The 144,179-nt window shown below is 44.5% G+C and overlaps 2 protein-coding genes across 5 annotated transcripts; one reads left to right on the forward strand and one right to left on the reverse strand.

The window, feature by feature from the left end:
* Positions 1 to 31,875: 31,875 nt before the first annotated feature.
* Positions 31,876 to 103,771, forward strand: CNNM1 (cyclin and CBS domain divalent metal cation transport mediator 1). 3 transcript variants are annotated; one of them, XM_073685003.1, is made up of 12 exons: positions 31,876 to 33,330; positions 48,547 to 48,690; positions 63,213 to 63,350; positions 66,924 to 67,093; positions 67,177 to 67,276; positions 69,054 to 69,101; positions 73,785 to 73,847; positions 76,378 to 76,541; positions 78,263 to 78,446; positions 80,158 to 80,268; positions 92,233 to 92,349; positions 93,518 to 103,771. In XM_073685003.1, exons 1-12 carry the CDS (start codon positions 31,944 to 31,946, stop codon positions 93,592 to 93,594), a joined length of 2,703 nt encoding a protein of 900 aa, XP_073541104.1. In that variant the 5' UTR covers positions 31,876 to 31,943; the 3' UTR covers positions 93,595 to 103,771. The 3 variants fall into 3 exon arrangements, with proteins under 3 accessions (XP_073541104.1, XP_073541103.1, XP_073541105.1); XM_073685002.1 differs by having other exon boundaries at positions 31,878 to 33,330; positions 63,210 to 63,350; XM_073685004.1 differs by lacking the exon at positions 73,785 to 73,847 and having other exon boundaries at positions 31,878 to 33,330; positions 63,210 to 63,350.
* Positions 103,772 to 105,497: 1,726 nt separating this feature from the next.
* GOT1 (glutamic-oxaloacetic transaminase 1) lies at positions 105,498 to 119,956 on the reverse strand. 2 transcript variants are annotated; one of them, XM_073685005.1, is made up of 9 exons: positions 119,734 to 119,956; positions 116,548 to 116,729; positions 115,584 to 115,707; positions 114,617 to 114,729; positions 113,862 to 113,966; positions 108,456 to 108,606; positions 107,535 to 107,700; positions 107,141 to 107,283; positions 105,498 to 106,942 (listed from the first exon to the last, which is right to left on the reverse strand). In XM_073685005.1, the coding sequence occupies exons 1-9, from the start codon at positions 119,849 to 119,851 to the stop codon at positions 106,803 to 106,805; spliced, it is 1,242 nt and encodes a 413-aa protein (XP_073541106.1). In that variant the 5' UTR covers positions 119,852 to 119,956; the 3' UTR covers positions 105,498 to 106,802. The 2 variants fall into 2 exon arrangements, with proteins under 2 accessions (XP_073541106.1, XP_073541107.1); XM_073685006.1 differs by lacking the exon at positions 119,734 to 119,956 and adding an exon at positions 119,554 to 119,590.
* Positions 119,957 to 144,179: the final 24,223 nt, after the last annotated feature.

Below are 144,179 nucleotides of genomic sequence, written 5' to 3' on the forward strand. Positions count from 1 at the left end.
CCGTACACCAAAGCAGTGGTTTTCCCCCACATATGGGGTATCGGCGTACTCAGGAGAAATTGCACAACAAATTTCATGGTGCAATTTCTCCGGTTATCCTTATGATAATGCAAAATTAGGGAATGAAAAACATTTTTTTGTGGGAAAAATGTGAAAATTTTATTTTTACGGCTCAATATTATAAACTTCTGTGAAGCACCTGGGGGTGCAAGGTGCTCACCACACATCTAGATAAGTTCCCTAAGGGGTTTAGTTTCCAAAATGGTGGCACATGTGGGGGGTTTCCACTGTTTAGGCACATTAGTGGCTCCCCAAATGCGACAAGGCGTCTGCTAATTATTCAAACAAATTTTACATTCAAAAAGTCAAATGGCGCTCCTTCCCTTCCGAACCCTGCCGTGCGCCCAAACAGTGGTTTGCCTCCACATATGGGGTATCGGCGTGTTCAGGAGAAATTGCACAACAAATTTCATGGTGCAATTTATCCTATTACCCTTATGATAATGCAAAATTAAGGGATGAAAAACGTTTTTGTGGGAAAAATGTGAAAATTTTATTTTTACAGCTCAATATTATAAACTTCTGTGAAGTACCTTGGGGTTCAAGGTGCTCACTACACATCTAGATAAGTTCCCTAAGGGGTCTAGTTTCCAAAATGGTGTCACTTGTGGGGGGTTTCCACTGTTTAGGCATATCAGGGTCTCTCCAAACGCAACATGGCGTCTGCTAATTATTCAAACAAATTTTACATTCAAAAAGTCTAATGGCGCTCCTTCCCTTCCGAACCCTGCAATGCGCCCAAACAGTGGTTTTCCATCACATATGGGGTATCAGCGCGCTCATGAGAAATTGCACTACAAATTGTTTATTCCATTTTTTCCTGTTACCCTTGTGAAAATAAAAAAATTGGGTCTAAAGTAACATTTTTGTGAAAAAAAGTTAAATGTTCATTGTTTTGTTCCACGTTCCAAAAATTCCTGTGAAGCACCTGAAGGGTTAATAAACTTCTTGAATGTGGTTTTGAGCACCTTGAGGAGTGCAGTTTTTAGAATGGTGTCACTTTTGGGTACTTTTCTGTCATAAAGGCCCCTCAAAGTCACTTCAAATAAGATGTGGTCCCTAAAAAAATGTTTTTGTAAATTTTGTTGGAAAAATGAGAAATCGCTGGTCAACTTTTAACCCTTATAGCTTCCTAACCAGAAAAAAATTTTGGTTCCAAAATTGTGCTGATGTAAAGTAGACATGTGGGAAATGTTATTTATTAACTATTTTGTGTGACATATCTCTCTGATTTAAGGGCATGAAAATTCAAAGTTTGAAAATTGCAAAATTTTCAAAATTTTCGCCAAATTTCCTATTTTTTCACAAATGAACGCAAGTGATATCGATGAAATTTTACCACAATCATGAAGTACAATATGTCACGAAAAAACAATCTCAGAATCAGGGGAATCCGTTGAAGCGTTCCAGAGTAATTACTTCATAAAGTGACAGTGGTCAGAATTGAAAAATTGGCCCGGTCACGAAGGCAAAAACAGGCTCTGGCGCGAAGTGGTTAACACAATTAATGGGCAGCAATAGATATAGATATTCAGTCCCTGACATTTAATGTGCCAAATTAGAGAGTTCTTATAGAATTTAAGGGATTCTAGGTGTATTTCATAAATGTGTCCAAATCCTGGTTAAGCACAATGCTGCATGTTCTTATTAATCCATTATTGCACAGGATTGTGAACAATAAAATATTCATTGAAATCAATAATCACATTATAAATAAAAAGATGCAGTGAGGATAGGGACAATTAGTGTGGATAGTGATTTAGATTATGTCCATCTGACAAGGCCATAAAACATGGGCAGGAAAGTGTGGCCATGGCGAAACAAGCAAAGAAACATTTTTGCTATGAGCGCAATTTTCTTTCTTTAGACCTTCAGCAATCATACATTTGTAACAGAATAGGATATTAAGCAATGACTGCTGGGAATCCAAGCCCTGTCAAAAATCCTGAGTACGAGGTGAAGTTTCTGTGTGAATGGAGTGTTAGTGCGCTTGTGCGACCTCTGCTCCACTGACTGTCTCCTGGAGTAGTGGTCATGTATACTACTGCTCCGTCCACCCAGGGGATGCCTATTCCTGGGATTGTTGGGGGTTTCAGTGCTTAGACCCTGAGCAATCATACATTTATTACCTATTTTGTGAATAGGGAGGAAATGTATTTAGTGGGATAATCCCTTTAAAGAGAACCAGTCACCAGACCAAAAGTGGCAAGTTTTTGCTCTTATTAATTTCCCAAGTATTCCCTTTTATGTTTTTTTTTCTTTTTTTTTTTAAACCTGCTATACATTTCCAGAGATATGAGCTTTTTTTTTAATCTAGCATTAATATTTATGATCTTTACAAGAGGGTGTGGCTCACAGGGTAATTGTGCAGAGTGGCCTAAAGACATTCCTGTGAATAACGCCCCTTTGGTAAAGACCATAAAAAAATTGTATACTGGACGCTCTAAATAAAAAGGTCAATATGTCTGGAACTGTATGTACAGATTTATAAAAATAAACCAAAAAAATACATACTAAGGGGAGCAGTGAGAATAAAACAAGAGCAAAAACTGCTCGCTTTGACCTGGTGACAGGTCTTCATTAAAGGGAATCTGTCAGCAGTTTTTTTTGCTATATAATCTGACAGCAGCATGATGTAGGGGCAGAGATCCTGATTTCAGAGATGTACCTCTTAGTTTACTGGGTGCAACAGTTATGATTCAATCACAGATTTCTCTGCTGTAGATGTAGCAGAGCTCAGAATGCTGAACCCTGTATAACTCCGCCCACACCACTGATTGGCCACTTTCTATATACATTGTATAGTGACACAGAGCTGCTAATCAGTGATGGGGGAGTAGTTGGACCAGGAAGCACCAGACACCTAGTCCTGAAGTGATAATCTCCTGCTTATAAAACGCTGATTTTATTGAAACCGCAAAACACAGCCTAGTAAGTGACATATCGCTGGAATCAGGGTCACTGTCCCTACAACATGCTGCTCTCAGATTACATAGCAAAACCTACTGTCAGATTCCTTTTAAGGCGAACAAAGACTAACATTAGCCTGCATATATAACATTCCTGCCTACATTGATAATGAAGATTAATATTCAATATCCTTGCGCCAATGTATTCCAAAGCATTTTACTAACATACAGTACAGACCAAAAGTTTGGACACATCTTCTCATTTAAAGATTTTTCTGTATTTTCATGATTATGAAAATTGTACATTCACACTGAAGGCATCAAAACTATGAATTAACACATGTGGAATTATATACTTAACAAAAAAGTGTGAAACAACTGAAAATATGTCTTATATTCTAGGTTCTTCAAAGTAGCCACCTTTGGCTTTGATGACTGCTTTGCAAACTCTTGGCATTCTCTTGATGAGCTTCAAGAGGTAGTCACCGGAAATGGTTTTCACTTCACAGGTGTGCCCTGTCAGGTTTAATAAGTGGGATTTATTGCCTTACAAATGGGGTTGGGACCATCAGTTGTGTTGTGCAGAAGTTTTGATGCCTTCAGTGTGAATGTACAATTTTCATAGTCATGAAAATACAGAAAAATCTTTAAATGAGAAGGTGTGTCCAAACTTTTGGTCTGTACTGTACATGCTGCCAACAGTAATAAAATATATATGCAGTAAGAAACAGGCAAAAACAAATCTATATGATGTCGTCTATGCTTACCAACTTCAAAAACGCCTCATCGTTGAAGAGAGGGCTCCGTTTTATGCCGTACACTGATTTATGGAGCAGACAGACGGCTGTGTAACATGGACGATTGCATCGCAATGCTTGGACTGGCCGGTGGCTCTCCTGACCCGAGCGTGACAGCCTGTATATCTATCCAGCTGGCAGGAGAGCTGCCAGCCAGTCCGAGCATTGCGATGCGATCGTCGTTCGTGTTATACGGCCGTCTGACACTGACATCTTTCATGAAATGGATGTGAAGACGTAAGCAACAACCTTTAAAATGCCATAGAAAGCATTATTTGACATCAGTCCTGGATAGTAGTGTTAGTACATGACTTGATAAACTTAGTTTTATCTCCTCTCATCTTGCATCTGAATTCCACATCTTAGGCCTGCGCTCGCACACATCTGATGATAACTTCATACAGTATATATTTTATCGGCATTCTTTTTAAGACTCCCATTGAAGTTGTGCGTATGATGTTTCATGCTTACATTCTGTCTGTTTTCCATCAATACTCACGCCAATCAAAAGATCTGTTTGACCTCATTGTAGGTAGATTTAATTAAAGTCGACACTGCAGATGACGTGTCAAAGTAAAAATAATGTTTTAGGAAAACACTAGATGATGGGATTTTTACAATAAAATAATTTTAAAAGAGAAAAAAAACTCTAAAAGGGATAGTTTCATTTAGAAAACACTTATTTAAAGAGCCTATTAAAGACTTCTGAGTGAAAGGGAACCTGAAAGCTGATACATGCTGCCCGATTCATAGGCAGCATGTATCAGGCACTGGCTGTATAAGTTCAGCCATGTACAGTATGTTTGACTGTGAAACACTGCTGCGTTTCAGGAAAAAACATACTGTGCTGGCGTGATCGTCGCTGGGTGTCAGGTGATTCTCACAGCTGACACCCGGTACTATGTGCCAAGAGCGGTGCCGCACCGCTCCCAGCACATTAACCCCAGAAATGCTGCAATCGAAGTCGATCGCAGCATTCCAGGAGTAAGGGGAGGTAAGAGCACCCCTCCCGCGCTGTGTCTGCTGGATCCGGGTCGTTGCCATGGTGACCCAAAGTCGTCATGACGACATCCGGGTCACAAGGCATCAGGGAGTTACTTTGATCATGCGCAGTGCACGATCAAAGTAACTTGCGCCTGTGCAGCACTGACAGGTTGTATAGCATAGAGATGCTATACAACCGTGCGTCCAATTATATAGTCCATGCTCATCATTGATGGACAATTCCAATCAAATATTTCTTGGTTAATTTGTCCATTGTCATGGATTTCCGTGGACAATGCCACGAATTTCAAAGGTATTCCATATGTTTCAGATTGCAGGAATTTCACTTGTTAAAGAGACACAGCGCCATCCATAATTATAGTCCATGCATGTCATTGGTAGATGGTTCCAAACTAATGTTTCTTGATTCCAATTGTCCATCGTCATGGATCTCCACAGAAGGCCCCACAAACACCATCCCCTTCGAAAAAAGGAACCAGCCAAATCACCAGACTCCACCCCAAGTGGCCAGGGCAATAAATAAGTAGTGGATGTGAGTAAGTCTTTAATCTATGATATAAAAGCACAAATCAATTAGTAATACATAATAGTTTACAAAGAGGACTACTCATCCTTTACAGTACCCATGATACCCAAATATGAAAAATAAGGGGGAGAGGAGGAAGGAGGCGAGGGGGACAAAGAGAGGGAGATTGGACCTGAAATACATTTAAAAGCTGGTTACAACATAATACTCGGCTGCCCTATAAATGGCCTTACAGACATCAGAAAAATTAGTCAGGGTTGAAATAAGGGGGTTAAAAAGGTATTGAAATACCATATTAGATAAAAACATTAAAAAGCCACCCAGAAAAAACATGAAGCCTACCAATTTGAAAAAATGGGGGAGAAATATAAATGGGTTACAAAAAAGAACCAAAACCAAAAGCAGTTGTTTACGGTCTATTTAATAGAATGGGGTAATGCAGACATTTTTTCTTTCTAAATATAAGCACTTAGCACTTTATGATAATAGATTTAAGTGTCAGACTCCCCACTCTTTAATTTAATTATATTTGACTGAGTATTGCACAATTTGCACTTTGCGTTTGCACTTTGTCAAATTTGTTTACATTTGTCTATAATACTGGTTTAAATATAGATTATGTGAACAAGGTGGTTTAGTCTTTTGCTATACAATTATGATGAATGTGATGTGACCAAGCTATATATTGCATCTCTCTTTCCTGGATGTCCCCTGTCATTTTTATATATTTTTTTGTTTTTTGTTTTTTTTAATATGAATAATGAATAAAAATATGAACTTTTAATTGAAACTAGAGTCTCTGTCATCCGATGGGTTTGAAATGAATAACCGCATGGGAATAAGTGTTTAGTGATATTTTCACAGTGTCCAGTGTTGCTAAGAATTTTCTTGGACTTGGTGAATAATTATGTTTGCTGTTTTCAAACAGATTGGTCCATTCAAAATATTTAAAATGGATATAAAAGCCAGGATTAATGTCTGGCAAACTAAGGCTTCAGATCTAGTTAAACAGGGAACATCCAGTGTTGTCCATGAAACCTCCACGAACAATAACGAATTAATCCACCAGTACAGGACTGCTTTATACAAAAAAACAAAAGTATGGCGGAATAAAATATCCTTAGAGAATTATTACACCAAAAGAATCATCCCACATGGCTTACGTATACAAGTGTACCCATCTTTTGATTTAAAAGACGAGACTCTGAGTAATAAATGGATTAAGGAAGCAACCTCATGCTCGCTGTACTTCATCCAGATTGTCATTGAAACAAATACTAAAACCCTTGGTGACTTGGATGATGAGTTGGAGGTATTGGAGAAAATGATTCTTAAGGAGATTACAGGGGAAAATTTTGAAAAACTTATGACTGATATAAATAAAGATGTCGACAAATGGGAAGGGGACATCAGTCAGACAAAATTTAAGAAATACCAACGAAATCTAACTGATTTTGAGAACAATAAAATATTTCGCTGACAGATTAAAAAACATAAAAACGTCACCAATGTCTTCAATCAAGGTCAGTCTTCAAAAAGTCCCTATCAATCACAGACTGATTAATTTTCATCCTCTAGTGATATTGATAGCTGGTGCACCAGCAGTAGGGGCTTTCTCATGGATAAGGGCAAAAAACAGGAACGAATATTTCCGGACATGTTTGCTAAGGCTGCTGGAACCAAAAAGGGAGAGGACCGCTTATGGGTAATTAATCTGTCTTCACATGTTCTATCTGAAATTCAGCTTAGAGTTCTTCAAAGAGGTTTGACGTCTTCTCCATCTTCATATTTAGACACGTTCTCAGCGGTGAGAGATGTACATCTCCTTGCCAGAAAACTAGTTCTTAAAAAATTGCATAACAAGGCCGACCATCAGAGTATGTTTTCCACCATGGAAGAAAGGGAAGCACTTCAGATTTTGGAATCATTGGACGATGAAAATCAACTTTCAAAGGTTGGTAATATTCCTTCGAACCTTTTTTACAAATCCAAAAAGTTCCCCCCTCTAAGTACATGCCCAGCGGTCGATGTCTTCACTAAACTAGTTACCAATGACATTCAATCTCTTCAAAGCTGTCCCCCCTGGAAATCAAATATCAATAAACAGGAGAGAGCAGCCATTAAAGAACTACAATTCCTCTCCGACGTGGTATACAAACCAGCAGATAAGGGGGGAAACCTGGTGGTGTGGCCCACCCATTTATATGAAAAACAAGCCCATAAGCTTCTAAATATACCGTCTTGCTATAAAAAACTGGCATAGAATCCGACCCCTACCTTCCACAATGAATTGATTTCCATCTTGGAGAAGGCTTTAGAGAAGGGCATTATTACCAAAAAAATGTTGGACACAATTAATAATTTTCACCCAAAACTTCCCACATTGTAACTTATTCCAAAGCTCCACAAAAACCCAACTGACCACCCCGATAGACCCATTGTTTCAGGCAATGGGGGATTATGTGAGGTAATTTCCGACGTCATTGATTATTTTTTGAAACCTATCGTATCCACCCTACCATCTTTTATCCAGAATACCAATGCCACTCTCCAAAGATTAAACCACCTCTATATTCCAGACCAAGCCATCATGGTAACGGCAGACGTAGAAGCCTTGTATACTTGTATAAAACATGAAGATGGCTTGAGAGCGGCATCTTGGTATCTGAGATCTACTGATTTGGATTCAGAGCTAGTTGACTTAATATTGATCCTCCTAGAATATGTCCTCAAGCATAATGTATTTATTTTTTCATAAAAAAAATTATTTACAGTTACAGGGCACAGCGATGGAGGCCTCGTGTGCCCCCTCCTATGCCAATTTATTTTTAGGAGCTAGGGAGAGGGACATATTCCAGGGGGAATCAATTCCTGGCATCGATCTGGTACAGGGGTGGATGTGATATATGGATGACGTATGGTTTATGTGGGAGGGGTCAGTGGGGGATTTGGACATTTTGATGAAAGCTCTCAACAATAATAATCTCAATATTAAATTGACGTATCACCATGGTAGAGAGCTAGACTTCTTGGATCTTAAAATTCACATTTCTGATGAAAGACGTGTCATTACGGACATATATCGCAAGTCTACGGCCACTAACTCACTGCTACATGCAGAATTGTCTCATTTGCCCTCCACCATAAGGGGAATCCCTATTGGCCAGTTTCTTAGGGCCAAGCAAATTTGCACAGAAGAACAGGCTTTTGAACAACAAGCCACTAATCTCGCTCAAAGCTTTTTGGATAGGGGTTACAGTCGAAGACAAATTAGGCGCGGGTATATGCGAGCCAAAAAAGCATCCAAAGAACAGGTTATTCATAATGCGCCCAGGAAGATTGATGCAAATAATGATAAAGTGGTACGGTTTATATCAAAGTATAATAACCAATGAGACGAATTGACATCAATTATCAATAAAAATTGGAAAGTTTTGTTTATGGACCCTGTTTTGTCCAAAATTCTCCCTTCAGCCCCATCAATGGTGGCAAAGAGATGTAGAAATCTGAAAGACATATTAGTACACAGTTACTATGATCCAACTGCCAACAACAATGAACTGTCTACCATTCCACATTCTTTCCTTGTGGCCACTGTAAGGCTTGCTGGAATCTTGTGAAAGCCAAAACATTTGTCAACCATGATGGCACCAGAACTTTCCAGATACGTAAACATCTTAATTGCAGCTGCAAGGGAGTAATCTACTGTGCTGAATGTCCCTGCCGGAAACTCTACGTTGGCCTAACCATGAGAGAATTCAAAATACGGGTAAGGGAGCATGTGAGGGACATCGAAAAAGCAGCTGGCATTGATGACCCCACATTGCTTAAAACTATTCCGCGTCATTGTACCACAATTGTTCCCCTAAAGGCCTCAAGGCATTCGCTATAGATCATATAGACCTAGGACTAAGGGGTGGGGATCTTGGGAAAGCCTTAGATTAGTTAGAAAGTCATTGGATTTTTCGATTGGGTACCTTGAATCCACAGGGTTTAAATGAAGCTACGGGTTTCAGTTTTTTTTTGTAACCCATTTATATTTCTCCCCCATTTTTCAGAATTGGTACGTTTCATGTTTTTTATGAGTGGCTTTTTGTTTCAACTTTGTGTTTATTAAAGATTTTTCATAAAAAAGACATTGTCATTCATTTTGCAAATAAATGAGGTACAGAGTCAGAGTGGAGAGACAATGATATGGAAAATAAACAGTAACAGTAAAAGGAGTAAATATATAACTCTAGAGTTCTCTCTTCGATCTTGAAGTGAAACGTAGGATGTAAACAGAGCTCCACATGGCATGGTGAACATTCCTCACAGGTACACAATATCTGTCATTGTTACAGGTTAGTGAGAACATAGCAATGAATTTCCAAACATAGAAGGGTTATAGACGGAAACGTTCTCTAAACAGGTCCCATAATCCCCATATTTTTTCGAAACCATCTCCAGTGTTGTGAAGGTTTGCAGTCATTTTTTCCATAAGGTGGATGTCGCTTATTCTAGTGTAAAGGTCAGAAATCGTGAGAAAAAATGGGTTTTTGCCATAATAACGGGATCAAACATTTAGCAGCCGTCAGTAAGTGCAGTAATAATTTACTTTTTGATTTTTCTAGTCCTCTAGGGGGAAGATTCAGCATATATATATGTGGGTCTAGGGGTATATAAACCCCAAGGACGTCACTTAGCAACTGTTCAACTTTTTCCCAATAGCTTAGTATCCCTGGACATGACCAGTATATGTGGAAAAGGGATGTCCCATTGGCACCACATCTCCAGCAAATATCTGGGATGGTAAGATTAATTTTGTGAAGTAGTTCTGGAGTGTGATACCAGTGCATCAGGATCTTTATCTGGTTTTCTTTATAAAGGGTGTTGGCAGAGGATTTGTAGGCCCGAGACCAAATCATTTGCCATTGTTGGATAGTTAGCGTAAGGCCTAGCCAGCTTTCCCATCTGGACATGTAGGAGTGTTGGACATTAAGTAATGGGGTCGGGGTTTGCAAAATAGAATATATGTCTGAGATTAGTCCTTTGGTCGATGGGACGCCGGCGCATAACTGCTCAAATCTAGATGGGGTGAGGGATTCAGGTGGGCCAAAATTAGATCTGAAATAGTGGATTATCTGCTGGTATGAGTAGAATAAGGTTCGTGGTAGTTTGTATTTATCAGCCAGATCAGTAAAAGGTTTAAATTTCCTGGTCAGAGGGTCCACCAGATCCTTAAAACAAAAAAGACCTGCATTTGCCAAGGTGGCAACCATTCCTGCTGAGAAGAGATATGGTAGATGCGGATTATACAGGAATGGGGTCATGAAGGATGAATGGGTCGCTAGCTGAAATTTCATCCTCGAGGACCTCCAAATCTCCCTGGTGAATGCCATAGGGCCTAAAAGTGCTGTTGTGGGTATGTCATTAGGTGGACCCCATATCAGGGACGCCGGGTGGTAGAGGGCCAACCACAGCTTTTCAATTTCCATCCATTTATTGTAGGCGAGAAGTTTTGACCAGGAGGGGATATGGCGCAAGTGGGTCGCGTAGTAGTATTTAACAATATCAGGGCAATTTAATCCTCCTTGCGATTTAGGGGCACATAGTACCGATCTAGGAATACGGTGGCGGCCAGAATTCCAAATAAATCTTAATATCATGGATTGGATTGTTTTAAGCGTACCCATCGGTATTTTAACTGGGATAGTTTCAAATAGGTCTAAGAATCTGGGCAATATAGACATTTTAATTGAGGCTATTTTTCCCAGGAATGAGATTGGTAAAGAGGACCATGGTTTAAGACGTCTCTTGGTATCTCTAATTAATGGGAGGAAATTTGCCCTGAACATTTCTCCATATCTAGGGGTGATACATATACCCAATTATTTAATGGAGGACAAACCCCAGGCAAATCTATATGATTGCTTTAAACCGAAAGAAATTGACAAAGTCCTATGATTTTAGAATATAAATTCAATACAAAAACGAACCAGAAAAAGTAATAATGTACTAATAATCTCTAGGGGTTCTTAATAGTTATTCAGGTTGAATAAAACAACATCAAATGACTCCAATCAGAGAAGAACTGTGGGAACAGTTTCATTATATATGCAACAAATTTTATTAAAGATACATATAAACGGAGTATCTATAAAAGGTGAGACAGAGTAAATTGCTAAAATTATTCAAGAAAAGTTGTACATATAAAGACCATGAGAGCACATAGTATCTCCAACCCTAAACACTATGGTAGTTGCACGAGCAGCAAAGAGCATGTGCTCACTCAGGAGTAGGTAAACATTAAGCAGAGTTGTGCATGTAGATAATACGCAATCGTATATAAAAGCCTGATGAATAGATAAAGCATTATAGGCATTATGTGTACAAAGCTATACCTGAAGACATGCTGGTGTGTGCTATGGCGGGTGGGACATCCAAGGAAGCGCCTCGACGCGCGTTTCTACTTCCGGCTTCGTCAGGAGGCGTATAGAGAGTTAAAAAAGGGGGCACTATTTAAATGAGAGTGTCCGGAACACTGGCGAATCGGCGCATCGCTCGTCATGTTGCTCCTCCCCCGGGGGCGCGGCCGGCCAGCGCGTGCCGGAAACGACGGAAGAGAGGACAACGTCATCGCCTCCGTCATCCCGGCAGTGCGTCTCGCCCGCGGCGTCGCAGGGAACAAGCAGCGCATGTGCGAGATGCGTCTGCGCCGTTGAGATCAGACACCAGGTCTACCCACATGATTACGGACGGAAGTTTTTTAGAAAGTGCTACTGGCTAAAGGTAACTAAGAAAAGGATAGGGGTAAGGATATATAACCTATTTAATCGATCCTCGCCAGAAGGTATGCAAATACCTCATTAATAGTGATTCTTCCAAATTGCCTCCATCCCCAATCGACAGCATACAAGGGGCTGACAGTAATAAGGTCCTTCTGATTATTGATTTAAATATAAGAGGGACATCAGTAAATGGCCACTCTTGCCAAAATTATTACCATACACGTATAAACAAGTAAATATACGACTATCAAAAGTATTAAAGGTATTAAATCTAAGGCTGATAGCCTGATAAAATTCCTCCTAAGGGTACTAGAGAACTCCGCAGGAGGGGCCACATATGTGACCCCTCGTGTCCAAGAGCTATTATCATGCAAGTATTAGTAATTTGTGACCAGGCTATAACGGGGCACATAAGTGGCCCTCTAATCATGGCCATACTATATTTTTTTAAACAGTTTCCATGATCATGTGGTCATTAAATTAATTATTTACATAATCATGTGGCCATTTGTCATAGTTGACACGATCATGTAGTCATTTATCACAGTTTTTCATAAAAGAAGAGGTATACATATGGCTCTCAGCTTGCAAAGATTAATATTGTTCCCTTTTGTGTCCGTAAAGGGGCAAGCTGTGAGTCTATATTGTTTGCCTGCAAGGGGAAAATACCCAGCTAATCGCCTTTTTCCAATTGTAATAATGGTCCACATATTAATATGCCATTTCAATGGTAAATATCATGATGTTTCTTTCTTAATCATAAATGATACTCCGTATTGCAGCGAGCTGTTTTGATGATAGGCATGGTGACAATCCTCCTTAACGGTAGTTGCAGAGTTACAATCCATAGTCCTTTCAGTAAGGGTAGAAAGTGGTGTCGGATCATCAAAAGCCAGTGTCCGATGAAATAGGATATTTGAGTACATCCAAACTAGAGTGTACAAAGAAAATCAATGTAAAAAACAAGCAAGAAAAATAAGTACAAAATAATAAAAAAACAAGTATAGTGTCCACCAGAGTTAAAAGAAAAAAAGATTAAAGAAAAGATTTAAAACTGATGGTCTCATTTAGACCGTTGGGGGATAGCGTATCCAAGGTAATCATCCATTGGGTTTCTTTCTGGAGCAGTTTTTGTTTTACATTCCCCCCTCTGATCCCCATATAAACATGATCAATGCCACAGACAGTCAGTCCCTTTGGATTACAGTTGTGATGTTCAAGAAAATGTCTGGGAATGGTCTTAAGTAAATGCGGTTCGGAACAAACCGCTGCATTTCTTATATCCCAGACATATTCCTGTACTCTTATTTTCAGCACTCTGGTTGTCATGCCGATATAAATACGTTCACAAGGACATTTTGCATAATATATTACCGCTGTTGTATTGCAAGTAATATAGTGAACGATTTTAAAGGTTTTGGTATGATTCACATTGGTAAATGTTTTTGTTCTTACAACATATTTACAGGCTGAACAATCTCCACAAGAAAAACATCCCCTGGGAGGACCCAGACCACCAAAAGGATATTTGTTTTTAGGAGAGACATAATGGCTGTTACAGAGTATGTCTCCTAAGGTACGTGATTTGTGCCAGGTTACAGAGGGGTATTTCGGTAGTTGATACTGTAAATCTTTGTCTGATATTAATATTGACCAATGTTTAGAGAGGATTTTCTGAATCCTATCCCAATTGGCATTGAAAGTGGTGATGAATCTTAAAGGTTGATCACTAGAGGAGGAATTTTTTATTTTATTAGATTTTTTATTCCCTATTAGGAGGGTTTGTCTGTTGGCACTCTTGGCTCGATTGAAGCCATTACGGATATCTTGATAGGCATATCCCCTCCTCAGGAATCTACAGGATAATTCCCTGGCTTGGATATTAAAAGTCCTGTCTTCGGAGCAAATGCGACGAGCCCTTAGGAATTGACCTATAGGGATAGATTTTTTCAGTTTTGGAGGATGCGAAGATTGAAAATGCAGAAGTGAATTAGTGGACGTTTCCTTCCTAAAGATATCAGTGCTGATATTTCCATTAGATGACCTAGTAATGAGCAAGTCTAGGAAGTCAATTTGATGTTGACTATATTTCCATGTGAGCTTAATATTCATATCATTGATATTCAACAAGCTCAAAAAGGAATTAAGTTGCGACGTGGAGCCCTGCCAAATGAAAAATACATCGTCGATATATCTCAACCACGAGACCACGTGTTCATGACCTGGTGTGTCCAGGACCAAGTCCCTCTCCCACATCCCCAGGAAGAGATTGGCATATGAGGGGGCACATGATGCCCCCATTGCCGTTCCCTGGAGCTGTAGGAAGGGGCGGTCCTTGAACACAAAAAAATTGTGTGTTAGAATAAATTACAACAATGACAGAATGAACTAAATCAAATCTGAGTCAAGATTGGTCATGTTGAAAAAGAACCGTGCCGCGTTGATCCCGTGGTTGTGGCATATTGACGTGTACAGGGACTCCACGTCGCAAGTAACAAGCCACATATCATCCTCTAGGATGACCCCATCAAGTCTCCTGAGGACATCAGAGGCGTCCTTCACATATGACGGAAGGGTTTCAACACATTTTTTCAGATAAAAATCAATAAACTGACATGCCGGTTACAAAGACCCCCCCATGCCGGAGACAATGGGTCTCCCTGGTGGGCAGAGGGGGTCATTGTGAACTTTTGGAAGCAAATAAAACGTGGGTACAATAGGGTGTTCGGGCAATAAAGCTTCCCCAATTTTTTGTGGAATGGTAGAGGACATCAGGCCTTCAAAGATTATATCTGTGAGTTCTTGTTGAAATTTTGACATAGGGATTGAATCCAATCTTCTATACCAATCTTTTTTATTCAGTTGTTTAAATGCTTCTGCCTCGTACATGTTTACAGGCCAGATAACCACATTACCTCCCTTGTCTGCCTTTTTCAGGACGATGTCTTTCATATTTTTAAGTTCTCTAAGGGCTGATCTCTGCAAGCAAGAGAGGTTATCTTTGATGTGATTATTGTTCAATTTAGCAAAGTCCTCCTTAACCATTTTCACCAAAATTTCCACCGGCGGACAAGAAGATAAAGGTGGGAATATCTGTGAACGCGAGCACAGGTGTGGGGGAAAGGGAGGATCACTCTGTATAGTACTCTCCGCTGCCAAGGATTCCAGATCCCGAAGTGCCTGGAACTCAGTGGCTGTCGAGAATGATGATAAATCAGGACTAAAGTGCTTCTTGAATAGTAACTTGCGAGCAAATAATTCCAGATCTTTTATCAGAGTGAAGTGATCAGAGCCCATCACCGGTGAGAAGGAGAAACCTTTTTCAAGCACCTCGATTTGTGATTTGGAGAGGTGTTTGTCAGAAAGATTGATTACCTTTAAGGTTTCTTCATTTTCTTGTCCCTGAAAAAGTAGGGATGATTCCTTCCTTTGGTATTTTGTGTTTTGGGGCGTGTGACCATATTTGAAGATATGCGATCTTCTGCCAAGGTTGACCGTTTTCCTAAAAAAAGATCCCCACATTTTTCCTCTGAGGTTGTAGATATATTAGAAGTTGATTGAGAGCGAGTTATAGATTTATGGCGTCTTTGATGCCAACAATATACTCGCTTGGACTGATAGTCCCCCAGATCTCGTTGATATTTTTTGGTCTTATTACTCTGTATCTCTAGTTCCCATTTGGACAGATCTGCTTCCAAAGACTGGTCAAATGATTTATATTCGTCACTTGAAAGTGTGTTCTGTATTTTAATATGTAGCTCTTCAATCTCCTTCTCCACCAATTCAAGAGTTCGCCTGTCTACTCCTATCAATAATTCCAGAAGGGTACTAGAACATTTTGTTAAAGTTTCCTCCCATTTGTTTGTAAAAAATGAGTCCTCAACGTCCAAGGTGGGAAACAGTTGGATACGCAATCCTCTAGGTATTATGCCCTTGGCTAGGTAGTTTTCAAGGGCATAGGCAAGTGAGTCTCTGTTCCGTGATGTTAAGTGGTAGAGCTTCAGTCTTTCCCGAATTTATTTTATATCCAGACAGTTTAGAATAGACATCCAGTGTCTTTTGCAAATTAGGGAGAGATATTAAGGGATTCGTCAGGGACAGCATAACGTCGTCAGCAAAGAGGGTAATTTTAAAGTCTTTGCTCCCAATCCGGATCCCCGTGATGTCTGGGTTAATACGGATCTGGGCTGCCAGGGGTTCAATGCTGAGTACGTAGAGTAAAGGGGAGAGAGGACATCCCTGGCGAGTCCCATTACGTATGGGGAGACGTTGGGAGTGGGCATGAGGCAAACGGACAGTAGCTTCAGGGCAAGAGTAGAGAGCCTTAAGGGTGGTAACAAAGGGCCCCGACAGGCCAAAATGGCGTAGGGTAGAAAACATAAGCGTCCAATCCAGCCTATCGAAGGCCTTCTCTGCGTCTAGGCCTAGAAGTGCCTCGTCATCTCTTCTATCCACCACATCTATCAAGTCCAGAATGCGTCTCGTGTTATCTCCTGCCTGACGGAAACGCACGAAACCCACCTGATCTTTATGAATTAACTGTGGGAGCCAGGTATTCAATCTCTCCGCCAGGATTTTTGTATTAATCTTAAGGTCAGAATTCAAAAGACTGATAGGTCGATAGCTCGAACATTCCATAGGGTCCTTGCCTTCTTTGGGGATTACCGTGATATATGAGTGGAGCATAGCGGCAGGGATTGGACCTCCCTTTAGAAAACTGTTAAATAAAGCAGCCATATGTTGCGAGAGTAGGGACATATAGGTTTTATAATATAAGTACGGGAGACCATCCGGCCCGGGGGTTTTAGAGGTAGGTAGGTTTTTAATTGTTTCTTCAATCTCCTCAGTCGAGACTAATCTATTTAAATCTAACAGTGCGTCAGGGGGGAGTTTAGGGAGACGGCATGAGGTCAAAAAGTCTTCTAAGAAAGCGTCTGCAGGAGGAGAGGAAGGAGGTATAGTAGGGGGTAGGGAATAAAGGGCAGAATAGTAATCGTAGAAAGCACGAGCCATCCCATCAGGGTCGTAGTTTATGAGTCCCTGGGAGTTTCTGATACCATATGGGGCTTTCGTGTACGCTTTTTCCTTTAACTGTCTCATCAAAATAGTATGAGCTTTGTTCCCATATTCATAGTACTTTTGACGGGAGAAGCGTAGGAGCTTTTCCACCTTTCTCAGGGACAGGTCTTTCAATTTAGTTCTGAGGTCTATCACTTCCTTCAGGTCTCTGAGGTTGGGTCGCGCAATGAGTTTGACTTCAGCAGATTTAAGCTTAGCTTCATAGAGAGAGTGTTGCAGTTTAGCATCTTTTCTCAGACGGGAGAATAGCGCTAAGCATTCTCCTCTGAAAACTGCTTTATGCGCTTCCCACAGAGAAGTGAGTGAAGGGGCTGTAGGTGTATTTTCAGCAAAATAATGTAACAGGGAAGTCTTCAGGATGTCATTCGTCATATTATTTGTCAGAAGGGATTCGTTAAGACGCCAGTGTGTAAGTTTCATCCGGGTGGATGAGATCTCAAGATCCATCGTCAGAGAAGCGTGGTCAGACCAAGAGATAGTCCCTATAGTCGCCCGCTTCAGGAATCGTAGCGTCATCACGTTACCAAAAAAATAGTCTATTCGAATATGGGACTGATGAGGGTGAGAGTAAAATGTAAATTGCCTAGCTGTCGTGTTATCTACCCTCCACAAGTCATAGAGTCCATGTTTACGTAGTAATCTCCGGAATTGCAACGAGTCATGTACACTTCTCCGATGTGAGTCAGGGGTGGGTCGAATGTAGAGTCTGTCAGAGTTATCAGAAAAAGCAAGATTAAAATCCCCACCAATAATGTGCATGCAATTCTGGTCAGGATTGAGTTTATTCAGGACAGAGGTGAGGAAGGATATCTGACCGGTATTAGGGGCGTATATATTGCATAAGAGAACCTGGATACCGTCAATGTCTCCCATAAGTATTATGTATCGTCCTAGTGGGTCTAGACAAGTAGTCCGGATCTGGAGTCTATCTGGGGGGGGAGGAGAAAAGGAGCAGGGGGAAGGGAGGAAAGAGGGAAAGGAAATAAAAAGAAGGGGATAATATAAGGGAAATTTATGCAACGCAGGTGACATCCTGTAAGAGAAAGAATTAGATGAGTAAGACCATTACTAAAGTTCCAGTTTTCAGGCGTTTCTGTTCACGTTTCCCGCTCGTCTTTTCCTTGAGGAGACTGACTGACAGGTTGGCTTGAGGGGCGCGGAGAACGTTGGAGTCATCCAGTCCGGTAGATTCGGTGGGTCAAGGTTGAAGCCATTACAGAAAGCAGGCAGATCTTCCGGGTATCAAAGTGTCGCATCCGTGGTGCCCTGTCGTGCCGACAAGCTAAATGGAAAACCCCATTTGTAGGGAATGTTTTTGTCTCGTAATAGATTAAGGAGAGGTTTCAATGCACGGCGACGCTGAAGCGTAATCCAAGACAAATCTTGAAAGAGATCAACCTTGGTTCCCTTGAAGGTAGGCTGTTTGGAGGCATATGCCTTAGCCATTATTTCCTCTTTCAGGCGAAAGTCAGTAATATGACAAATAACGTCTCTCGGGGTTCCTTTGAGATTTTTCGCTTTCAGTGCTCTATGGGCTCTGTCCATAGGTATAGGCTGGTCCAGAGGGCGGCGGAGAATAGAGTTGAAGATTGTTTGGAGGGTACTCACTACATCCTCTTTTCACGGACTTCAGGAATCCCTCTAAGCCTGATGTTATGTCTCCGGCCTCTGTTATCAAGGTCTTCGACATGGCGCTCTAAGTCCCCAATGACTTTTGTCTGCGAGGTCACCATAGATTGCAATTGGCCAATGACCTGTCTTGCAGCGGTGTGATCCTCTTCTAATTGGTGGAATCTGTGGAACAGTTCAGCTACCTCTTTGCGCACTGCTGCGACCTCAGAGCGACAGGCGTTTTTTACTTCTTGAACAAGATTTTGAAAGTCCTTTTTTGTAGGGAGATGTTGAATGAATGCCCACCAATCCCGAGGGGGTTGCATTGGGGTGGAGGAATTAGTGGCTTGGAGAGGGGGTGTAAGATCACAAATATGAACAATGTCTAAGAGGGACTCATGTTGCGAAGTAATAGCCTCAGTGCCAAACCTCTCCGTCCTCAGAAGCATGCCAGTGTTGGGGAGTCAGTTTAGGGACTTTAGGTCCTCTCTGCGGCCTGGGGGGATCCAAGAAAGCCCTCTCCAGCTGATGCAAAGAATGGGCTTCCCCCGACAGACTGGGGGCAGGAGAGGGGAGCAATGGTGGTCCGGGCTCAGATGCTGAGGCACGGGCAATAGCAGTAGTATGGCCAGGAGGATAGCACACTCCCATCCCGGCTCTGCTACTTGAGGCGTCCGATCCAGTCCCAGCAGGGATTTCCCCCAGAGCCTCCCTCGGCCCCCCCATTAGATTCCATGTCCGGGTGGAGATCCATCAGATAGCGGGAGGGGGGAGGGGGTTCCCTTCTCACCTCCGGCGTCTCCATCCACTCGGCATGTGAAGGTGTAGCAGCCGAATCCAGGTCCTCGGAGCGCTGCAGCAGGCTCCGTCCCCGCCAGTCTCTCTGCTCTCCCCCCCGCCGGCTCTATGTTACAAGCGGGAGATCCGAGGAAGAAGGGCGGAGCCACGGCATCCCACGCCATCTTGGTGGACGAGCACAGCGAGGACTCACCATGTCGCCCCTCAGCTTCTGGAGGGCGGCCTACCTCCGGACCAGTCTGCGGGCCGCTCGCCCGGACGCAGCGAGGCTCTCCGATTTCATGGTGACAGGCAGATTGCTATCGGGATCCGGGTGATCTGTCGGCATGTCAGTGCTGCTGTATGGCGGGGACGTTTCCCGGGCCTCCTGTCTAAAGAAGTCATCCAGGGTCAACGGCGTTGGCGCCTCTGGGCCCTTGGGGGTCTTGCGCTGCAGTTTTTTCCCCATGGTAGGCGAAGTGCTAAAATTAAAAGTGCAAATTTAAGTCCTGGGGTATGGAGCTCTCCTCACCCACGTCTTCCCATGTGGACTTCCGGTCACGCCCCCCATTGGTGGCTTTTTAATGTTTTTATCTAATATGGTATTTCAATACCTTTTTAACCCCCCTTTTTTCAACCCTGACTAATTTTTCTGATGTCTGTGAGGCCGTTTATAGGGCAGCCGAGTATTATGTTGTAACCAGCTTTTAAATGTATTTCAGGTCCAATCTCCCTCTCTTTGTCCCCCTCTCCCCCTTCCTCCTCTCCCCTCCTTATTTCTCATATTTGGGTATCATGGGTACTGTAAAAGATGAGTAGTCCTCTTTGTAAACTATTATGTATTACTAATTGATTTGAGCTTTTATATCATAGATTAAAGACTTACTCACATCCACTACTTATTTATTGCCCTGGCCACTTGGGGTGGAGTCTGATTTGGTTGGTTCCTTTTTTCGAAGGGGATGGTGTTTGTGGGGCCTTCTGTGGAGATCCATGACGATGGACAATTGGAATCAAGAAACATTAGTTTGGAACCATCTACCAATGACATGCATGAATTATGGATGGCGCTGTGTCTCTTTAACAAGTGAAATTCCTGCAATCTGAAACATATGGAATACCTTTGAAATTCGTGGCATTGTCCACAGAAATCCATGGCAATGGACAAATTAACCAAGAAATATTTGATTGGAATTGTCCATCAATGATGAGCATGGACTATATAATTGGACGGTGCTGTTTCTTTAACAAGTGAATTATTTATAATATGCGTATTAATATCTGATCTTAGGAGTGAGTTGGGGGGTCCTTTTTGGGAAGAACATGTATTTCGCATATGATGGTCAACACTGGCAGGCTCTTCACCGCACTCTCCGTGATTATGTTGCACAAAATCCTAGCATAATTCATATATTTTTAATTGTTACACTTAGCCCCTCTTTGACTATATGCATATCTCAACACATATTTATATATTTGTCAAGTAATTTTTTATTTTTCATTTTATTTATTTTTTGCTTTTTCACTACACATATATTATTCTTTGTCATTCATATATTTCACCATAACAATACATATTTTCACACATTTCCACACACACACACAATCCTTCTTTTTAATTTTTAATTTTACTTTTATTTCCAATTCTTTTTTACATTTCACCTATAGCAATGGATGCTCCCACAGCATCTATTTTCACTGTATTTTGTGTGGTCTTTTCTTCCTTTTTACTTTTGGTTTCATTCTTTCCTCTCCCTCCTCCCTCCCTTTCCCCTCCAACTTTCCCTTCCCCTCCCACTTTCCTTTGTCATCTTTTAATATGCATGACATGTCCTATAGGTTCATGGTCCATGAAGTGGCGATGGACTTTTGAGTTTGCCCCCCATGTGGTCCGCATGCGTTCCACACATGCATTCCACTGCTTTGCATATAGGCTTTACCCTACGGGTCTGGTTCCTGTATAGGCCCATGGGAGCTGTGCGCACGCACGTGTGACATCACCTACTGACTTCCGAAGATGCGCCACATGTGGACCGCGTGCATTCCACACATGCGTTCCACTGCGCACCACCCGGAAGTCCCTTTTGCAAATAGGTGTATACACGCGCGCGATGCACCATCAAAGCACCTTACGGCTGGCACATAATTAACGGGATAACACCCTATGGACGGCCCCTCGGACGTCTGGCCTATCACTAGACATTTTCTATTTTTCTTACTTTTTTTCTCACACATCGGTTAATGCAATTGGCTAGATGAAGAAGAAGCTTAACAGCGAAACGGCGTAGGGGTTCTGAGAGGTAAATGCTGTTAATATGGTCAGTTTGTGGAAATTTTTAATAGGCATATTGACTATTCCATGGCACTTTGCATATTTATAAGCAGTTGTTTATGGTCTATTTAATGGAATGAGGTAATGCAGACATTTTTTTTCTTTCTAAATATAAGCACTTAGCACTTTATGATAATAGATTTAAGCAGGGGTCGACAAAGTTGTTCAGAATCTAGGAGCCAGCCAAAAAATTTAGGAGCCAGAATTTTTTTTGTTGACAAACTGTACATATAGACCCCCTCACACACGGCGTCTCCCCGGGGAGCACGGCCTTTGTATGTACTTACACAGGTAGCGGGAGATGAGAACGGGCCCCCGGCCACAGCGATCCTTCCCCCCAGGGCCGGCTCCAGGTTTTTCTGGGCCCCGGGCGAAAGAGTCTCAGTGGGCCCTTTTAACACATACACGATTCATGATGCACAGATACGGCGGAGAAATAAATATATATATTTATTACACATGGTCCAGCCTGCCCCCTCATCCTTCACATACGCAGACATATGCGCGCGCACACACGGTACGCAGACATATGCACACACGGTACGCAGACATATGCACGCACACACGGTACGCAGACATATGCGTGCGCACACACGGTACACAGACATATGCGCGCGCGCACATGGTACGCAGACATATGCACGCACACACGGTACGCAGACATATGCGTGCGCACACACGGTACGCAGACATATGCGCGCGCACACACGGTACGCAGACATATGCGTGCGCACACACGGTACGCAGACATATGCGCGCACACACGGTACGCAGACATATGCGCGCGCACACACGGTACGCAGACATATGCGTGCGCACACACGGTACGCAGACATATGCGCGCGCACACACGGTACGCAGACATATGTACACATACAGACATACACATAGATAAAACAGACAAATATATATACACAGTCATATACACTGACATTCACATACATGCACTCACACAGACCCATTACTAATATTTTTAATATGGGGATTGGGGAAGCCTCACTCACCTGTCCCCGGTCCAGTGTCCTGTCCAGCAGCTCCTCGGGTATGGGGCAGTGCAGGGCCCCCGGCGTGTCACAGACTTCATGGCCCTGGAACATCAGAGGGGCCCACTTGCGGTCGGGTCCGGGCCCCTCCCGCCCATCTGTGCAGGACCTCCGCTCCGACGGTGTTTGATTGCCGGCACTCCCCCAGACATGGCCGCGCGCTGTGCGGCTGTGTCTGCTAGTAATGACGCGGCAGGAGCGACACACAAGCACAATTAAAGGTGCAGTGCCGTCGACCCTGCCGTGTCATTACTAGCAGACACAGCCGGACAGCGCGCGGCCATGTCTGGGGGAAGTGCCGGCAATCAAGCAGCGCCTGCGTCCCTGAACAGGTGCCGAGGAAGCGGCCAGGGCCCCGACAGTGAGTGGGCGGGTGGGTGTGTGTGTGGGCCCGGCCCCGACAGTGAGTGGGTGGGTGGGTGTGTGGGCCCGGCCCCGACAGTGAGTGGGCGGGTGGGTGTGTGGGCCCGGCCCCGACAGTGTGTGGGCCCGGCCCCGACAGTGAGTGGGTGGGTGGGTGTGTGGGCCCGGGCCCCGACAGTGAGTGGGCGGCTGGGCCCCTCTGATTTTCCAGGGCCCCGGCACTTGCCCGGGTACGCCGGGTGCTGACGCCGGCCCTGCTTCCCCCGTAACCCAACTCTCCCTGTCCAGTCCCGGAGCATAAGGGGGGCGGAGCAAAGTGGAGAAGGCGGCCTGAGCGATACTGTCCCTGCTTCCTCCGATTGGATGACTCTTGCTTCCTCCGATTGGATGACTCCGTGCAGGAGGTGGGATTGGATTGAGAGTATTTTTTTTTCTTCTCAACTCCTCAACTCCTCAAGCACCAGGCAACATTTTCTAGGCGCCAGACAACATTTTCTAGGCGCCACTGGCGACCAGGCACCTGGGTTTGTCGAGCCCTGGATTTAAGTGTCAGACTCCCCACCCTTTAATTTAATTTAATTATATTTGACTGAGTATTGCACAATTTGCACTTTGCATTTGCACTTTGTCAAATTTGTTTACATTTGTCTATAATACTGGTTTAAATATAGGATTATGTGAACAAGGTGGTTTAGTTTTTTGCTATACAATTATGATGAATGTGATATGACCAAGCTATATATTGCATCTCTCTTTCCTGGATGTCCCCTGTCAGTTTTATATATTTTTTTGTTTTTTTAATATGAATAATGAATAAAAATATTAACTTTTAATTGAAACTAGAGTCTCTGTCATCCGATGGGTTTGAAATGAATAACCGCATGGGAATAAGTGTTTAGTGATATTTTCACAGTGTCTAGTGTTGCTTAGCATTTTCTTGGACTTGGTGAATAATAATGGGTTTTTTGTGTCTAACAACCGTGAAACATGCGGAGTGGGGACTCGAGCACCCGTGATACATGGTGCATACCCGAGTACCCGATGCAAACTCAAGTAGTGAGCACTTGCGCTCAAGACTAATGGCCACTTATTCAATATGATGACCAAATGTTATCAAATTCTGTGTAATACCTCTGGGCTCAAAATGTTCACTATACCCCTTGATAAAATCCTTGAAGGGTCTAGTTTCTAAAATGGAGTCACTTGTGGGGGGTTTCCACTGTTTAGGCGCATAGGGGCTCTCCAAAAGTGACATGGCGTCCGCTCTCGATTCCAGCCAATTTTGCATTCAAAAAGTCACACAGTGCTCTTTCCCTTCTGAACCCTGTTGTTTGCCCAAACAGTGTATTTTCCCCACATATGGGGTATCGGCAAACTCTAGAGAAACTGCACAACAGTTTTTGGGGTCCATTTTCTCCTCTTACCCTTGTCAAAATAAAACATTTGGGGCTAAAGATAATTATTGTGGAAAAAGTTTTTATTTTTTTATTTTCACGGCTCTATGTTATAAACTTCTGTGAAGCACCTTGGGGGTTCAAGGTGCTCACCACACATCTAGATAAGTTCCCTGAGGGGTCTAGTTTCCAAAATTGTGTCACTTGTGGGGGGTGTCCACTGTTTACGCACATCGGGGGCTCCCCAAACACGACATGGTGATAGCTAATTATTCAAGCAAATTTTTCATTCAAAAAGTCAAATGGCGCTCCTTCCCTTGTGAACCCTGCCGTGTGCCCAAACAGTGGTTTCCCACCACATATGAGGTATCGGTGTGCTGAGGAGAAATTTCACAACAAATGTTGGGGTCCATTTTTTCCTGTTACTCCTGCGTAAATAAAAAAAATTTGAATATAAAAAAACATTTTTGTGAAAAAAAGTGAAATGTTCATTTTTTTCTTCCATATTCCAAATATTCTTGTGAAGTACCTGAAGGGCTAATAAACTTCTTGAATGTGGTTTTGAGCACCTTGAGGGGTGAACTTTTTAGAATGGTGTCACTTTTGGGCATTTTCAGTCATAAAGGCCCCTGAAAGTCACTTCAAATGTGATGTGGTCCCTAAAAAAAGTTTCTGTAAATTTTGTTGGAAAAATTAGAAATTGCTGGTCAACTTTTAACCCTTATAACGTCCTAACAAAAAAGAAATTTGGTTCCAAAATTGTGCTGGTGTAAAGTAGACATGTGGGAAATTATATATATATATATATATATACATATATTAATTATTTTGTATGACATTACTCTCTGATTTAAGGGTATGAAAATTAAAATTTTTAAAATTGTGACATTTTCAAAATTTTTGCCAAATTTCCGATTTTTTCACAAATAAATGCAAGTCATATCGAAGAAGTTTTACTACTATCATGAAGTACAATATGTCACGAAAAAAAACATTCTACGCATCAGTGAGATCCGTTGAAGCGTTCCAGAGTTATTACCTCATAAAGTGACAGTGGCCAGAATTGTGAAAATTGGCCTGGTCATTAACGTGCAAACCACCTTCAGGGTTAAAGGGGTAAAAGGGAACCTGTCAAATCCCCCATGCCCTCCAAACCAGCAGCATTCACATACGTATGAGTAAATTCACTGCCTAACCAGCCCTGTATAATGTTATTCAATTAAATCAATGTGTAAAAAAAGCATTTATAATGTTCGCTTTTCCTATGCTAATTAGGGCTTTGACAAGTCGATGGGGTCAAAATGCAAAAAAAAAAAAATGTGGTAAAATTGTATATCCAAAAGTCATTGGAAAAGATGTTAAATGCAGGTATGTATTGCCGTATCATGGAGGGATCTATGAAAAAAAAGACTGCTGTGTAGGCAGAATAGTATAGTGAAATTTTCGCTTCATAGTTCAGTGCTAATGCACTGCAATGGTCCCTAAGGACACTATTAAATACAGTAGAACGTGGGAAAAAAAGTTTATAAAAATACGAATAAAAAAAATCACAGAAGTTCAAATCGCCCCCATTTTGCCCCATTAAAAATAAAAAAATAAAGAAATACATATATTTGCCATCACTGCATTCGTCCAACCTATCAAAATATAAAATAAATTAATCCGATCTGTGAAAGGCGTAATGAGAAAAAAATCAAATCGCCAGAAGTATGGTTTGGCCTAGGCAACATTTCAATAAAATACAATAAGAGGCGATCAAAATATTGTATATACCCCAAAATGGTATCAGTAAAAATGTCAGCTCAGGGCACAAAAACAAAGAACCTCACAGCCTTATATCCCGAAAAATGAAAACGTTAAGGTTCTCGGAAAATGGCGACACAAGCAAATTTTTATTTTTTCTTACACATTTCCAATTTTTTTTTCACCACTTATATAAAATAAACTACATGTTTGGTATCTGCGTACTTGTACTGACCTGGATAATCATATTGCTTGGTCAATTTTACCATACAGTGAACATGGAAAATAAAATACATAAAAAAACCATTGTGGAATTGCATTTTTTTTTTGCTTTCCAGTGCATCACGTGATAAAATCAATGGTGTCATTCAACAGTACAACTCGTCCCTCAAAAAACAAGCCATCATACGGCTATGTGTGATGTTAATATAAAATAAAATCCTTCTTCAAAATGCACAATTACAGCTAAATTCTTCAGGTTCAGCATTAGCTAAGAAAGGGGCACTCTATTTGCTATCTTTTGCTCTGAACTAAACTTAAAGGGGTTGTTTGTATCCTTAGGATAGGTCATCATAATATCTGATCGGAGAGGGTGTGACACCACGCACTACACATTCGCCCCTTATTTGAATATATTCGACACTAGGAACAGCTGATGGTGGGAGTACCGGGGGGCTATCGATATAAAAGTCCCAGAAAAAAACCTGTAAGGTTGAGGAACGCAGGTGTCCTGAAAGCAAACCGTAGTCAGAGTTGCTGTACGGAATTTAATCAATCAGACTACAGTTGACTCACAAATAATAGCTGAATGCAGAGACCCTTATTAGTGAGTCCTCCACTCTCATCAATGTTTTTTCAATAGTATTGGTGATCTGGATATCTAGTACATCTAAATAGAAAACTAAAAGCTCTAACTATACAGAATAGCACTGTCCTTATTATCGAAGTATCTGTAAATATCTTGGAGAAGTCTACCATCTAGTGGTAAGAAGTACTAACTGCGGATAATCTGGTTCACACCCTTATTATTCTGAGGACAACAATGTTTTCAAGAGTATCAGGAAAGGTCCCAGTGAAAATTGATATTATTTTTAACGTATTCTTTACAATATTTTACAAACTCATAATAAATACAAAATAAATACTCCTTATATACAACAGTGATAGGGCATTGGTGGACACAGACAGGTGAGGGCTCCTGTGCAAAAACAATATATGGGCCCTTTTGCAGTCGAAAAGCTCATCAAAATGCATAATTCCACCTGCTTTGGAATTGGTAGTGGCCCCCTTACCTCTTGGGCCCCTGTGCGGCAGCACAGGTTACACCAGTGATATGTTTGCCCCTGAGTTCGGGAGTGCCTAAAAGCTAGCTGTGCCCCCTCCCTGATCCAGCTTCAGGCACTAGATCCGCCTCTTGCTACCGCCAGGTCCATCTGCTCCTCTGCACATTGGGTTGCAGCGGCATACAGCAAAAGGGATGCCGCCTCAGTATTCAGGTAGTTTGTGTCCTCATGATAAATACAGTTCAGCTTTACTTACGTTGCTGACCAGCTCTGCTACTTTTAGCAATTTTAATAAATCAGCTCTGCCACACTACTGACCAGCTCTGCTATATTGACCAATGTGTACAACTCTGCTCTGCAACATCACTGACCATCTCTGCTACATTGCACTGCTTGAAAAAACTCAGCTTTTAAATTGTTGACCAGCACTGATACTCTGAACCACTTTTGCAACTCAGCTCTGCTACACCACTGACAAGTACTGCTCCATTAAATCACACGTACAACTCAGCTCTGCTACACCGCTGACCAGCACTGCTCCATTAATTCACAAGTACAACTCAGCTCTGCTACATCGCTGTTCTGGTTCTTCTACATTGAACTGGAATCCTCATATTTTGTTTTTTTGGTAACAAGCCCTACCAGTGTATTGCAGCCATTGACCAGCTCTTTTTCATGCAGTATGAGCAAGGCCCTAATGATGTGGCTACTGCTTGCCGCTGATGACTACCAGTCAAAAGTCTGTCTATATCCTATTTTAATTTACCATTTTGCGTTTGTGCCAGGAGCAGATGTTGAATGTATTTACAGGTTCCCCCATGCACCTAGTGTATACCTGTTAGCATACCCTGAGCATTTATGCATCAGCATGCTCTTTTTTTACTTTATAAAAAAGCATACCTGTAGACTGTGAGCCATCGCAGGCAGGGTCCTCGCTCCTCCTGTACCAGTCGCCGACTTGTATTGTTCAAATTTATTGTAATTGTTTATGCTATGTATAACTCTATCACATGTAAAGCGCCATGGAATGAATGGCGCTATAATAATAATAAATAATAAGTCATCCTACACAGACTGACAAACATATACCGCACAATAGGAGTCAATGGTCAACATATGCCACTCAAATGCGGAGGCTTCCATGGGAAATACATGTCAGGAAATACTCCCAATGCTCACCTACAACAGAAGCAAAAAAAAACAATCTGCATCGTTCCATGTAGCAGAGTAAATGTAACCCTGACGCGCGCCGCTGTCAGTGAAGAGGTGGTCGGAATTCCCATTTATTTGTAAGGTAATTCTGACCACCTCTCCACTGAAAATAGTGTCTGTCAGGACTCCGATCTCAAGATAGATGCAGGTCCTATCTACTACATGTGGGAACACTTTTCATCATAAATTTGGAGCAAAATTACACTATGGCAACTTTTATTACAGTTCCCAATGTTCCATAAGAACGTGAGAGCAATGTATTTTATGCTCGTTAATTGGTGCACTTCCCAGTGTTAGAAAAGAACATATCACAGGTTAACCAGTTCAAGACTGGGCCGCTTACCCCTCTGTTTCTGACCAGGCACGCTTTCTTTTTGCTTTCGTACATGCAATTTATAAAACTGTAAAAAAAAATCTCTTTAGAATATTTGTGTAATTTTTGCAGATTTTTTTCGTGATACATGCGGCTTCATTTGTATGTCACTTTTATAGTCTCTCTTTTTCTTTTGTTGATATCAGTGGAGAAATAATGGACATAGGGGTCTATTTTTCCCATTTTTTATTTTGACAACCATACAGGACCACTAAAATACATTCAAAGATTTGCTCCCCATTCTGTAACAATTATTTTATATATCATACACATTTTTTTTTACAGGGGAGGCGCTAGCAACAGAGATTTGGTACTTTTTTTTAATTTAATTCATTATTTTCCTTTCCATTTTCTATTTATTTTACATATTGTGCCCTTCATAAGGTCATAAAAAAAACTTCCGTGTGGGATCACTGCAATATTGAGATATTTCTATTTTCATCTTATCTCCCCTGTAACTGGGGCTGGTATATTAGTCCCGGTTACAGGGGAAATGCTGCCTCCTGTAGAGCTGTCTGGTCTCCTACGACACAGTAGCTCCTGTTCCCTTCCTATACACAGCAATCACCTGACCGCTGTATATGGAGGACAAGACGCCTTCGCTGCTTCCTATTACTGTATACACAGCACTTCTTTAGCGATGGAGAAGGCACAGACGTTAATAAGCCATCACTGCCTTCCCAATTCCACTGAGGCCACAGCGCTGCGGCCATTTTACCACATCTCACACACTCATACTGTATGACTAGGCAGACCCATAGCTCTTGTGGCCAGGGAGCTGTAATGGCCACTCTATAGAAACAGAAGTGACTAAAATATGAGGGTTTTTTTACTGCTGACTCTCCTTTGAGGGGACGATGCTCGGTGTGTAAAAAAAACAGCAATTCCTCTAAAGAAATTACATAAGATGGCCGTTGGGTCCCTTAAAAAAAAAAATCAGTGCTCTGATTGGTTGTTTTTTCCACAGCAGGTACATGAATAAGAACTGTGCTCTGATTGGCTGCCAAAGGAAAATGAGGCCCAGTATTTAACCCCCTTAAAGCCTGGGGCATATTAGTACACCCCAGGCCATCACCCCCGGTTCAGTGAGGACTACTGCGGTGATTATTACAGCTGACATGTGCCCGCAACAGCTGCTGGTGGAATCGCGATCCACCCACGGCAGTTAACCAGTTAAATGCCGCCGTCAATCTCTGACAGTGGCATTTAACAACGCTGCGCCGGAAGTGCGTTACTTACCCCACCCATCGGTGACCCTGTCACGCGATCGCGGGTCACTGATGGGTGGGCATGACAACCCTGGGTTTGCAGCAGACCCCCGTGGTTGTCATGTACTGATCGCTATGAGCGCCACCTAGTGGTCGGCGCTCATAGCACAGGAGCATTTCTGCTACATAGAGGCGATCTGCTCATCACCTCTATGTACCAGAGGCGATCGGACAGTTGCTGCTTCTAGTTTCCTATGGAGACTATAGAAGCAAGCAAAAACTGTAAAAAAAAATGTTTTTAAAAATATTTAAAAAATTTAAAAAATATAAAAGTTTAAATCACCCCCCTTTCGCCCCATTCAAAATAAAATTAAAAAAAAACTAAATACACATATTTGGTATCGCCACATTCAGAATCGCCCGATCTATCAATATAAAAAAAGAATTAATCCGATCGGTAAACGGCGTAAGGAGAAAAAAATTCTAAACGCCAATAAAATGCAATAACGGGCGATCAAAACATTGGATCTACCCCAAAATGGTATCAATAAAAACATCAGCTCGGCGCGCAAAAAATAAGCCCTCACCCGGCCTCAGATCCCGAAAAATGGAGACGCTATGGGTCTCGGAAAATAGCACCATTTTTTTTTTTAGCAAAATTTGGATTTTTTTCACCACTTAAATAAAAAGGAACCTATAGATGTTTGGTGTCTACGAACTCGTAATGACCTGGAGAATAATAATAGCAGGTCAGTTTTAGCATTCAGTGAACGTGGTATAAAAAAAAAAACATCTGTGGTATTACACTTTTTTTTGCAATTTAACCACACTTGGAATTTTTTTCCCGTTTTCCAGTACACGATGATAAAAACAGTAATGTAGTTCAAAAGTACAACTCGTCCCGCAAAAAATAAGCCCTCACACGGCCATACTGACCAAAAAATAGAAACGCTATGGCTCTGGGAACAAGGGGAGCAAACAACGAAAATGCAAAAATGGAAAATCCCAGGGTCCTTAAGGGGTTAATAACGGATTTTTTTGTACAGCCTAATAAGATAATGAGTCACTGGACAACATACAAGCTTTATTATGAACACTAAAAAAAAATATTTGCAGTTACCTCAGGTTAAGCTTCCCGCCATTTTTCTAAACTGCTTTGGCTAAATCAGTGATCAGGTGTCACCGTCTGCCAATCATACCACGTCTCTGAAGTCACATGACCTACACTCGCGCTCCCCCGCGCTGGCTTTACTCCTTGTCATCTTCCCGCCTTTTTTTTCAATCCGGCTTTACTTCACACGTAGAGGTGACGTCTCCGCTGAGTGGGCGGAAACGTCAGCGATCACGTGACACATCACTGACCTATCCTAAGGATGCTACGAGTCATGTGACGAGCAGCCGCTTCCCCGCGCAGTCAGCGCCTCCTTCCTCCTGTCAGAGCTGTGAGGAGGGCTCAGCATGGCGGAGGCGGCCGCTCCCGGTGCCGTCCTCCTCTTCCTCATCTCCCTGTCTCCACGGCCCGCGTCTTCCTGGCTGCTCGGTCTCCGACCGGAGGACACGGTGGGCGGCCGTGTGTCCCTGGAGGGAGGCACTCTGAGGGCGGCTGAGGGGACCCGCTTTACCCTGCGCCTCTACTTCCAGCCTCCGCTGTCGGCTCAGCAGCAGCTGCATCACCAGCAGCCGAGCTCCGCGGGTAACGGCTCCGGGCCTCCCCCCAGGCTGGTGTTCATCGAGGAGCCGCGGGCTGGCGGTGACCCGTGCCTGGATGAAGGGGCCTGGGCTTCGGATGTGGAGGTGCTCGGCCCTCTGCAGCCCTCCCCTCACGGAGGCTCGGCCCTGGTGGAAGTCAGGGTCCGGGAGCTGCGGAAGGGGGAGCGGGGGAAGCTCTTCTCGCTCTGCGCATTTGACGGGCGGCGCTGGGAGCACCATGGCGGGGAGCACTTCGTGCTGGAGGTCCGGGAAGCTGCCGAGGCGATGCCGGCCTGGCTGCGGGCGCTGGTGGCGCTGCTGCTGCTCGCCATGTCCGCGCTCTTCAGCGGCCTCCGCCTCAGCCTGCTCTCCCTGGACCCGGTGGAGCTGCGGGTGCTGCAGAACAGCGGCTCCCCGGCGGAGAAGGAGCACGCCCGGCGGGTGCAGTCCGTGCGCGCCCGGGGCTCCTACCTGCTCTGCACCCTGCTGCTCGGCAACGCGCTGGCGAACGCCTCCCTGGCCGGCTGGCTGTGCTCGTCCCTCCCCGCGGAGCCCTGGCTGGCCGTGCTGCTCTGCACCGCCTGCGTCTTTCTGTGCGGAGAGGTGGCTCCCTACTCGGTGTGTTCCCGGCACGGCCTGGCCATCGCCTCCCGCACGCTGTGCCTCACCCGCCTGCTGATGGCGGTCACCTTCCCGCTGTCCTACCCGCTGAGCCGCCTGCTGGATTGGGCGCTGCGCCAGGAGATCAGCACCTTCTACACCCGGGAGAAGCTGCTGGAGATGCTGCGTGCGGCCGATCCCTACAACGACTTGGTGAAGGAGGAGCTGAACATCATCCAGGGCGCCCTGGAGCTCCGCACCAAGGTGGTGGAGGACGTCCTCACCCCGCTGGGAGACTGCTTCATGCTGCGCTCGGACGCCGTGCTGGACTTCAGCACCGTCTCCGAGATCCTGCGCAGCGGATACACCCGCATCCCGGTGTACGAGGGCGACGACCGCGCCAACATCGTGGATATCCTGTTCGTCAAGGATCTTGCCTTCGTGGACCCGGATGACTGCACCTCCCTGCAGACGGTCACCCGCTTCTACCACCGACCCCTGCACTGCGTCTTCAATGACACCCGGCTGGACGCGGTGCTGGAGGAGTTCAAGAAGGGTGAGGGCGGCTACACCCCTGGCCTGTGCGACTCTTTATCACTGACTCCTGTGCCTCTCCCATCCCCGGCCTCCCCCTGTGCCTCTCCCATCCCTGTCTGTGTCCTCCCGGCAGTCATCACCCCCCCAGTGATCCAGCAATGTGCTCATCCTGAAGCATCCCTGTCCCCAGCTTCATCATCCAGCAGCTGTAATCCCTGTCTCAAGCCTGTGTCCTCATCAGTATCATTAAGCAGCAGCCTTCTGTTATAATGCATCAGTAACATTACCATCACCAGTCTGTGCCCCCAATAGTCATCAGTTCCTGCATGCTGTGTTATTATGGACCTAGTATCCCCCACCGACTACCCTTATCAGTACAGTCGCCAGCGTCATTTAGCAGCTATCCTACTGTACTATACATATTGTATCTGTAATTATTAGCCTGTATGGTATCTTCATCATAATATATATCTAGCATCCTCCATCGCCTGCCTGTATTACCACTGCAGTTATCAACTCCTGCGTCATACTGTATTATGTATCCAGTCACACAGAAGAGGGCCCCTGTGAAGGGCAGTATGTGTACCCTTTGGAGTCCATAATGAACCCCTGTATTGGGCACCAAGTTGCCTCTGTATCTAATAATATTAGCTGTTATTTAGCAGCTGTATCCTATGTTACACATCTAGTATCCTGCACAACTAGTTATCAGCATCCTACTGTATTATGTATCTCATGTCCCCTACCAGCTGCCCTTATCTTCACTACAGTCATTCAACAACTGAATCCTAATGTAGTATCCAGTCTGTATCCTAACTACAGACATGGATCAGCCTCTGCATCCTCCCATTACTCCTTCGGCATCAGCAGCCTGTATTCTCCTGACTACTGTTGTGATCTGTATCATTCAGCTACTGCTTTCTGTAATATCACATAACTAGTGTCCTGTTTCCACCAGTCTCTATATTTATTTTATTTTTCTCACTTATATAGCTCCATTAATTTCACAGCGCTTTACAGTCATCAGCATGGCTGACCCCATTGGTGCTCACAATCTAAATTCCCTATTACCGTACTATGTCTTTGGAGCATGGGAGGAAAGCGGAAAATCCAGGGGAAACACATTCAATCTCGGGGAGAGCATACAAACTCCTTGCAGATGTTGTCCTATTGTGGGATTTGAACCCAGGACCCCAGCACTGCAAAGCTGCAGTGCTAACCACTGAGCCACCATGCTGCCCTGCAGCCTACTACAGTATAGTCCTCATCGGTTCCTGTATTTATTTATTGTACTTGCTTATATAACGCCCTTAATTCCACAGCACTTTACAGAAATCATCATCACTGTCCCCAATAGGGCTCACAAAATATATTACTAGTATGTCTGTATCTTCCATGTCTAGTATCCCCCATCACCAGCCTATATACTCACTACAGGTATCGGGGTGGTTCAGTTGCTTCATCTTTCTACTTTACATATCTATTATTACCTTCACTAACTTCACGGTTTCCTGCATCCTATTACATGTTTCACCAAGTATCCTCTATCATAGGTCTGTGCCTTCCTCAGCATCATTCAGTAACTGCATCCTTTTACATTACATGTCTTAAGTATCCTACATCACCAGTCTGTATCCACAATAGTCATTGCTCCTGTATCCTATAGTAAAGTGGTTTGAACGCCTTTGGAAACTTTTTTTTAAGTTTTCATTTAAGAGGACATGTGTTTTGCTCAAAAATTTAGTTAAATACCATGAAAAAATCCCCGAGCTCCCTTGATGATTTTTTTTCTGTTTTCCTCTGTGTTGCTCTGTTGCAGAGATATTCACATTTGTTGCTTTTGGAGCACCGTATGTGAAACCTCTGCTTGTGGGCCAACTGAGCGTTTCTTCAGAGACTTCTTTGGGGCCATGCACTTTCAGCCCTCTCTCCCAGATGCTGTCAATCACAGCTTAGCATTTCATCGATCAGTCTCAGAAATTGCTGAGCTGTAATTTGCCGCATCTGGGAGGGTGGGGTGAAAGTCCTTGCCCCCAGAGAAGCTTTGTAATGTCAGCAGACATCAACCCCAAAGCCATTATCACACTTGCCACCGCATCGGGGCAAGTGGGAAGAGAGGAGGTTAAGCGCCAGAATTGGCCCATCTAATGGATGCGCCATTTCTAGGGTGGCTGAGGGCTAATGTTATTAGTCTGGGAGGGGGCCAATGTCCATGGCCCCTTTCTAGGCTATTAACCCCTTACTGGCCTGGGGCGTATTAGTGCGCCCCAGGCCATCACCCCCGGTTCAGTGAGGGCTCCGGCAATGAGCCCGCACTGAACCGGGCACATGTCAGCCGATTATTACAGCTGACATGTGCCTGCAACAGCTGCGGGTGGAATCGCGATCCACCTGCAGCTGTTAACATGTTAAATGCCGCTGTCAATCTCTGACAGCAGCATTAGCCCCGCCCATCAGTGACCCCGTCACGTGATCGCAGGTCACCGATGGGTGGTCATGACAACCCTGAGTCTGCAACAGACCCCAGTGGTTGTCATGTAAAGATTACTATGAGCGCCACCTAGTGGTCGGCGCTCATAGTACAGGAGCATTTCTGCTACATAGAGGTGATCTGCTCATCACCTCTATGTAGCAGAGGCGATCAGGCAGTTGCTGCTTCTAGTCTCCTATGGAGACTATTGAAGCAAGCAAAAAGTTTAAAATAAATGTTTTTAAAAAAATTAAAAATAAAAGTTTAAATCACCCCCCTTTCGTCCCATTCAAAATAAAATAATAAAAAATAAACCACACATATTTGGTACCGCCGCGTTCAGAATCGCCCGATCTATCAATATAAAAAAAGAATTAATCAGATCGGTAAACGGTGTAACGAGAAAAAAATTCCAAACACCAGAATTACGTTTTTTTTTGGTCGCCGCAACATTGCAATAAAATGCAATAACGGGCGATCAAAACATCGTATCTACCCCAAAATGGTATCAATAAAAACATCAGCCAATCGCGCGAAAAATAAGCCCTCACCTGGCCCCAGATCCCGAAAAATGGAGACGCTACGGGTCTCGGAAAATGGCGCCGTTTTTTTTTTTAAAAAAAAATAGCAAACTTTGGAATTTTTTTTCACCACTTAAATAAAAAAGAACCTATACATGTTTGGCGTCTACGAACTCGTAATGACCTGGAGAATAATAATGGCACGTCATTTTTAGCATCCAGTGAACGTGGAAAAAAAAAAAAAAACAACTGTGGAATTGCATTTTTTTTTGCAATTTCACTACACTTGGAATTTTTTTCCCGTTTTCCAGTACATGATATGGTAAAACTAGTAATGGCGTTTAAAAGTACAACTCGTTCCACAAAAAATAAGCCCTCACATGGCCATATTGACCAAAAAATAAAAACGCTATGGCTCTGGGAACAAGGGGAGCAAAAAACGAAAATCCAAAAACGGAAAATCCCAAGGTCGCGAAGGGGTTAATATCAGCCCGCAGCTGTCTGCTTAGCTTTTGCTGGTTATTAAAAAAAGGGGAAACCCCACGTCATTTTATGGGGGCTCCCCCTTAATAACCAGTAAAGGCTAAGTAGACAGTTGTGAGCTGATATTAATAGCATGGAAAGCTCTATGTTTATTATGCCCTTCCCAGACTATAAACAGCCCTCAGCTGGTTAAGAAAATTAAGGGGGGCCCCACGCCATTTTTTTCTTTAATAGCTAAATGTACAGTAAGCTACACACTGCACTGATGATATATCACATATTTCTATATATCATTCATATATCTATAAAAGATTGTTTTATTAGAAAACTAGCTTGAAATGACAAAGAATTACTGTATGTCAAAGCTGATGTTAAAAACGCATTGCATGTGCATGTCAGCTAGGTGAGGGAAAAACGCCTGACACTCTCCAACTTTTCAGGCTGATAATCTTAGCTACTTTATATATACAGATGTGAGCATACCCTAAGGCTGTAACACAAGTCTAACAGCAGAAAGGATCCATGTGGAAATATTCATAAAGTAATGGCAGTAACTCACAGATCAGAATTTACAATCAATTTGCATCAGTCACGTGTTATCCCAAAGGTAGGACTGTGTCCACATTACTAGTATTCTTAAGGCAGGATACACCAATGCCGCTAGTGGAGCAAAAGCAATGGACAATATAAATCAAATTAGTATACTACCTGATGAATACATTTCTGGCTTTGGCTTTAAAAGCTGCATTTGTGATAACATCCAAATAAACGACCTATAAGGCTGTGTGCCCACTATGCGGTTTTTAAGCGTTTCCGCAGCGGCAATTCCGCTGCAGAAACGCTTAAAAAACACTTGGTAGAAGGTCTGCCATGTTCCCCAACGATAAAACGCATGTGCTGTGCACGTGCTACGGAAATTTCTGATGCAGATTATCATTGCGGAAAAATCTGTGGCACTACCAATTATTTTGCGGAATAGCGGCGTTTTCGCTGCCATTGACTTGCATTGGACCGCATGACATCCGCAACACTACATGTGCACATGCAGATATCATGTGGTTCAATGTGCGGATGGTACCCGGGTTTGGAGAAGAGGAGACTCTCCTCCGGACCCGGGTACCATAGAAAACTAAAAAAAAAGAATAAAATAAAAAATATACATTATACTCACCTTCTGATGGCCCCCTGTGTCCTTATCCGATCCGACCTGGCTTGCCGGCAGCTCGCGATGGTCTAAAAGGACCTGCCATGACGTGATTTAGTCATGTGACGGGTCACACGACTGCTGATGTGGGCGGTCGCATGACCCGTCACTTGACAAAATCACGTCATGGCAGGTCCTTTTAGACCACCGCGAGCTGCCGGCAAGCCAGGTTGGATCGGATAAGGACACTGGGGGCCATCAGAAGGTAAGTATATTTATTTTTTACCATTCTTTTACGGTCACACTATAAAAATCCATGTCGTTTGCATGGATTTATATAGTGTTTCCAAGTGATGCTAAAAGCGCTTGACAACCCGCATGCGGAAGTGGATGTGAAAAAGGCTTCACTTCCGCTTGTCCCTGGCAGGAAAAACGCATGTACAATCCGCATGCGTTTTTTCTGCCAGGGAGATGCAGAAACGCTCAGGAAAAATCCGGAGCATTTCTGCATCGTTGACACATAGCCTAAGGAAGCAGTCAATGTAAAGCTGGTTCTGCACTCCGTGTGCTGTGTTAGTCAAGGATTCTTGAATTGAAGGCATACACACATGGTCAAAATTGTTGGTACCTCTCATTTAATGAAAGAAAAACCCACAATGGTCACAGAAATAACTTGAATCTGACAAAAGTAATAATAAATTAAAAATCTCTGAAAATGAAAGTCAGACATTGCTTTTCAACCCAACTTCCACAGAATTTAAAAAAAAATTAAACTCATGAAATCGGCCTGGACAGAAATGATGGTACCTCTGAAAAATAATGTGACAAATGGGATATGTGTAATCGAGTTGTGTCCACTAATTAGCATCACAGGTGTCTACCATCTTGTAATCAGTCAGTGGGCCTGTATATAGGGCTACAGATACTCACTGTGCTGTTTGGTGACATGGTGTGTACCACACTCAACATGGACCAGAGGAAGCAAAGGAAAGAGTTGTCTCAAGAGATTAGAAAGAAAATTATAGACAAGTATGTTAAAGGTTATAAGACCATGTTCCTGTGACTACAGTTGCACATATTATTCAGAAATTTAAGATCCATGGGACTGTAGCCAACCTCCCTGGACGTGGCCGCAGGAGGAAAATTGATGACAAATCAAAGAGACGGATAATATGTATGGTAACAAAAGAGCCCAGGATAACTTCTAAAGAGATTAATTAAAGGTGAACTTCAAGCTCAAGGAACAGATCGCACCATCCGTCGTTGTTTGATCCAAAGTGGACTTCATGGGAGACGACCAAGGAGAACACCATTGTTGAAAAAAATCATAAAAAAGCCAGACTGGAATTTGCCAAACTACATGTTGACAAGCCACAAAGCTTCTGGGAGAATGTCCTATGGACAGATGAGACAAAAATGGAAGTTTTTGGCAAGGCACATCAGCTCTATGTTCACAGACGGAAAAATGAAGCATATCAAGAAAAGAACACTGTCCCTACTGTGAAACATGAAGGAGGCTCTGTTATGTTCTGGGGCTGCTTTGCTGCATCTGGCACAGGGTGTCTTGAATCTGTGCTGGGTACAATGAAATCTCAAGACTATCAAGGGATTCTAGAGAGAAATGTGCTGCCCAGTGTCAGAAAGCTTGGTCTCAGTCACAGGTCATGGGTCTTGCAACAGGATAATGACCCAAAACACATAGCTAAAAACAGAATGGCTAAGAGGAAAACGTTGGACTATTCTGAAGTAGCCTTCTATGAGCCCTGACCTAAATCCTATTGAGTATCTTTGGAAAGAGCTGAAACATGCCGTCTGGAGAAGACAACCTTCAAACACGAGACAGCTGGAGCAGTTTGCTCATGAGGAGTGGGCCAAAATACCTGTCGAGAGGTGCAGAAGTCTCATTGACAGTTACAGGAATCGTTTGATTGCAGTGATTGCCTCAAAAGGTTGTTCAACAAAATATTACGTTAAGAAGAAGAACCATCATTTCTGTCCAGGCCTATTTCATGAGTTTAATTTTTTTTCAAATTCTGTGGAAGCAGGGTTGAAAAGCAATGTCTGACTTTCATTTGTTCATTTTCATAGATTTTTAATTTATTACTTTTGTCAGATTCAAAGTTATTTCTGTGACCTTTGTGGGTTTTTCTTTAATTAAATGAGGGGTACCAACAATTTTGACCACGTGTGTATATGTAAGATACCCACAATATTCATCTGTCATCACATGTGAGAGATAATAGTAAATGCATCTATAAGAAGCCATTGTGCATGCTTCAAGCTTTATTCTGGAAGTGTCACATTACAAGTAGTTAAATTCCCATCTTCACAGATGGGAATTGTCAGCTATAGCTTGTAAAACAGGCACTTTTGCAATTTACTGCTTTTTAAAACTTGCTGCTTTTTTTGAGATATTACACTTTTTCTTTATTTGCAGCTCGTTGCCAAGTAGATCAACCATCTAGCTTATGTGCACTGGGCTGAAGCAGGCAGGGATTAGGAGATAACAGGTTGCTCCAGTGAACCTGGCAGCTGCAAAACAGCACTTACAAGCTCAATAGAAAGGTTGTAAGCACTGTGCACCTTCTGCTATCCAGCAGCGGTGGTCGGTCTCCAGGGCAACTAACTGTAAACAAAAAAAGTGGTAGTATCTCAAGAACTGATGAAAATTTTAGCAAGCAGTAAATTGCAAAGTTACTTGTATTTACAAGCACTATCGGACAATACCTAAATATGAAAGGAAATATTTTATGAACCCCAGCTCTTTAACCCCCAGGGTGGTTTGCACGTTAATAACCAGGCCAATTTTTACAATTCTGACCACTGTCACTTTATGAGGTAATTACTCTGAAACGCTTCCAATGGATCCCACTGATTCTGAGATTGTTTTGTTGTGACATATTGTACTTCATGATAGTGGTAAAATTTCTTCGATATCACTTGCGTTTATTTGTGAAAAAATTTGAAATTTGGCGAAAATGTTGAAAATTTCACAATTTTCAAAATTTGAATTTTTATTCCGTTAAATCAGAAAGATATGTTACACAAAATAGTTAATAAATAACATTTCCCACATGTCTACACTGTGTGCAGAATTATTAGGCAAGTTGTATTTTAGAGGATTATTTTTATTATTGATCAACAACTATGTTCTCAATCAACCCAAAAGACTCATAAATATCCAAGCTTAATATTTTTGGAAGTTGGAGTGGGCTTTTTTTCGATTTGGCTATCTTAGGAGGATATCTGTTTGTGCAGGTAACTATTACTGTGCAGAATTATTAGGCAACTTAATGAAAACCAAATATAATCCCATCTCACTTGTTTATTTTCACCAGGTAAACCAATATCAGTGCACAAAATTTAGAAATAAACAAACATTTCTGACATACAAAAACAAAAAAAATTAGTGATGAATATAGCCACCTTTCTTTACGATGACACTCAACAGCCTCCATCCATAGATTCTGTCAGCTGCTTGATCTGTTTTTGATCAACATTGCGTGCAGCAGTCACCACAGCCTCCCAGATACTGTTCCGAGATGTGTACTGTTTTCCCTCCCTGTAGATCTCACATTTTATGATGGACCACAGGTTCTCTATGGGGTTCAGATCAGGTGAACAAGGGGGCCATGTCATTATTTTTTCTTCTTTTAGACCTTTACTGGCCAGCCACGCTGTGGAGTAGTTGGATGCATGTGATGGAGCATTGTCCTGCATGAAAATCATGTTTTTCTTGAACAATACCGACTTCTTTCTGTACCACTGCTTGAAGAAGTTGTCTTCCAGAAACTGGCAGTAGGTCTGGGAGTTGAGCTTCACTCCATCCTCAACCCGAAAAGGTCCCACAAGTTCATCTTTGATGATACCAGCCCATACCAGTACCCACCTCCACCTTGCTGGCGTCGGAGTGGAGCTCTCTGCCCTTTACTGATCCAGCCTCTGGCCCATCAAGAGTCACTCTCATTTCATCAGTCCATAAAACCTTTGAAAAATCAGTCTTAAGATACTTCTTGGCCCATTCTTGACGTTTTATCTTATGTTTCTTATTCAAAGGTGGTCGTTTTTCAGCCTTCCTTACCTTGGCCATGTCCCTGAGTATCGCACACCTTGTGCTTTTTGATACTCCAGTAACGTTGCAGCTCTGAAATATGGCAAAACTGGTGGCGAATAGCATCTTGGCAGCTTCACGCTTGATTTTCCTCAATTCATGGGCAGTTATTTTGCGCCTTTTTTGGCCAACACGCTTCTTGCGACCCTGTTGGCTATTTGCCATGAAACGCTTGATTGTTCAGTGATCACGCTTCAAAAGTTTGTAAATTTCAAGACTGCTGCATCCCTCTGCAAGACATCTCACAATTTTGGACTTTTCAGAGCCCGTCAAATCTCTCTTCTGACCCATTTTGCCAAAGGAAAGGAAGTTGCCTAATACTTAAGCACACCTTATATAGGGTGTTGATGTCATTAGTCAACACCCCTCCTCATTACAGAGATGCACATCACCAGATTTACTTAATTGGTAGTTGGTTCTCAAACCTATGCAGCTTGGAGTAGGACAACATGTATAAAAAGTATCATGTGATCAAAATACTCATTTGCCTAATAATTCTGCACGCGGTGTACTTTACATCAGCACAATTTTGGAACGAACATTTTTTTTTATTAGTGCGCTATAAGGGTTAAATGTTGATCAGCGATTTCTCATTTTTCCAACAAAATTTACAAAACCATTTTTTTAGGGACCACATCACATTTGAAGTGGCTTTGAGGGGCCTTTATGACAGAAAATACCCAAAAGTGACACCATTCTAAAAACTGCACCCCTCAAGGTGCTCAAAACCACATTCAAGAAGTTTATTAACCCTTCACGTGCTCACAGGAATTTTTGGAATGGGGAAGAAAAAAATGAACATTTAACTTTTTTCACAAAAATGTTACTTTAGACCCAAATTTATTTTTTTTTGCATGGGTAACAGGAAAAAATGGACCCCAAAAGTTGTGCAATTTCCCCTGAGCAAGCAGATACCCCATACTTTGGGAAAAATCACTGTTTGGGCGCACAGCACGGCTCAGAAGGGAAGGAGCGCAATTTGACTTTTTGAATGTAAAATTTGCTTGAATAATTAGCGGACGCCATGTTGCGTTTGGAGAGCCCCTCATGTGCCTAAACAGTGGAAACCCTCCACAAGTGACACCATTTTGGAAACTAGACCCCTCAGGGAACTTATCTAGATGTGTGGTGAGCATCTTGAACCCTCAGGTGCTTCACAGAAGTTTATAACATTGAGCTGTGAAAATAAAATTGTCACATTTCTCCCACAAAAATGTATTTCAGCCCCCAGTTTTGCATTTTCATAAGGGTAACAGGAGAAATTGCACCATGCAACTTGTGCAATCTCTCCTGAGTAAGCCGATACCCCATATGTGGGGGAAAACCACTGTTTGGGCGCACGGCAGGGTTCGGGAGGGAAGGAGCGCCATTTGACTTTTTGAATGTAAAATTTGCTTGAATAATTAGAGGATGTGCCCCTGATGTGCCTAAACAGTGGAAAACCCCCACAGGTGACACCATTTTAGAAACTAGACCCCTGAGGGAACGTATCTAGATGTGTGGTGAGCTCCCTTAACCCCCAGGTGCTTCACAGAAGTTTAGAACATGAAGCCGTGAAAATAAAAAAATCTAACTTTTTCCACAAAAATGATCTTTTTGCCCCAAATTTTTTCGTTTCACAAGGGTAAGAGGAGAAAATGGAACCTAAAAACTGTTGTGCAATTTCTCCTGAGTACGCCAATACCCCATATGTGGGGAAAATACACTGGACACACGGCAGAGTTCAGAAAGGAAGGAGCACTGTGTGACTTTTTGAACGCAAAATTGCCTGGAATCAAGAGCGGACGCCATGTCGCATTTCGGGCGCCCCTGATGTGCTGAAATAGTGGAAACCCCCCACAATTGACTCCATTTTGGAAACTAGACCCCTCAAGGATTTTATCAAGGGGTATAGTGTACATTTTGAACCCAAAGGTACAACAGAATTTGATAACATTAGGTCATCATATTGAATAAGTTGTCATTAGTCTTGAGTGCAAGTGCTCGGGTATGCACCAAGTATCGCGGGTGCTCGAGTGACATGCTCGAGTCCCTGCCCCGCATGTTTCACGGTTGTTAGACACCCAAAAAAAAACATGCGGGGATCGCTCGTGCATGGCAGGCGATCCCAGTAATGTTTTTTTTGGCCGCGAAGCATATAGGGCGGAGACTCGAACATGTCACTCGAACACCCGCGATACTCAGTGCAACCCTAACCCTAGCACAACCTTAACCCTAGAGTTTATTTTTTTTACACCATTCCTCGTGTGGTATAAGTGATTAGACGACTTTATTCTTCGGGTCGGTGCGACTACAGCGATACCAGATTCATATCGGGTTTTTATGATTGACAGCTGTCACACTAAAAGACACTTTTTTTGCAAAGACTAGTTTTTGCATCACCATATTTTGAGAGCTATATTTTTTCCATATTTTGGCCGACAGAGTCATGTGACGGCTTGTTTTTTGCGGGACAAGTTGACGTTTTTATTGGTACCATTTTCGAGCACGTGACATTTTTTGATCGCTTTCTATTCTGATTTTTGGGGGGCAGAATAAACAAAAACCAACAATTCAGAAATTATTTTTTTGCGGTTTTTTTTATGCCGTTCCTCATGTGGTAAAACTGATAAGGTAGTTGTATTCTTCGGGTCAGTACGTTTACAGTGATACCGCATTTATATAGCTTTTTTTATGTTTTGGCGCTTCTACACAATAACGATTTTCTAGAAAAAATAATTTTTTGTATTGCTTTATTCTGAGAGCTATAACTTTTTTATTTTTATGATGATGGAGCTGTGTGGCGGCTTGTTTTTTGCAGGACAAGATGACGTTTTCAGCAGGACCATTTTTATTTACATTCGTCTTTTTGATCGCGTGTTATTCCATTTTTGTTTGGCGGTATGATGATAAAGCATTGTTTTTTGCTTTGTTTTTTATTTTTATTTTTTTACCATGTTCACTAAAGGGGTTAACTAGTGGGACAGTTTTATATGTCAAGTCGTTTCGGACGCGGCGATACCAAATATGTGTACTTTTATTGGTTTAATTTTTTTTTTCATAATAAATAAATATTATGGGTTCAATATATTTTTATTTTTTGGGGATTATTTTTTTTCATTTTTTTTTATATTTTTACAATTTTTTTTCATTTTTTTTTTTTCACTTTTCTACTTTTTTTTTTTACTTTTACACATTGTCCCACTATGGGACTTTCACTTTTTGCAGCCTGATCGGCAGTGCATGGCATAGAGAGCAGCAGCTCCCTATGCCATGCAGCCTGTCAGCACTGCACACAGGGGAGACATTACTTTGGTCGCGCACTGCGCATGACCAAAGTAACGTCCTGGTGACCCGGATGTTGTCATGACGACATTGGGTCGTCATGGCAACATCCAGAAACCTCCGTAGACATCGCTGGACGCCGGCAGGAGAGGTGAGTATAACGATCACCTCCCCTCTTGCCACCGCAATGCTGCGATCGACTTCGATCGCAGCATTGCCGGGGTTAATGTGCAGGGAGCGGTGCAGGACCGCTCCCAGGACATAGTACCGGGTGTCAGCTGTGACAATCAGCTGACACCCGGCATCGATCGCACCGCGCGTAATAATACCTAGCTTGTCCATAAGTCCCAGGGCACAGCTACGTATTATTACTTACAAGGTCGGAAAGGGGTTAAATGCTTCTTATATGCATATATACTTGTATTTTTCTTATTCATGTGGCATCAAATATTGCATCCCCATTGAATCAATTTGCTGAGCGATGCAGTTTTCTTACATACAACCCCTGGCAAAAATTATGGAATCACCGGGCTCGGAGGATGTTCATTCAGTTGTTGAATGTTGTTGAAAGAAACAGATCATAGACTCATAGACATGGCACAACAGGGGTTGTATATGCTGTAAAAATAGCAAAAGTCAGCACCTAACAAAGTGAAATTAATGGGCAGGTGCAAATCTGCTGCGACTGCAATACAATAACAAGCACAAAGATGCTGCAGTGCCCTGCAAGTGCTGAGATATATGCATATACAGTATGTAACTTTTTTAATTGTTTTAACCATTCAGCGACTGAGCATTTTTTTTTTTATCGTTTGACTTTTTTTTTTTTTTTCTCTTTTTTCCAAGAGCCATAACTTTCCTTCTTTTCCCGTCATAGCCATGTGAGAGTTTTCTTTTTCTTTGGCGGGAATAGTACTTATGAAAAATGTCATTCACTTTACCATACAATGACCTGAAACATGGGAAAAATTACAAGTAGAGTGAAATGTTGCAAAAAAAGATTCCTTCAATGTTTTTTGGATTTTGTTTTTTTTCAGCATTCATTGTGCTGTGAAACATGATTCTCCAGATGAGTACAACTATGGTGATACCAAAAATATAGTTTAACTGTTTTAGTGATTTAAAAAAATTAAACTTTGTAAAAGTATTTGGTTTGTGTCAACATTTTCTGAGACCCATAACTTTTTTTTTATTTTTCTGTTGATGGAGCTGTATTACAGGTTGTTTTTTGCTTGTAGTTGTGGTTTTTGTAGTATATAGAAGAAGCGATCAGGCTCAAGTTGCAGAAGAGGATTAAAAGAAAAAAGATTTTAAAAAATCAAATAGCTCTTTTAAAAAACTTTAGAAACAATTTTTTTTTTACAAATTTCAGGTTTTTTTCAATTAATCAAAAACAATACTGATATATATGTGTGTTTGTATGCATGATATCAAAGTTTGATAACAAAAAATCGGTCTGTTTTTCTCGTACTCGGTAAATACTGACATGTGAATGAGGCCTTCGTGTTGCTGTATAACATGTTTCGTATAGACTTCCTCAGGCGGAGTGTACTGCCAAGAAGGAAAACTAGGGATAGGGAAAAAGGAATTATTCAGATCACCAAGTGCAGCAAAGTTGAAACCTCTATCATGGAAATGCGGTGCACAAACTCCAGACCGGCACCTGGGCTACAGGCAAGAAGAAAAAAAGAGTATCCGCTCAATGTATAAAAATTAAAACATGACTTTTAATTGAAAAGTTAAAAAAAAAGAAAAAAATGTAACAAAAATGGGCGAGAAGGGATTAAGTGCTTTACAGCTTGAAACGCATAGACCAGTGTCCTTTTAACTGTCCCTATATACAGTAGATAAAGGATTCACAATAGGTGATGTCACAGCTCACCTCCACCTGTACAATGACTGATAGCCGCTGCATACAGTAGATGACACAGGATCCACCATTCTCAATAAGTGATATCATAGCTCACCTTCTGTACAATGTGTAATAATAGGATCCATCAGTCACGATAGGTGATGTCACAGCTCCCCTCCCCCTCCTGTACAATGACTGATAACACCTCTATATACAGTAGATAACAGGGTCCACCATTCACAATATGTGATATCACAGCCCATCTGCTCCCCCTCCTCCTGTACAATGACTGATAACAAAGGATCCACCATTCACATTAGCAGATATCACAGCTCACATCCTCCTCCTGTACAATGACTGATAACACCTCTATATACAGTAGATAACACAGGATCCACCATTCACAATAGGTGATATCACAGCTCACATCCTCCTCCTCTACAATGACTGATAACACCTCTATATACAGTAGATAACACAGGATCCACCATTCACAATAGGTGATGTCACAGCTCAACACCTCCTGCACAATAATTGATAACAACTTTATACAGTAGATAACACGATCCACCATTTTCAGGAGCTTATGTCCCAGCTCACCTCCTCTTGCCTCACAATGACCTCTTACCCAATTAGAGTACGCTCAGTTTATACTCCTAGTCAAACAAATAGGGCCTTAGTATATTGCTGTTAAAGGGATTGTCCACTACTTTTACATTGATGTCCTATCCGCTGCACCCCCCCACCGATCAGCTGTTATTGGTCCCTCTTCCGTAAGATTACAAATTAAATGGGAGGCGGATGTGCAGTACACCGCGGCGGCCACTACCACTTGACGGCGGAGCCCCGCAGGTGAGCACTTCCGGTGGCCGCCGGCACCGATAACAGTTGATCGGCAGGGGGTGCCGCGTGCGGACAACTTCTTCAAAAGTAGTGGACAACTTCTTTAATGTCCATGTGAAGAACAGGAAGCAGGAGTCTAATATTAGGTCTAATGGGCAGCTTGAAAATTGCAAGATTTTTTTTCATATAAAAATACATATTTTAAAAAATATGTATTTAACGTACAAAAAATGTATTTCAACAATAGGTAATTTCTTGATGACATGTTCACTTGAGGTCCTTCTACATCTGGACGTACTACAGCTTCATGCAACCTCACAGCTATAGAAGGGAATGGTATCTGTCTGGTTTCTCCTGTATCTGTAAGACTTTACATCCAGCTTGGCTGCTATTGCTCATATTAAATGGATGCTATGATGCAAGTGTGAACAGACCCTGATTTTGGCTGTTATTACTGATGAGTGGTACATCCGGTATTATAACAGTTTATGTATTCTCGCTGCAGACTAAGTTGCTGAAGTGCAGTTTTATCTTTGCATTGTTGTAGGTAAATCTCACCTGGCCATAGTACAGCGGGTCAATAACGAAGGAGAAGGGGATCCGTTTTATGAAGTGATGGGAATTGTGACATTAGAGGATATCATAGAAGAGATCATAAAGTCAGAGATACTGGATGAGACTGATCTGTACAGTAAGTATCACATTTACAATATGGTGCACATTCTGCTACAAAAAAGTGGATCTGTCCCCAGATTTCACAGTATAAACTAAGGCTGTGTGCGCACACAGGAATTTTTGGAATGGCTCTGTTCCAAAAACACTTGAAAAACTCTTCATATTTATTTCTTTTGTAAAACTACTTTGCTGTTCTTATGTCCAGTCTTTTGGTCTTTTTTCTGTTTCATGTTTTGAAAAATGCTGCGAAGAAAGTGCTCGTCATTTCCTTTATGCGGATCTGAATGGAAAACGCTCCAAAATAGCCACTTTCCAATCAAAAGGCTGCAAAGAAAAAAAACTTCAGGAAAAAACTCTAAAAAATGGAAAAAAAATAGTTCTAAAACTCCCTAAATGTGGAACATTTCATTAAGTGGTTTCCATAAAAAAATATCATAGTTTCTCACTGCCTCTATGTGCACATATCCTAAATGCATGATTAAATGGATCTAGACCTGATGAGGCTAGTGTACTTACTCCATGTCAGAATCCTAACTAGAGGCACGTAAACAGGAACTAATTCATAGGTCCCTCCTTTTATGTCTATTGTATTAAAGGATACCTATTTTTTTTATTTTATATCTAGTCCTTTTCTAAATTATGCAGCAGGTCGGTGGGGGTCTGGCTGATAAGACCCCCACCGTTCGTCAACAAATACCGCTATTCTCAGCAGGCAGAAGTGCTCTAAAGAGCAGTATATGGGCATTATAAACTTGTACAGCCCTTGGCTGAAACACTTTCCCCACCCCTGCTGTACAGAGGCTGGAGTATGGACTTACAGACTTTTTGCACAAGTTCCCCACCGCTGCCTGCTGAGCAGAGCAGGTTTGTGAGTGATCAGTGGGTGTCTCAGGAGCTGGACCCTCGTTGATCTGTAACACATGTTAGGAACCAGATTGTAAATAAAAAATAAATGAATAAATGTATATTTACTCTTTAAATAATTTCAAGGTTGAGTCAAAACATTTTCCGCACTTCTGCTGTCCGCACAGTCTTATCGGCGCTTCCTGTACATTTTCGCTGTTTCCCCAGTCACTGCTGTGCAGGTTCGCAAATCTGTCGTCAGTTAATTTGTGACTGCAAAATACAATGGCCGCCTCACATGTGTTTTTCATAAAAGAAGAGCAATGTATAGTGATTAGTTTGTTGTGGTCAGAGGGTTCATCCCGTGCCGATATTTATCAAAGACTTTATGCTCAGTATGGAGAAAGTGTTTTGTCACAAAGAATTGTTCATGAACTGATAGAGTTCAAGCAATGTCACACAAGTGTCAGTCACGAAGAAGGAGCCGGACACCCGTCCACGACTGATGACGATGTTGATTGTGCACGTGGACTGATTCTATGGGTAGACAGTAGACGTGACAAATCAGCCCTATGAGGCCGAAGAGTCACGTCTGATGAGGAGATAAAGACAGCAGTGCATCTGTGTTTTTCCTTTTTCTGAAAGTTGATTAAAAATGCAGAGCTTATCGGAAAGACAGACCTGCAGCTGGGAACCAGAGCTGAGACTTCTAATACCAAGGCCACGGCATCCATGTTCCTCAGCACAAGCCTTCTGTCGCCTCCAAACACTGCGCTGTCTTCCTCCTCTACCCAGGATCTCAGGAAGAAGACCCCTCTTCCTCCTGGTGGACCGAAGCAGTCTATCAAGAAGAGGGTTCAGCGCCAGAAGACCGGAGCCGGGGCTTCATTTACTGAGACCGCGGCTCCGGCGGTGAGTATGTTACTTCAATTGCAGCGTGCAATCCCTCACTTCCGCCGACTTCAGCCAACGTGTGCCACCCCCAAATCTCCTCAGAATGTGCCCAAACTTCAGGGGGACAATCGACAGGGTATATACAACATCCCTATTACCCGCGCTAAACTCAAGTATATAGCACAGGGAGTATTAGAAGCCCAGAACTCTTCTGCCTCTGCTAAGCCTACTGCCTACCATCCACAATCTCATATACCCACAGTGAACATTAATACTCCACACTGTAAAGAGTTTATATCCTCCAAACAAATGGTCATTCCACAAAAGGGGAAGCAAAACAGAGGGAAAGACCCCAATAGTTCACAAGGAAACTCTGCAATCACAAAAGATACCCTTCCTACTTTAGGACAACAAACTCAAAAAGGGTTGACAATCGATAAAGGTCTCTTAAATGAGGATATTATCAAAGTTATCTCAGGGGAAAAATCTATTGCTAAAGACCTGAATAAGTCCTTCTGTATTGAAGAAAAAAGTTCCGGATACAAAAGAAAAGATTGGACAGATAACAATAAAAATAATAAATATTCTTCCCTGTCAATTTCTGATAATGATGATGAGTCGGTCGACTCTTCCACAAACCCAACACCGTTCAAGCAAAAACCGAGAATAGACTTTCATACACCACCGGGTTCTATATCCACTGACCGTGTAGATCAGGGTTTTATGGAGGCACGGTCCTCACATCCAGAGGACCCACACATCAACCTTTCCCCATCTCAAATTTACATGTGCAATTATTTTAAAACTACAATATCTTTGATGTATGAAAATCTTAATAAAAGATTTGATACACTCCAAAATTCAATAACAGAAATAAAACAAAAAGCCGAAAATACAGAAAAAAGAGTTGATAATATCTCATCTAGACAAAACATGTTAGAAGATTCAAATTCGGCCCTAAGCTCTGAAATTAAAATACTTAAAACCAAAATAATTGAACAAGAGGATAGAAATAGGAGATGCAGTCTTAAATTTAGAGGGATCCCAGAACAAGTCCCTCCTACAGAACTATCCTCCTACATAAAAAACATCCTAAAGAAAATCTTCCCAGCTATCTCAAATCTTGAATTGGTTCTGGATAGTACACACAGACTTCAAAAACCGAAATCTATCCCCAAAGATTTACCTAGAGATACCATTACGAAATTTCCCTTCTTTGAGACCAAAGAAATGCTCCTTAAAGAGACCACAAATCCTTTCGGCCACCATATGACACAATCAGGGTTTTCCCAGATTTCTCTAGAGAAACTTTGGGCTTCAGAAAATCCCTGGGAGAGATAACTTTAACACTAAGACAAAATAACATCTCATATAAATGGGACTTCCCTCTGAAATTACTGATTTTTCTTGGCGGGAAAACACATATCGTCATAAACCAGGAGGAAGGTCATCTCTTTTTAGAGAACAATAATCTCCTGGGAGAGAAAGAGGACTTCACTTGACTTTATCCAGATATTCACTGAGGATTCTTCTTTCGTTTCTTCAGAAAGCCCGAATTTGTCCATGACTTCTCACATTTATAACTAATAGTTATTGCTTATCTTGTATAACACATATCCTTTTTACACCTGCAAAATTCCAGGTCTTCTGTGCAGAGCACTGCTGAACTTTTTTTCTTTTTCTCCCCAGTTAGGTGAAGGAGTGAGATATTGTGTATTTTTTCTTCCACTCCCACCTCTAATGTTTCTCAGAAAACTGAAAGCTTTAACTTTTTTTTTTCTGTTTGTGTTTAGATATGTCTGTTTTTTCGTTCCCCTCTATATTGCTTTATAAACACAAAGATACAGATGTTGACATGGTGATACCTTGTTTAAAACTGATCGTACTAGTTGCAATTTTAATTGTTTCTTTAGTTTATAATGGCTTTAAAATTCCTATCTTTGAACGTAAAGGGACTTAACAGTCCATTGAAGCGATATTCCGCTTGGAAGGCGGCTGTACAATCAAAGGCAGACATAGTTTCTTTCCAAGAAACTAAATTTAAAGAAAAAACCCTCCTAAATTTAGCCATAGATCTTTTCCTTATTCCTTTAGATCTTCATCTTCAGTTAAAAAGGCTGGAGTTCTTACTGCAATAAGGGATACCATTACTTTCTAATTTATTGATGAAATAATAGATCCAAATGGAAGATTCCATATTTTATTATGTGAACTGGAATCTGTAACATATACGATTGTCAACATTTATGCTCCTAGCGTAGGACAAATAACATTTCTCAATAAATTGATGAAAAAGGTAAATAAAATCCAGAAAGGTATCCTCATCATTTTAGGTGACTTTAATATCATCCCAAACAAGCAACTTGGCTCTACAGCTTCCACTAGGTGTAGTAGGCCTTCCTTAAATAATAGGTTAATAAAAGAACAATTGTATGATGTATTTCGTTGTTTGAACTCCTCCTCAAGAGAATTCTCCTTTTTTTCCAATTTACATAAATCTTACTCGCGGATTGATTTAATACTCACTGACATACAATCAATTCAAAAATTTGTAGAAGCCTCCATAGGTCATATTACATGGTCAGACCATGCTCCAATAACATGCAAATTAGGGATGTCGTCATTAAAACGCCCCCCCCCCCCCCCCCCCCAAGAATGGAAAGGTAACTCCTTTTTCTTTAATTATCCTTTATATAAAAAAAAAATAGAAATTGCCTTGGAAAATTATTTTAAAGAAAATAATTCCCCCGAAATATCTCCTAACTCTTTATGGAATGCCCACAAGGCTGTCATTCGCAGAATTTTGATACAAATAAACTCTATCCACAAAACAGGCTAAAGAGCAAATAAAGGAAATTACTAAAAAAATCAACATAGAAGAAAAAAATCAACAAAAAAACCCATAAACACAAACTAATCTATTAAAACTCAGGTCAGAATTTATAGCCCTCCTTTTAAAAGATTATGATAAAATGATTACATTTTCTCGGCAAAATTTTTATTTCTCTTATAATAAAATGTCTAAACTTACCGCAAACAGAGTGAAAAATCAACGTTTCAAAACAAGAATAAAATCCTTAAAAATAGAGGACCCAGACTGTTACTCTTCATCCCCCCAATCTATTGTAAATCAGTTTGGGAAATTTTATTCCAATCTATACAATCTAAAGGACGACCCCAACAATTTACAATCTAATACAGAAGATATTAACAAATTCCTAGAAGAGGTCTCTCTACTTAAATTAAATCCAGAACAACTTAATTCTTTAAATGAACCCTGCACTAAAGAAGAGATAATCTCTGCTATTACTAAACTCAAAGACAATAAATCCCCTTCTTTAATTTTAATTCCTGTGCTGGCTCTTTTCTGAGGGAATCCTTACTCGCAAATATTACAGTTATCCCCAAACCAAATAGCAACTTAGAATTAACACAAAACTACCGTCCCATTTCCCTACTTAACGTAGATGTTAAATTATATGCAAAAATTATAGCAGATAGAATAAAAGACATTATTCCAGAATTAATTCATTTTGACCAAGTAGGTTTTGTTAAAAATAGACAAGCCCCAGATAGCTCCAGAAGAGTGATAAATGTACTATCTATGATTGAAAACGAAAAAATCCCATCAATTTTATTATCAACTAGCTGTACTACCCGGCTTCGCCCGAGTTAATAACTGCTGTTAGCAAAATAGAATGTGTTAACAAAAATTTATTCTCCACACAAAAACCACAAAACAAATAGATAGAAAGTTCATTGGCTCTTGAGGAAGCAGTTCTTGTTCTCTTGTCTGCAAGCCTCGCTTCTCTCTCCTCAGAAAGTTCATTGGCCCTTGAGGAAGCAGCTCTGGTTTTCATGTCTGCAAGCCTCGCTTCCCTCTCCTCAGAAAGTTCATTGGCTCTTGAGGAAGCAGCTCTTGTTTTCATGTCTGCAAGCCTCGCTTCCCTCTCCTCAGAAAGTTCATTGGCTCTTGAGGAAGCAGCTCTTGTTTTCATGTCTGCAAGCCTCGCTTCCCTCTCCTCAGAAAGTTCATTGGCACTTGAGGAAGCAGCTCTTGTTTTCATGTCTGCAAGCCTCGCTTCCCTCTGCTCAGAAAGTTCATTGGCTCTTGAGGAAGCAGCTCTTGTTTTCATGTCTGCAAGCCTCGCTTCCCTCTCCTCAGAAAGTTCATTGGCCCTTGAGGAAGCAGCTCTTGTTCTCTTGTCTGCAAGCCTCGCTTCCCTCTGCTCAGAAAGTTCATTGGCTCTTGAGGAAGCAGCTCTTGTTCTCTTGTCTGCAAGCCTCGCTTCCCTCTGCTCAGAAAGTTCATTGGCTCTTGAGGAAGCAGCTGCTGTTCTCATGTGTGTCAGCCTTGTTTCTCGGTCTTCACATTTTTCATTGGCCCATAATGCAGCTTTTCTTTTTGCATTAGCTGACATTCGTGCCATGAAATTCCTTTTCGTGAGACATTATTGTGGTAAAAATAGTCTGTAACTGGCAGTTTCCATATCCTTTCCACCAACACACCCTAACTGACATCTTATTACCTTACACAAGCTTTGCTATACTGAGAATGTCCTTTGTTGCCTATATTAACCAATCACAGCTCAGATTAATTAACTGTAGCAAAATAGAAGCTGAGCTGTGATTGGTTGCTATTGGCAGCCTGATAAATCTTTGTGAGATGCGTTTTGTGTGTGCTGAGGGTGGTATATGTGTTCATGCACGTGGTAGTGTGTGGGGCATTTTGTGTGTGTGTTCATATCCCCGTGTGTGGTGAGTATGAGTATCCCATGTCGGGGCCCCACCTTAGTAACTGTACGGTATATACTCTTTGGCGCCATCGCTCTCATTCTTTAATTCTCCCTTGTTCACATGTGGCAGCTGTCAATTTGCCTCCAACACTTTTCCTTTCACTGTTTCCCCATTATGTAGATAGGGGCAAAATTGTTTGGTGAATTGGAACGTGCGGGGTTAAAATTTCGCCTCACGACATAGCCTATGACGCTCTCGGGGTCCAGACGTGTGATTGTGCAAAATTTTGTGGCTGTAGTTGCGACGGTGCAGATGCCAATCCCGGACATACACACATACATACACACACACACATTCAGCCTTATGTATTAGATACATGCCGAAAAAGCATTTGATCGCATGAATTGGAACTACATGATTTTAACACTTAAAAAATTTGGCTTTGAAGGCAACATATATTAAACTCTATAATAGCGCCCTACTCAAATCCTTCCGCCAAAACTATAGTTAATAATCAGTACTCTAACTTATTTCCTTTAAAAAATGGTACTCGTCAGGGTTGCCCCCTTTCACCGCTACTATTTACCCTATCAATAGAACCCCTTGCAGAACTAATCAGACTTAATAAAAACATCAAGGGAATTCCCTGGGGATTGAGGCAGCACAAGATAGGACTTTTTGCTGACGACATCCTCATAACCATTACGGATCCTTTAAATTCTCTTGTGAAATAACCAAAATAATTGAAAAGTTCTCATTTGTTTCTTATTATAAAGTAAATGAAAGAAAATAAAAAATCCACAGTTTTTAATTGGATTCGAATTTAAAAAACATCATTAAGAGTGAGTTCCCTTTTTCTTGGGAGGAGAACAAAATCATTTTTTTAGGTATAAGAATAACCAAATCTTTGAGTCATATAGTCGAGACAAACCTTTCGGAAATATTTAAAGAAATTCAGAACACGCTAAGAAATTTTGCTAAAACTGACACATCTTAGTTAGGAAGAATAAAAAGATACAAAATGATGATTCTTCCTAGACTCCTATATATTTTTAGATCAATTACTCTTCTTATACCCCCCCCCCCCACTGGATTCAAAAATTACACAAGCAATTAGCAGACCCCCAAACCCCCAAGAGTAAATATAAATCTTCTCTTCAAAGTAAGGCGAACGGAGGTATAGCTTTACCCAATATTTGCGCGTATTACGAGACTAATATCATATTACAAAGCAAGAAATGGCTATTAAAAAACAACATACAAAATTGGGTCTCTTTAGAAGAATATTCAAATGGAAATATCCCTTTATCTTCCCTAATCCTAATTAATTTATTAATCCCAAATCTATCATTACCATCTCATCCTCTTTTAAAATCCACAATTACACAATGGAAAAGACTTTACAAACTATCTCCAGACAAAATTTGTCCCTATCCCCCTGAAAAAGTTCCTTTAAATACTTTCAGTCTAATTATTCCAAAATTTCCAACTGGGAAATGGACTAAATTAGGAAATAAAGACTATTTTCATATTCTTACAGGACCAAATAAAGACAGAATACTAAACTTTTATACTTTAAAAACTGTTGACGGTCTACCAGAAGAGGAAATTTTCAACTTGATAGAACTAAGGAAACTTATATGAAATAAAATATCACTACCTTTGGCCTTACCACATACCATCATTACGTTATTAGACCAACCTTCTTCAGATAAAATATGGAACACGAAAAATATATTTTCCCTATTCAACTCGGACCTTGAATTCTCCAAATCTAAACAAATCTTAAAATGGGAAGCTGATCTTCACAAGAATTTTTCCAAAAGTGACTGGCAACATACACTAAAATACACATATAATTTCTTTATTAATGCAAATATTCAAGAAAATTTTTTCAAAATAATTTCCCGATGGCATTTGACTCCTGTCAGACTCAAAGAAGCCTACCCAGACTATTCCGACGTATGTTGGAGAAAATGCGGGAGCAAATGTGACGCGCCCCCTGGGCCAGTGTTGTTTGGGGGATACCCGGAGCCGGATCAGATGGGGGTTGTAGTCTCCGAGTGGCGGTGACCCGGTCCGTGCCCAGGGTGTCAAGCTCAGTGTGTGGCAGTCCTACAGATGTTACTGGATGTTCTTTAGTGTCGACTACGCCACCCGTTGATTTGCGGTCACTACGGCCGCCGCTGCAGCAGGGTCCGCTGAGGCTGGTGGTGTGTGTGCAGCTCAGGTAGTATAACCCCCAACGGGAGGGGTATAGCCTCAGGGGGGTCAGTTGCAGAGGATGGTGGTTGTGGAGGTGCAGTGAGGATGGTAATGAAACTCAGAGTCGGGCTGTGCAGTTCAGGGTTTTTACTTACTGCTTTTGTGTTGGTCACTCTGGCCTTGAGTGACCACCCGAGCCGTGCTGCGTCCACCAGGTCCTGGACTCGGCCAACCCCCAGGTGATTCTGGAGCGTGTTCCTGAGCTCCCTTTCTGACTTGTCCTTCTCTCTGGCCTTCCCCACCAGGGATCCACCTAAGTCCGGCTCCCTCGGGCCTCTTGTTGGTAAAACCCTTGTCTCTGGGTTCCCTGACCCTATTCTTGGTTTGCCTTCCGGGTGGATTTAGTGGGTGGTCGTGGCAGATCCTGCCCACGACCTCCGGTCTCTGGCTAAGGATTAGTGCCCTCCACCAGCTTGGGATCCGGTACCCTTGTGCCAACTCTTCACCCTCTGGTCTAATTTTGGGTTCTTGGAGTTCCCTCTTCTCCCCCTCTGGGTCCTTCTTTTCTCCTCTCTCTCACTCTCTTGGCCTTGGAGCTGGCTGAGCTGCTCTGCTTGTCTGACCAAACCTCTACAAAAGACTGACCCTGTCCTAAGATGGTTCCCACCTTATATACTCCCTCTATGTGTGAGCTCAGGTGACCAGCACCCAATGAGCTCCTAGCATTACCCAGACTGCTCCCCCTATCTGCCCCTACACTACTGGGATGTTCCACCCCCCTCCCACTCCAGCCAGGGACAGACACTGTCGTACCTGCACATTTCTCTAGTGGGAGTACCATTGGTCTGTCCCCCGGAAATGGGATGTGTGTAGTGCATGCAGCCTACTGAGCTCAGTTCCACACCCCATCCTTACCCGGGAGTGGAATATCACACCTCTGGCTTGAGGTGTAATACCCCTGTAGCAGCCGAATCCTCAGGGTGCTACATTCCCCCCTGGTAAATCACAGCACGTCCTCGGGCTGTAAGAGAATAAACATCCAAACATACAATTTTTTTTTCATAAACATAAACATAGAAAACATCATATATATATCATCAGCAATAAACTTTTCATAAATAACATTCTTGTAAACATTCCTGTCTCTGGTTCCTCCGGTCACGGTGCAACTTGTGACCGGGTAAAGTGCGACAGTCTCTTGAAGAAAAATGGTTTTCCCATAAAACCAGTAGGGGGCGCTTTAGGAAGCGCAACTATATACAAAGGGGATATGGCCGCTCTCAGTCCTCGGCCAGGTATTAGGAACTAGGGACACACGGGCATCAGTTCACACTTTGTCCCAACGGGGAACATATTTTAAATAAGTAACAGTTCTTGGTACCCCGACGGGCAACTTTATACAGTCTCTCTCTACCGTACTTCAACGACGGCGTCCTCCTGCTCTTTCTTGTTGGTTGGTTTCAGTTTCAGACCCGTCCGGGTCCTCTTGTTCCTCCTCACACCGCAGCTCCTCCTCCGTCAGGCGATGTACATGGAGGGCGTAGGGTCCTTTGGCACACTTGAGCCGGGTGAAGGTGACCTCGTCCCCTACATACAGGTCACGACCTCTGTGTCCCTCCGGCAGATGGCTTTCTACGTCTCTGCGGGTCACAAAGACGTCGCCGGGGGTATGATGGTCTCTAATGAAGCCCCACCCATGCTGCATGTTGAATTTAATCACAGTCCCGGTGGTACGGGGACCATGAGCTGCACGGGGATTCCTCCTGGTCCGGCTCTTCTGCTCCGCGCTCCTTATCTGTGCTTGCTGTTCCCGGACCCGCCTCTCTCTCCGCTCCTTCTCGAAGACCTCGAGCTGCTGGCGGCAGCACTCTGCACGTTCCGCTGCGGCCGCCCGAGTCTCCTGAGTGAACCCCATGAGGTCTTCTCCAGTGGGGTCCCACTCAAACTGTGCCTCCTCCAGCGGGGGCGAGGTCCTCTTTACGGGCTTCGGAGCCGGAATCAGGGGCTCGCACATGGGCCTTGCTCTCTGGAGTTCCAGCTGAATGTACTCCTGGGGCCATATGAAGGGCTGCCCATCCGGGCACGTATGCTGGGCAAATAGATCTTCACCCAGGTGCGGCACTCTAGATGTTGAGGGCGCGTTGATGGTAGCGGCGCCCGGGTTAACCAGGCCTTGCGACCAGGCCTGGGGCACCTTAAAGGCAAAGGGCACCGTAAGAACGGCGGCGCCCGTGGTTACTCGGCCCTGCGACCAGGCCGGTGGCTCCGCGGAGGTAGGGGGCGCTGCTGGAATTGCGGCGCCCGGGTGTACTAGGCCTTGCGACCAGGCCGGTTGTATTTCCTGCTTGGCCACGCTCGAGGTCGAGGCGTGTGACGTCACAGAGGTCGCGGCCGCGGTTTCCGGTTGAGGCCTAGTCTGCGGCGGTGACGATGCAGCGACGGGCACGGCAGGGGGAACTTCGGGCTCTGCGACGGGGAGCTGGGGCAGGCACGCGGTTTCCCGGCTCGGGGTAGAGACGTCCCCTTTACCTGCCTCCATCCGTTCAGCTCCCTTCTCGGCGCCGTCTCCGGCCTTCAGTCCTCCTGCACCATCCTCAGAGGCGGTCTGTCTCCTCGTCTCGGGTGGCGTGCTCCGCTGACGGGTTTCGGTCTGCTGGGCCATCTCTCGGCTCCACTCCGCCAACGTCTCTCGCTATACCCGGGCCATCCTCCGTGCGAGGCTCTCCAGCGCAGTCTGTGCACACTCCCGGTCTCGGGGGAGCTGTGCCAGGACCTCCACTAGGCCTAGTGGGGTTGTGGCTTGTAGCAGGCTCCTGACCACTGGGTCGGTGCTGCCTGACTCTCCCTCCATCTCCGGGTAGGGGTAGGCTTTCTCTGGACTCTTCTCCAGACTTCTTGTCTCCGGGTGCGCTCTCTCCAGACTGCTCCAGGCGACACCCATCTTCGCTCTCTTGTTCTGTCTCCGCCCACATTGAGGGTGGTCCCGGGGCAACTTAGTGATTGTCAGTTCCAGGGGCAGTTCTCTCACGCTGATGGACACTTCCAGCATCACAGTCTCTGTTGGTGGGCGCGGTTTCCGCTTTTGGCGCCATTCTTCGACCTGGCCCACGATGGGAGGTGGCCTCTTGCCACCCTCTGGCACGCCCATAATGGCGTCCGCTCTTCCAAGGCGGGAAATCTTTGGAAATGGCGGGAATCGTCTCCCAGTGGCGGGAAACTCCGTGGATGGCGGGAAAATGCTGCAGATGGCGGGCAACCGGCGGGAAACGATCTGTGATGGGGTCCGTTGGCGGGGACCCTCCGGAATCGGCGGGAGACTTCTTTTTGAGGTAACGGTGAACTTTTCTTCAGGCACGCAGTAACCGGTTGTTGCGGGCACGTAATCCTGCCGACTACGCCAAAGTTGACGCGCCCCCTGGGCCAGTGTTGTTTGGGGGATACCCGGAGCCGGATCAGATGGGGGTTGTAGTCTCCGAGTGGCGGTGACCCGGTCCGTGCCCAGGGTGTCAAGCTCAGTGTGTGGCAGTCCTACAGATGTTACTGGATGTTCTTTAGTGTCGACTACGCCACCCGTTGATTTGCGGTCACTACGGCCGCCGCTGCAGCAGGGTCCGCTGAGGCTGGTGGTGTGTGTGCAGCTCAGGTAGTATAACCCCCAACGGGAGGGGTATAGCCTCAGGGGGGTCAGTTGCAGAGGATGGTGGTTGTGGAGGTGCAGTGAGGATGGTAATGAAACTCAGAGTCGGGCTGTGCAGTTCAGGGTTTTTACTTACTGCTTTTGTGTTGGTCACTCCGGCCTTGAGTGACCACCCGAGCCGTGCTGCGTCCACCAGGTCCTGGACTCGGCCAACCCCCAGGTGATTCTGGAGCGTGTTCCTGAGCTCCCTTTCTGACTTGTCCTTCTCTCTGGCCTTCCCCACCAGGGATCCACCTAAGTCCGGCTCCCTCGGGCCTCTTGTTGGTAAAACCCTTGTCTCTGGGTTCCCTGACCCTATTCTTGGTTTGCCTTCCGGGTGGATTTAGTGGGTGGTCGTGGCAGATCCTGCCCACGACCTCCGGTCTCTGGCTAAGGATTAGTGCCCTCCACCAGCTTGGGATCCGGTACCCTTGTGCCAACTCTTCACCCTCTGGTCTAATTTTGGGTTCTTGGAGTTCCCTCTTCTCCCCCTCTGGGTCCTTCTTTTCTCCTCTCTCTCACTCTCTTGGCCTTGGAGCTGGCTGAGCTGCTCTGCTTGTCTGACCAAACCTCTACAAAAGACTGACCCTGTCCTAAGATGGTTCCCACCTTATATACTCCCTCTATGTGTGAGCTCAGGTGACCAGCACCCAATGAGTTCCTAGCATTACCCAGACTGCTCCCCCTATCTGCCCCTACACTACTGGGATGTTCCACCCCCCTCCCACTCCAGCCAGGGACAGACACTGTCGTACCTGCACATTTCTCTAGTGGGAGTACCATTGGTCTGTCCCCCGGAAATGGGATGTGTGTAGTGCATGCAGCCTACTGAGCTCAGTTCCACACCCCATCCTTACCCGGGAGTGGAATATCACACCTCTGGCTTGAGGTGTAATACCCCTGTAGCATCCGAATCCTCAGGGTGCTACAAATGCAACATAATGCATATTTTTTGGACCTGTCCAAAAATAAAAATATTATGGAAAGAGATTTATGACTTTCTCTACATCTTGGGGAAGGAAAAACTACATATGACTCCACAATTATCTCTTTTATCTTTAGAGATAGATACTCTCCCCCAAAAAATCAAACATCTTTCAATACATATTTTTTCAGTAGCTAAACTTCTTATCACTGCTAAATGGAAAGCTGTTGACATACCTACCATAAACGATATTTTGGAAAAGGTTACTCATCATAATACCTTTGAACTTGCTTTTGCCCTAAAAAACAACTCTATATTAAAATATCAATATAAATGGTCACTATGGAATTCTCACTTTTCTTCCCATGCGGAATTAGCTACCCAAACGTTACACTGAAATTCTTCCAGTATGATCAAATAATTACATAATCTGATCTTCTATCCTTGTTATCAATAGTAAGTTTTATACTATGATTCTCTATGTGTGAAATATAATCTCAGAAGACTAACTTCTTCTGTTTCCCCCTTTAATTTCCCTTGCCCTTCTTACCGCTATCTTCCCTATCCTTTTTACCCTTCCCTATATCCCTCCCTTTACTCCAAGTTTGGTTTTCTCCCTTCCCATATCCTTCCTATCTTCTCCGTGTCCTTTATTGTCCTCATCCTAATATTATCTTCCTTTCTTCCCTTTCATAATTATAGCTTGGCTTAACTTTGAAGTAAGTTATTATGTTTTTGTTTAAAATAATAAGTCTCATTGTTTGTAACCTTATTATATATGTAAATTCCATATATTGTTGTTTATTTGAGGATTTGGATGATTGTTTCTCCTTCCCCAGAATGTTAAAAGCCCCTTAATAAAAATTATTGAAACAAAAAAATGCAGAGAAGTTTTGACTCACCCTTGTTTATTCCAGAACTTTGCATTGTGCTGTTCCTCTGTTCTTCTTAGAAATGTATGACTACATTGATCACTGGGTATTACCAATTGAGGGGGAGGGTGTGGTGTCCCATACACATTCTGATACTGTCCAATCAATGCTGACCATGTAGGGACACACCCCCTTGACATCCATTTACCAATTTATTCATTTCCAGGAGGAATAACAGAGGAACAGCACAATGTAAAGTTATAAGAAAATATGATGGAAAATTGATATTTCATGGGGAATACAAACACTGGATCAGGTCGGAAGTGTCCTCATAACATGAAAATCATAAATTAGTCTCTTTTTTCCATTTTTTTTTTGTACAGCAGATAATAGAAAGAAGGAAAGAATTCCTCACCGGGAGAGGAAACAACATGACTTCTCCCTATTCAAGCTGCCAGACAGTGAAATGAAGGTGAAGATTTCTCCTCAGCTTCTTCTGGCTACACATCGATTCATGGCGACAGGTTTGTAGGCACAGATGCATAGATATAACCCTCAGGAGGTGCTGTTGACAGATCTCAAACGGATATTACTTTATGACCATGGAAGCCTAATTTGGAGATATCTGATGCTAGTGAATAGAGGTCAGCAAATCGATCCTAGACTCATTGATTTTGCAATGAATTTCTTCAGTAATTCCAGTTCTAATTCAAATTTTGGGGCATTTTGATGTGCTTGCATCAAGATTCTGAGGACCATGGTTACTCACCTCTCGTTGTTCCTCAGTACCGGACCCACTGACACCCAGTCCTCAAATTGGCTCCTCTCTGGTCATCTTCCGTCAGCCTCTGGGTCTTCTTTCTTCTGTCCCAATGCAGTCACGTAGAGCAGAACGCATGGCATTGTCAAGCACACGTCGTTAATGTCATTAATGTGCGTCACGCACCAAGTGACCGCGTAGGTCCTACTCAACAGCCTTGTCAGACGGAGGCTGAAGAGGAGCCGATCGGAGGACCAGGTGCCAGCGGGAGAAGTGATTTTATAACAGTTGATTTATAACCCCTTCTCTGCAGATTCGATTTACACCAAATTTATTTGATGCAAATCAAACCCCACCCCTTCAACTCCAAATTGAACAAATCTGCTGAAATCAAATTTCAAGAAATTTGTTCAACTTTACTTGTGAACATATGGATTTTATAAAAGGAGGGCACACGGACAGTACAATGGGGAATCCCCCTGTTTGGGACCACCTGCTATTAGCCAGAGCATTAGTGGATTTGGAGCAGCCATGCGCAACTAAGTTTCCTATTCGTTTGCAGCCCCCCCTGCAGTACTAAGTGATCATTGGGTATTTCAGTAATCTGAACTTGGTCACAAATCAACATCTACGATAAAGTGACCCTCCGGGTCCCATCTTCCCAACTAAAGCACTCTCCTAAGGAAAAACGTCACAATCTTTTTGTTTTTCAACAGGAAGTCATATATATGTACTAGCTATTGAACCCGTTCTACGCCCGGGTGGCGAGCATTTTTATTGGTATATGGTCTCCCAATCTGGTATGTGCTGCCCCCCTCCTGGTATTTGTGCTGCCCCCACCATCCTATCCTGGTATGCATGGCACCCCTCATCCCTATGCTGGTATGCATGGCACTCCTCATCCTATCCTGGTATGCATGGCCCCTCATCCGAATCCTGGTATGCATAGCACCCCTCATCCCCAATCCCGGTATGCATGGCACCCCTCATCCCCAATCCTGGTATGCATGGCACCCCTCATCCCCAATTCTGGTATGCATGGCTCCCTCATCCCCAATCCTTGTATGCATGGCTCCCTCACCCCCAATCCTGGTATGCATGGCTCCCTCATCCCCAATCCTGGTATGCATGGCACCCTCATCCCCAATCCTGGTATGCATGGTCCCCTCATCCCCCCAATCCTGGTATGCATGGTCCCCTCATCCCCCAATAATGGTATGTGTGGTACCCCTCATCCTGGTATGCATGGTCCCCACACCCCCCCAAACCTGGTATGAATGGTGCCCTCACCTCGCAATCCTGGTTTGCATGGTGCGTTCACCCCGAAGTCCTGGTATACATGGTACCCCTCATCCCCCAATCCTGGTATGTGTGGCCCCCTCACCCCCCAATCCTGGTATGTGTGGCCCCTGCACCCCCTAATCCTGGTATGTTTGGTACCCCTCACCCTCCAATCCTGGTATGTGTGGTCCCCTCACCCCCCAATCCTGGTATGTGTGGTACCCCTCATCCCACAATCCTGGTATGAGTAGTACGTCTCATGCCCCCAATCCTGGTATGTGTGGTCCACGTACCCCCCAATCCTGGTATGTGTGGCCCCCTCACCCCCCAATCCTGGTATGTGTGGCCCACTCATCCCACAATCCTGGTATGTGTGGCCCCCTCACCCCCAATCCTGGTATGTGTGGCACCCCTCACCCTCCCAATCCTGGTATGTGTGGCCCCCTCACCCCCAATCCTGGTATGTGTGGCACCCCTCACCCTCCCAATCCTGGTATGTGTGGCCCCCTCATCCCTTTCACGCTGTACACACATACAAAAAAATAAACACTTATACTCACCTTTCTTCCCTGTGCTCCAGCGCTGCGGTGTCCTGTTCTGCCGGAGGCCGGGGGGAGGAGTGTGGCGCCGGAGTACGCGCGTGCCCATACCGCGCTGTCCGGCACCATTTTGCTGAAGACACACTGCAAATGTGTCTTCAGTAAAATGTCGCCGGATAGCGCCGATGCCTCTATGCTCCTGCCCCGGTCTCCGGCGAGAAGAGAGGCGCCGCGGCAACGCTCCTCCCGGTCAGGTAAGTATCTAAGTATGGCGCCGGAGATCACAGTATGTGTTCAGTGTCTACGCATACCGTGATCTCCGGTGCCATACACCTCCTCTTACCTGTAACGACTGGATGCCTGCTTCTCTCTGGAGCCAGACTGCGCGTCGCGCTTGCACATTCTATAAAGGCTTCAGACAGAGACACGCATCTCCCGTTATATTGTAGATAACTTCCTGCTGAGCCTGTTAGAGGGATTGTCCTCTCTAATGTTTGTCCTTGAGCACAGTTTGGTCTAAAAACAAAAAATATGCTGTACTCACCTTCCCTGGGTCATTACCGAAGAGGGACAACCCCTTTAAGGATTGTATTTATGCACAGCAACCAATCAAGAGGCAGACCTGTAGAGGGATGGAGACAGCCTGAACTAATGATGTCAATGGGGGTGTGGCTCAGACTCCTGTAGGCACTGTAGCTAACCTGTAGTCATGATCACAACCCTACCCTAATGGAGGTGAACTAATACACAGCAAGCACTCAGAAGAATAAATCATCCCCTTCGGGTATTGACTTGCATATGATTTTTGAGATCGTGACTGGACAGTTACTTTAAACCTGTTAGGATTTTTTATTTCTATCGTTTTATTTTTTTTCTCCCTTTCTTTCAAAATGCACATATTTTTTTAAATTTTCCCTAAACACAGCCATGTGAGGGCTTGTGTCTTTGCAGAACGAGTTGTAGTTTTGACTGATATCATTCATTTTACCATATCCTGTACTGTAAAAGGGGGAAAAAAATCCACGTGGGGTAAAAATGTGAAAAAACTGCAATTACACCATAGTTTTTCACTTTTTACAGCATTCATTCATTTTGCAGTAAAAGTTACCTGGCGATATGAATTTCTGGGTGTGTACAGTTATGGTGATATAAAACTTTTATACTTTCTTTATACTTTGGTGGTGAAATGAAATGATGACATTTGTAAAGGTAAATAATGTGTTTGTGTCATCCATAGCATTTTCATTTTTTAGTCAATCGAGCTGTGTGAGGGCTTATTTTTTGCGTGCCAAGATGTAATTTTCTTTACACTATTTTGGGATGCGTACGGCATTTTGATCACATTTTATTGCATTTTGTGGGGGGGGGGGGACTGCAGTGACTGAACAGAGTCACTTGCAGATATGTCACAGTTGCGAGCCTTTGTTCCCATTTACTGCTACATGTTTTACACATAATGGGATTCTGAATGATATCTTCTCAGTCTGAATTACAAAGATTTTAAATACATTTTGCAGAAATTGAGCCTTTCAAAGCCCCGTTCCTGTCAGAGAAGATTCTGCTGCGGCTGCTGAAACATCCACATGTGATCCAAGAACTGAAATTTGATGAGAAAAATAAAAGGTCTTGTGACCATTTTCTTTACCAGCGCAATAAACCAGTGGACTATTTTATTTTAATCCTGCAGGTAAATATCTGTAAAGTGAGTTATAATTCACTATTGCCTCGTTATGTAGCATCTTCATCTTTCTTTTCTTTTGTTCTTCTAAGGGTAAAGTGGAAGTCGAAGTTGGTAAAGAGGGATTGCGATTTGAGAACGGCGCTTTCACCTACTATGGCGTTCCTGCTATACTCACCGCCGTGTCCTCCGGTAATGACTTCTGATACATATAATATACGGATGTCATATACTATGTTTTCAGCAGCGCATACATTGCAGAACTATTAAATAGAAGTATCATACAATATATCATTCATCGCTTAACATGTTTTGTCATCACATGAACCTCTTACTGATAATTTTTCATTTTTGTGTTGTTTTTTTTTATCTCCACTTCTTCCAAAGTCCGTAACTTTTTATTTTTCCATTGTCGTCACCATATGATGGCTTGTTTTTTTTGTGTGACGAGTTGTAGCTTTAAATGACAACCTTATTTTCACCATATACTGTAGATAAAAAAAAATCCAACTGGGGTGTAAATGAGAAAAAAAAACAAAACAACAGCAATTCAGATATTACTTTTTGGGTTTAGTTTTTACAACATTCATTTCATGGTCAAAATTACCTGGTAGCTTTGCTTTATGGGTCTGTATGGTTGTGGTTTTACCAAATTATTGTTTTTGGGTTTCTTTTACTTACTACTTAAAAAAAAAAAAAAAATCTTGCAAAAAGAAAAATTTGCTTCATCCCCCATATTCTGAGAGCCATAAGTTTTTTTCTTATTTTTCCATCAATAGAGTTGTATATGTCCTTGTTTCTGACGTTTTTAGCGCTATCAATTTTGGTTACATATTACTTTATAAAAAATTTGAGGAGGTAACATGACCAAAAACAACAAGTCTGGTATTTTGACTTTTTTTTATTATTATTATTCTGTTTTGGTGTTCACCGTATCAAATAATTAATTAGATATTTTAATGTAATTTTAATGTAATTTTTTTTTTTTTATTAGTCCCCTTAGGGGACTGAACCTGCAGTCACTTGATCACTTATATTTATACAGTACAATGCAATACTGTAGTGCTGCAGCGTGCTGTACATGTGAACAGGGATTACATTGATATAACATATAAAATTAAGTAAACAAACTGACGGACTGGTAAAGAGGGGCAGAGGACCCTACCCTCGCGGGCTTTCAGTCTACAGTGTGTTGGGGAAGAACACAGTAGGTCCAAGGTCTTATACATAATTACCGGTCTTATATGAAGCCCAAACATGGCAGATACCTGATGACAAACCATCGGCACCCCCACGGTTGTATCTTAGGCGGGCAAATGGGGTGTTGGAAGCAATCCTTACATCCCTCATTCCTAACGTCATAAAAGCCGCTGTCTTGATTTATAGCGGCATCTAAGAAGTTAAGTTGTTGCAATGGAAGTTAGCTCCAATCTCAGCATTTACTTAGGGGTGCTGGCTGTATCATACAGCTAACACCCACAGTGTATGGAGTGCATTCAGCTCCTGAGCCCACTCCACACTTTAAGTGTGCAGAGGGCTTAAAGGGACGTCCCATCAGAGACAACTTCTATAAAACGTCCACTGCACCAGTCATCTGATCATTATGGGTTTTATCTCCCAGCACCCGATGTGTGAACCGACATTTTCACTATAGTGGCATATTCAGGGAACTTGTTGTGTTACATAGCTATTATTCAGATGGATGAATGTCCTTATATCACATGAACGACTCGAGTCCACCAGAAGAGGACCCTTTATGGTGTCATCCATATACCCTATTAGACGGGTTGTGTTCATGAGAGAACCCTTTTTTCCATTGATGGCTGCAGGAACTTTTTGACGCCTAGAGCAGGGATCTTCTTGCCTTTTCAGGTTATTAGATTTCACGACTACAGGAAAGTCCTGTCAAGTTCTGCAGAAGTGGATGATGCTGTAGATTAATATTCTAGTGTTTGTTTTTCCTTTGCAGACAATGATGTGAGAAAAGTTGGAAGTTTAGCTGGATCATCGTTTCTCTGTAAGTATATTACCCTCAGGTATTTCTAGGTTACCAGGCTAATATTCAGTGCGCTGTAATATATGAAGTGAACCTGGGTGTAAGTGTTCAATTTGCCTTTCAGCGCCACCATGGGGAAAAAATATGCATTACACAATTCCTATTGAAAAGAATGCAAAACTTTACAGATTGATGGGCCAGAAGTTGTGTGCAACTCCTACGTAGTAGTGGTCAGGTGTAGCACTGTTTCAGAAAAAGACTGTATGGGCTTCGGCACTTTTCTGATGTTATCACACCGGTGATATCACAACATCTGTGACATCGCCACAAGTATGAAATCCCTGATACCCCCCATATCCATTACCTATCACATAATTTCACTGGAGGTTATATAATGACATATACAGTTATATGAAAAAGTTTGGGCACCCCTATTAATCTTAAGCTTAATGTTTTATAAAAATTGGTGTTTTTGCAACAGCTATTTCAGTTTGATATATGTAATAACTGTTGGACACAGTAATGTTTCTGCCTTGAAATGAGGTTTATTGTACTAACAGAAAATGTGCAATTTGCATTCAAACTAAATTTGACAGGTGCATAAGTATGGGCACCTCACCAGAAAAGTGACATTAATATTTAGTAGATCCTCCTTTTGCAAAAATAACAGCCTCTAGTCGCTTCCTGTAGCTTTTAATGAGTTCCTGGATCCTGGATGAAGGTATTTTTGACCATTCCTCTTTACAAAACAATTCCAGTTCAGTTAAGTTTGATGGTCGCCGAGCATGGACAGCCTCTTCAAATGATCCCACAGATGTTCAATGATATTCAGGTCTGGGGACTGGGATGGCCATTCCAGAACATTGTAATTGTTCCTCTGCATGAATGCCTGAGTAGATTTGGAGCGGTGTTTTGGATCATTGTTTTGCTGAAAGATCCATCCCCTGCGTAACTTCAACTTTGTCACTGATTCTTGAACATTATTGTCAAGAATCTGCTGATACAGAGTGGAATCCATGCGTCCCTCAACTTTAACAAGATTCCCGGTGCCGGCATTGGCCACACAGCCCCAAAGCATGATGGAACCTCCACCAAATTTTACTGTGGGTAGCAAGTGTTTTTCTTGGAATGCTGTGTTTTTTTGCCGCCATGCATAACGCCTTTTTGTATGACCAAACAACTCAATCTTGGTTTCATCAGTCCACAGGACCTTCTTCCAAAAAGAAATTGGCTTCTCCAAATGTGCTTTTGCATACCTCAGCCGACTCTGTTTGTGGCGTGCTTGCAGAAACGGCTTCTTTCGCATCACTCTCCCATACAGCTTCTCCTTGTGTAAAGTGCGTTGTATAGTTGACCGATGCACAATGACACCATCTGCAGCAAGTTGATGCTGCAGCTCTCTGGAGGTGGTCTGAGGATTGTCCTTGACTGATCTCACCATTCTTCTTCTCTGCCTTTCTGATGTTTTTCTTGGCCTGCCACTTCTAGCCTTAACAAGAACTGTCCCTGTGTTCTTCCATTTCCTTACTATGTTCCTCACAGTGGAAACTGACAGGTTAAATCTCTGAGACAGTTTTTTGTATCCTTCCCCTGAACAACTATGTTGAATAATCTTTGTTTTCAGATCATTTGACAGTTGTTTTGAGGAGCCCATGATGCCACTCTTCAGAGGAGATTCAAACAGGAGAACAACTTGCAAGTGGCCACTTTAAGTAGCTTTTCTCATGATTGCATACACCTGGCTATGAAGTTCAAAGCTCAATGAGGTTACAAAACCAAAATAAGTGCTTTAGTAAGTCAGTAAAAAGTAGGTAGGAGTATTTAAAACAAGAAAATGATAAGGGTGCCCATACTTATGCACCTGTCAAATTTTGTTTGAATGCAGATTGCACATTTTCTGTTAGTACAATAAACCTCATTTCAAGGCAGAAACATTACTGTGTCCAACAGTTATTACATATATCAAACTGAAATAGCTGTTGCAAAAACACCAATTTTTATAAAACATTAAGCTTAAGATTAATAGGGGTGCCCAAACTTTTTCATATAACTGTAAATACTGTATGGACAAAAGTATGTGCCCCCTCCACATCACACCTACAGGAGCTTTTCTGGCCTCCAATTCTATATCAATACACATTAATATGAAGTCGGCCCCTCTACAAATATAATGACTCCCACTCTTCTGGGAAAGATTTCTCCAAGATTTTGGAGGCGTCTGGGGGAATTTTTGCCTCTTCATCCAGAAGAGCATTTGTGAGGTCAGACCCTGATATTTGGGAGAGGTCTGGCTCACCATCTCCTAGTTGTTGGATGGGGTTGTTGCTTGGGCTTTGTGCGGCCGCTCATGTTCTCCCCTCCATGTCTGTATGGAGCTTGTGCTCTGGGCACAGTCATGGGGAACAAAAAAGGGCGAACCCCAAACTGTCCCCACAAAGCTGAAGCTACAATTGTCCACAATGTCTTGTGCTGAAGAATTAAGATTTCCCTTCACTGGAGCCAAGAGGCTGAGTCCTGATAACAGCCCATAGCATTATCCTCCTCCACCATCTGTACAGCGGCACAATGCAGTCAGGGGGTAATTTTCTCCTGGAATCGCCAAACCCAGACTCCTCCATCAGACGCAAATAGAGAAGTGAGATCCGTCACTGCACAGAACACGTCTCCTCCAGAGTCCAGTGGTGGCGGCTTTACACCACTACATCCGGTGCTCGGCATTGTGCTGGGTGATGTACGTCTGAATGCAGCTGCTCGGCCATGAAGCTCCCAGCGGGGGCGCTGTGTTTGTGCTGAAGTTAATACCAGAGGAGGTCTGGACTCTGCAGTTATGGTGACTTTTTTTCTCTCTCGACTCCTCAGCACTCGGCCCCCCGCTCTGTAACGTTATGGGGTCTCCACTTTGTGGCTGAGTTGTTGCGGCTCCTTTCACCTCTCAATAATATCACTCACAGGTTATGGGGAGAGAAATGTAATGACCGGCTTGTTACCCCGGTGGCTCCTATTACAGGACCGCTTTGGTATCAGTGAGCTCTGCACCAATGGCCAGTCTGTCATGTTAATAAAGGGAGACAACATAGCGAGGTGCCAAATGTTATATGCAGAGGGGCTGGATGTTGTACACAGGAGGCAATGGCACTGAAAGAAAATACTGAATTCAATAATTAAAACATGTGTCCCAATACTTTTGTCCATACATAGCAATTCCTCTACTTGTCTATTCTATCAGGGTGCTGCATTCATTTTCAAATGAGCAACTGAAAATGAGACCTGAGATCTGATCGGTTCCTTCTCCACTTTTTGATAATTCTCCTCTCAAAAATCCGCAGCATGTTCATTAATTTTTCGGACACGCAGCATAATCGCCGCCATTGACTTGCATTGGACCGCGTGACATCCGCATCACTGCATTTGCACATGCGGATATCACACGGTTCAATGTGCGGATGGTACCCAAGTCTGAAGGAGAGAAGACTCTCATCCAGACCTGGGTACCATAGAAACTGTAAAAAACAGAATTTAAAATAAAAAACAAAGTTTATACTCACCTTCCGATGTCTTCCTGGTGTTTTGTCTGCTCCGTCCGGTGTCTTGCAATGTTCGCATTGATGTGAAGGACCTGCCATGACGTCACTGAGTCATGTGACCCATCACATGGCTCAATGACGTCACCGCAGGTCCTTCACACCCCCGCAAGCAGTGCAAGAGACCGGACGGAGCAGACAAAACAGCGGGAAGACATCGGGAGGTGAGTATAAACTTTATTTTTTTTATTTTTCACCATTCTTATTCTTTTTTTTTAACTAACTTGGTCACACTACTATAAATCCATGCCGGTTGCATGGATTTATATAGTGTGAACAAATTGTCAAGCACTTTTCCAAGTGATGCTAAAATCGCTTGGAAAAGCGCTTGATAACCCGCATGCAGAAATGCAAGTGAAGAACGCTTGACAAATGCTTCTACCTGGCGGGAAAAACGCATTTAAAAAACGCATGCGTTTTACCTGCCAGGGAGAAGCGTAAAAAATATGCAGAATTTCTGCATCGTGGGCACATAGCCTTAGGGTATGTGCCCACGATGCAGGAATGAAGCAGAAAATTTCTGCAGCGTTTCTGCATGTTTTTAGCAGTCAAAAACGCTTGTGGATTTTACACGCATTTTTGCAGCGTTTTTACATGCAGATTTGACTTGTGTTTTTCAAATGCATTGGGACCTCAAATCCGCATGCAGAAACACACAAATAATGGACATGCTGCAGATTTTTCCGCAAAATTCCGCAGCATGGGCACAGAACATGCAGATTTTCATTGGGGATCATGGGGCACGTATTACCAAGCGTTTTGCGAGCGTTTACGCTGTGGAAAATCCGCATCAAAAACGCTTGAGAAATGCATAGTGGGCACACAGCCTTAAGCCTTTGTTTTCCTGGTTGGTTTTCCTCTTACAGATGCCCCCGGGTGTTGGCTCTATAAACACACAACCCATTTTCAAGCTTTTTTTTTTTTTTACTGTGCCACCTCTTAATATATTGTCCTTAGTGCAGACAGCACTGAAGATGCTCTTACAATATATTGGTGATTTCTCCAGACATTTCACCCTCTTACATTATTGTGATCTCTCCGTTGTGTGTGTTGTATTTCTATGTATCGTCTCTTGTCATCCCTCAAACTCTTCTTATTCCCTACTTTTGCTTTGCCCTCTTAGTACCTGTGTCCGTATCTCGTACCTTCGCTTTCAGCAGAGGGGAATCATTGGCTGGCTCCCCAGGTAAACATGCATGGCTGTGTTATTAGATGAAAATGGGTTGAACTCACATATGTAAGTGGATTGTTCTATCCGATCTATCTCTGGTTACATAGGTTTATGCATGTATATAAAAAATAAGAGATTCAGTATGGATAAAATAGGTCATTTTAATGCCAAACCTGATTACCTGTATGTTTTTATTTCTCACAGTTTTGAAGATCTCTGCAGGCTGTCAGTGAATGAGAACATACCCAGAGGCTGGATGTCTGTCCTGATCATGTCCGGCTGACACAAGTGCACTGCTACAAGAAAGCTCAGATCCGATTTACTGAGATAATAAACCACTCCAGTTGGGACAAGATCAAGTGTAGTATGTTTCCAAATCACTGACAGCTAGCAGAGATCTTGAAAATGGTAAGGATTTAAATCACAAAATGTATCAGAATGTTGTAGAACTCTATGCAATAAATGGACGGTAAGTGCAAAAAAAGAAGCACTCAAGAATAGGAAAAATATGTTTTGTGTGTGAGGCTGGGTTCTTACGTGGAGGCCGAAGTATGACTGTGACTGCGCCGATTTGCAGAGCGACACAATTTATCAAATTGCAGCTAAAAATAGTTTGATTTTTAAAAGGGTAGTCTGAATGGTCTCAAATAATAAAATAATTAATACCTGCCAGATTGCTCACTTCCTCCGATTCTCCAGTCTCTGTACGTCTGGACAGTTGTGACCACTGCAGCCCATTACTGGCTTCATCAGTGATCAACACGTTATTGCTAAAGCTGTAAGATTGACAGAAGTGGTCACATGTCTGTCCAGCAGAACAGGAAGGACAGAGACAGTTTTTGTCTTTTTTTGTGCCCTTTGGACGGAAATATGATCACAGTGTAGGAGGTATAAAGACTGACTGGGAGACGCAGGAAACATCACAACAGACATGACAAGGGATTTATAAGGTGAGTATTGCCTTTTTATCATTTTACATCATTCTCAGCTATTTTATTTTTAAATCTAATTGGCTGCAAAACCGCTTAACATCCTTGCATTAAAATGTGGTTTGATTGTGAACGGCCGGACTCTTTCACATCTTAACTTTAATGACTTTGAGCACTATGGAGATCTGCATGTCGGTGCGGTTTTGTGTGCGTCTAAGCTGCATTGCACCTGCAGTGTGTGAACTCAGGCTCATGGTACTGAGATTGTCATGGGGTTTTTTTTTTACCTTGATGACACAAGAAATATTTTGGATGATTATGGTGACATGTCAGTCCAGCGCTCTGGAAAATGTTGGAGCAATAAAACATGAAAAAATAATAGATGAGTATTTAATAGTATGTCCATATTCCAGAATTGTCAGTACTGCAGCGCTATTAGGGTAGGACTTCACATAGCAATCGCTTGTCCGAGACACGGCTCCTTTTATCTTGTGGCTGTGTGGTGGCATGTGTTGTCTGCCAAGTAGGAACGTACTCTTAACAGGTGCCAAATTAAATGACTTTTTGATGTTGCTGATTTTCTACAACTGTATTTTTTCTCATTGCATTGTTGAGTGAGGTTTTTACAAGCATTTTTAGCATTTTTTATTCTATAGTTTTTGTCTCTTTTTGATATGTCATGTTTTAAGCTGCTTTGTTTTTAATACTTCCTAGTATTTGCCTTTTGACAAAACTTTATTGATATAGTCATGTGCGGATTACATGCATTTTTCTACCTGAGAATTTTCTGCATCTAATACATTTCCACAGGGAAAATGGGCACATAAAAGTCAGCATAGCCACAAGAGAGGTTGACATGTTGCGGATTTGAAATACAGTTAACGCTATGTAAAAAAAACGTAATGGGTATGAGATTTCTATAAATCCCGTCAACTTTGCTGGAACTGGAAGACGCTGCTTTTTTGACACGGCGATAATACGCAACATCAAGAAATCATTGTGGGAACATAACCTAAAGTGTTTTTGTTGTTTTTAACTTAAATTAATTTAATTGGGTCTAAAAATAATTTTTGCTGTTGTGTTTCAATACAAATTTTGCACCGTTTGGCTTTTGCAGCTTCATTTCCCTGCACATTCACATCGATGTGGTCATTGTAAATCAGCCGAGAGGAGCTCAAAAAAAGACAGAAAAGTTACAAACTAGTCATCATAGCGGGTGACTGACAGATTTACTCTGGACCTAGACATAGACAGGGCAAAACAGCGGCTATAGAAGGCAAATGCTACAAAAAAATTTAATGAAACCCAATTGCAAAAAATATTTTTGACCCAAATTACATGCATTGGAGTAAAAATAAAAAATTGTCCCTAAAGATGGACAACCTTATTAATCCTTTCAAGTTTCCCTCCCCCATTATTTATCTCAACTTCTACCTGCAACTTCAGCCCCACTTCACTCTAGAAACCCTTCAGAATAGCCCTCACTTATTTCATTCTCACTGACGTATTGCTTTCTTCTTTTGCAGTAAATCTCCTTTCTTGCTGTCTTCCTTATCCTATTTTCTGTCCAATTTTTCTGCTTTCTTTTCCTTCCCCCTTTCCCCCGCTCTCCGTAGTAAACAGATCCCCTTCTCGCTGCAGTGGTTTGAACCGTTCTGAATCCCCTAACAGAGAACGTAATGATTATGGGGGCAGCAACAACCAACTAAGCAACAGCAACAACAACCTGTACATTCCAGATTACTCCGTCCACATTCTGTGTGATGTCCAATTCATCAAGGTAACCCATCAAACATATATATCACATGTTTTGTTTTTTTGTAGTCCGTTTAGAACTGCAGTTTCCAAATGCAATCAAGTATTTCGTTAATTTGGATTTTCCCATCCTAAGGGCTCGTGTGACAAAACAGCTTCTTATCTTAATCAGCCAGACATCTGGATATATTAAGCCAAGAGAAATACATTCACAAGTCAACACAAACACAATAGTGTATGTGTTTTTCTTTGGCTGGTCAAGAAGGACATACTATTATTTGTATAAACCTGAATGTCGATTTAAAGAGCCCCCTGCTATAACAACTGTGTAAATTGATTGATTAAATGCTCAAACAATGAGACCTGAGCCCTGTGGAATAATACCCTCCCTAGTCCTTGACCTGTGGATGTGTGCTTGAAAGAACAATCATAACTATTTAAGGGACATATGCCTCTGTAGCAGTCAGAATTGAAAGAGAGAATCAAAGAGACATTCCTCAGACCATCAGTTTGGTAGCATGGATTTATTCAGAGAGACACAGATTTGGATTCTACATGATTCCAGCCTAAGGGTATACGGCCCTGACTGGAAGGATACAGATCTGCTCCATTGACCATCAGAGAACCCATGGATACATTTGGGGAGACCAGGTTGGGACAATGAATTCACCTGACCTCATGGATATGTTGTTTGGGGTTGCCAGGTGGGACCCTCCGGTCGCGTGGAACCCATGGAGACATTCGGAGAAGCCAGATTGGGACCCGCCAGTCATCTGGCCCCATGGAAACTCTCGGAGAGGCCAGAGTGGGAACCTCGGGTCTCCTGGTATTGTACCTCGAATGACTGTCGGCTTCTTAAGCTTGCCACTGTCTCCTCTCTGTGGGTGCCTGCCAAAAGTGGGGGGCCACTGGTTGAGGTAGTTGGCCCTGAAAATCCCAAAGTCGCATCTGTTCTATTCCCAGGCGGACCAGTGGAAGGGTGAGGACTGTGTAATGTAGTGCCATCTTGAGTATTTGCTGGGACTGTTCTATGTGTTTATTGTCCTTTTGGTGGTTCAATAAATTATTGCCACACTGTTAACCATCACCCTGTGTTGTCTGAGTAGTGTTCTGCAGACGGAAGATCGCTTGTTTTCACAGCTCGTTCAGACGTCCGTGCACATCGGTCTGATCTCGGGCTATAATGCACGGACTGGCCGGGGGTCTCCTGACCTGAACTCAGCCTCAGATCCGCTGCCAGTCCGTGCATTGCTGTCCGGGATCAGACCAATGTGCGTGGACGTCTGCATGAGCCCTAACAAGAGGTATTGCACTTACTACCTGTTGTACCTGTAGCATTGACTTGCTGCTGTCCCCTCCCACAAGGTAAAACTGCTTTTGCTGTATATATATCAGACCGATATGTATCAGAACTGTCCCGATTCTCCTGCTTTGTAACTTGCCATTCACTTTTTTTAGAATGCGCAGTAGCTAAAAGTGTTGGACCTTTCATGCCCTCGCTTCCTAGTTTTCATTGCACCTGTTGGAGGCTAAACCTCCTATTGAAGTGAATAGGAGCTGAGCTGCAGTACCCAAGAGCAGCCACTACACAGTGTACGGCACTCTGGTATTCCTGCACCGTTCACTGCCAGAGCTAAGAACAGCCGATCGCTGGGCTGTCGGGTGTTGCACCTAAGTGCTGGACAGCCCCTCTGAAAAAGGGAACATTTTCAGGTGTTGTAAAATTGCTTTATTTTCTACCAATAGATTACAAGGCAACAGTATCAGAACGCGTTGGCTGCCAGCCGCATGGACAGTTCTCCCCAGTCCCCAGAAATAGAAGTATTCAGTGACGGGGAATGTACAAAAGTCACCAAGTATCACAGAGTGTCCGAATCTCCAAAAGACGACGCCGTGACCACATTACTAAGCGACAGAAATTGCAACTTAGGTAAATGTCATTTATACCACTCAATATGTATTTCATATTGAATGGGGTGTTACCAAAATATTAAATCATGTATGTAAATGGGAGACCATCACAAACTTAGTAATGGGGCAGTAAGAGAGTGGAGACTGTGTAGCCGTCCATGTTCACACCGGATGGAGCTGCTGCCATAGAAATCAATGGCTGCACATAATCTCTGCCGTTCCCTCCTCACCCCGAATTAGTGGCTTGTGCTGTCAATGCAATTGGTTATAGATCTGATTTTATTATCTAGTCTGTTCTAAAAAGCAAATTGAAAGATGGGTTCCTATCTGTTGCTGCACTTCTAGAAAACTTTTGACATGTAAGAGTATGTTCTTGTTCAATTGATCACCAAAGATTTGTAAACCAAAACCAGGAGTGGGTGTAAATTGCAGAAGTGGTGACGTGTTTCTATTATACTTTTCCTCTGATTGTTCTTCACCTGGTTTTGGGTTACAAATACTGAGGAAACATACCGATAGTGGGGCCGTAGCCTTACTATGAGGCCGCCATCTGTGGGCACCACCACAGGATCCTGATTATAATTATTCAGCTATCTTGCCAAGGCACAGATATATTGGGTCCGCAAGAGTAGGAAAAAACACTAGGTAGCGGCCCATTTCCACGCCTGATAATCTGCCCATAATGAGCGCTGATCGACGCTACAGCAAGTCATTTGCCTCCGTTTACATGGAGCTTTGCAGACGAACCACATCGCATTTACATGAGACGTGTCGCTGACAGAAGTTATTTTTATGTCTGCATAACAGATGTGATCGAATAAGTTTATTATTATTTAATAATATTTATTCTGAGAAAAAAAATGTAAAACATCATAAATGCTATCTTTTTTTTTCCCTTGAACGCATGTCCTCCTAAAAACGCAATAGAAAGCGAAGAAAACATAATATCCGTAGCAGAAAAATCCAGCTTCAAGGATCCTTTAAAATCATAGTTTTATTGCGTGTATAAAAAATCAAAGGCATAAATATCACAACCCCTGTGGGGGTGGGGTGGAATATGGTCTACCAGGCGCGTTTCAGACGGTAAGGTCATTGCATAGTGTAGTGACCATTCAGTCCACATTATATACCATTTCCTGTTGGACACGTGATACATCAAAGCCAATCCTGATAAACTGGATACAGGGTTAAAAAAACATCTGTAATCCTTAAAAACATATAATACTATTGCAATGAAAAGGAACACACATAATTTAGATAAGAAAGAAAAGGGGGATTATTCATAATGATATATGAGATCATATTTAATATTCAGGCCTAACGGCATTCTGGTTTGTAATAAATCACGACTCACGCCGCTTCATCAAAAGAAAAGGAAAAAGTTATGGCTCCCAAAAAATGGCGACACAAACCAAGTTTTTGTTCTTTACAAAGTTCAACATTTTTGTAAGCCACTAAATAATAAGCTATACAGGATTGGTATCGCTGTGATCGTACCAATCTCAAGAATCATGTTGCCAGGTCAGACAGTCTGGGAGAGTCCACAGTTTGGGAACAGTGGCACGACCATGCTCCTGGTCGGAGCTGTCAGTCTTCAGGAATGCTCTTGTAACAGTTACCAGTAGAGGACTATGGGATTATTTTTAGTATTCCTGTATAATAAATTGTATAAATATTTTTTTTTTCTAATTATTGGTGCTTGAGCAGTATAACCCGTTTTCTCTTACCAGCCGGCAGCAGATCGGATGTTTTGAAAAGTCCCAATGACTCTGTGTTCTTACATATGGAAGACATCCCCCAAATACGAGAGGAGTTGGCGGACATTTACAGCTGCACAACAAGTGAGTTTAAGAGATCACATCGAGTGTTGTCATTTTTTTCTATTTTAGCTGCAATGCAATAATGAAAAGCCTTTAATGATTCCACCTGTGTAACAATAAGTTCATGATTACGGGAGCAGCCGCCTTGCCTGAACTTCTGTTAACAACATTTAGAGTTATATTTTACAGCTGTCACATGAAGATGGTCATTGTCATCTCTATGGGAAATTGTTTTGGTCATACTTGGTTTCCTGTAATGAAAGGAAGAAGAGGTGATCATCAACTATTGTGAATGATGGATCCTGGGGACCCTGTACCGTGGGTCTCTGTCCTACCACTAGAAGGCTGACACACAGAAAACAGGTGTTTTCTCCACCCGTAGGGCTATAGCCTCTCCTCTGACATAGGCATTTTAGTTTTACCCTGGTGGCTGTAGGAGACATATTCTAGCTGTATCAGGTTTTTTTTTCTCAGTTGGCTTGTTTGTCTCCCTCTTGTTTTTATTAACTAAGGGATGGACATAGAGTGCAGTCCATTCTAGTTTTACCACCCTTTTCCACCAGTCGCCCATCACCCATACTGGCCATGCTCCGTCACCCTTTGGGTCTCTACTGTAGCTGCATGCAATTGGTGGACACTAGTGTTCAGCGAGCATGCTCGACACTGCTCGGTACTCGCCCGAGCATCATGCTACTCGAGATGTTCGGCGAGCACCGAGCATTTCCGGGTTACTCAAACGGGAGCTCGGGTCTCCGCCCTGCATGTTTGGCGCTCTTTACAAAGCCAATGAACATGCAGGGATTGCCAGCCAGTCACTGTAATGCCGCAGCCATGTTGGTTGTGGGCATTACATTGATTGGCTGGCCGCACAGCGTCACCTCGAGTATTTAAAACCGGGCGCCGCCATCTTGGACACAGACGGCCGGGATCAGCTAGTGTAGGGAAAGTGCTGCTGAGCTAGGGAGAGATTTATAGTGCGAAATAGGTAGTGTAGGGTCCGTAAAGGCTGCCAAATCAAACAAACAATCCTTCTCAGGACTAATATCCATTCCAGATATCAGGCAGGCAGGCCATATAGGAGACGCAGTGGTTATACCAGCAAACGCTGCATTACAGTCCTGTGTGGTGCTGCTCAAATTGCTAGAATTAGCTCCAGGTCTTGGGGGCCAGGAAAAATCCTTTTTTTTTCATCTAAATCCTCTTTTTTTTTTTTTCCTCCTTCACACTGTACAAATACCCATCTTATTAACCTTTTGGTGTCGTCGTCCCCTCCCAAAAAAAAAAAAAGTGTGTCTGTGACAGTTCAGACACAAATATATCTGCTTAAAAGAGTCTGGTGTAGGCCAGAGAAATAGAAGTGTGGTTTTGCAGTTCCACGGGTCAAATCTCTGTATTATCCACTTTTGGGCCATTTTTACCTAAAAAAAAAAAAAAACAGTTTGAGTGTGTCGCTCACTGTTCAGCCACAAATATATCTATTTAAAAAAGTCTGGTATACACCAGTAAATTATAACTGTGGTTTTGCCGTTCCACGGTAAAAAATCTCTATTATCCAGCTTTTGGTATTTTTTCCGTAAAGAAAAACAGTAATAGTGTCTCCCTGATTGTTCAGACACAAATATATCTGTTTAAAATAGTCTGGTGTAGGCCCGAAAAATAGAAGTGTGGTTTTGCCGTTCCACGGGTCAAATCTCTGTATTATCCTACTTTTGGCATTTTTTGCCATAAAGAAAAACAGTAATAGCGTCTCCTGATTGTTCAGACACAAATATATCTCTTTAAAAGAGTCTGGTGTAGGCCCGAGAAATAGAAGTGTGGTTTTGCAGTTCCACCGGTCAAATCTCTGTATTATCCAGCTTTTGGCATTTTTTGCCGTAAACAAAAACAGTAATAGAGTCTCCTGATTGTTCAGCCACAAATATATCTGTTTAAAAGAGTCTGGTGTACACCAGTAAATTATAACTGTGGTTTTGCCGTTCCACGGTAAAATATCTCTATTATCCAGCTTTTGGTATTTTTTCCGTAAAGAAAAGCAGTAATAGTTTCTCCTTGATTGTTCAGATTGTTTAAAAGAGTCGGGTGTAGGCCAGAGAAATAGAACTGTGGTTTTCCTCTTCCACGGTTCTAATTTCCTTTTTATTACCCTTTTTCCATTGATAGTGCGAGTGTAAGCTATTTTACTTCATTTACAATGGGCAAGGCGCATGGCAAGGGACGTGGAACTGGACGTTCTCGTGATGGTGCGTGTAGAGGACTTGGCCGTGACCAACGTGAAAATGTGCCACAACCAACAGCCACATCTTCTCACTCCCAGTTCTTGACCGAATTACTAGGGAAGCACAGAACAACACCAGTATTGCGAACTGATCAGTGTGAACAGGTTATTAATTGGATAGCTGATAATACTTCCAGTTACCTGGGCACCACCACCTCTGGTCTGTCTTCCACACGGTCAAATCTTAGTAGCCGTGAGTCTTGACCGCATACTCCTCCTCACCCTGATGCTCCTTCCTCCCACCATGCCGAGTGTCGTTAGACAGCAACTGATCCCACACTTGGACACTCTGAAGAGCTGTTCACTGGTCCATTTCCAGATTTGTGCCCCTCGCCTGCTCCGCTTGAAGTGGTGGAAGAGGAGATCCCATGTAGCGATGCCCAAATATTTGAATAGCCACGGCCACAGGAAGTCGACGCTGGCAATTTGTCACAAGAGGTGGACGATGACGAGACACAATTGCCAGGAAGTGAGGAGGAGGATCGTGGTGCGCAAGTGGAAGAGGAGGAGGTGGTGGATGATCTAGTAACTGACCCAACGTGGCAGGAGGACATGCAGAGCGAGGCCAGCAGCACACAGGGTGAGGGAGGCAGAGTACCCCAACAGGCAGGAAGAAGCAGTGTGATGGCCGCACACAGAAGACGGGCAACAATTGCCCGTAACACCAACACGAGGGACAGTTCAACCTGTAGGTCTTCCAGAGTCTGGAATTTTTTTAAAGACTCTGCTGAATACCCCAAAAAGGCCATTTGTACCACCTGCCATGCCAGCATCAGCAGGGGTTACAAAACTACCAGCCTGACCACCACCAGCATGATCAGGCAAATGGCAGCAAAGCACCCGACTTTGTGGGGCGAACCCCAGGGTCCACGACCAGTGTTAGCGGGTGTCACCACTGCTTCTTCCGCTGTTGTGCGTGCAATAGAACCCCCTGTTGTGTGTGCAAGGCAATCCCCTGTCTATACTGTATGTAAAGATGCCCCCTCCTCTCAGTCTTCACTTGTTATGGCAGTTTCTCAAGAAACAGCATCCACGTCCACGTCCCACCGCAGCGTTCAATTGTCCATATCCCAGACCTTTGAACGAAAGCGCAAATTCGCAGCTAACGCCCCACAGGCCACAGTCCTAAATTCGCACATTACACCACTGCTTGCGTTGGAAATGCTGCCTTTTAGGCTGGTGGAGATGGAATCCTTCCGCAACCTTATGACGGTGGCCGTCCCTCGGTACTTGGTCCTCAGCCGACACTATTTTGCCCGGTGTGCCATCCCCGCACTACACAAGCACGTGTCCCAAAACATCTGCCGTGCCCTCAACAACGCAGTTACTGGGAGAGTCCACCTGACAACGGACACGTGGACAAGTGCTTGTGGCCAGGGATGGTACATCTCCCTGACAGCACACTGGGTAAACATAGTGGAAGCCGGGACCCAGTCGGACCTTGGGACGGAACACATCCTCCCCACACCGAGGATTGCGGGCCCTATGTCAGTCAGAGTTGCCCCCACAGTGTACAGCTCCTGCGCATCCTCCTCCTCCTCCTCCTCCTCATGTTCAGCCTCCATCTCAGATATCACCACATCAGTTACAAGCTGGAAGCACTGCAGTACTGCCTCCGCCAAGCGGCAACAGGCTTTGCTGAAACTCATAAGCTTAGGTGAGAAACCTCACACTGCTTGTGAGTTGTGGACAGCTGTGAAAGAGCAGGCAGATCTGTGGCTGAGACCGCTGAACCTACATCCAGGCATGGTCGTGTGTGACAATGGCCGTAACCTGGTGGTGGCTCTGAGGCGAGGCGAGATCACACACGTACCATGCCTGGCTCATGTGCTTAACCTCGTGGTTCAGCGGTTTCTTAAATCGTACCCCGAGTTGCCAGATCTGCTCGTCAAAGTACGCAGCCTGTCAGCTCATTTTCGGAAGTCGGCTACAGTCGGGGGGAGGAGGAGGAGGAGGAGAGCATGGTCAGTCGTCATCTTGGTGAGGACACGGAAGTCTTGCCCGTTACCAGTCTGGCACGCATGGCTGACTTTATGTTACGCTGCCTTAACCGTGACCCTCGCGTTGTCAAAATGTTGGGTGACAGTCATTACTGGTTAGTGACACTTTTAGACCCCTGCTACAAGGAGAACTTTCACTCTCTTATTCCTGAGGTGGAGAGGTCTACAAAAATGGGGCAGTACCAGAAGGCCCTTGCTGCAGAACTGTTAAAAAAATTCCCATCTGAACACGCTAGCGGCAGAGGTCACAGTTCGTTGCCCAACCAAGGCGTACATGCGAGAGAGACGCAACTCCAATCTAGCAGAGGCAGGGGAACACTGTCAATGTTCTGGGACAGTTTTCTGAGACCCGCCCAGCTTACAGGCTGACCGTACCAGTGTCCTCCGTGATTCCTCTGTGACTTTTAATTTTTGGGTATCCAAGCTGGACACTTGGAATGAACTCGCTCTGTACGCCTTGGAGGTCCCGGCCTGCCCTGCCGCTAGCGTGTTATCGGAGCGTGTTTTTAGTGCCGCTGGGGGAATTATAACTGATAAGCTCACACGCCTGTCAACTGACAAGCTGACCCTTATCAAAATGAACAAGGGCTGGATTGGGCCAGACTTCTCATCACCACCAAATGACAGCAGAGTAACATAAAGTCAAATCCACTGTGTTATTTCGGGAGGTGTATTCACATGCACCGCTTCACACCCACACATGGGTATACGCTTCCTCATTTCGGCTGTTTTATGCTCTTCTCCTTATCCTCAGCCTCCACCACCACTATATCACCAGGGTGACCGTGGTCCGTGTTGCCATTATTGCAAGTTCCTCCGTCCTTATTTTTGGCAGCTTTTGCTTGGAAGGCATAAGCAAAGACTATGGCAGACCCACTCCCCAATATTGGGAATAATGTTTTTAAGATGCTGTACTGTATGGCTCTTGTAAGGGTCATTAAAACCGTCTTGTTAAGCTACTACGACCTCCACGTCACTTCCAAGGGGCATTAAAACCGTCTTGTTAAGCTACTGTGACCTCCACGTCTCTTCCAAGATGCATTAAAACCGTCTTGTTAAGCTACTGCGACCTCCACCACTTTTCCAAGGGGCATTAAAACCGTCTTGTTAAGCTACTGCGACCTCCACCACTTTTCCAAGGGGCATTAAAACCGTCTTGTTAAGCTACTGCGACCTCCACCACTTTTCCAAGGGGCATTAAAACCGTCTTGTTAAGCTACTGTGACCTCCACGTCTCTTCCAAGGTGCATTAAAACCGTCTTGTTAAGCTACTGTGACCTCCACCACTTTCCCAAGGGGCATTAAAACCGTCTTGTTAAGCTACTGCGACCTCCACCACTTTTCCAAGGGGCATTAAAACCGTATTGTTAAGCTACTGTGACCTCCACCACTTTTCCAAGGGGCATTAAAACCGTCTTGTTAAGCTACTGTGACCTCCACCACTTTTCCAAGGGGCATTAAAACCGTCTTGTTAAGCTACTGCGACCTCCACCACTTTTCCAAGGGGCATTAAAACCGTCTTGTTAAGCTACTGCAACCTCCACCACTTTTCCAAGGGGCATTAAAGCCGTCTTGTTAAGCTACTACGACCTCCACCACTTTTCCAAGGGGCATTAAAACCGTCTTGTTAAGCTACTGTGACCTCCACGTCTCTTCCAAGGTGCATTAAAACCGTCTTGTTAAGCTACTGTGACCTCCACGTCTCTTCAAAGGGGCATTAAAACCGTCTTATTAAACCATTCTGAACTCCACAGCTCTTCCAAGGGGCATTGAAATGTTGTTTTTAATTACCTCTAACCTCCACGACTCTTCCAACGGGCATTGCATTTCCTCCTAATTTTAGTCATCTTTTGCTTTTCAATGCAAAGGTGAAAACTAAGGGAGACCCACTCCCCAATAATGGGTAGAAGGTTTTTAGTACGCTGTAATCCACGTCTGTTTCAAGGGGCATTGCAGTTCCTCATAATTTTTGGAAAGCTTTCCATTCACTGCTTAGGCCAACAGTGTACAGGAGACCCAGTTGCTGTAAATGGAAAAAACGGTTTAGTTAAGGCCCTCTGACCTCCATGTCACTTCCAAGGGGCATTGGAGTGCCTCAAAATTTTTGGTAGGCATTGCACTCACTGTATGCCCTATAACTGTGTAGCCGAACCGCTCCTTTTGGTACAGAAACATATCCTACAAGACATGTGTGGTTGACTGGCCTGATATTGATGTGAATGGTCCCTGTTCCTCCTGCTCTTTCTCCTTTGCCACCACCTCATCCATCATTTATCACCTGAAGCTTTGTTTTAACGGGAGTCATAGAACTGGGATAGTAGCAGGAAAACATCCAGCAATCCGAGGAGGAGGTAGGCTATGCGCCAAAACGCTGACCACCTCAGGCCTAGCCGCTACTACATACATGCGCTTGCATTCCAAGAAAACAAAGCAGATGCTAACTTCTATCATCATCATCATGCTCCTCACCTTGGCACTCTCAACTCCCCTGATGGAGAAGCCAGGGCCCACCGGAGGAGTCTGGTTCTCTGGTGGGCTCGTCCAATGCTGCCCTAAAGCAGGCCAGGCTAAGAAAAGTGTGGGGGAAGTTCCCAGGAGAAAAAGGGACGGCTGGGGACCATTTGTGGACACCCGGCCGCCCCCAGGCGGCTGGGGACCGTGTGTGGACACCTGGCCGCGTGGCGGCTGGTGACCGAGTATGGACTCGAAGCAGCCATGAGGTAGTGGCCAGCTTCGGCCTCCTCCAGACTAAAAGGCCCCATTTCAAGTGCAAGCTAGCAATATGGTATTGCAGCCTGCGGGTGGGTGGGTGGTTGGCTGCATATTTGCGCTTGCATTGCAAGGAATGGGGGAGGTACAATTGAACACTGCCCTGGGACAAGGACTTGCACGGAGATAGTTGCAAGTCTGCAATGACAGGTGCAGGGTGGGAGGCATCTTCGCATGTGCCTTGAACAGGGGGTTGGCATGCACACACTATAGCGGAATAGGCTGTCCTTCCCACTAAATGCACTGGGGAGGGCACAGGTAATGTTTTGGTATGCGTGCTTAATCTTATGTATAAGGTGCACCGGGACAAATAGGGGCGGCTGGGGACCGAGTGTGGACACCCGGCCGCCGGGGGGGGCTGGGGACTGAGTATGGATACCAGGCCGCCGACGCAGCCATGACATGGTGGCCGGCGTCTGCCTCCACAAGCCTAAAAGGCCTCATTTCAAGTGCAAGCAAGCTAGCAGTATGGCATTGCAGCCTGGGGGTGGGTGGGTGGCAGGCTGCACACTTACGCTTGCATTCCAAGAAAACAAAGCAGATGCTAACTTCTATCATCATCATCATGCTCCTCACCTTGGCACTCTCAACTCCCCTGATGGAGAAGCCAGGGCCCACCGGAGGAGTCTGGTTCCCTGGTGGGCTCGTCCAATGCTGCCCTAAAGCAGGCCAGGCTAAGAAAAGTGTGGGGGAACTTCCCAGGAGAAATAGGGGCGGCTGGGGACCGTTTATAGACACCCGGCCGCCCCCAGGCGGCTGGGGACCGTGTGTGGACACCCGGCCGCGGTGCAGCTGGGGACCAAGTATGGACACCCGGCTGCTGGGCGGCTGGGGACTGAGTATGGATACCTCGCTGCCGAAGCAGCCTCCTCCAAACTAAAAGGCCCCATTTCAAGTGCAAGCTAGCAGTATGGTATTGCAGCCTGCGGGTGGGTGGGTGGTTGGCTGCATATTTGCGCTTGCATTGCAAGGAATGGGGGAGGTACAATTGAACACTGCCCTGGGACAAGGACTTGCACGGGGATAGTTGCAAGTCTGCATCTTCTGATGCGGCAAGGATCACTTCTGATGGGCACACTTTTAGGCAGTGACCTGGAAGTCAGAGATGCTTCCAGGGGTCTTCTCCATGCTGTTCCCATGTCTTTTCAGCACTGTATGCATGTGTCACACAGCACATGGCCAGATAAGGTTGTAAAATGTTAAAATGACATTTCCCGGTGAATGCATTTGTCTCGGTTGAAAGCAATACAAAAGTGCAAAAACGCATAAAAAATGCTACTTGTGAACATAGCCCAAGGTGTAGAGGAGTATTTTTGTTTTTGGTTATTTATTTTACCTTATACACAAGTCTTTACCCTGGAAAGGAAGTTCCTTAACATATTTCACAGGAAAACCGTTTCAGTTTAGTTTTTGAACGTTTTATTGTGAGCCCGTAAAAGTGGCTTAATACCTCTGACCACGTTGTTGACAGCAGTGACCTGGGGGTCAGAAATGCTTTCTGGGGCGATCCCCATGCTGTCCCCATGTCTTTTGAGCACTGTCACTATCGTTTTGGGCACTTTTTAGGCTTTCTACAGACTGCCGGGGGTGCCGCCGCAAAAATGCTCGGGTCTCCCATAGACTAACATTGGGCTCGTTGCTCGGGTCGAGCACCCGAGTATCACGGCGAGCTCGGCCCGAGCTTCGAGCACCCGAGCATTTTAGTGCTCGCTCAACACTAGTGGACACATCTCCTGCTGCATCTCCCAGGCTCTCTCTGACCCTGCTTCCTTTGACTGACACTTTTAGGTTTTGGTAGTTGGCCTTCTGGGCTTTATCCTCTTGTTTCCCTCAGGAAGCCTCTGTGGGTCCAATTTTGTTTGCGCTCACTGCGGGCAATGCTTACCGCAGTCACTTACTGCAGTCAGACAGGCTTCCTTGTGTCCAGTGCCTTAACTCTGCGCCTGCGTCCGACCACTTGGACACTCCCTCAGGAATTGAGCTTTTCAGATTGGGTAAAAAGTAGGGAATGGGCGGACCGCTGGAAATTCAGGTACCAACCCGAACTTTATGTAAAAGTTCAGGTCGGGTGCCAGAACAGTATCCGAACTTCAACCAGAACCAGAACCCCAGTGAAAATAAAGGATGTCCGAACTGTGAAAGAAAAAAAAGTCACTCTCTCTGTCACTCACACTCACTCTCTCTCACACTTACTCTCTCACTCACTCACACTCTCTCCCGAACACTGCGATTGACTTCCACAGAAAGTCCGTGTTTGGCGTTCTACCCCGGACAGTAACTGTCCGCTACAAAAGCCGAACATTTCAGGTCGGGTTTACCCAACTATAGTGAAAAGGCCTGGGGCAATAATGTGATACTCTGGTGAGCTGCTGCCAGTCTGTGGTCGAGTCCCTGTAATGGTTGCCAACTCACATTGCCACCATCATTCATTCCCTCCAAACCCCTTCTGACAGCAAAAATAATCCAGTTTCACACTGACGCCCCTGCAAGAGAGTGAGGATCTTCTCCCATAGATTGTGCTCAGCATCCTCGGAGGCTTCACAGGATAGAGCAACTGTGGACAGTGCGGCAGTACTTTATCGGGCAGTGAACGACTCCCTCTATACTAAAGGTTGGTCCGCCTCTCCCTCCCAGAAGGAGATTTCCTTCTGTCTGCCCCACCGGCAATAGTTATTGTTTGTTAACTTGGACTTTGATGATCTCCTTGACAGGGAATGGAAGCATCTCGGCAGTTACATGTTTCATCTAAGAGGGCTGAATTTCTTTTCCTCTTTTTGGAGGAGTTGGTTGCTAAGTGATCCACATGTCCATCCTTCTATACTCTCGTCACATGTCTTTCCAGGGCTACAGCCTTGCCTTTTTCGGATGCAGCGTCTCCAGTGACCTGCTGAATAAAAAGATCAACAATCTCTCTAAAGCGGCACTCTCATAGGCAGGCGCCTATGTACTTTTTCCTTGTTTTGGCTCGGCAGACCTTGTTTGGCCTGGTCTAGTGCACTCCCCCAGAGCCTGTCTTCTGGAGCCCCGCTGGAAGATCTTCTAGACCGAGGACAGCTTTTCCCCAAAACTTTCCCTCAGTTGTATTTAATGGTGTGACCGACCAAGGAATATTTCCGACTTTGTTAACCCATCCATACATAATGCTTTTGGCCTTAGCATTTCTCCATTGTCTTTCAGCGCATTGTGGCCTTCTGCAAGCATATTTAGCCCACCCTTCTTGGGGTGGCTCATTGTGCCCCTCCTTACAAGTATCCAACCTCAACACCTCATCCTATCTGCACTGCTAGAGTCTGTCTTCAGCATCTTTAAAGTAATTCTCCTATATACCTCTCCCAGAAGGTGTCAGTTCTAGTGATATCACCTGCATCGCAGGGTGTCTGAGCTCGCTGCCCTCACCTTCAAAACTCCCTTCATCATTCTCCATTAGGAAAAGGTGGTTTTACTTCCCGGGACATCCTTTCTACGAAACATAGGTTCAGCCTTTCACATCAACAAGGGTACATTAATTTCACTTTTTGCCCTTCCTCCAATCATCCCTTGGAACTGTGTTTCCACCATCTGGATTTAGTCAGTCACAGAAGCTTTCAGGTAAGTATTACAATCCTCTATTTGTGATCTCTGATGGGCTCCACTAAGGCCTTCAAAATGACCATTGCCAAGTGGATCAGGCCCTGTATTATGCAAGCCTACAACACCAAAGGTAAAGCTCTGTTCTCTTTATCTTTACTGCCCATTACACAAGGGTATTTGGGGGCCTCTTGAACTGTCAGGCATCAGACATTTCTGCAAGGCTTCTACCTTTGTCTTCATTCACGAAGTTCTACAAGAGTTACTCTATTACTTCTGCCGAAGCAACTTCGGACGTAAAATGCTATAATCGGCTAAGTGGTCCACAAGGTCAGCTGTTGTTTTTTCCATCCCCTGGGACTGCTCTTCTGGAACACCCCACAGTCTCGTGTCCTCCAATGTTACTAACAAGAACACTTTATTGTTTTTTTTTCTTCCCCAAATTCAGGTCATGTCGATTCCTGGCTGATACTTGTTAATTTTTTGGGGAGTGTGGGGGGGGGGGGGGGGTTGCAAAAAAAAACGGAGCTGCCTAGAGCCTAAGTGAACGGCATATCCTACCAGGTGGAGCCAACACTTTTTTCTACCTTGTGTCAGTTTACTAGTGACAGGGCCTATACCCCCAGATGGCTGTTTCTGAGATGGGGCTGGTCTCTGCTTGTTCTTCTCGTCGCGTTTTTCCTTACAATGTAAACTGACAGCGCACTCTCTTGCCACCCTATGACACTTGTCACTAGAGCTGGCGAGGTAGCGCACTGTCACTGTGCATTGAAAAGGATATCGCACAGTGACAAGGGAACTGGTACTGAGCATCCGTCAGAATTGACGACCGATGCAAGCTCAGTAGAGCCGGGACTAGTCCAGCCCCTGAAATGGTCGTCATTGATGACTCTTCATTTCAGGGTGGAGACAGAGGCTGCGGCTGTGACGGCAGCCTCTGCCCCCCTGATGACGACTCCTTTCAGTATCCGAGCATGCACTGGATATGAATGAAGCGTCATCAAACAGGAGGTAGTAAATAATAGCAGTTACTGTACAGGAAACGGTAGTGACCTTTTAATGAAAGTGTATCAGAAAAGAGATTAAATTATTACATTAAATAGATAAAAATTTAGGATTAAATCAATATTAGTTCCACTACTAGGACAACCCCTTCTCATTCCCCATATTTGACCCCCAATAAAATAAAAAAACTTCTACTCACCTCTTTGAATATCAAGAATTTACTCCTAAACTCTACTGAACCAGTCGAAAATTTAGCTCTGACCCTAATACATAGACTTCATGTTTTTTTTATATATTTTTTTTTTAGCAAATTGACCGTTTGAGAAGAGTTGATCTTTTCCAGCAAACTTTTTTTGTGTTTTATGACAGAACCGGATTCCTGCAGTGTCACTGTGGACTTGGAGCATTCCTGCGGAGACATGATATCCAGTCCAGTGCAAAACAGCGGAGAGGAGACACTTGGCAAGAAGTTATTGAGGACGCTAAGTATGTCTGTTGTTTACTATGTGACCAATCTGAGGGAGCACAGTCTGTAAGACCCAAAGCACCAGCTACATTTCTGCAAGGAGAATCAGTGTACCCCCAAGAGCTGCTACATTGGGTTCTCGCCAGGCCAACCAGAACCTACTCTGTACTAACAAGGAGCAAAAAACAGGATGTCTACTGTTGGGTGTCTGTGGTTTGGCTGATATCCTCAGTTATGTCTTAAGGCTCTTTACAGGGAATCTGTCACCAGGTTTTTGCTACGTCATCTGATCTGTGCACGTCCATCTATTGAGAGCTGGTGGACACATGCCCAGCCATTCTCCTCACTAGCTCTCTGCCCTGTTTATCCGGAAACTTCTCCAAGCAGGGCTTCTGAAAAGATTCATTTAACTGTATTGTCAGCTGCCATAGAGGGAAGGAGATTTATTCTGCCCAGAGCCTTCCACAAAGGAAGCAAAAAATTGAAAAAATGTATACCGATATTTTTATGCTAGAAATACTGCAAATTACTTTAAAACCATCGACCACGCAGGCAGCTGCAATGTGGCCCCATTCAAGTGAATGGGGCTTCATGCAGTCAGCTGCTAAACTTCACTTCTAGAGGCTCCACGATGCAAGCGAAAATTAGTAGGGGATAAAGCCTTACACCAGCACCGTGACCCCCTTCTCTTTCAGAGTTGCTGGGGGTCCACCAGATCGATTTAGATGGGATTACCCATTTTATTAGCTCAGTGTCCCAATGGCAATTTTCAAAACATGTTGTGCGCTTTATTTCCTTTTTTGTTTTTTTTTACTTCTCTTTGGTTCCATATTTTCTAGAATATGTTCACATACATCAGAATTGTTAAAAAAAATCCATTCCATACATCTGAATGGGGTTGTTTCTGCAGCATGTGCATGGACTTCTGTAAGCCCCCATCAAATGAATGAGAAAGATTCAGAAATTTCTGCCAGAAATCTGAACTGTGCGGATTTACCTTCAGTCATTTTCAGGTACAGATTTTCTTCCTCCCGTAGTCTACAGGGACCAGGAGAGAGGTAGCTATTCAGGAAGGAGTGACATAGTTGGAGCAATGTATGCCATCATCTGAAACAGTAAAGTATTTGGTGGTTTGGGGGTTTAGGAAGCAGCAAACACAGTTTCTTTATTTTATTTTTTTTTTTGCAGGTGGAAAAGCAAGAAAAAAATCCAGAGATACGGATAAAAGTCCAGAAGAAATGTCAGTTTTGCACCTAATCACATGAAAATGAATCCGTGGTAAAAAGACAGAGATGATTGTGGGGTTATCGGTGGGAGTGCCTCTTCTCCTCCTCTGTTCGCCATGCCTATGCACTTTTATTTTTCTGAACACGTTTTTCTACACATAATATGTAACTGCACAGAAAAAAAAAGGATGAAATGCAAACGTAGTAGAAATGTCACAGAGAATAGCCCCGTGGGAAATAGGGAATTCACTACCTAGAAATATCACAATGTCTACTATCTGCTCTGTTATACTTTTTTTTTTTCTACATTGGTCTAAAGGGAAAAAAATTCTTATATTTCTGGAAAAAAAAAAAGGTTTGCAGAGTCCTGGCCCTATTGGACATTCAACTTTTTAGCCAATCTAGGCTGGTTGATTTCTGCTCGTAAGGGCGCAGTGAGACAGCCATATGAAATAGACCTCAATGCTCAGACTGGCCTCGGCTCTCCCGACCTAAGCGTGACAGCTGCATAGAAATATCACGCTCTGGTCGGGAGACCTGCCGGCCGGTCCGTGCATTGTGGTCCAATTTATACGTCCATTAAACTCCTCCCTAATAAGCTCAGATTGGTGATATGTCGCGTCAGGCGGCTTTTATCAAGACCCTTTTATATTAGCTGTATGGTGACTGCAGGATGGTGAATATGATCCAGCATTCGTATTGTTGGCCGTGCAGTCGGGTACCGATGATTCTAAAGCCCTCAAAAATTATCTGACCAGTCAAAGAATTTATAAAGGCTCATTCCATTACTCGCCTGTGTAAAGGGGTCTTAAAGGATATGAACAATGGTTTTTTACTAAAATGCATGTATTTTGGGCTAAAAATAATTTTTCCAACTGGGTTTCAGTAAAAATGTATCACTGTTTGGTTCTTACGGGCTCTATATTTTCCCTGCACATTGATGGCTGCAGAAGAAGTTACATGAGAATCTATCAGTGGCTTTTCTAACAGGGAATTTGTAACTCTTTTATTTCTTTTTCTTTTTCTGTGCTGATTTTCTGAGCTGAACTTTTATGTGTTGATAAGTCAGCCGAGAGGACACAAAAAAGAGTCACCAACTCCCTGACGTTGTCTCATTTAAATCATCCTGCAGCCACCAATATGCAGTAAAAGAAAAGCCCATATCTTTGCATTTAAGTAAAAAAATAAATAACAAGTCCCTTTAGGACTGATCTACTTTTAATGTGACTGGCCAGAAAAGCTACAAATAGACGGATTCTTCCTCTTAGACTCCTGCAAGTCTAATGGCTCATATAAGAATATTTCGTGCCAATGACCAGATGAGATATTGCCACAGATTTGACACTAAGGTCACATTCTCACATTCAGTATTTGGTCAGTATTTTACATCAGTACTTGTAAGCTGACTGAAATCAGGAGTGAACAGAGGAAAAGTATTATAGAAACACGTCACCACTTCTACATTTTTCACCCACTGCTGATTTTGGCACGCAAATACTGAACGTGGCCTAAATATTAGAATCAGCGCTGAGTATCCCTCACCCAAATTGAGCTATAAAAGGGCAAGTAGAAATATTTATTGGCACAGATGTCCCACATAGACCAATTTAGAAAACAGTAAAGCTCTCCGTTAGCATTGCTTGAAGAAATCACACACTCCTCCAAGTCTATTTCATAGGGGAGAAAATGATGACCATTTTTTTCGATATTTTTTGCTATCACCATTGTGGACGCCGAGCACAAACGGTTATCGGTTTGTAGAAAGTGTTTATAATTTCCTAGTTAGGCTACGTGAGCAGTTTTACGACCACAATTGTGCATTATAGTCCATAAGGAATCCACAATCATTGCTGCCAAGTTGATAAAGTTGTTCTGCGCCCTAGACCAGACTATGATAGCATTTAGGAAATGTAGTTACTGAATGGGCTTTAAAAATCACAGTGAATGTCTACCCAGTGACACTGTGTCGTTTTTACGTCAAATATTATGTGATGAATAATTCTATAATATCTTTATATAGGTTAAAGGTTAACTTTTACAATACAGAGGTTCAAGTTCCCTATTCTGGTTACCAGCAGCCACCACCAGAGGGAGCCTTCTACATCCGGAATATATAAGTCCCTTGTATAATCTGTATGCAGTCATCTCCCCCTAGTGGTGACTGATGGCATCAAGAATCATAACAATTAAAGGGGTTGCCATTTAAAAAATGTGTGTTTAGATATCTATTAGGTAGAAATATGTAGGGACTGATGTTTATATCTGGAGATCAGGGCACCTATTGATAACACACTTATATTATTAAGTTGAATGTATATATATTCATAGATGTCTAAAGATATTTTTCTCAAGTGGACACCACTAACTTTATGTCTGTGCAGCAGATAAGAAAAAAATTAGCTCCAAACATTTTAAAACATATATTAATAACATGCTGATTGGTGGGTGTTGCAGCGCTGGGACCCGCACCGATCGACAGAAAAGGAAATTTTTTTCCCTTATGGGGAACTTTTATCCCCATTACGAAATGGAGCGGCAGGTCGGACACCCGACCGCCTCTCCATTCATTCTAGATGGGGCTGACGGAAAAGGCCAAATGCAGCCACAAAAGAAAAGAACGGAGCAGTGGTCGAGCATGTGCGCTGCCGCTTCATTCTAACCTGGATAAAAGTTCCCTATTTTGACGATCGGTGTGGGTCCTGGCGGCCAGACCTCCACCAGTCAATACTTTTAACCAAACAACCCCTTTAAATGCTTGTATTTTTGTCTAAAAGCATTTTTGCAATACAGTTTCATTATAAATGTTGTTTGCCTTCTACAGCCTCTTTTATCACTGTACATAGCAGACTGCAGAATAAGTTCCTAGTGAATCCGTCAGTGAGCTCCTTCCGACTGCAAGTTCTGTAATCCTTATCTCGCCTTTCCTGGACCATCCTGAAAACTGATTAATGTCCAAATTTATCTTCCAAGTTTCCACTTGTCACAAATCAGCTGATAAGATGGTTCAAGAGAAGAGAGCTAAAATCACAATGAGCTCAGTAACAGATTCCCTGCTAACTCATTCTGCAGTCAGTTATGTACAGTGATATCTTGAGGCTGTAGAAATGGTCCAATATTTTTAAAGAAAGTGGAAACTATCGCAATAATTATTCTCCGCCCCAAATTGCACATAAGTAAAAAAAAAATACTCCCCCCAAAGATGTCCATATCCTTTAAATTATTCTGCAAAGAATTCAGATCTACTTAGTTTAAAAAAAATTGCGTAGACATTCTCTTTAACAAAGTCATATAAAATATAGGAACTATTCACATAAACCCATTTAAGATAAATTATAACAATATAAATGTTTTATATATTTTCATAAAAATTATTTGTTCTATTGCGAAAAGCAAAGGGTAAGTAAAAATAAATGTTAGACATATGGATGACATGAATACTGAGATGGTAGATAATATTTTTATAATTTGACAGTGATCACATCACTGGTTCAGGTATATTATATTACTGTAGTTTATGGAAATGTCTTTCTGACATTACATTCCTTCTGCTTGTTACATACATGAGCGCTGTAAGGGCCCGGATGTTGTGTAATGATGACACTCAATTTCCTGCATAGTGGACTTTTCAGTGCATCTTATTTTTACAGCTCCGACATTTCATAACCCATGAAGAAAGTGTCATTCATTCATGAATGGGTTCAATCACGGCATCTGCATTTTCCATGGTCAGAAGATATAGATTTTGGTTGGTGTAGCAGGTTGCTGTGGTTTATCTTGTAGCATTTTGTGCACTTTAAAGTGAATGTTCACCATTGAGCACCATTTTCTAAACTAGGATTAAAAATCGTGAGTTTATTATTTATATGTCTAAATAGTGGTTAGGTCTCCACAGTTAGAGCAGGAAGATCCTTCTTGTTTGGCTGCAAGTAGACTTTTCTATTTCTCTGCATGTCTCAAAGTGGGAAATTTATCACTATTCATGTATCGTTTATAGAACTCAAGCAGTGGGAGACCTGCTGTATACATCACGTAGGATGCACTGAGACTGCTGTATACATCACATAGGATGCACTGAGACTGCTTTATACATCACATAGGATGCACTGAGACTGCTTTATACATCACATAGGATGCACTGAGACTGCTGTATACATGACATAGGATGCCCTGAGACTGCTGTATATATCACATAGGATACACTGAGACTGCTGTATCCATCACACTAGAGACACTGAGACTGCTGTATACATTACACTAGAGACACTGAGAATGCTGTATACTTCAAATTGGAGACTCCAAGACTGTTGTTTTTAGATCATGTTGATACACTCGGACTGCTGTATATACATCACATAATAGACATCGAGACTATTGTTTATACATCATGTGGATACATAGAGACTGCTGTTTATACATCACATAGGATACACTGAGACTGCTGTATACATCACATAGGAGACACAGACTCTGTATAGACATACCGTAGGATACACAGACTGCTGTATAGATCACAATAGAGACACAGACTGATGTATACATCGCAATAGAGACATTGAGACTGGTGTATACATCAAAATAGAGACATTGAGACTGCTGTATACATCACGATAGAGGCACTGAGACTGCTGCAAATACATCACATTGGAGACAGAGAATGCTGTGTATACATCACATAGGAGACACACTCTGCTGTATATACATCACATAGGAGACACTGAGACTGCTGAATAGATCACAATAGAGACACAGACTGCTGTATACATCACAATAAAGGCACTGAGACTACTGTAAATACATCACATTGAAGACACTGAGACTCTACTGTATATACATCACATAGCATACACCGAGACTGCTGTCTGTACATCACATAGGAGACACTGAGACTGCTGTATAAATCACATAGGATATACTGAGACTCTGTTGTATACATCACATGGGAACACAGAGACTGCTTTATACACATCTCCTAGGATACACCGAGACTGCTGTGTATACATCACATAGGAGACACTGAGATTGCTGTGTACATCACATAGGATACACAGACTCTACTGTATACATTACATAGGAAACACAGAGACTGCTGTTTTACATCACGTGGATACTCAGACTGCTGTTTGTACATCAAATAGGAGACACTCAGACTGCTGTTTATAAATAACATAGGATACACTGAGACTACTCTGTACACATGATATGAATGCAATAAGACTGCTGTGTATATATCACATAGACAGACTGGTGTATTTACATCACATAGCAGACACTGAGACTGGTTTATATACATCACATAGCAGACACTGAGGCTGCTGTATATACATCACATATCAAACACTGAGACTGCTGTATATGCATTACATAGAAGACACCGAGACTGCTGTATACATCATGTGGATACACTGAGACTGCTGTATACATCATAGGAGACACTGAGACTACTCTGTACACATCAGATGGATACACTGAGACTGCTGTATACATCACATAGGATACATCACATACGAGACATTGAGACTGCTGTATATACATCACATGATACACTGAGACTGCAGTATACATCACATAGGAGACATCACATAGGAGACACTGAGACTGCTGTATATACATCACATATGATACACTGACACTGCGGTATACATCACATAAGAGACGCTGAGACTGCTGAATATACATCACATAGACTCTGAGTCTGCTGAATATGCATCACATAGAAGACACAGAGACTGCTGTATATACAGTGAAGGAAATAATTATTTGATCCCTTGCTGTTTTTGTAAGTTTGCCCACTGACAAAGACATGAACAGTCTATAATTTTAAGCGTAGGTTAATTTTAACATTGAGAGATAGAATATTCAAAAAAAATCAAGAAAATCACAGTGTAAATTAGATTCATATTTTGCAGTGAGAAATAAGTATTTGATTCCTCTGGCAACCAACACTTAATATTTGGTGGCAACCCTTGTTGGCAAGCACAGCAGTTAGACATTGTTTGTAGTTGATGATGAGGTTTGCGCACGTCAGGAGGAATTTTGGTCCACTTTGCAGATCATCTCTAAATCATTAAGATTTTGAGGCTGTCGCTTGGCAACTCCCTCCATAAGTTTTCTATGGGATTTAGGTCTGGAGACTGGCTAGGCCACTCCATGAGCTTACTGTGCTTCTTTTTGAGCCACTCCTTTGTTGCCTTGGCTGTTTTGTATCATTGTCTTGCTGGAAGACCCAGCCACGACCCATCTTCAGTGCTCTTACTGAGGGAAGGAGGTTGTTGGCCAAAATCTCGCGATACATGACCCCATCCATCTTCTCATCAGTACAGTGCAGTCGTCCTGTCCCCTTTGCAGAAAAGCACCCCCAAAGTATAATGTTTCCCCCACCATGCTTCACGGTTGGGATGATGTTCTTAGGGTTGTACTCATCCTTCTTCCTCCTCCAAGCACGGCGAGTTGAGTTAATGCGAAAGAGCTAAATTTTTGTCTCACCTGACCACAGCACCTTCTCCCAATAACTCACAGAATCATCCAGGTGTTCATTGGCAAGCTTCAGACGGGCCTGCACATGTGCCTTCTTGAGCAGGGGGACCTTTCGAGCACTGCAGGATTTTAAACCTTTAAGGCGTAATGTGTTACCAATGGTTTTCTTGGTGACTGTGGTCCCTGCTGCCTTGAGATCATTAACAAGTCCCCCCCGTGTAGTTTTAGGCTGATCTCTCACCTTCCTCATGATCAAGGATACCCCACGAGGTGATATGTTGCATGTCGATTGACAGTCATTTTGTATTTCTTCCATTTTCTTACTATTGCACCAACAGTTGTCTCCTTCTGACCCAGTGTCTTACTTATGGTTTTGTAGCCCATTCCAGCTTTGTGCAGGTCTATGATCTTGTCCCTGACATCCTTAGAAAGCTCTTTGGTCTTGCCCATGTTGAAGAGGTTAGAGTCTGACTGATTAATTGAGTCTGTGGACAGGAGTCTTTTATACAGGTGACTATGTAAGACAGTTGTCTTTAATGCAGGAAACAAGTTGATTAGGAGCGTCTAGCTGGTCTGTAGGAACCAGAACTCATAATGGTTTGTAGGGGGTCAAATACTTATTTCTCACTGCAAAATGCAAAAAAAATTATCTAATTTATACAATGTGATTTTTTTGGGAGGGATATTCTATCTCTCAATGTTAAAATTAACCTACCCTTAAAATTATAGACTGTTCATGTCTTTGTCAGTGGCAAACTTACAAAAAACAGCAAGTTATCCTCCATCCATAGGATATGGGATATTAATCGCTGGGAGTCGAGCCCAAGAGCATGATGAAGTAGAGGTGCATGTGCTCGACTTCCACCCCATTCACTGACTATTAACGTGCCATAGAGAGCTGTGTGCGGCGCTCTACTGATTACAGCACTCCACTTCTTCCTTATCAATAGGGATAACTTTCTTTTGTGGGAATACCTCTTTAAATGGTGAAGATTCACTTTCAACTTTTTTTTTCTTCACTGAAAATAACCTGTGAGGTAAAGGCTTTCACAGAACCACTTGCATGTAACTGCCAGTGACGATCCTATCTGATGGCACAATTTTACCAGAGTGAATCCTTTATTTTTCACCTCTCTAGGTCGGACGCTTTTAATTTAGGACGGGAAATAGAAACGTTTATATTTTGAATCGTGACGATACAACTGTAGCAGGAATGCTGCTCTTATATATACTTCAAAGGATACTTTTATAGTGCTCTCTCCTCCATGGCTTTGTAGTGATGCATGCACATAAAGGGAAATGTAAGAAAGGTTTATTTTTATCTATGATTATAATGACCAATACAGAAAAAGTGTTAAGATGAAACATGAGAAAATGATCTTAAGACAGAAGCAGCCATATTATGTCGTATTTGTGTCAGTCGTAGTACTAGGAATACATGTGGGGTATCTGTGCTTCACCCATACAGCGGTGGACATTTATTCATTAGTCGCCTTGTCCATATGTGCCAAATAGAATTAGCGCGGATCCATATGCAGGACCCAGTCCACCTGCCCCATTAGTATCTGTGGCTGCAGTGGGAACCTTGACAATCCCCTCATCTGCGCCTCTGTGATTAGCCGGCGTGGTACAATGCCATCATGATGTCTCGCCAGGCCAGCTAATCATAAGAAGAGCGAGCTAGGGCCGCGGTCATGTATGGATCTAAGGCCTCCTGTCCAGCGGCCACAGATTACTAATGTGGCCAGTAGACCAGGTCTGACAAATCAATTCACACCAACTCTAGTGCCAATGTGTTTGCTTGCCAGCTCCGCCAAAATGAGCAGAGAAGGGGGAAAGTGTGACGAAGTCTGCCCGTCTAATTCATTAAAATTTATACCACTTTGTGGCGTAAATTTAGCAGGAATTATACTCCAGTCCTGGACTGGAATACAACTTTGGCGTTGGTGCATGGCCCTTGTAAGATATGAATTAGGCACATCTTACTCCTGCCTCTTCATTAATGCTTGAGTGTACAAAGCTGCTCTTAATGAATCGGCATCTTAACATGTTTTGGGGGTCTTTTCCCTCACTGCTGAGTGGATGGCTCCTCTTGATATGATGTTGATCAAGAGTTTACGCCAATCAGTAGTGTCCTCTCCCCTCTCACAGCATGCACAGAGAGAATCTGCAGCTGCATCCCCCTCCTCCCTGCCTAGTATTACCTGCACAGTATTATTAATGTAGATTCATGATGATGAATACTTAGAGAGAGTCTTTAGGCAGGAAAGTGGGAGGAGAGAAAGAGGTCACTTTCCCCTAATAATATACATTGTCCTGTTTTTGCATGTACTACAGATTTATGCAAAAGCCCTAGGTGTGCTTTATGAAGCCATAGTGTATTGTGTAAGAACAGCAGGAATATGTGCCAATCTAGTCCCGACTTCAGCAGACCTTATGTACATATGCAAGGGGAAAAAAGCTAAACTTTTGGGAAACTGTTCCTTCTGCCGCCATAGTAATGTGTCCTCTGCTCTTCTCATAGTTTGGGTACAAGTCTAACTCCAGCACATGGTGGCAGCCATTGAAACCAAAAACTGATTGTTCTTGCTGCTATTATTGTATAGATGTTTTGCACACTATGTAATGGAGTCCATTATACGGCTGAGGCCCAGAACCTCATTACAGAAACTTCAGTCTAGACAGAGCTAATGATAAGAGCCAAATCTGGATCCTCAGCCCCCGTGTAATACACAGGCCAAGGTGGTAGTAGATGGGGTGTATCCCGAACGATCAGTCTACTACAATTATCATTGTGCTGAAACCAAAGAAGGATAAATGCACCTAGTGAGCAGTCAGGCCATGTTATTCCCCATCCCAGGGGTATAGTCACAGATGTATTCGCCTGCATCCGTAGAAAGAAGGACAGTCCCTCCATTTGGTCCGGGTCGGCCGTGTTATACGCTCGTGTGAGCGAGTCTTTAGACCAGTGTTTCACAAAACCCCACCCTCACGGCCCCCCACAGGTCCTGTTTTCAGGATCTCCTTAGTATTACACAGGTGATTGAAGTATCATCAAGACATTAGGAATTCTCTCACCTGTGCAATACTAAGGAGATCCTGAAAACATGACCTGTGGGGGGCCGTGAGGATGGGGTTTGGGAAACACTGCTTTAGACTGAAAAACAGCACCAAAAGCAACTTGTGATTCCTGCCAAAAAGAAGTACAGAGGGAAGGACATATACATCACCAATTTACTAATGTCAGGCCTCTGGGTACATGTCAATGTCAATCAACCACAAGTCAGACTTACCCACTCAAAACAATGGGTCCTTGTAACAAAACAAAAAAAAAGGGGGGTTTACAGCACTTGGATGCCATCCATGTTTCATCCTAAGTGCTGCCCCCTTTTAATATTACTGTTCAGTTGGTAGGAGACACTTATAACTTTTTTTTTTTTTTATTTTGCTGGCAAGAATATGGACACACGGACCAAAAATGGATGAAAATCAAATAACAGATTGTTTTTTTTTTTCCTGGTAAACACAAAAAAATAGACGTCTGAATGAGGCCATAAAGTTAAACAGCTAAGAATTAGGTTTTATATACAAAATTCAGCACAATGGTTCATGATGGAAGATAGATCCGGCACATTTCTGGACACTTGTCAAACTTTATACCGCTTATTTATGGGGTTTTTTGTTTGTGACAAACTTTGGATGTATTCTGGCTTATCATGAGTAATTCTCCTTTTCCTGTTAACACACAGTACATACACTGGTTTGTTGGGATTTTTTCACTTTTCAAAAATCACAGCGAGACCCCAATTTTTTTTTACATTGCATTTTTTGGGTGCAGTTTTGACATGACAAGTCATTCCAAGCGGAATCATAGGATTGCATTGTCTATGAATCACGGCTTGTAATGATAAAGCTGCAACTACAAAAACAAGTTACCAAAATAGCAGGGGGGGGGGGGGCACTGGCATTTTACATGCAATTTCTGGACAGTTATCAGATTTTCTATAACCTGTTAAGCTGTAAAAACGAGCTCTTCAAGGAAACCGGTCCTTTCATTTATGCTGCAGCAGGAATCGGAGCCTGGTGGCAGCCAGGTATATTTTTCTCTGAATCGTTCTCTCCCATAGTGAGACCTGTCAATCACAGCCGGCCAGGAGCGGCACCTGGAGCCTTAATGTGTCCTAAATGTCACCAGTGGTTTTTTTTCCAGGCTTACATAGCCTCTTCCGTAGTTTTTGTTTTTCTTTTGGTCTGCAATCCACATGTATGGTGTTGCACAAACTGCACCAAAATTCTGCAACACGGCACAGTACAATGTTTCCATATGGCATACTGATCTGTTACAAGATTATCACATCCACACCAATACTCTGCAGGTGCCGCGGATTTCATTCATTGCAATGTAGTGTGAAATGTAACACCTTCAGAGTTTTGGACGGGTTCACAGCCTCATGTTTAAGCTGTGTCTGCACATTACCCAACAGAAGCTAAAAATGGATGTTATCACACAGAGCACAGAAAAACTAATGAACGTATTCTTCTGTACTAGTACACATTCATGTTGCTGTTCCAAAAAACTAAAGTGTTAAGTTTTCCTAATTTGTGAAGGTAATATTTTTAAAATAAATTTAAAAAAAAAAAAAAGTGTTTTTTTTTTTCTCTTGCTTTTACTGATTGCATATGATCAGGGTCTGACACCAACATCCCAGAACAAATAGCAATGTTGTTGCCCATTACAAGTTTCCTTATGCCATCTCACCACTGTAGAGAAAGTAAACTTAAGGGTATGTTCACATTGCATCTTTTTTTGAGCGCAGGCATGCAAAACACCAGGAAAAAAAAAAAAAAAAGAACGATTCCGGGAGCTCCAGATGTTTTTTTGACCACTAGAAAAAGAAGCAGTGTGAACATGGCCAATATTGTTTCTTGGCAAATATTTCCAACCTGTAAACTATCTCTCAGCACGTCTGTCATGGTAAATTTGACAAGGGAAGCATATGATCTGCAAATTGTGCAGTTTTTATGGTGGATTCCACTGTGGAAATGCTGTTAATTTGCAATGCAGAGGGTGAGATATCATTCACTACTGCAAGGCTGGGTTCACACATCCGTGTGTCGTATTCAGAGTACAGGCCGCATGCATGGAGAGGCTGGGGGTCTCCTGACACCAATCTTGACCACCTTATATATGACTTTGGAGTCCTTAATGATATTTAAGAAAGGCTATGTGCCACAGGTTTTTTGCTGAGTTTTTAAAGCAGAAATTCTAAGTTTTTGATTGAGAGTTTCTCTGTGTGCACATAGCCTAAGGATGAACAGCTCAGTAGAGTTGTACGTTTCCCTCTTGGCCGCACACCTTACAGCTTTATCCTACAGTCCTTATATTCCATCCTACACAGTCAGGGACCACAGATGATCTGGGGTGAAAGAAACCTGAATATGTAACAGACACCAGTCACGAGCCACCATAGAGTTGGATGAATTTATTGCATCACTTGACATTATATTACCAGATTTATTTTCTCAGTAATTTTTACTTTTTTTTTTTTTTATTACACAGTTGTGCGCTTTTTTGCATCGCATGACTATAGCGTTACATGTTCTGTAATATTGTGCAGCATAACATCACATATTCCCTCTCCCGAGGAACAGGTTAGCACACTTTCACAATAAAAGGCAAGTTCGTGGGAAGGTTTAGACGTTTCAGCGCTACCACAGAACATAATCGCACATTGTACCGGTGTACGGAAGGGCGGGCGCGAGATTACAGCTCTGTGGATGGGTTTTCAACATGACTTAGTGTATCCTGCTGCCTGCGAGAGAAGCTGTGTACAATGATGGGACAGTTCACAAAAATAAAACCTATTGACGACACCAGACACACAAAACCGTGGTAAAATAGGCCATGCGGCAGTCAGAATAAAGCGTATTGTGGGGTCCAGTAACTTTTGGCTCTAATGTCCTGCGCCTGCAAGGAGTTGTAGTTTTGCAGCTTGGTGGAAAAAAAAAAAAACAACTGAAAGCAACGACCACTTTAAGTGCTGATTGAATATAACAGTGGCTATGGCTGCAAAGCATGTAGTGAGGTTACCTGCCAAAGCTGTAGGGCCTTGTCCACACTGGATTTATCTACTTAAGAATTTCCCCAGGGGCAAAAAAAACATTGCAAATATCTGTGAAATCTGCAGCATAAACAGACTATCTGCAGTCAGAAAATCCACACCGCCGGTCAGGTTACATGAGATCTCAATAAATCCCATACGAACCGGAGCATTTTACACAGCGACGATGACGCGGGATCTATCCAAGCGCCTTCTGTTTGGTTTGAACGACGCAATGCATCAGATTTTCTCATCTTTCCCGGACGGTCAGATCATCACCCGCTACGGTCAGACAGATCATCGCACTGCATCCATCATTGTATATATGTAACAAGTCTCTCCCTGATTTACAGGGTGGGCCATTTATATGGATACACCTAAAATAAATGGGAATGGTTGGTGATAACTTCTTGTTTGTGGCACATTAGTATATGGGAGGGGGAAAACTTTCCAGATGGGTGGTCACCACCCATATACACTCCCATATACTAATGTGCCACAAACAAGAAGTTGATATCACCAACCATTCCCATTTAATTTAGGTGTATCCATATAAATGGCCCACCCTGTACTTTGTTCAATTTAAAGCCACAAAAGGACAAAAAAAAGAAAAATACACATTACACACAATAAATCTAATTACATCAATTACTGCAGTTCGGGGGCTTCTGTTTACTGGATCTTGGTGACGGCTTCAAAAATAGATTGGGCTACGTAGTCCAGGTTCTTAGTCGTCAGCCCGCACATGTTTATACGTCCGCTCGCCATCAAATAAATATGCTTTTCTTTAATGAGGTATTCAACTTGCTTTGCTAATGAAAAAATAAAAAAACAATTATAAAAAGTACTGTGCAGCAAGCATCCTATGCCAAGTATTGACAAGGCTGTTATCAGTTTCTATAACTGAAATATTGCACACACTGAATATACGGGAGCAAAGTGCCTGCAACTTGAGACCAGTTTTGCTGTTCCCTTTAAAACCCAATACACACAGCCGAGTCTACACTTACGATTCAGGCCAGTAAAGCTGAACATCCCTATCTGCTCCACGATGTGCTTCCAGGTACCGGGGGTCTTTAGAGCCTCCAGTCTGGATTTAAGTTCTGCTCTCATTAACAGGACTCGATTCGCCATAGTCTTAACATTGTCCCTCCTGGGTGGGAAAAAACAAAAACGTATACACTGTAAGCAAATAACAGAAGACGACAGGCGAGCAATGAGTTTCGCACTGCCCTGGTCCGATCCTCCACAACTTCATGAGGTCCAGTAAACCCAAGTAAGGTGCCCAGGATGTAGACATGAAGACTGGCTGCCACGGAGGACCGGACCAGGGCACATGGATCGAATAGCTCATCACATTTAAAGGGCTATTTTTCCATCTGGTCACTTTAATTGTCTTCTTACCATTCATCGAAGAGTTCAGGGGTGGTCAGAGTGGTTGCAACGATGCGAGCTCCTTGTGAGGGAGGATTGGACCAGGTCGTGCGCACAATCTTCTCCATCTGAGAGAGGACACGTTCGACATTGTCACTGTCTTTACCCACGACAGTCAGATTTCCAACTCTCTCATCTAAGGAAGAGAAAATGCAGAAGCATTGTTGTGCTGTGACGTGAGGTGCTACAAGGTAAGTCAATAAAAGGTTAATGGGTAGACATGGCGAGAATCAAATTGCAGTACTCGGTCCGACAGCCACGTCTATGATCTGGCTGGTTAATGGGCGCCCAGAAAACCGCCTCCTACCTGAAGGCATCTGCAGCTATTCTGTTATTAGCGAGTGGCACATGTGACGTCGCCCCAGGCCGGCTAATCAAAAGGAGAGCCGGCAGGTAGGAGGCGATTTGCTGGGTTCCTGTCAAGCAGGCGCAATTTACTGACGTGGCCGTTGGACCAATTCCTGCGAATGGATTCGTAACATCTCTGCTAATTAATTTACTCCAAGACACATGATATAACATAGGACGGCGAAGGCAGGTCCAGGATCAGCCACAACCAGGGCCCACTGGTTTTGGAGGTGTCCATGGTGGTTTCGGTAAATCTGCTACACCTGAAGCCATCACTGGGACCCTCCACAATCCATAATATGTGATGGGTACAGCCGGACCCCCTGGTAAAGAACAGGCAGCACTTACACAAACAAATTCAACACAAACTAATGGGAGTTACAGGAAGTACAGAGTTCTCTAAAACCACCCTGCTCCCAGTATTGGTGGAGATCCCAGCACCTGGGACCCCATCCAGTGTCTCATCACATTATACTGGAACGTCATGTGACTATTTTGTGGGAATACTGCAGTTACCATATATCAGGCCACCCCACTACTCACTGTATAATCCAAAGTTCTTGGAGAAAGACTGAGCGCAGAACAGCTCGAAGCCCTGAGCCACAAAGTAACGTACGGCCCAGGCATCCTTGTCTAGATTCCCAGAGGCAAATCCTTGGTAGGCAGAGTCAAAGAATGCGAAGAGAAATCGTCTCTGGAAAAAGCAGGAACATTAAGACGACTGATTAGTGTGTTCAACAAGTATCAGCTTTAAAGTGGTCCGGTCACCTCCTGATATCTCCTCCCTACTAACCAGAATCCCACAATGTCTGTCCACTATCTCATCCTTCTTCTCTGACAGATTTCTAAAACTTAACATGGATAAAACTGAATTCATCATCTTTCCCGCACATCACTCAACCCCCCCATCTGACCTATCCATCAAAGTCAATGGCTGCCCACTCTCCTCAAGCCCACTGCCTCGGGGTAACCCTGGACTCCAACCTCTCCTTTAAACCACATATCCAAGCATTTTCTACTTCCTGCCGACTCCAACTCAAAAATATCTCCCGGATCCGCACATTCCTCAACCATGAATCTGCAAAAACACCAGTGCACGCCCTCATCATCTCCCGCCTTGACTACTGCAACCTCCTGCTCTGTGGCCTCCCCTCTAACACTCTCGCACCCCTCCAATCTATCCTAAACTCTGCTGCCCGACTAATCCACCTGTCCCCCCGCTATTCCCCGGCCTCTCCTCTCTGTCAATCCCTTCACTGGCTCCCCATTACTCAGATACTCCAGTTCAAAACCCTAACCATGGCATACAAAGCCATCCAGAACCTGTCTCCTCCATATATCTGTGACCTAGTCTCCCGATATACAGATTCACTGACAGGCGATATATTTTAGTACGCAAAAAAAATCTAAGAAAAATTCACAGATTGCTATACTTTTTACCAAGATATTCTAAAACCATTTTTTATTAAATATAGATTAAAATTATTATCCACTAAACACCCAGGTGATAAAGTGGTAAACTAAATACTAGCCCTATCTTAAAACTACCACTTTCACCAGCCTTGCAGCGGAGGTTGGCAACCCAAAAACCTACGCCTGTGGCGCCCCCACTCCTCGGCGGCTGTCCCTTCTAGCCCTGTTAGACCTTGATTCTAGTTGGGGACATAAGGTGCTTGGTGCTTAAAACAGTAATTGTAAACTAAACCTCTTCTTTTGCTTAATACTAAGGCAGGGTGGTAGATAATATATAGCAGACCATAATAGTCAAGCACAGAATAAGTGCATATTATTGTAGGGGACCAGATTGGGAGGTAGATATTCAGCGGCTAGTGGTTGCAACTGCTTTGGATATATAGAATTTAGTCTTACTAAGGGGGTATAACCCTATTCTATGCCCTATTAGTAGCCTTACCCGACAGCAGAGGTTGGCACCACCGTTCCTGAGAAATGGCGCCCCCACCCATCAGCGGCTGGCCCTTTCTGACCCTCAAGGGAACCAGCCTGAATGCTATTCAGCCGTGCTTATAAACAGGATTAGACATGGGGACACATAGCATTGCTCCACTTCAAGAGGCCACACAATAATCTGCTATATAATCGGCTTATCCCGTCTGTCTGTCCATCCAGGAAATCCCGCGTCACTGATTAGTCCGGCCGCGGCCAATCAGCGACGCGGGATTTCAGAACAAGATGGCAGCCGTTAGCGGCTCATCTGCCGCACGGAGGTCAGCGGCGATGCAGCCGGGAGATGACCGGCGCTAGCCGGTCATCTCCCGGCTGCTCGCAGCAGAAGTACCCTGACCAGCGGCCTAGGCGGCGCCGCTCCCCGGTTCTCCCTTCACACTTGCCGTCGGGAGATCAGCGGCCCTAGCCGCTGATCTTACGACGGTAGCCGCATGGAGGTCAGCGGCGATGCAGCCGGGAGATTACCGGCGCTAGCCGGTCATCTCCCGGCTGCTCGCAGCGGAAGTACCCGCACAGGCAGCTCCGCTCCCGATGGAGGATAACCCCACCCACAGCCCGTCATTCACCATGGTACGCGGAACAGGAGACCCCTGGCTGCAGCCGCAAATAGTCGTGATGTAAGCGGAAGCAAGAGCCGGCTGCAGCCGGGGGAATTACATGCTGGCTGTGCGTCGTCAGCGATGTTGTCACAAGCAGTATTGACAACATGACGTAATTACAAAATGCATTAGGGGCCCCGGGGGGATACATTGGGGGGTTAATTTAAAGTAGTGCACAACCCATTTAAACACTGCTTCGCTGATTAGTCGCGCCCACTCGGCCGCATACATATTCTAGAATACCCGATGCGTTAGAATCGGGCCACCATCTAGTATACAATAACCGATACCCAATCACCAGTAAATATACATAAAAAAGGGGAAAATAGAAGGTCTAGCGCAATTCCTTTTTCAGAGCTAGCCCCCTATAAAATATAGAAGGTCTAATACAATGGCTGCTCCTATCCCAATATGTAGTAGGTGTAATAATAATAATATTAGCAAATACCTACAATTAGAAATGTAGTATAGTTTTTCTGATTCACTATGTCTTTTTCCTCATGTGCAGGTCATTGCCGGACCTCACGTATCCATGGTTACGTCCACTGATAAAGTGACAGCTAGCTGCTAGTGGTCATAACCATGGATACCTAAGGTCCTGTATTGCCTGTACATGAGGTAAGTGGCATAGAGAATCAAAAATACTATACTACATTTCTAAATCGGAGGTATTTGCACATATTATTATTATTACACCTACTATACATTGGGATAGGATCTTGGAGATGGGAATACCCCTTTAACCACCTGTATCCACATCAACGCATTTCTCCTCTCTAAAAGGGTCATCAGGAGTAAATATAACAGGTCATATTCAATAGAACAAAGAATATAGCTTATCTGGTCAGAAGTCTTTGACTCAGGTTCCACACACAAAAGGGAGACTGTGCTCATAGACAGGGTTCCACGTATGGCAAAGAGACTGTGCTCACTCTGATGGTTTTATAATATCTTGGTAAAAAGTAAAGGAAATCTGTGAATTTCTCCCAATACACACCTGCACGCAACCTCTGATCCTCACAAGATCTTCTTCTCTACTTCCCTGTTATCTCCTCTTCCCACAATCGCATACAAGATTTCTCCCGTGCTTCCCCCCTACTCTGGAACTCTCTACCCCAACACATCAGACTGTCGCCGACCGTGGAAACCTTCAAAAGGAACCAGAAGACCCCCCTCTTCCGACAAGCCTACAACCTGCAATAACCACCGCTCCACCATACCGCTGGACGACCAGCTCTACCCTCACCTACTGTATCCTCACCCATCCCTCGAAGACCGTGAGCCCTCGCGGGCAGGGTCCTCGCTCCTCCTGTACCAGCCGCAGACTTGTATTGTTCAAAATTAATTGTAATTGTTTTTGCTATGTATACCCCTACCACATGTAAGTTGCCATGGAATAAATGGTGCTATAATAATAAATAATAATAATACATTTCCAGGAGGAATTACACTGGAACAACACAGAGGACAGTTCTTTAAAAAAAAAAAAGCTTCAGAATTGTAATGTCATGGTGAGTACAGTTATTTATTATAAAAACAATTTTGAGGGAAAAAAAACGTGGTTGGCGCTGTCTGATGAAGACAACAAGGATGAGAAGGTGTAGAAAAACCAACAACACTTATTAAGATACAGCAACGCGTTTCAAAATCGATCGGATTTCTTCCTCAGGCTTCATACAAAGAAGTACTGTATATAAAACAACATGTAAAGGAAGCTGTGATTCAAGGAAATTACAAGTCCCACCTGCAGGTTTCTGATACTCGCCGGTACGTGGGACTTGTAATTTCCTTGAATCACAGCTTCCTTTACAAGCTGTTTTATATACAGTACTTCTTTGTATGAAGCCTGAGGAAGAAATCCGATCGATTTTGAAACGCGTTGCTGTATCTTAATAAGTGTTGTTGGTTTTTCTACACCTCCTTATCCTTGTCTTCATTGTGACAGCACCAACCACAACGTTTTTCCTTTATTTTTAGTTTCACAAATGTTTAATGAGCCGTTCTGTGGGCTTCCAGGGGTGGAGCAGCAGTTTATACGATGAAAACCACTTCACTACTACCCTCATCAGAGTAGTGCCTGACCTGCACTTCACCAGTTGAGCAGATTCCACCTACTCTTCCCTGTTTTTTTATCACCAGGACTTCACCATGGAGTCTCCTATTCTGTCTTCTATTTATTATATAAAGGCATGTTGTTATATCTTGCAAAGGCAAGAGAGGAGAGAGGTCCCCTTGGAAGAAAAGAAAAGTCTTGACCATAGATTTGTTGCTATAGGTAAAAGTGAGACAGCTCAGTCATCTTATCATTACTGGACATTCCCTATTAAAGGGGCCTCTAAATAATGGGCTGCTAGTAAGGGGTTATCCCACAGTAATTCAGTAGTTACTTGTGTATAAAATGGATCTAAGCGCTCGGGACAACCGCGATTTGACAAATCTCCAAGCAACAGCAGATGGATGTAGCGGTCACTTTTAGGCTGTGTGCCCACGATGCGTTTTTTAAGCGTTTCCACAATGGCAAAAACGCTGCAGAAAATCTTAAAAAACGCATGGTAGAAGGTCTGCCATGTTCCCCAATGATAATCTGCATGTGCTGTGCACATGCTGCGGAAATTTCCGCTGCAGATTATCATTGCGGAAAAAAACGCAGCACTACCAATTATTTTGCGGAAGCGCTGCGTTTTCGCCGCCATTGACTTGCATTAGATCACATGGATTCTGCATCACTGCATCTGTACATGTGGAATGCAAGCGTTTCAATGTGCGGAGGGTACCCGGGTCTGGAGAAGAGGAGACTCAGACCCAGGTACCATAGAACCTGTAAAAAAAAGAATAAAATAAAAAACATTATACTTACCTTCTGATGGCCCCCGGTCTCCTTGTCTTCGCTTGCCGGCAGATCGTTGTGGACTGAAGGACCTGCGGTGACGTCATTTGGTCATGTGACGGGTCACGCAACGCTGACATCGGCAGGTCCTTCAGTGTACCGCGAGCTGCCGGCAAGCCAGGAAGGAGCGAAGCAAGACTACAGGGGACATCAGAAGGTAAGTATAGATTTTTTTTTTGACATTCTTTGGGGTCACACTATAAAAATCCATGCCGGTTGCATGGATTTATATAGTGTGACCAAGTTGTCAAGCACTTTCCAAGTGATGCTAAAATCGCTTGGAAAGCGCTTGTCAACCCGCATGCGGAAATGCAAATGAAGAACGCTTCACATCCGCTTGTCTCTGGCAGGAAAAACGCATGTACAATCCGCATGTACAATCCGCATGTACAATCCGCATGTACAATCCGCATGCGTTTTTTCTGCCAGGGAGATGCAGAAACGCTGAGGAAAAAATCCGGAGCATTTCTGCATCATGGGCACATAGCCTTAGAGTACCTTCATGACATCAGCGATCTGCTTCCACTCGTCTTGTGTGGGGTCTGTTCCTGTGGGATTGTGGGCGCAGGCGTGCAGGACAAAGATGGAGTGCTCCGGAGCGCCCTGGAGGGAAAAAGTATCACAGTCATCATTACAAATGGGAAACACCATGATTGATGTAAACATTGATCCAGAAAAAAATACTTGTAATTATCCTGACAGATCATTCTGAGTTACCAGTGTCCTCTGATCAAAATCCTTCTCCAACCAGAAGAAAGATCTCCCTCTGGCCGGATTCACGCATTTGTGTCGTGGGGTAAGTACGGACCCATGAAGCACAGACTGGGCCTATGAGGCTTTTGAGTTCATGTTGGGAGACTAGTCCGTCTCACGGATGTGTGAATGCAGCCTTAGGATCCTGCATATGCTGGAACATTAGGCTACGAACAAGGTGCCACGTGATCTGCAAAGTGTCCACATGTTCTGTATGTCTGTAGTGTTTATGATGGGGTGTGTCATCACTGGGAAGGCAGCGGATAATGGTAAAGGACAGGTGATGGCATATTACAGCTACTGGTGAAAGGCTAAAACAGACCAACCAGTCAGTGGAAATTACACTACTACAGGCCAGACACAAAGCCAATGTTCTGTATGGACTTACTGTATAAAAGATCCTGGAGAAATCGGTCCCCAGTTTGTATAAAAAGTCTGTAGAAACAGTAAGACATTTGATTTCCATGAGCAAACTAGGAACACATCAGATCCTCGCTCACCTCCAAATCTTCCAGAAGTCCCTTAAGGTCGAGTCCTCGTTTAGCAGCGTCCCAGAAACGGTAACTTCGGATGTCTTTAAAGCCGGCGTCGATAAATACGGCGTTGTGGTTCTCTGCGGCCGGAAATGAGAAGGGCGAGGTTTAAAAAAAAAAATAATAAGTAATAATTAGGAAGTCACAAGTTACACCTAAAAAAGACTTGGACCACCTGGGGGTTATTTAAACCCAACAATCAGTGTTCAATACTCCTTTGTAGCGACAGGCGTCACTGGCAGAGATGATCTGGGGTGATCTATATCAACAAACACCAAGCCCACATATAATAGTTGAGCCCAATAGAGGATGCGCCATTGCTGCTACCCCCGTTTATCACACGGACATCATTGAGAGCTATGTAGGTTGGAAAAGACAAAACTGGTGATCAACCATTTTTATCCTCTCTCACAGCTGCGCTGGACTATAGGGACAGAAGCTTTATAGCAGCAATGCAAAAGGTGTTCTTACAGGCTCAGGACCTGCGCTGCCCGCTGTCAAAAGAGAGGGCGTATAAAGTGGTAAAATGTGAAGATTGTAGTTTAATACCTCTCTACTATGGTGCGATAGCTAAAATTACGGGCCCAAACCTTGGGCGGCACTACTGCGATTCGGACGTCATTGCTTCGGATTTCTGCTGGGTGCAGAGCTGTCACTGGTGCCGTCACCATTCAATCCAGCTGGGATATTGAATCCATCATGGGCCCCATAATGACCGTGCAAGCAACAGAGTCATGAGCATCTCAGCTGTGCATCCTCAGGGTTGGTGTCATGTACATTTAAAAGGTGTTTAAAAAAGTTTTTGGGGTGGTCGATCAAAGATGGTGATTAAAAAAAAAAATGTAATTTGTTTAATTCCACTAATCATAAATAAAATAAAAAAATTAATTTCCAAACAGAAGTACATGAGCGCAGATATGTGCACAAATCTCACCCCAGGAAGGAGCTGAAATGTAGATGGGTGTTGCAGTGTTATTGGTTCCACTGTACCAGCGCCTTAAAAATTCGGCTCCGATGCGCAGCGCCCCGGTACCACCCAGAGACTGGACTCCGCCGACCTACAAAACACAATATAAAAAAGGGGCAATGTTTTAATAAGGACGGACAACTGTTAAACTGAATATTAATTTGGTTAAAGAACGTTCATGTAATAAAACATTTCCAGAGAATTCTGTATTTATACGTTGTATTCTCACCATTAACTGGCTCACTCAGACTGGCTGATGTTTATTTCATGTGGCGCCTCTTCTGCAGCACTAAACATTTTTTCTTGATCCCATTAAGAGGTCACTATTTTATATGCTTATGGTAAACTTGTAGTGTATTACAGTCAGCCAACAAATCATGATCTGTGTCACTAAGAACAAAGCCGATGTTGGGGTATCACTTATTAAACATAACACCCTGGAATCACTTTCTAGGCCCCCAACGCAGACTGAAAAGGTTTCCCTGTCCCTAATTATGTCAAAGGGATACCCAGTAACCCCATCACAGAGGTGGTCTCTGATCTTGCCGCCGTAGTCACTTTGGACTGTAGCAACCAAAGGATGAAGCAGCTCGGATAGGAGAATGCTCTGAAGAGGCTCGAGATCCCTGTGCAAGGCTTCTTAAAAACCTGGAGGTGTAGACTAATGTCCCCTGAAATAAGGTATATTCTTTGTCATTATTGCCTTAAAAAGTTCCAAACCCTTCTGTTTCGCTCTCTCAAACGCTTTAGGTGCTAATAATTGCAGCATCTAAGGGGTTAATTGACTGTAGCTGAACTATTACAGCAAATCATGATGATGGCCTCCCTGCTGTGTGTGAATAGGACCTCACAGGGAAAAATGGGTATAAACAACCAAAATCCTAATTCAGATCGCAATCTAATGCCATAGTAATAAATGTAATCTAGGTACCCGATCCTCTTTAAAGGCCGGACTGTCATCGCCCAGGGCGATCCTGGAGGCGCTGGCACGGAACTCGGGCAGTCCGAGGATGGGCAGGTACTCGTGATTTAATGTGTGGTCGTTGGCGATCTTCTGCTCCACCTTCTTCACCACCGGCAGGACCCAGGGCTGGGAGTCATCGGTCCGGTAGGCTGCAGGGAAAAAGGCATCACACAATGAGAAGGGAGCAGTGCAGAACAAAGGCTTCACTAGAAAACAAGTTATTGGGAAAGGTTGGACTCGATGGACCCATTTTGTTTTTTTTCAACCTATGTAACGATTAAGTGATGATCAAAGATCAGCTTTATTACAGGCCGAGATCCAAAGTCCGCAGAACTGCAAGTGGCCGGGAACTGCGCAACTTTGACCCAGGTTACACAACAACAACAATCGCCGCACAAAATTAAAGGGATTTCACCAATGGTCTTTCACAGGCTCAGCACTAATGAAAAAAAAAAACTGATATTTACTTACCCTCCCCGGGTCCAGTGCTGTGTCCCTGTCCCGATATAGCCATGTAGATGACATGAGCCGATAAGCACAATGATTGGCTGCAGCGCTGTTGACACCACTGAGGACAAAAGTCAGAAACCGGAGACACAGTGCTGGACCCAGAAATGGTAAAGCTCAGTTTTTGGGGTTTTTTACATTTCACTGAAGACTGGTGAAGCCGGACAATCCCTTTAGATCTGCTGTAAGAAAACCCATTGCTAACATGACGTTCAATCGCTGGCATCAGTCCTCCATATTCCTGACATCTCCATGCAAAACCTTACGTAGAAGAGTGGAATCTGCAATACAGGCTCAATTACCAGAATATGGCAACGTTTAAAGCAAACGGAGCCCCAAGAAGTCATAAACTGCGCAAAAACTTTCAAAAAGTTTGCAACAACTTTTAGGAAGTTTTATTAAGCCTAAAAGTTGGTAAAATGTGTCAAATGGCATAATTTGACTTGCAATTCTCCACCTCCTCAAAGCAGGAGGTGGAGTCCTTTTATGACTTTAGGTAAAACCAAAACGCGCTTGGGTAATAAATATAGTGCAGTATATTCCAATGATCTTTTATTTCCAACTGGCGAGTCTTAATCTGCCCCATAGTCTCTAAGGGAGGTGCACGGGCAGCAGTCACACATGGGCGCTGAAGACTTTCTGCAGCAGAAACTGATCGAAAAGAAAATCAAACAAGTCCATCTATGCTGCAGATTGGCACCAAGGATGTCACACCTTGTAATATAGGGTGAAATCTGCGCATCAGCGGGTAGTCCACAGAGGATCGGTCAGATGTGGACAGGCCCTGACAACCTTAAAACCGTGAGGATACACAATTCTGGAACTCTTCCAGAGATTTCTTCATTATTTCCCTTCTGAGGATTATTTGCTTCTTTTTATTAACTAATAATAATGATGATTAATAAGAGGAGAGCAATAAAACTGAACAGTGGGTGCAGTTAGCACATGCACAAGTTCCAGCTCTTTCCAATGTGTAAATACTTGTGGCTGGGAAGAAACTTATGCAAGCGAATGACTCAGCCCGAGTGCTGATGGGTGATCGGTGCTCGTACTCACTGCACCAGCTGTCATTAGACATCACAGTCCTGACATAGAGGAGAGGATGTAATATAGGGCAGCTGAGGCCGGACTGCTCCATGCAGGATGGACGGCTGCTGGCTCAGCACATACACGCCGGCGTGTGACCTCAGCCGCAGACATACAAGGACACAGAAACAAAGCTGGACCTGCAGCCGGCCCGGGGTAACAAACCCTGAGATGTGTAATGAGACACAGGATGGGGGAGGGGAGAAGTTTGAGATCTGAACCAATTTATGGACAGAAAAAAATAAAGTAAAAAAAAAAAAACAATATCTGTGCAAAACTTTGTGCCTTCACCAGCGGACAGTGTCAACTGGATGGGGAGTAAAATTGCAATGCAGATGTACACATTGCATGGAGGGTCTTTTTTTAAACTTTGGTCTATTCACTAAATTGGTTAATGGGGGGTGAAATGGGGGAGAAGGGGGAAGAGAGGGAGGCAAAAGGAGGAAGGGCAAGATGGTGGGGGAGCTAAAAGGTGAGAGGCTGCTAAGGCTGAAGGCCCCCATAACACATTGGACAGAAGTCAGCAGTAATGGCAGATTTATACCACAGAGAACAGTCAGGTAAGTCGGTGAAACGTACGATTGTTCGGTTCTACAGATTCCTGACCGGTGAACATGTTTTTTCGGCACTCGCTGCTCCATCATAAACCCCACACTGTCGGATACAGCCTGGAATTGTGTTTTTGCCCCCCGATAAATAATGGGCCATTTCTGTGCTTGTAGGGGGACTTCACCATCATTATGCAGCACCCAGGCTGCCCGTATGATCACTACAAGGGCAACAGATATAAAAAAAATTTATCATCTGAAAAGTTGCATTAGAGAAAAGCGGGAGCCATTGTCCTTAGAGGGTTAGTCTCATCTTCATAGATGGGTATTGTCGGATACTGCTTGTAAATACAAGCACTTTTGGAATTTACTACTTATTAAAATTTGCAGCCGTTCTTGAGACATTAACACTTTTGCAGCTTGTTGCCTGGGAGACCGACCACCGCTGGCTTTCTTGTAAGCAGTGCGCTGAGGCTGGCCAGGATTAGGAGGTAACAGCGTGCTCCAGCGATTCTGGCAGTTTTATAACAGCACTTACAAGCGGAATAGAAAAAGAGCCTGTAAGCACTGCTCACGTTCTGCTGTGGAGGTCGGTCTCCAAGACAACAAGCTGTAAAAGTGTTAATATTTTAAGAACGGATGAGAATTTTAAACAAGCAGAAAGTTGCTTATATTTACAAGAACCATCCGAAAATACCGATTTATGAGGATGGGAATAACCCTTTATTGAACAGAGCTGTGTAAAGTTGAAAGATTTCAGCTCTGAAGCCTGCAGAACGGTGAATGCAGCTCTGGACTCAGTGGTGTGCAGCAGCCTCTGCATATAGCTCACCTGTGAGGTATATAGATAACATGTGACCCTTGTATATCAGCAGGGGGGCAGCTGTCACTCCAGACACCCCCTTTAAGCAGCAGTCATGGAGGACTTGTTATGACCTCTGCCCCTCTGGAGGCTGTGGAACTACATGTCCCAGCAGTCCATGCGCACAGACCCCGGCCGCTCCTCACTCACCTCCCACTCCCAGATTGACCTTGCGAGAGTCGCAGTCTGCACGAAAGTCAGCTGTCAGCTTAAAAACGGCCACTGGAGGCGCCTGGGGAACAGAAGCGAAGATGGAAGAAGCAGCCATAACGACAAGCGCGTCCTGTCACCCGGGAACCGCACACTGGAGCCGTCACCTTCACCTTCACCGGCTTAATATAGGGGGCGGAGATACAGGCTAGCCAATCAGAACGCGAAAAGCTGACGACGCCTAAGAGATTTGCATCATTTCTCTGGGACCGGGTGAAAGGTCAGAAGTGACCAATCATAGAGCGGAATGCAAAAGGTGAAACATCTCGTCGAGCTGCTATTGGCTGGTGTAACGGAGGCTTTATAAAACATAGCGGCCTATTGGATGCCGAACGTAAGAGCTCCTGTATCCAATAGCAACCGGCTCTACTTAAGGAAATGTGACAGTATGAGGAGCAGACCTCCAGTTATCTATAGTTCTTCCCTCTAAGGAGCTGCATCATTAATAAAAAGTGCTGGAACTATCTACTGACTATTTGCATCCTGAACTCACTGGTTTTCATACCTCTGCTTCCAGTCATTGAATGGAGCGCAGCCAGTTTTTGATTTTTGCTCCTTTTTGAGAGCCCTTAACTTTTATTTTTTTTCCATAAACACGGCCATGTTAGCACTTTACCGTATAATGTACTGAAAAACGGAAAAAAATTCCAAGTGCATTGAAATAGTGGAAAAAAGTAAAATTATTATTTTTTGTTTGTTTTATTATGGCGTTTATTGCACAGCTGAAATGACCGGTAGTTGATTCTCCGGGTCAGGACGATTACAGCGACACCAAACTTGTGTTGTTATTATATTATTTTATTTTTTAAAAAAACTTAGTAAAATACAAATTTGTGTCGGCATTTTCTGAGACCCGTCACTTTTTTCTTTTTCCGTGGCTGAGGACTGGCTTTCTATGTCCTGAGCTGCAGTTTTTATTGATCCCACCTGAGTATATAAAAAGTTTTGATCTCTTTTAATTACAGTATTTGTAAAAGTTGACAAAAAAAATCGGAAGTTTGAGGGTTAAATTATTAATTATTATTTTCATAGATCGGACTTTTACGGACGCGGTGATACCAAATATGTTTTTGTTTTTTTTTCATTCCAGAATTTTTAACGGGGTGAAAGCGGCGTGATATAAGTTTTTATGGCTTTTTTATATAGATTTGTCAAAATGTTTTTCTTTTTACATTACACTATTTTTTACTCCCCTTAGGGAACTAGAAACTGCGCTCATTTGATCGCTTAAAAAAAAACTAAAAGCATAATTATTTATTTTTTTGTTTGCTTTTCCAAAACCAAACAAAATATATATAAATCAATCCCCAATGTAATTGCACTAAAACATGACACCATTATAAAATACTGACGGTGATAACACAGCTGCGTCTGAGAAAAAAAAAATGTTGCCTCTTTGCAAAATCAAGAAGCTACTCATGACCTCAAGGCTGCACTTGAGGATACCTTCAAGGTTCTAGCAGTTTTGCAAATTGACTGACTTGCATGTCTTACAGAAATGATGGACGGTTGTTTCTTATTACTTAGTTGAGTGGCTCTCACCATTTTCTGGCTTAGAACAGTAGTGGAATAGGGCTCAGCACTGTATGGATCTGTGTAACACCAATGCCCTGCAAAACATTGTGATTGCAGAAATAAAAAATCCATATATTCACCTAAGTGTCCCCTGCTGTAATCCATGCGGCTGATCAGCAGAGGAGCTGGGGAAAATGAGCAGCTGCAGCGAGCGGGCGCTGGATCTCTGCTGAGCTCAGGAGCGGTGTCCTGTCACTCACAGCTTCGGCACCTGCTCGCTGCAGCAGCTCACTCTCCCCGGTACCGTTCAGCACCCGGCGCTTGGGAACATCGCTAACTGTACACTGATTCCCAGGTGCCGGTATGTGTCACACTGATGACACACCGATGTCATCCGTGTGTGTTCAGCGTGAGACACTTTTGCAGACCGTGCTTCCACGAAGAAAAAGAAAAGGCAGTGTGTGGAGCATATGGACACACAGTCCATGGAAACACACTGACAGGTGCGCAGACCCATAGGTTTGAATGTGTCTACGTGTGTCAGTGTCTCAGGTACGTGTGGAAACTGTACCACTCGTACCGAAGATACTGACGTGTGAAAGAGCCCTAAAAGGCGGGGGGGACTTTGAAGAATCGACGGTTTAAAATGAACCTGTAATCAGGTTTTTAGACCCAAAGTAACGTCATCACAGTAAACTACCTGTGCTGATGATTACTTCCATACCATTATAGTATAAATCCGTGTCTCTGTTGTCTCATAATCCATTAGCGAATTCTTATACAAATGAGTTTGCAAGTGTCATATCTCCACCAGGATCTGCCCTGCGACATCTGCTTCTGTCACCAGGCACCGCCATATTCATTCTGCGAGTGACGCTGGTGATACTGTAGAAGAAACGTTGGAATCAGAAGCTCTGGACGGTGCTGGCTCTGTCCAGCCACTTAGATTAGGATGGCTGGGACCTGCAGTGCCGTCTGACAGTATGGGTGCGTGCGCTGTCCAGTCTGACAGTATGGGTGTATGCGCTGTCCAGTCTGACAGTATGGCTGTGTGCGCTGTCCAGTCTGACAGTATGGGTGCGTGCGCTGTCCAGTCTGACAGTATGGGTGCGTGCGCTGTCCAGTCTGACAGTATGGGTGCGTGCGCTGTCCAGTCTGACAGTATGAGTGCGTGTGCTGTCCAGTCTGACAGTATGGGTGTATGCGCTGTCCACTCTGACAGTATGGGTGTGTGCGCTGTCCAGTCTGACAATATGAGTGCGTGCGCTGTCCAGTCTGACAGTATGGGTTTGTGCGCTGTCCAATCTGACAGTATGGGTGTATGCGCTGTCCAGTCTGACAGTATGGGTTTGTGCGCTGTCCAGTCTGACAGTATGGGTGCGTGCGCTATCCAGTCTGACAGTATGGGTGCGTGCGCTGTCCAGTCTGACAGTATGGGTGCGTGCGCTGTCCAGTCTGACAGTATGGCTGTTTTCGCTGTCCAGTCTGACAGTATGGCTGTGTGCGCTGTCCAGTCTGACAGTATGGGTGCGTGCGCTGTCCAGTCTGACAGTATGGGTGCGTGCGCTGTCCAGTCTGACAGTATGGGTGCATGCGCTGTCCAGTCTGACAGTATGGGTGCGTGCGCTGTCCAGTCTGACAGTATGAGTGCGTGTGCTGTCCAGTCTGACAGTATGGGTGCGTGCGCTGTCCAGTCTGACAGTATGGGTGCGTGCGCTGTCCAGTCTGACAATATGAGTGCGTGCGCTGTCCAGTCTGACAGTATGGGTGTATGCGCTGTCCAGTCTGACAGTATGGGTTTGTGCGCTGTCCAGTCTGACAGTATGGGTGCGTGCGCTATCCAGTCTGACAGTATGGGTGTGTGCGCTGTCCAGTCTGACAGTATGGCTGTGTGCGCTGTCCAGTCTGACAGTATGGCTGTGTGCGCTGTCCAGTCTGACAGTATGGGTGCGTGCGCTGTCCAGTCTGACAGTATGGGTGCGTGCGCTGTCCAGTCTGACAGTATGGGTGCGTGCGCTGTCCAGTCTGACAGCCTGGGTGTGTGCTGTCTAGTCTGACAGTATGGCTGTGTGTGCTGTCCAGTTTGACAGTATGGGTGCGTGCGCTGTCCAATCTGACAGTATGGGTGCGTGCGCTGTCCAGTCTGACAGTATGGGTGCGTGCGCTGTCCAGTCTGACAAAATGGGTGTGTGTGCTGTCCAGTCTGACAGTATGGGTGTGTGCGCTGTCCAGTCTGACAGTATGGGTGTGTGCGCTGTCCAGTCTGACAGTATGGGTGTGTGCGCTGTTCAGTCTGACAATATGGGTGCGTGTGCTGTCCAGTCTGACAAAATGGGTGCGTGTGCTGTCCAGTCTGACAGTATGGGTGTGTGCGCTGTCCAGTCTGACAGTATGGGTGTGTGCGCTGTTCAGTCTGACAATATGGGTGCGTGTGCTGTCCAGTCTGACAAAATGGGTGTGTGTGCTGTCCAGTCTGACAGTATGGGTGTGTGCGCTGTCCAGTCTGACAGTATGGGTGTGTGCGCTGTCCAGTCTGACAGTATGGGTGCGTGCGCTGTCCAGTCTGACAGTATGGGTGTGTGCGCTGTCCAGTCTGACAGTATGGGTGCGTGCGCTGTCCAGTCTGATAGTATGGGTGCGTGCGCTGTCCATTCTGACAGTATGGGTGCGTGCGCTGTCCAGTCTGACAGAATGGGTGCGTGCGCTATCCAGTCTAACAGTATGGGTGCGTGCGCTGTCCAGTCTGACAGTATGGGTGCGTGCGCTGTCCAGTCTGACAGTATGGGTGCGTGCGCTGTCCAGTCTGACAGTATGAGTGCGTGTGCTGTCCAGTCTGACAGTATGGGTGCGTGCGCTGTCCAGTCTGACAGTATGGGTGCGTGCGCTGTCCAGTCTGACAATATGAGTGCGTGCGCTGTCCAGTCTGACAGTATGGGTGTATGCGCTGTCCAGTCTGACAGTATGGGTTTGTGCGCTGTCCAGTCTGACAGTATGGGTGCGTGCGCTATCCAGTCTGACAGTATGGGTGTGTGCGCTGTCCAGTCTGACAGTATGGCTGTGTGCGCTGTCCAGTCTGACAGTATGGCTGTGTGCGCTGTCCAGTCTGACAGTATGGGTGCGTGCGCTGTCCAGTCTGACAGTATGGGTGCGTGCGCTGTCCAGTCTGACAGCCTGGGTGTGTGCTGTCTAGTCTGACAGTATGGCTGTGTGTGCTGTCCAGTTTGACAGTATGGGTGCGTGCGCTGTCCAATCTGACAGTATGGGTGCGTGCGCTGTCCAGTCTGACAGTATGGGTGCGTGCGCTGTCCAGTCTGACAAAATGTGTGTGTGTGCTGTCCAGTCTGACAGTATGGGTGTGTGCGCTGTCCAGTCTGACAGTATGGGTGTGTGCGCTGTCCAGTCTGACAGTATGGGTGTGTGCGCTGTTCAGTCTGACAATATGGGTGCGTGTGCTGTCCAGTCTGACAAAATGGGTGCGTGTGCTGTCCAGTCTGACAGTATGGGTGTGTGCGCTGTCCAGTCTGACAGTATGGGTGTGTGCGCTGTTCAGTCTGACAATATGGGTGCGTGTGCTGTCCAGTCTGACAAAATGGGTGTGTGTGCTGTCCAGTCTGACAGTATGGGTGTGTGCGCTGTCCAGTCTGACAGTATGGGTGTGTGCGCTGTCCAGTCTGACAGTATGGGTGTGTGCGCTGTCCAGTCTGACAGTATGGGTGCGTGCGCTGTCCAGTCTGACAGTATGGGTGTGTGCGCTGTCCAGTCTGACAGTATGGGTGCGTGCGCTGTCCAGTCTGATAGTATGGGTGCGTGTGCTGTCCATTCTGACAGTATGGGTGCGTGTGCTGTCCAGTCTGACAGAATGGGTGCGTGCGCTATCCAGTCTAACAGTATGGGTGCGTGCGCTGTCCAGTTTGACAGTATGGGTGCGTGCGCTGTCCAGTCTGACAGTATGGGTGCGTGCGCTGTCCAGTCTGACAGTATGGGTGCGTGCGCTGTTCAGTCTGACAGTATGGGTGCGTGCGCTGTCCAGTCTGACAGTATGGGTGCGTGCGCTGTCCAGTCTGACAGTATGGGTGCGTGCGCTGTCCAGTCTGACAGTATGGGTGCGTGCGCTGTCCAGTCTGACAGTATGGGTGCGTGCGCTGTCCAGTCTGACAGTATGGGTGCATGCGCTGTCCAGTCTGACAGTATGGGTGTGTGCGCTGTCCAGTCTGACAGTATAGGTGTGTGGGCTGTCCAGTCTGACAGTATGGGTGTGTGCGCTGTCCAGTCTGACAGTATGGGTGTGTGCTATCCAGTCTGACAGTATGGGTGTGTGCGCTGTCCAGTCTGACAGTATGGGTGTGTGCGCTGTCCAGTCTGACAGTATGGGTGTGTGCGCTGTCCAGTCTGACAGTATGGGTGTGTGCGCTGTCCAGTCTGACAGTATGGGTGTGTGCGCTGTCCAGTCTGACAGTATGGCTGTGTGCGCTGTCCAGTCAGACAGTATGGCTGTGTGCGCTGTCCAGTCTGACAGTATGGCTGTGTGCGCTGTCCAGTCTGACAGTATGGCTGTGTGCGCTGTCCAGTCTGACAGTATGGCTGTGTGCGCTGTCCAGTCTGACAGTATGGCTGTGTGCGCTGTCCAGTCTGACAGTATGGCTGTGTGCGCTGTCCAGTCTGACAGTATGGCTGTGTGCGCTGTCCAGTCTGACAGTATGGGTGTGTGCGCTGTCCACTCTGACAGAATGGGTGGTTGTGCTGTCCAGCTGAAGTTATCCGCTCCCTGCTCCAGCCAATTAGAAAGCGCCACACCCTACTTAAGCTTCCAACACAATGCTGTAAGCTACCATATTTTGCCTTGTGTTCCTCTGGTTTAACCCTGTTAGTTCAGTTCCAGTATAGTGTGTTTGCTTCCTGTTTTTGACCTCAACTTATTTTATTGACTATTCTTGCGTCTTCCGATTTGGTATTTTTCCTGCCTTCTTGGTTCTGACCTGGCTACCTGACCACTCCTGCCAGCCTGCACAACCGGACAGCAGCTTATTCTGTGACTCCTGTTAAACGTTAGTGTGGCACCCCAGGGGTCTGGTTTCCACAGTAACAGCAATGTTATGTCTGAGAGCAGGTGGGAGGTCTCTTGGTCAGGAATCCTATGCATGCCACACCTCCTGCCCAGTCCTGGGAGGGGAAGAACTTCCCCTATATAAACCTGGGGCTGAGGCAGGGTTAGAGAGTTGAGAGGGAGAGTTCAGCCAGGAGGGCTGACAGGGAGCTGTGGCTCCGGCTGGGCCCAGCTCCTGGGCCATGCCAGAAGTAGAGAAGAGAAGCAGCATAGGAAGAAACAACAGGAGCTCTGTGGGAGCAGTGTTACAAAGAGTCAGGGGCTGGCAGCTGCAGAGCTCGCCCTGACTGAGAAGATTTCTTACCGGACCCGGAGTCCGAGGCTGTGGGGACTAACTCCTACCCAGCAGCAGAATCCGTCAGGCAGGGGATTTCAGGTCCTCTGGCCAAGGAACCCGAAGGCACGGTCACACGCATGGGACCAGCACCGCCGTCGTGGAGCGGAAGCTACTAGAAGGCCCCGAGTCACCGGCCATACGGGTGAGCACCACACGGTACACTCAGGGACGTGGGCTACTTATACTCGCTTCTAGCAAGGTAGCCAGAAGAGTATCGTTAGTTTGGGAGGCCTACAACTCCGCCTGGCCAGGGGAGATCCCATCTGCTCAAGGACTGACCAGGCCCCAACCGTTAGCCAGTACTCCGGGAGGGTCTATCTTTGTCACCAGTAAAGACCCTGAACTACACCGCATCGTCTCTGAGTGGTTCCTGCTACCCCCATCATCCACGTCGGCTGCCCTGAGGCCATACCCCTCCCGTTGGGGGTTATACCATCCACGCTGCACCATCCTTCCACCGGCCTCAGCGGTCTGCCCTGCAGCGGCAGCTCCATAGCTGCATTCAACGGGTGGCGTAGTCGTCCATCATCTACCGCTGATACAGCGCCACTTAGTCTGACTCCCTGGGCACGGACCGGGTCACCGCCACGAGACTACAACCCTCAACAGATCCGGCTCCGGGTAAGCTCCTGCATGCGCAACGCTGTGCGACACAGGCCCAGGGGTGCGTCAACTTTTGGCGTAGTCGGCAGGATTTCGTGCCCGCAACCACCGGGTACTGCGTGCCTGAAAAAGACTGTTCAAACTTACCTGTGGTGAAGATTCCCGCCATCCGGCGCCATCTTCCGCTTCCTTCCCGCCATCGGTGGAGTTTTCCCGCCATCCGGCGCCATCTTCAGCCTTCTTCCCGCCATACGTGGAGTTTTCCCACCATTGGACGCCATCTTGAGGACGCCGCGCGGGAAGAAGAGGGGCGTGGACTCCGAAAGCGCGCGAGAACTGAAGCCCCGCCTCACGTCCGGACGTTGCGTAAGGTCCTGGAAGGAGCCCAGCAGACGCCGACGTCACAGGAGCGCGACGGAAGGTCCTCAACCCTGACGATCCACTGCGGAGCCGCGGCCTACGGAAGAGGATCATCGCAAGGTAGGCCACGGTCCACTAGGGGGGAGAAGGATGTCGGATACGGAGGAGAGCTTCACCGCTTCAACCCCCGCCAGCGCCACCGCTGTTGCGGTCATGCCTTTCACCATGCCCTATATCCCGGGGGCAGCCTGGCTACCCCAGTACTCAGGGGAGTCACATACCCTGCATGACTTTAGAGAAAAGCTGGATAGCCTCTTCCAGGTGTACCCCCTCACAGAGGAGCAAAAAGTGAGCATCCTGGTGGCCCAATTAACCGGGGCAGCCCAAAGGGAGGTAAAGTCCTGGCCACCTGGGAGGAGGACTGTCGCAGAGATACTAACCCAGCTAACCGAGGAGGAGCTGCAGTACTACCAATACGAGGAAAGCCAAGAGGACCCGGACGGGTCTGAGGACTACCCTCAGGAGGGAGCACAAAGAGGACATAGCTACTGAAGGGAAGTAGCGTGAATAAAGAGCTGTAAATAGTTACCCGTAAGGGTACAAGGACTGCTGCTAATTAAAATATGGTCCCCGTTGGGATTAGTGAATTGTTCCCCATGTGCCCCTATCTTAAACCAGGCTGAGGACTGTGAGCAGCCATTCCTTATCCCCACTGGCCGAGGACTGAGAGCGGCCATATCCTGTAAATAATTATGTGTTTCTAGTAATTTATGGGAGTCTTTGGTGGATTTACCGGGAATCCTTTGTACATGGTTGGAGCGTAACCCAGGAATGGACTAAAGACTGTTAAGGACTCGGGGCAGGACAGACCCCTACCTGGTTACGTCTCCCTGTTTTGGTGAAATGGACACCTTACTTTTCTTCAAAGACTGCACCCGGTTGCGGACACGCCGTAACCATCTTTATGTGTTTTTCTTATTGTATTATTATTGTTTATACCTTGTTATGTTTTTCTAAAAATATGTTTAGTCCCGGAGTACTAAATTTCACTAGGGGGGAATGTGGCACCCCAGGGGTCTGGTTTCCACAGTAACAGCAATGTTATGTCTGAGAGCAGGTGGGAGGTCTCTTGGTCAGGAATCCTATGCATGCCACACCTCCTGCCCAGTCCTGGGAGGGGAAGAACTTCCCCTATATAAACCTGGGGCTGAGGCAGGGTTAGAGAGTTGAGAGGGAGAGTTCAGCCAGGAGGGCTGACAGGGAGCTGTGGCTCCGGCTGGGCCCAGCTCCTGGGCCATGCCAGAAGTAGAGAAGAGAAGCAGCATAGGAAGAAACAACAGGAGCTCTGTGGGAGCAGTGTTACAAAGAGTCAGGGGCTGGCAGCTGCAGAGCTCGCCCTGACTGAGAAGATTTCTTACCGGACCCGGAGTCCGAGGCTGTGGGGACTAACTCCTACCCAGCAGCAGAATCCGTCAGGCAGGGGATTTCAGGTCCTCTGGCCAAGAAACCCGAAGGCACGGTCACACGCATGGGACCAGCACCGCCGTCGTGGAGCGGAAGCTACTAGAAGGCCCCGAGTCACCGGCCATACGGGTGAGCACCACACGGTACACTCAGGGACGTGGGCTACTTATACTCGCTTCTAGCAAGGTAGCCAGAAGAGTATCGTTAGTTTGGGAGGCCTACAACTCCGCCTGGCCAGGGGAGATCCCATATGCTCAAGGACTGACCAGGCCCCAACCGCTAGCCAGTACTCCGGGAGGGTCTATCTTTGTCACCAGTAAAGACCCTGAACTACACCGCATCGTCTCTGAGTGGTTCCTGCTACCCCCATCATCCACGTCGGCTGCCCTGAGGCCATACCCCTCCCGTTGGGGGTTATACCATCCACGCTGCACCATCCTTCCACCGGCCTCAGCGTTCTGCCCTGCAGTGGCAGCTCCATAGCTGCATTCAACGGGTGGCGTAGTCGTCCATCATCTACCGCTGATACAGCGCCACTTAGTCTGACTCCCTGGGCACGGACCGGGTCACCGCCACGAGACTACAACCCTCAACAGATCCGGCTCCGGGTAAGCTCCTGCATGCGCAACGCTGTGCGACACAGGCCCAGGGGTGCGTCATTAGGTCCCTGTACAGGGATTAAAAGATGAAGGCCAGGGAAATCCCTGGAATTTGGTAAGTGAAGTGGCTTGTGCTAAGCCTGTCCATGGTAGCCATTTTAGAGTTTCCAGGCGACAACTGACTGAGCCACATTACAGCAAGTGCAGTGGGCATGGCCTGTACTTGCAGGTCTCCAGCATCTCTTACTCTTTCTCCTCCCATCACCGGCCTCCTGTCAGTGATTGACAGGTTACTCTTCTGTGTGACCTGTTCCCACACTTGAGATCTCACACAAGTGCCGTCACTCCCGAGGGTGGTGCATGCGCAGATGAATAGTCCAGCCAACGCAACGTCATCAGGACCTGCATCGCCCCCGGGAATGATGGTGCCTGCACAAGGTGTCGGCCTGGGGAGCAGGTCACATAGAAGAGTCACCTGTCAATCACTGGTATGGATTAAATCATCATTATAGGGACTTTATTGTGAGGAACTTACTTTGGGGTCTATAAACCTGCTGACACATATTCTGGTTTGTTTCTCACAGGTTTCTTTACTTCTTGTTCCCCTTCATGGTTTTGCTGCCTTCAGGTTGAATCTGCAATGTGCACATTCCAATAAGAACAAGGAAAACCTTTGCATTAACAGGGGTGTCAAAACTTTTGACCGATACGGTGCATAACAGTCATGCTGGGCTCATGGGTATAGATTGGATGAGGATGATGAGAGTCACAGTACAATAAGTATGAATACTCCCAGCCACTCACTACACACGATGCACTTACACAAGTCTTGATATGTGTGGTAAATGAGGCATGGCCGGCCAAAGAGGCAGCTTAAGATAAATGGAAGATAATTTTCCTTGACACCTTCTGTCCACAGCTGTAATAACTCACCCGCAGGGTTCAATACTGTGAGACCATCATTGTCACAAATTCCAAGAAACACCACATTGAGCAAATTGTACGGCTGCTGACTGAGGCAGCGCACTTACTCACTAGTCTCTCTTGTATTCTTACTGTCAGACTGTGACATATTACAAAGTTATGTTCAATTTCTCCAGGTGTCTGCTTGTATATACACCTCTATTAATGTACGTCTCCTATAGTTCTACATAAACGGAATACCTGAAGCCCAAATTCCTCAGGACGGGATATGTTCACACATTGGCATACCTTAGCTGAAATACAGGCAGCAGATATTTCCACAATGCAGATTTTTGTCCTAGTATAGTTAATGAAGATGTCCGGGTCTGAGATATTAACTACCTGTCCCTAGGATGAGCCATCAATATCAGATAGGTGGCGTTCTAACAGCTGCCATCCTCGCCGATCATCTGACACCTGCCATCTCCGCCGATCATCTGACACCTGCCATCCCCACCGATCATCTGACACCTGCCATCCCCACCGATCATCTGACACCTGCCATCCCCACCAATCATCTGACACTAGCCATCCCCACCGATCATCTGACACCTGCCATCCCCACCGATCATCTGACACCTGCCATCCCCACCGATCATCTGACACCTGCCATCCCCACCGATCATCTGACACCTGCCGTCCCCACCAATCATCTGACACTAGCCATCCCCACCGATCATCTGACACCTGCCATCCCCACCGATCATCTGACACCTGCCATCCCCTCCAATCATCTGACACCTGCCATCCCCACCGATCATCTGACACCTGCCATCCCCACCGATCATCTGACACCTGCCGTCCCCACCAATCATCTGACACTAGCCATCCCCACCGATCATCTGACACCTGCCATCCCCACCGATCATCTGACACCTGCCATCCCCACCGATCATCTGACACCTGCCATCCTCTCCAATCATCTGACACCTGCCATCCTCTCCAATCATCTGACACCTGCCATCCCCTCCAATCATCTGACACCTGCCATCCCCACCGATCATCTGACACCTGCCATCCCCTCCAATCATCTGACACCTGCCATCCCCACCGATCATCTGACACCTGCCATCCCCACCGATCATCTGACACCTGCCATCCCCGCCGATCATCTGACACCTGCCATCCCCACCGATCATCTGACACCTACCATCCCCACCGATCATCTGACACCTGCCATCCCCACCAATCATCTGACACCTGCCATCCCCACCGATCATCTGACACCTGCCATCCTCTCCAATCATCTGACACCTGCCATCCTCTCCAATCATCTGACACCTGCCATCCCCGCCGATCATCTGACACCTGCCATCCTCTCCAATCATCTGACACCTGCCATCCCCACCAATCATCTGACACCTGATGCCATCCTCTCCAATCATCTGATACCTGCCATCCTCTCCAATAATCTGACACCTGCCATCCCCGCCGATCATCTGACACCAGCCATCCCCACCGATCATCTGACACCTGCCATCCCCTCCAATCATCTAACACCTGCCATCCCCTCCAATCATCTGACACCTGCCATCCCCTCCAATCATCTGACACCTGCCATCCCCACCAATCATCTAACACCTGCCATCCCCACCAATCATCTGACACCTGCCATCCCCTCCAATCATCTGACACCTGCCATCCCCACCAATCTTCTGACACCTGCCATCCTCTCCAATCATCTGATACCTGCCATCCCCTCCAATCATCTAACACCTGCCATCCCCTCCAATCATCTGACACCTGCCATCCCCTCCAATCATCTGACACCTGCCATCCCCTCCAATCATCTGACACCTGCCATCCCCTCTAATCATCTGACACCTGCCATCCCCACCGATCATCTGACACCTGATGCCCCGTCTGCCAGAAGCACAAAGTCTGTTCTGAGTTGTAACTAGTGTTGAGCGATACCTTCCGATATCAGGAAATATCGGATCGGATTGGATCGGGCCGATACCCAAAAAGTATCGGATATCGCCGATTCTGATACCGGAAACCAATGCAAGTCAATGGGACACAAATATCGGAATGAAAATAAACCCTTTCTTTCCTTGTAGGTTAATTCTACATGAAGGAAAACAGCTAACAATAATGTAGAATGTATTGGGGGAGGTGGTTGCCCAAATCGATGGGAACAGTGAAACATGAAAAGCCGGCAATTCAGCAGCGGCATACACCGGTACCCGACAATTTATAACAGAAAGAATAGAGAATCACACATAGATTAGATAGATAGAAACATGTCAGTCACATATATATGAAGTACAGGGACAGTGTTGATTACTGTACTTGTCATTTAGTGCAAAGGATTTATTTAAAAAAATATTAGTGTTTTAATACACCGTCTCTTTAAAAAAGCCGGCCGGCAATTCAGCAGCGGTACCCGACAATTTATAACAGAAAGATAGAGCATCACACATAGATTAGATAGACAGAAACATGTCAGTCACATATATAAGAAGTACAGTGACAGTGTTGCTTACTGTGCTTGTCATTTAGTGCAAAGGATTTATTTAAAAAAAATATTAGTGTTTTCATGCATCGTCTCTTTAAAGAAGCCGGCCGGCAATTCAGCATCTGTACCCGACAATTTATAACAGAAAGAATAGAGCATCACACATAGATTAGATAGATAGAAACATGTCAGTCACATATATAATAAGTACAGTGATAGTGTTGGTTACTGTACTTGTCATTTAGTGTTAAAATAAAGGATTTATTAAAAAAAAAATTGGCGTGGGGTTCCCTGTAATTTTAGTCTCTAGCGGAGGTTAAGCAGACGGCTGGGGCAGATGTTTGAAGCCTGGGAAGAGGGTAATACCCACGGAGCTTCCCAGGCTACTAATATCAGCCCCCAGCTGAATACCTAGCCTTTACTAGCTATTAAAATGGGGGACCCCCCGAAAAAATGATGTGGGGTCCCCCCTATTTTAATAGCTAGCAAAGGCTAGGCAGACAGCTGGGGGCTGATATTAATAGCCCAGGAAGGGTGCCATGAATATTGGCCCCCTCCCAGGCTAGAAACACCAGCCGTCAGCCGCCCCAGAAATGGCGCATCCATAGGATGCGCCAATTCTGGCACTTAGCCTCGCTCTTCCCACTGCCCTGTAGCGGTGGCAGTGGGGTAAGAGGGTTGGGGTTGATGTCAGCTTATAATGCCAGCTGACATCAAGCCCAGGTTAGTAATGGAGAGGCGTCTATAAGACACCCCCATTACTAACCCCATAGTCAAAGTTAAAAAAAAAAACACAAACACCCAGAATAAAGTCCTTTAATTGAAATAAAGACACAATTCTTTATTGTTCTAAATTAAACCATACTTACCATCACGCCCATTCCAGATGAAGCCAACGATCTCCTGCAATAAAAGAAAAATAATAAAGCAACATCATCCTTACCTTTCCATGGTTCCCAGGACAGCTTCAGCTCTGCTACATCGAGATGACAGGCTGGACCGCAGGAGAAAGCTGCCATCCAGCCTGTCATCCCGCGGACACTGAGAAGCGCAGGCATGCTTGCGCTCCTTAGTGTCAGGCTGTGACGGCATCCAGATGAACCAAGTCTCTCACACTCACCGCATGCGCAGGAAAATTCTCCCACGCTGTCAGTGACGTGCATGAGGTGAGCTGGGTTCATTGTCAGCTCATCGGGATGCTGTCACAGCCAGACACTGAGGAGCATAAGCATGCCTGCGCTTCTCAGTGTCTGCGGGATGACAGGCTGGATGACAGCTTTCTGCTGCGATCCAGCCTGTCATGTGAATGTAGCAGAGCTGAAGCTGTCCTGGGAACCATGGAAAGGTAAGGATGATGTTGCTTTATTATTTTACTTTTATTGCAGGAGATCGTTGGCTTCAGCTGGAATGTTAGTGACGGTAAGTAGAGTTTAATTTAGAACAATAAAGAATTGTGTGTTTATTTCAATTAAAGGACATTATTCTGGGTGTTGTGTTTTTTTAAATACTTTACTAGAAATTCATGGCGGTCATGTCTAATATTGGCGTGACCCCATGAATTTCGGGCTTAGGGCCAGCGGATAATACAAAGTTGGCCCTAACCCCTTTATTACCCAGTGAGCCACCGCACCAGGGCCCTGGATGAGCAGGATACAGCGCCAGAAGATGGCGCTTCTATGAACGCAACATTTTCTGGGGTGGCTGCGGACTGCAGTTCGCAGCAGGGGGGGCCACAAAGCTTGGGCCACCCTGCGCTGTGGATTCCAGCCCCCAGCTGCTTAGTTGTACCTGGCTGGACACAAAAATAGGGCAAAGCCCCACATATTTTTTTTTTTAAACTTATTTCATGAAATTCATGAAATAATAAAAAAAAAATGGCTTCCCTATATTGTTGTGTCCGGCCAGGTACAAATAGGCAGCTGGGAGTTGGGGGCAGCCCGCTCCTGGATTCTGTACCTGGCTGGCATACAAAAATATGGCAAAGCCCACGTCAAAATTTTTGGGAAAAATTAATTAAAACATAAATAATAATTTAGGGACTGCATCTTTATTAACCCCTCAAGTGTCATTTAGTGTTAAAATAAAGGATTTATTAAAAAAAAATTGGTGTGGGATCCCCCATAATTTTAGTCTCTAGCGGAGGTTAAGCAGACAGCTGGGGCAGATGTTTGAAGCCTGGGAAGGGGGTAATACCCACGGAGCTTCCCAGGCTACTAATATCAGCCCCCAGCTGAATACCTAGCCTTTACTAGCTATTAAAATGGGAGACCCACCCAAAAAAATGACGTGGGGTCCCCCCTATTTTAATAGCTAGCAAAGGCTAGGCAGACAGCTGGGGGCTGATATTAACAGCCCAGGAAGGGTGCCATGAATATTGGCCCCCTCCCAGGCTAGAAACACCAGCCGTCAGCCGCCCCAGAAATGGCGCATCCATAGGATGCGCCAATTCTGGCACTTAGCCTCACTCTTCCACGCTGCCCTGGTGCGGTGGCAGGGGGTAATAGGGCTGGGGTTCATGTCAGCGCCAGCTGCCATGAAGCCCAGGTTAGTAATGATGGGCGTCTATAAGACACCCCCATTACTAACCTACAAAGTGTTAAAAAGAAAACACACTACACCCAGAAAAAAAAAAATTTATTTGAAATAAAACACACCATTTTATTTAATTCTTAGCTTACTAAAAAAAAAATAGTTACCTGTCCACGTTCCTGCGCTGATCTCCCATGCACAGCTGTCATTGCTGCTGTAAGCTCACACTGCCGGGAACACGTCCGCTCCCGGCAGCGGGAGCCACTGACTGAGGTCACCGGAGTGCATTCAGTCAGCGCAGCTCCGGTGACCTCCTTTACGGCACTGCTGTACCGTGGGAATTTCTCACGGTACAGCAGGGCCGTAAAGGAGCTGACCGGAGCAGCGCTGCCTGAACTCCGGCGAACCCGCTTATGCAGTGACGGGGCTGCATTACGGCCCCATCATTCTAGCGGCGGCAGCGGTTCAGAGCGGTCACATTCTATGTGGCTGCTCTAAACTGGAGATCATTGTGGGACACTCGTGGACTACTACGGAGGGGTAAGGATAAGGTTGTGGTTTATTATTTTATATTTTATTACAGGAGATCGATGGCTTCGGGGAATTAGGTGTCTAGGTGAGTATAGGTGTATTTTTTTATTTTTTACTTTATTTTAGGTGGCGATCGGCGGGGACAGGTAATGTATAAACTAATTTATTTTAGGTAACCACTGGCCACCAATGACATGTATTTAAAATTTATTGGGGACCCAGTAGGGCAATTTAAATAGCAGGATCAGGCTGATGGGAACTACTGCTCCCATCGAGCTGATCCTGCTGGCACGAGTGGACGGGGGACAGACATAGGCCAATGGGAGTAGTAGTGTCACATCGGCCTATGTCTGCCTGCACGCACACATCCCGCACACATCCCGCACACATCCCGCACAGACACCGCGCACACACTAATCATGACGGGTCTGATGGTCTGGGAGGTGAGGCTGACCTGTGCGGCCGTGGGAAAGTTCATGTGAGTTCATGCAATGCAGTCAAGCATGAACTCACATGAACCCTCTGAGGGCACCGCGGCTACTTCAAATGAACAGTTGATCGGCATCACCTGATACCTCAGCTGTTCATTTGAAATAACCGGTGGGAAAGCGCAGCACAGAACGGGAAAGCCGGCGGTGAAGTCTTTTCACTGCCGGCTTCCCCGCCCGGGTCATTCGCTCCCCGCTCCCTGGTGCTGCGCTCTCCGCCCGGTCCTAACTTACGATCGGGATGGGAGGTGGCGAGGGGAGCGGAGGATCGGGGTGGGAGGCTGCGGGGAAGCAGTATAGGGCTGTGTGATTGTTTAAAAGCCGGCGGGCGGTAAAAAGCCGCTGGCTTTTAAACAATCGGAGAATTCTCTCACGCTGGGATGGCATTCTGATGACAGGCTGGATCGCAGCTGAGTGCTGCCATCCAGCTTGTCATCCTTCAGAGACACTGCAGAGCGCAGGCATTATGGGAACTTCCGATTCCGGTATTCGATATTGTAAAAATATCGGAATTAAGTATCGGAACTCCGATACCGCGAATATCGGCCGATACCCGATATTACAGTATCGGAATGCTCAACACTAGTTGTAACAACATAACTCCTTTCGCACACCATGTAGTGGCCATTCTCGGTACTGCAGCTCAACTCCCATTGTAGTGAATGAAATCTGAGCTGCAGTACCCAACAATGCTCAGTGTAAAGAGTTGTGCTCTTCTAGCAGCTGATGCACCAGGTATGTGTTGACCGGTGGGTGGTAGGTGTTGTAGTCCAGGACAACGCGTTACAAGTCCCGTGTCTTCTGTTTCAGACGGTTCCTTTCGTTACTGTGTATCAGATCACCATAGTAATCAGGTGAGCACCTCTGAGCTCATGTTTCCTGCCTTTTAGAGCTGGCTCAGGCAGCGACATTTCACCTGAGTGTTCAGGTAGGTGGCATCTTCAATACTACTAAGATTGTTTGCTGGTCCACACTACTCTGAATCTCCGGACCTACTCAGTTTTTCAACATTGCTGGCACCTGCTACATCACTCCTTACCTTTTCAACTCTGCTGCATCGCTGGGCTCTGCTAAATTGATAAAGCAAATCTCCTAATCTTCTCAGCTCCGCTACATATATTGTGCCAACACTCCAAACCATGACGAGCCACCAATGTGAAATGCAGTGCGCCCCTAGAAGTAAAAAATTCAAATCTTGGCATCAGAGTGGATGATTTTGGAGGACCCGGTCCATCAGCCATGTCAGTGATCTGTGGCCAGTGGACAGGAGCCCTGAAAACTGCATCGAGATGTGACTCAAAATGTGAAATCGCGCCAAAACGGCTAATCCAAAGAAGAGCTGTGGAGGCCACCAGGTAAGAGTCTTTCAAAAGGAGACCCAATCCCATCCAGTGGCCACAGACCATTGTCGTGGCCAATGGCCTTGATTGTGTGAGTTGATCGGCACCAGCTATACCATGTACAGTATGTGGTTGTGAGGCTGCTCATGGTTATGATTTGGTTAATCTAGATCTACTACAGTGGAAATTAGCTGGAGGATTATGTAATCACTTTCTGTAATCCCCGACAAGAAAGACATGAAAATAAGTTGATTTTCTCAAGCTGCCGCACTGATGCCTCACCCACCATTGTGTATTCAGGTTACACATCAGAAAATATATACGATAACTCACAAATACCAAACATTTTCTCCTACATTCCATATATTTGTGCAAGGCGACAATAAAATCTGCAGTACTGTCATTTTATCATCTTTTTTTTTTATATTCATCATGTTCTACCAAGACTGGATCTTCCCAACAAACATTTGGTTATGGGGGTTATTGCTATGGTGCAGACACGACTGCTGACACGTCTGTGCCGAGACTGAAATCATTTAAAGGGACTCTCATATAAAGGCAACCCCTGTTTTTTTAGGATGTCACAAAGAGCCGCCCCCCCCCCCCCCCCCGCTCCCGCCCATGAACCACAGTGAAACGCTATTCTATAAGGGTCTTTTTACATGGCCACATATACTGAACGCCAAGCGATAACATAGCAAAATGATCGCAGGATTTGAGACCAGGCAATGATCAGGAACAAGCGATCGTATGAATGATTTTTTGAGCAATAATTGTCTCATGTAAACATCCCTTACAAATGACTTCTGCTATGGCAGACTACAGTGGTTTGCGAAAGTATTCACCCCTCAGGGTGGTTTTATTTGGTCTGCGACACCAGAAACACCACCCCTGTATGGGGCCATTATTCTGCATGGAGCACTATATGGGGCCATTATTCTGTATATAGGACTATGTGGGACCCATTACTCCATTATTCTGTATGGAGGACTATATGGGGCCATTATACTGTATGGAGGACTATGTGGGGCCCATTATTCTGTATGGAGGACTATGTGGGGCCCATTATTCTGTATGGAGGACTATGTGGGGCCCATTATTCTGTATGGAGGACTATGTGGGGCCCATTATACTGTATGGAAGACTATGTGGGGCCCATTATTCTGTATGGAGGACTATGTGGGGCCCATTATTCTGTATGGAGGACTATATGGGGCACATAATACTGTATGGAGGACTATATGGGGCCCATTATACTGTATGGAGGACTATATGGGGCCCATTATACTGTATGGAGGACTATATGGGGCCCATTATTCTGTATGGAGGACTATATGGGGCCCATTATTCTGTATGGAGGACTATATGGGGCACATAATACTGTATGGAGGACTATATGGGGCCCATTATACTGTATGGAGGACTATATGGGGCCCATTATACTGTATGGAGAACTATATGGGGCCCATTTTACTGTATGGAGGACTATGTGGGGCTCATTATACTGTATGGAGGACTATATGGGACCCATTATACTGTATGGAGGACTATATGGGGCCCATTATACTGTATGGAGGACTATGTGGGGCCCATTATTCTGTATGGAGGACTATGTGGGGCCCATTATTCTGTATGGACGACTATGGAGGGCCCATTATTCTGTATGGAGGACTATGTGGGGCCATTATACTGTATGAGGACTATGTGGGGCCCATTATTCTGTATGGAGGACTATGTGGGGCACATTATTCTGTATGGAGGACTATATGGGGCCCATTATTCTGTATGGAGGACTATGTGGGGTGCATTATTCTGTATGTAGGACTATGTGGGGCCCATTATTCTGTATGGAGGACTATGTGGGGCACATTATGCTGTATGGAGGACTACATGGGGCACATTATACTGTATGGAGCACTGTGTGGGGCCCATTATACTGTATGGAGGACTATGTGGGGCCCATTATTCTGTATGGAGGACTATATGGGGCACATTATACTGTATGGATGACTATATGGGGCACATTATACTGTATGGAGCACTGTGTGGGGCCCATTATACTGTATGGAGGACTATGTGGGGCACATTATACTGTATGGAGGACTATGTGGGGCCCATTATTCTGTATGGAGACCTATGTGGGGCCCATTATTCTGTATGGAGGACTATGTGGGGCCCATTATTCTGTATGGAGCACTATATGGGCCCATTATACTGTATGGAGGACTATGTGGGGCCCATTATTCTGTATGGAGGACTATGTGGGGCCCATTATTCTGTATGGAGGACTATATGGGGCCCATTATTCTGCATGGAGGACTATGTGGGGTGCATTATTCTGTATGTAGGACTATGTGGGGCCCATTATTCTGTATGGAGGACTATGTGGGGCACATTATGCTGTATGGAGGACTACATGGGGCACATTATACTGTATGGAGCACTGTGTGGGGCCCATTATACTGTATGGAGGACTATGTGGGGCCCATTATTCTGTATGGAGGACTATATGGGGCACATTATACTGTATGGATGACTATATGGGGCACATTATTCTGTATGGAGCACTGTGTGGGGCCCATTATACTGTATGGAGGACTATGTGGGGCACATTATACTGTAATGGAGGACTATGTGGGGCCCATTATTCTGTATGGAGACCTATGTGGGGCCCATTATTCTGTATGGAGGACTATGTGGGGCCCATTATTCTGTATGGAGCACTATATGGGCCCATTATACTGTATGGAGGACTATGTGGGGCCCATTATTCTGTATGGAGGACTATGTGGGGCCCATTATTCTGTATGGAGGACTATGTGGGGCCCATTATTCTGTATGGAGGACTATGTGGGGCCCATTATTCTACATGGAGGACTATGTGGGGTGCATTATTCTACATGGAGGACTATGTGGGGCGCATTATTCTGTATGGAGCACTGTGTGAGGCCCATAATACTGTATGGAGCACTATGTGGGGCACATTATACTGTATGGAGCACTGTGTGGGGCCCATTATACTGTATGGATGACTATATGGGGCACATTATACTGTATGGAGGACTATATGGGGCCTATTATACTGTATGGAGGACTATGTGGGGCCCATTATACTGTATGGAGGACTATGTGGGGCCCATTATACTGTATGGAGCACTATGTGGGGCCCATTATACTGTATGGAGGACTATATGGGGCCCATTATACTGTATGGAGGACTATGTGGGGCCCATTATTCGGTATGGAGGACTATGTGGGGCCCATTATTCTGTATGGAGGATTATGTGGGGCCCATTATACTGTATGGAGGACTATGTGGGGCCCATTATACTGTATGGAGGACTATGTGGGGCCCATTATTCTGTATGGAGCACTATGTGGGGCCATTATTCTGTATGGAGCACTATATGGGCCCATTATACTGTATGGAGGACTATGTGGGGCCCATTATTCTGTATGGAGGACTATATGGGGCCCATTATTCTATATGGAGGACTATGTGGGGCGCATTATTCTGTATGGAGCACTATATGGGCCCATTATACTGTATGGAGGACTATGTGGGGCCCGTTATTCTGTATGGAGGACTATGTGGGGCCCATTATTCTGTATGGAGGACTATGTGGGGCACATTATACTGTATGGAGCACTGTGTGGGGCACATTATACTGTATGGAGCACTGTGTGGGGCACATTATACTGTATGGAGGACTATATGTGGCACATTATACTGTATGGATGACTATGTGGGGCACATTATACTGTATGGATGACTATGTGGGGCCCATTATACTGTATGGAGCACTATGTGGGGCCCATTATACTGTATGGAGGACTATATGGGGCCCATTATACTGTATGGAGGACTATGTGGGGCCCATTATTCTGTATGGAGGACTATGTGGGGCCCATTATACTGTATGGAGGACTATGTGGGGCCCATTATTTTGTATGGAGGACTATGTGGGGCCCATTATTCTGTATGGAGGACTATGTAGGGCCCATTATTCTGTATGGAGGACTATGTGGGCCCATTATACTGTATGGAGGACTCTGTGGGGCCCATTATTCTGTATGGAGGACTCTGTGGGGCCCATTATTCTGTATGGAGGACTATGTGGGGCCCATTATTCTGTATGGAGGACTATGTGGGGCCCATTATTCTGTATGGAGGACTATGTGGGGCCCATTATTCTATATGGAGGACTATGTGGGGCGCAATATTCTGTATGGAGGACTATGTAGGGCCCATTATTCTGTATGGAGGATTATGTGGGGCACATTATACTGTATGGAGCACTCTGTGGGGCACATTTTACTGTATGGAGCACTCTGTGGGGCCCATTACACTGTATGGAGGACTATATGAGGCACATTATACTGTATGGAGCACTATGTGGGGCCCATTATACTGTATGGAGGACTATATGGGGCCCATTATACTCTATGGAGGACTATGTGGGGCCCATAATACTGTATGGAGGACTATGTGGAACCATTATTCTGTGTGGAGGACTATGTGGGGCCCATTATTCTTTATGGAGGACTATGTGGGGCCCATTATTCTGTATGGAGGACTATGTGGGGCCCATTATTCTGTATGGAGGACTATGTAGGGCACATTATACTGTATGCTGCACTATGTGGGGCACATTATACTGTATGGAGCACTGTGTGGGGCCCATTATACTGTATGGAGGACTATGTGGGGCACATTATACTGTATGGAGCACTATGTCGGGCCCATTATACTGTATGGAGGACTATATGGGGCCTATTATACTGTATGGAGGACTATATGGGGCCCATTATACTGTATGGAGGACTATGTGGGGCCCATTATACTGTATGGAAGACTATGTGGGGCCTATTATACTGTATGGAGGACTATGTGGGGCCTATTATACTGTATGGAGGACTATGTGGGGCCCATAATACTGTATGGAGGACTATGTGGAACCATTATTCTGTGTGGAGGACTATGTGGGGCCCATTATTCTGTATGGAGGACTATGTGGGACCCATTATTCTGTATGGAGGACTATGTGGGGCCCATTATTCTGTATGGAGGACTATGTGGGGCCTATTATACTGTATGGAGGACTATGTGGGGCCCATTATACTGTATGGATGACTATGTGGGGCCCATTATACTGTATGGATGACTATGTGGGGCCCATTATACTGTATGGAGGACTATTTGGGGCCCATTATTCTGTATGGAGGACTCTGTGGGGCCCATTATTCTGTATGGAGGACTATGTTGGGGCCATTATTCTGTATGGAGAACTATGTGGGGCTCATTATACTGTATGGAGGACCATGTGGTGCCCATTATACTGTATGGAGGACTATGTGGGCCCATTATACTGTTCGGAGGACTATGTGGGGGGCATTATTCTGTATGGAGGACTATGTGGGGCTCATTATACTGTATGGAGGACTATGTGCGGCCCATTATACTGTATGGAAGACTATGTGGGGCCTATTATACTGTTTGGAGCACTATGTGGGGCCCATAATACTGTATGGAGGATTATGTGGAACCATTATACTGTATGGAGGACTATGTGGGGCCATTATTCTCTATGAAGAACTATGTGGGGCCATTATTCTCTATGAAGAACTATGTGGGGGCCATTATTCTGTATGAAGGACTATGTGAGACCCATTATTCTGTATGGAGGACTATGTGGGGCCCATTATTCCGTATAGAGGACTATGTGGGGCCCATTATTCCGTGTGGAGGACTATGTGGGGCCCATTATTCTGTATAGAGGACTATGTGGGGCCCATTATACTTTATAGAGGACTTTGTGGGGCCCGTTATACTGTATATAGGACTATGTGGGGCCCATTATACTGTATATTGGTTGGCCAGCGACTTTGTCCAAGTTTTTCATTTTGGCCCTCTGTGTGTTTGAGTTGACATCCCTGCATTACAATCTGTGTTTAAACATTTTTGTAATCCAATTTGTGTGTGAGGCATCATCACTAAATAGTCTAAGTTGGTGAAGTGAAGTGAGAAAAATATAGGCATAAATTACATTTATGGGATCAAATAGCTAAAAATTGCCATGTGCATATGTATTCAC

This window comes from Phyllobates terribilis, unplaced genomic scaffold (genome assembly GCF_046119375.1).
Source record: "Phyllobates terribilis strain yellow unplaced genomic scaffold, ASM4611937v1 Scaffold_5__5_contigs__length_657084704, whole genome shotgun sequence".
NCBI lineage: Eukaryota > Metazoa > Chordata > Amphibia > Anura > Dendrobatidae > Phyllobates > Phyllobates terribilis.

Bases quoted from the DNA above. Each gene is read 5' to 3' on its own strand.
- CNNM1 (XM_073685002.1), top strand. From the start codon at position 31,944: ATGGCGGAGGCGGCCGCTCCCGGTGCCGTCCTCCTCTTCCTCATCTCC. The intron at 73,848-76,377 runs GTAAACATGCAT...CGCTCTCCGTAG, and splicing joins ATCATTGGCTGGCTCCCCAG to TAAACAGATCCCCTTCTCGC. The intron at 76,542-78,262 runs GTAACCCATCAA...TTCTACCAATAG, and splicing joins GTGATGTCCAATTCATCAAG to ATTACAAGGCAACAGTATCA.
- GOT1 (XM_073685005.1), bottom strand. From the start codon at position 119,851: ATGGCTGCTTCTTCCATCTTCGCTTCTGTTCCCCAGGCGCCTCCAGTG. The intron at 115,708-116,547 runs GTACCTAGATTA...TGTGTTTTGTAG, and splicing joins CGGCCTTTAAAGAGGATCGG to GTCGGCGGAGTCCAGTCTCT. The intron at 114,730-115,583 runs GTGAGATTTGTG...TTCCGGCCGCAG, and splicing joins CATTTCAGCTCCTTCCTGGG to AGAACCACAACGCCGTATTT.